Source organism: Cydia fagiglandana, chromosome 9, assembly GCF_963556715.1.
Source record: "Cydia fagiglandana chromosome 9, ilCydFagi1.1, whole genome shotgun sequence".
Lineage (NCBI taxonomy): Eukaryota > Metazoa > Arthropoda > Insecta > Lepidoptera > Tortricidae > Cydia > Cydia fagiglandana.
In genome coordinates this window covers 15,157,819-15,301,997 of record NC_085940.1, presented here as the reverse complement: position 1 = coordinate 15,301,997, position 144,179 = coordinate 15,157,819, and the positions used below count along the sequence as shown (strand labels likewise).

The 144,179-nt window shown below is 37.5% G+C and overlaps 3 protein-coding genes across 3 annotated transcripts in view; 2 read left to right on the top strand and 1 right to left on the bottom strand.

Moving 5' to 3' along the window:
• Positions 1–70,808: 70,808 nt before the first annotated feature.
• On the top strand, positions 70,809–76,244 carry LOC134667784 (uncharacterized). Its single transcript, XM_063525194.1, has 5 exons — positions 70,809–70,906; positions 71,210–72,393; positions 73,613–73,702; positions 74,991–75,975; positions 76,085–76,244. The coding sequence occupies exons 1-5, from the start codon at positions 70,809–70,811 to the stop codon at positions 76,242–76,244; spliced, it is 2,517 nt and encodes an 838-aa protein (XP_063381264.1).
• Positions 76,245–88,387: 12,143 nt separating this feature from the next.
• Positions 88,388–94,913, top strand: LOC134667709 (uncharacterized). The gene is made up of 2 exons (XM_063525132.1): positions 88,388–88,526; positions 94,692–94,913. The coding sequence occupies exons 1-2, from the start codon at positions 88,405–88,407 to the stop codon at positions 94,906–94,908; spliced, it is 339 nt and encodes a 112-aa protein (XP_063381202.1). The 5' UTR covers positions 88,388–88,404; the 3' UTR covers positions 94,909–94,913.
• A 48,990-nt stretch (positions 94,914–143,903) lies between these two features.
• Positions 143,904–144,179, bottom strand: part of LOC134667454 (alpha-(1,3)-fucosyltransferase C-like) — a 1,945-nt gene continuing 1,669 nt past the window's right edge. The window contains exon 2 of the mRNA XM_063524870.1: positions 143,904–144,179. This exon is cut by the window's right edge and continues 76 nt beyond it. Within this exon, the coding sequence (XP_063380940.1) occupies positions 143,988–144,179 (192 nt within the window). The 3' untranslated portion in view covers positions 143,904–143,987.

Genomic DNA, 144,179 nt, shown 5'->3' with positions numbered 1-144,179 from the left:
ATGGTACTTTACCGCCCTAAGGCGGGATTAAGGACATTACGTGCCTATGTCAAAAATTGTAAGGGCCATACGTTCTGTAAAACGTTGTACAATACACGTGCGAAAAGGTATTTCGCAACTCATGTTGATTTAATTTATCGCCACTCGTTGCAAATTTCCTACTTTTCGTACTTTAATCGTAATGTACTATTAAAACATCAAATAAACCAATTTTATGTAAATCCAATACTCCACAACATCCCTGTAACACTTTTCGAAACCGCACGCATTTCAAGAAGGCACAATTGAAAGCGCGCTCTAGAAACAGCAAAACTAGGCCAGCTGTTTCACTTATCTGCACGATATCTCTGGTTCCGTAGCGATTATACTATTAACAATGCACAATGCACTTTTGTTGGCCGCCCGACAGCGCCCGATGGTCAAAGGTTACTATTACCTTATTTATAACGGAGTTTGGCGCTTTAGTGTAAAGTGGGTCGACGTTGTATTATGGAGAGGAGACTACGGGGTAAATTAATTTTAATTAATGGATGACACGGGCTGCTTTTGACTAGGCTCGGGGCTTTGTAAGTGCTAATACTATAATTGGGTTATTTTATATTTTATAATGAGTTTGCCTTACATTTTGGTTGCTTAAACCTTGGTAAAAAAAAAGTTGTTAATACATTTCAGAGGTTGAATATGGTTTGATGGTTCTTACTGCAACCTAAATAGCTGCCTCATTTATGCTTACGCGAATCTAAAATTTACATATTTTGGGCATAAGAACTACTTGCGAATATGAAGTACACTCAGAGTATTTTTTCTAGTTTTTGTTTCCTCGCCTGAACCATCTGAATATATATAAATAATACACTTATAATATTTAAAAGCGGATTTACATATACAAATACTTTTTATACATAAATAATGAAATACTTACCTATTATGTATTATGTCGACGTTGCTATAGTCAGATATTATGCTTTTATTTATGTTTATAGTTGTGCATTGTTTTTAAATGTACTTCAGCTCAGTAATTTAATAATAGACCAGCGGTGGAACAAAAATGGGTTTTGATAACATTAAAGTTTTTTCTTTTTTGATATGTTATTGTAAGCATGTTAAATAACATTCATGTAAAAAGTTAGAAAATTTTAGGTGGAGCGTTCGGCCATATTTAAATTTTTAATTTTTGCTAAATAACTATGTAAATATAAAATTAAAGTTACAAAAAACTTTAACATATTCAATAACACTTTAATTTATTCACACTATTCGGTTTTTAGAAATCTGGAACAGCTGCTTTCTGGTGAACGTAAAAACAGGAATTATTATGAAAATACAGAATTAGAGTAGCTGATATTGCAAAATTCCGATATTATCTATCAACTTAGTATACATGTAAAAAGTTAGAAATGTAGACAATGTGCTTGTCTAGATATTGATTTCTCGTTAAGCAGTATAGCCAATATTGAATTAAAGTTTGTAGAGTTAATATTACACGGTCATAATAAAGATCTTACTTCTCACACAAAAGATTAGAAATATAAAATCACGGCGACACTAAATACTGATACGTAAGTATGCATTCCGAGCTTATATTAAGTTACATTTCAAACGCGCGGCGTTTGCGCGCGCCGCGCTGTGCGCCGTGGCAGGAGGCAGCGATCGACGGTCGCGGGCTAGCGGTTAGCGCGGTGCCCTTAAAAATACGCAAAGCGTTTATAAAATTATTATCAATGGTAAATAGTTAATTTACACAGTACACTAATGGAAACTTACCTTCCCTTATTTATTTCTATATGTACTAGGGATTGCCCGCGGTTTCGTTTACGTAGAATTCGTTATCGTGTTAAGTACAGAAATAATAGATACATTTGAAAATTATTTTAGGTGCATTGTCATACAGATAACTACCCTTGTCAAAGTATTCTTCAAATTCAATACACAGGTGTCATTTCAATATAATTTTGCGTAATTTGGCGCTTTTAGGTTATAAATGACTAGCGACATATATTTTTTAAGAGCGATCATCTCCGATAATATTTACTTTATCATAAAATCAATTTCAAACTGACGTTATTCAATATTTATCATTTTAAAGTCAATATTACCAACCAACTGATCCAATTTACCTACGGTAACAACTCAAAATTTGCATTAAATTAAATGCCACTTTTCTTATCCGTTACGAACAATCAAGAGGGCCTTTACGAGCTGATGTGGTGAAAATTTTATTTAACCTTCGTCCCTTGAAACCTTCACTACGCTCAAGGTTCAACTTTACGAACCACTAACTACGCTCGTGGTTGAATTTTAGAATGTTTGAATTTGTGAATGCCTCGAACAGCCAAACTGTGGAATGAACTGTCCGATACGACCTTCAAACCTTCAAAGACCCCCATCTTAAAGGTCGGCAACGCGCTTGCAACCCTTCTGGTGTTGCGGGTGTCCATGGGCGGCGGTAATCGCTAACCACCAGATGATCCGTCTGCTCGTTTGTAAAAAAAAATGTTTCGCTTGTTTGGGTATCAATATTAGCACGAGCGGTTAATCAACAACTTTTCCCCTTGTAAAACAAATAAATAAGGTAGATGAGGTGCAGGCATATGAGGCCCGGCGGGTAACAAGGCCCAGCATTCAAAAATAGCAGTTGCTCCCTATTATTCCCAATTATTCTGAATTTGTACTTGTTGCTAAGAAGGCCCACTGTCAGTGCAGGTAAAAAGGTCTAGTCCCGGGCCTTATTGAACGTATGAGATGAAATATTAGATTAAAAATATTTTAAGATAATTTTCAATATTTTCAATCTCTTATTAATAAGGTCGATTTGAAGAAACTTCTATGAAATTATGACTTATAAATAACACTTGCACTGCGTGGGCTGTCAAAATTGCTGCAGACTTTTCTTGGTCTAACTCTAATAATTTTTCACTTGCTTTATAGACCTAAAGACGTTTTAAAGAATCAAAAAGTCTAATAACATTGAGGCACTTATACTTTTTAAAGGCAGTAACTAATTACAAGTGACTTTTTTTTGTTAATACATAGGTAGGTATTTACGATCATCATCATATATTTAAGAGTATGACTCTTGTCGGTGGAGCAAATTCCATGTTTGGCGGTCCTCCGCCTTCTCTTTGACAGCCCGATACGACACGACTTTGATCTTTTCCTTTATTTGATCCATGTACGCTCTCCTTGGTCTTCCCCTCTTCCTGTTTGCTTCAACTTTCCCTTCTATGATATTTTTGATAAATTCGTCGTGTCGTATCAGGTGCCCAAGCATCCTTCCTCTTCTATTGTCTATAGTTCTTAACAAACTCCTCCTCTCTCCTACTACATAGGCCACACTGAATGTTTTGCGCTACTGGCCACTGGTAAACATTTAAATTATGAATTGTATATTTAAAAAAAATACAGGCTTTTGATTATGGAATGTGACAAATGTTGGCGACAAATCGATCGTCTTTTGTTTTTAATGGCTTGTCAAAGTAAGTCAGTGCGTTGAACGTGGCTTTAACGCGAAAATATTTTTAGAGCTATGATTTTGTTATGATTTTTTTAAAAGTTCGCTTACTCCGCAAGAGTGTAGTGCTTGCCTTCAAAATGCTTTTGGGATTGAAGCACCACATCTGAGCATCGTGAGGCGTTGGTATGGTGAATTTAGTAGAGACAGTATTATTCTAGATAATGATTTTCGTGAAGGTCGACCGTCCACGGCGATCATTCAAGGAAACGTGGCTACTGTGAGACGACTCATTGAAGAAAACCCACGAATCACCTATGATGAAATTTGAGGACAATTAGGGATAGGTATGAGACAAATACAAAAGATTTTACAAGAATATTTAAAAGTCGGGAAGCCTTGTTGTCTTTGGATTCCTCACGAATTAACTTCAGTCCAAAAACAGGTACTTTTTGACTGGTGCCGAGAAATGCTGCGTAAGTACAAGCAAGAAAGTTCAAATGCTGTATATAACATCGTTAGAGGAGATGACCAGATTTCATCTACTGCTACGATCCGGAAAAAAGGCATTAGTCCAGTCAATGGGTCTTTCGAAGGTGACAGGAGGCCCATAGAAGTTCAACAAGCCAAAAGCGTTGCCAAACATTTTGATCGTCTGTTTTTTTTAAACGCGACTTTTTTGTACCGTACTTTTAAATAATAAAAGAACGTTAAATACTGAGTAGTACACTACCATTTGTGTGCCCGCAGTCATTGAAAAAGACCGCGAGAGACGACCGAGAAGCCGCATCCTCCTGCGTCATAATAATGCGTCCACCGATACCGCAATAAAGGCAAAAACATTTTTTAATTACGAAAACGTGGAAAATGTCTCTTATACGGATTATAATCCAGACATTGCACCCTGTGACTTCTATCTATTTCCCAAAATTAAGGATTTAATTTGGGGTTTGACATTTAAGACCCCGGATAAGGCAGTTACTACGTTTCATCACCACGTCGAAAACATGCAGTCAAGTGATTGGGCCTCATGCTTCCAAAAATGGTCTGAGCGAGTGAATATGTGCATAGAATGTAAAGGGAAACATTTTGAGAAGCAATAAATGTATTATTATGGTTATAAATGATTTTATTCAAAAGTTACGCAAAACTTTCAGTGCGGCCCTCGTATGCGTAAAACCTTTTCGTTAGTTTTCTTTTCTTTTACGATAGAATTGCGAAAAATAGATATTTTGCAACGAGTGACGAATTTTAAAACACGGTCAAAGGGAGTGTTTTAACGTGCTTATTATAGCACCGGTCGTAATGTAGCACCAGATGTACTGTAAAAATTATGTTAAAAGATAATACTTACTGTTACGAATAAATATTTTTACTGTAAAAAAATATCCCACCAAACACATTTTCATGTAAATTTTGTTGCTAAGACGAAACCATAAGACTCGCACTGTCAAAAAGTTGTCAGATCTCTTGTCGAGCCAAGCTTCAAACTCTACAAGCCCTAACTTCACTAACTCTACACCTTAGTCAAAATATGTGGCTTGGCTGTTTCGCTACCGCCACATGGGCATAAGGTGAAAAATTTATTAAATTCATTATTTTTAGGGTTCCGTACCTCAAAAGGAAAAATACTGAACCCTTATAGGATCACTCGTGTGTCTGGCTGTCCGTCTCTCACAGCCTATTTGCTCCGCAACTACTGCACCAATAAGTTGAAATTTGGTATACACATGTAAGTCTCTAGCCCAAGGACATACACGTAAAGTAAATAATAGAAATTCAAATAAAGGGGTCACTTTTGAGATGAATGATAAATAGAAGAAAAAAAAACTATATCTTGTTATAATTAATATAAGAGAATTAGAATATGAATTAATATAAGAGAATTTTGTTAGAATTTTAATTAGTATAAGATAGATATGTATATTGTCATGTTATTTTCTCGAACTCCCCATCGGCATACAAACCTCGTCAAGGTTTTGCCCACGATGGGTCTTGTAATAATAATGTACTTTATTTAGCTTATTGTTCAATAAATTAAAAAAAAAATGTATATATATATATATACATATATATATATATATATATATATATATATATATATATCAAACGAAGGGGCTCATTGTAAGAATCTCAGATATATTTTTTCATAATTTTAAAATAAATAGTTTAGAAGTTATTTAAGAAAATACGCAAAAAATGACCATTCCCCCCTCCCCCCTTATCTCCGAAACTACTGGGTCTAAAATTAAAAAAAAAAATACACATATTAGCTCTCTTCCTATAGATGACAGGAAAACCTATTAGAAATGTGCAGTCAAGCGTGAGTCGGACTTAAGTACCTAGTTTTCCGATACCTACGGGTTTTTTAAAGACTACTCACTTTTCTCTTAAAAAAATATATTGTTAAAAATTGTGTAATGTACAGAACCCTTGGAACGCGAGTGCGACTCGCATTTGGGCGGTTTTTGTATTATACTTACATACAATAGTTCTTGTAGAAACGAAACGGCCAAGCCACACACTTTTGGTGTAGAGCTAGTAAAGTTAGAGGGCTTGTAGAGTTAGAAGCTTGGCAAGAGATCTGATAACTTTTTGACAGTGCGAGCCTTATGGTTTCGTTTGGGCAACATTGTACATCAAAATGTTTTTGATGGGATTCCACTTCTTTTTGTAAGTTGTTTATGACAATCTTCCATCCCCTGATTTAAAGGGTTGGGGGTGATTTACTATTAGAAATCCTGAAATAAGTATCTGGGGGCATCTGTTACACAATGTACTTCTTACTGATTCCCCATATAACCCTTCACCCCGTAAGGGTAAACTTTGGGGTTGAAATCTGCCTTCACCCCGTAAGGGTAAACTTTGAGGTTGAAATCTATTCTATATCCTTCCCCATGACAATACCTATCTACATACCAAATTTCAACTAAATCGGTTCAGCGATTATTGATTTCCCATACAAAATTAAACCCCATCTTCATCCCCATAGGGATAAAAATTTTTTAAATTTATTTGTTGTTTGTGTACTAAAACTATCTTACATACCAAATTTCAGCTTCTTAGAGGACTTCAGGAAGTACCCGGTATTGATGATCATCAAGTGAGTGAGTCAGTGACGAAATCGAAGTTTTTAGATATGAATAAAATCTAAAGTATAAGAGCTATGCAATTGATATGCTTAATAAGTCCGAGAACTTTGTTTATCTGGTATAATCCAACCCCAAGTTATGAGGGTTCCAAAAAACGACGAAGCGCTTCGAGAAAAGGTAGATAGTGCCCTTGCGCTTTTCTCGTCTTGGCGGGGGCACTGCCGTGCCCCCAGATGTTAAAAGATGAGACTACTGTAACTAATAAAGATTTATGTTTAGTTACCTACTATTTTCGCGTAAACTAGACAATTTTTATATCTTTAGTTATTAAGACCCAAAATAATTATTTTCACTTATTATAAATAAATCCTCCTGTTATGAAGTATCAAATATTGTTATTTGTATATGTATAAGTCTTAAGTTAAAAACAATAAAATCTGTTATTACCTACTGTCAAAATGATTATTTTTTGCGGGATTAAGTAATACACTGGTAGTGTTAAATAAGGCCCATAATAGGACTTTTATAAAAGGTATATTTTCCAAGAGTATCGTAATATTTTTATAACTATTTTGGTATAATGAAGAAACTTAAATAAATGAGAAACCTATTTGAGTGAGTTTTTCATACTTCATATCCTGTTTATTAAAAAAAAACCATTTTAATTTAAGGTGGGCTGTATATAGGCATATACGGCCCACACGGAATATACAATAAGGTAAGTGAGGCCACTTACCTTATTGTATATTCAGGATGTATACCGTGTAATATTGATCAGTTGGTTTATAATATACATATTATGATATTGACGTTGAATAGGACAGGACATGACAATAGGAACCAGAAATAGGTATAGTTGGTCAAACCAATTTGTCAGTAAATAAAAACAAAAAACTATATTCATCCTTTTCTTTTGGGTGCTAGTACTAGTGTAAGTCAAAGATAGTATGATGATTTTCCCTGTCTATGTTTGAAATGAGACAGTCCTTTGACAAACTATGTATAGTAAAAAATAGTTGTGAATATCTTGTACATTTTTATTACAATATTAGTCAAGATAATGAAATATAAGCTGGTCAAGCAAATCTTGTCACTAAAAAAAGGCGCGAAATTCAAATTTTCTATGGAACGATATCCCTTCGCACCTACATTTTTCAAATTTGCCGCCTCTTTCTACTGACAAGATCTGATTGACCAGCTGTAGGTATTTTTACTTAATAAGATATTTTAATTTCACGTAATGTCCGCATCTAATTTATATATGTGCACGGTAAACAAACAAATGAATGATAAGAAAAGACAGACAGTGTTACTGAGCGGGAGGTGGGGCGAGGGGCGAGGTATAGGTAGGCTATGATAGGCTCTCGAGCGCCGCGCCGGCGACTGACGGACCAGCGCGGCGTATGTATGAATTTCGCGCCTTTTTAACTAGATTTTACTATTACAATGCAAGCTACACACAGAAATTTCTTACTTTCCATAATATGGCTGCGTATATTGTTTTATAGTAATAGACTTATTTTTACAGACTCTAATTCAATATTAGATCTTATAGGACAAAAAACGTATATTAATTCTAAAGCATATATCTTATTCTTCTAGCTTTTTAGCTTGCCTATTAACTTATAAATTTAGATATGTTGTTGTGGATTTATTAAACTTTAATTCAATATCGACAAAATAATAAGCTAATTGTAGTTTGACAAAGAAGCACGTTAAAAAAAATTCTAATAATTTTACATTATAAAGCGTCATACATATTATAAACAATGGAACTTAAACATTGCACTTTAATTCAATATTAAAAAATCATTACTAAAAATATATAAATACCTAATTTATATCTAACGCTCGTTCTAACTTTTCATCATATATAGCATATATGCTTAAAAATATGTCCTATATCAGATATGTATCACTTTTTCAACTTTAGAATTATCAAAACTTTTAGTGCAAAAATCCGGTCCCACTATTGAGCTATAAACTAACATTAAGTACAATGCGCTGCGAAATTGCATGGAGAAATTATGAATTAATTCATTAATAAATTCGTCATGTACTATTGTGGCTGATGGTACCAATAAAAAAGGTAATACAGGTAAATAAAATAATGCGAAGTATTGCCTACGTAAAATAAACGGTAAGAAAACCTTATAAAAGTACTCACCCTAAATTTGAGGAAGATGGGAGTAAATGCCAGCCAATCAAACTTCTGACAGTTTTAACTGTTCACTAATACTCTTAGGAAATTTCAATTTTCAAAGTTTGCTATCGCAGTTGGAGCAGATATCTGAAACAATAGGAAACGCGTATTATTTTCACAAATTAACTTTTAATTGATGATGCATACTTATAAATACATAAAAATATTATAAAAAGAAGAATATCTTCACAAAAACGAGGGGGTACATAAGTGAAAAAAGATTTCAATAATTATATTCAAGTTAACTTTGCGGAATATGTACTTAATAAACTACATATTTTCTCAGTTTAAAAGCAAGGCTCTGTCAAAACACTGTTCCTTTGTCAAAACATAGCGAAGTTCATTCGAAAGTAATTCTTGTAAAATATACTGAACACTGGGGAAGACGCATTTCATTCACTACCTCATAGTGTCCGACCGAAGGTTCGGTTTCGGTTTCGGTTTCGGCCAGTTTCGGCCAAAAAATCATGTTTCGGCTGTAGTTTCGGTTTCGGCCAAAAAACGGCCGAACCTTTCGGCCGGACCGAAATTTACGAAATGGTACTTCGGAATAAGACCAAAAGTTGGGGAATAAGTAGGACAACAATATTAATACCTATGACATATTATACTGATTCATGTATAGGTACAAAAATTAATTGCTTTATTATAAAACACAATTCCACTAATGAGGGCGCCACTGGACGCTCGACGCAGTCTTAAGAGATTGTCAATACCTATAACACGCACACTGTCTAATTGTTTCGGAGTGAATGAGTGATTTTACCTCAATTTACTATTGGTTTATGTTCCACATGTCCTCTACTTCAGCTTAGCCTTTGGCCTCGCTGCGCCATGCTCGGCCTGCGGTCTCGCTTTTTAATACAATGGACATTGGTTGGAGTCTGTGCTCAACTACTACGAGTAGTCCTGAAGCCTGAAGCACGGCTTTGACTTCGCATGAAAGTTCGCCTCACTGGGGCACTTCAGACTTTTAGGCCCAGGTGAAGATTGGTACCCGGCCTTGCGATATTGTCAACAAAAAATTTCGCGCTTGCGTTTTTGGTTGACCCTGTATCTACTGTATGTTAATAACTTGACTGGTGAATGAATAGAGTTAGACCAAGAAAATTCTGCAATGATTTTGATAGCATACGCAGTGCAACTAGTGCAAATGTTATTTATACGTCATAATTTCATAGAAGTTTTGACGTTTAAAATAACACTTGCACAGCGTGTGTTATCAAAATCGTTGCAGAATTATCTTGGTTTAACTCTAGTAATTTTCTTAAAAAACTGCTTAAGTAACATCAATTTCAAGGATATTGGGTGTTGACAGCCCCATAATATGTGTATAAAAGGGGTTTTATGACATTTCTTCAACGATTTTAACAAGTCTACAAAAGTTTCGGTTTCGGTTTCGGCCGAAACTAGAGCCAAAGCCGAACATTCGGTTTCGGTTTCGGTTTCGGCAAGAAAACATGTTTCGGTCGGACACTACTACCTCACACAATTTGCGACTATTTCGCCATGCAGTATACCTGCTATTCCCATAACAAAATAGAATTAAATACGTTGTTCCCAAGCATCATCTCAGTAAAAATCATCTACTTATTTCAGTCCATTTTTCTCGTGGAACGGTGGCGTTATCTCGGGGCGGTCAAGGCGTGACACCCGACGACATTGATAAGGGACAGACGGTTTTTCCTATCATTTGCTTCTTGCTGTCCGTTCATTCCCATCACTTGCCGAGAGTTGGTCAAATCAAGCACATTGAGGAACCAGTGTAACCTGCGGGTTCGAGATTCGTAATAACTGAGTAAGCAGAAACCGCAATAAGACTGGTTTCCTTGAATGTTATTCTCGTTTCTACTGGGTTAGCGTTTGAAATAACACTTCTACAGATAGGTAATTTACAATATAAGCTACATGTCATCAGAGACTCGATCATGAGTTTGACCCGCAATTACTCATAGTTGGTACGGATCTATAGGTCAAGTTACACTACAGATAAGCTACCTAACGTTCGAAGCAAATGATTTTGTGAATTTGGAAGCTGATATTAGTGTTTTTGTGATCGTGAACACAATAGACGTGTGACATTGCATCTTGATAGGATTCAACGCTAATGTGGATTGTGGAACTTGCAACTTAGAACCGAACCTTTATTGATACAAATGACATACCTATTGACCGTTAGGTTTGTAGTAACAATAAAACACATTTATCAAAGATCGTTCGATGCAAATCGAATCGAAAATACCACATATTTATAGTCTGTATCTTTAGGTATTAAAAAAAGTAATCAAACAATTTGTACATTTTCGGGTAGTTACAACATTTATTGGTTAACCAACCAAATACAAAAGCGCCTGTTCCGTCACTATACAACCTGACTTTAACCTATTTATTATTTGATCGTGTAATGTTTTCATCTACCCTCAACTGGCTTAAAGGGCCATTTGAGGGTAGATTTTGTTTACTTTTATTTAAATACCTAAACATACAGAGTATAATGACAAGCATTTTCCTCAACGCAGGGACGGAAACGGGATCTTTAAAGTCAAGAATTCTAAAATAAGTTTTATACCCCATCATCTCCAAAACAAACACTTAAAACCCAGTACCAAATCATACGGGATTTCGGCGTGAACCCAATTAGTTTTCCTCATTTCCCTCCTCTGCATTAATAAAACGAATCTAGAGCAGAGGAATCTGTTTTTCATTCAACTTGTATGACGGCTTAATTAAAGGAAAACTAGAGTCCAATTAGTCACGGATTATAATACAGATAACTAAAATAAGGACATTGTGTTGAAAAAGACACTTGATTTTAAAACGACGTGCATTCCTATGTCTATTTTGTTACTAGGTACACAGTCAAGGCTTAATAAATAGATCCAGACAAATGGACATAAATATATAAACATTAACTTTAGTATCAAGTGCGTAGGCATCAGGTGGTCCCTTTGGCGATGTATTTATAAAGTTTGTGACCGTAATTGTAAAGTACTTTAGGTATAAGTTTGTATGTTTGGAACTAAGTTACTCAATTAGATAAAATCGGCTTAACAAAGTGTATAAATAATTCTGAATAGGTACAGAGAGCTTAATATCTACCCTAAAATTATATATATTGCTTTTCATCAAATTTCCACAGAAAATACGTCGGTTTTCCTAACATTTTTCACCCATCCACCATTTAACGGCGCAGAAAAATGCTAATTATTTATTGTTAAAATTAATAGTTAAATTACACACAGTACAGTCAACAAAACTTTGTAAGCTTGGCACTGAGGGATACTTACTGCCCGATTCGAACTTTAAAATACGTCAATTAATAGATCTAGAAACGATATGGATGTGACAGTGTCCAATGTGACGTTTCTTCAAACAAAAACGCCACTTTAGACATTGAGATATCTAATCCATATCTTTTCTAGATCTTTTAATTGTCGTATCTTAAAGTTCGAATCAGGCAGTTTGTCTACAGGTTGCACTTCGGGGAGTGTGCCCAAGAGCTACACGAGCTTATTCCACCGTCCCCATTCTACCATCGGACTTTTAGACGCACGGCCGGTTTCCATCCTTACTTGGTAGATATTCCACCAATTCGCACGACGCGCTTTGCTTCCACTTTCCTTATGCGCACTGCCAAGAAATGGAATTCCTTGCCGGCGTCTATATTTCCGTGTTCTTATAACCCGGCAACCTTCAAATCAAGAGTGAACAGGCACCTCTGGGCGAGCTCGCTACATCGTAGGCCACGTCTACGCCTCGGCTAGTTTGTGGCCATGAGTAAGCCCATTCATAATAAAAAAAGATTGTTGTAAATACAGGGGTGCTAAGCTTCTAGTTTTGCCGACTGTACATATGTCGCTAGGGAACTATTATCGTCACACCGACACGGTACGACATAGCACATAAATCAAACTCCTCGACCATACATTGACGTCTATATCTAGCATAGAACATGAATGAATTGTTTCCAGTATTACTTGCCGGTGTATAGATCGTTGAATCTATTTTGGTCACCAATAGACATTCCTACCGATCTCGTGCATACTCGACGTAGTTTCAGGTGTTTCATTTCAGGAGCATACAAGTGTTTAAGCTGATTTCATTTTGAAATAATTACGGTGATAATACATCTCAGTATGATTATTCTTTATATAGGTCTGACAAAAATTCGTGTAGATACTTTGTACAATACATGTGAGTAGGTGGATGTACATGTATAACTGGGTTATATACATATTGTACCTGTCCTACGTTTTTTATGTCTTCTTTTTCTTTATGTACTAGTATGTCGTAGCGTTAAATAAATGTATTTTCCTTCTTTCTTTCTAATGATAGGTCCAGTCCAGTCATATTTACAGAAATCTGGGGGCACGGTAGTGCCTCCGCCAAGTCGAGCAATACTAATTTACATTACATGCATAGGAAACAATGTACTAGCATAGAGAAAAAAATACATAGAGTGCTCACTCCATACATCAGTTTTGGTACCAAAATGACTATTATTTTCGTAGCATCTAGCATCGAGTAGCGGAATTATCACGTACTGCTAGGTACTTGACAAAATATGTTGCGACGGCCAAAAAGTCTAATTCTCAACAATTTTTCAGCTAATATTATAGCCGCATTAACCGGAACTCTATTTTCAACTCCTTCTGCTTTAATATTAGTTGTAAATTGTTGTTCAATACAATTTTCGTGAGCGGCGACACTCGAGACATCTAGTATCAAGTAGTGGTACTGATAATTTCGCTACTTGATATCGACTACGAAAATAATAGTCGTTTTGGTACCAAAATTGATGTATGGAATGAGCTATGCTTACTATTATTCTCTATGGTACTAGTAAACACAGTAATGCGTGTCAATACCGAAGCACCGTCCATAAATTTGTTAGTAAAACAATGAAACAGACACTAACTATTCACAAAGGAGGCACACAATACCTACTCCATTTGTACGCGTATCTGTATTCAATGCTTGATGCTCATGTATACTTTATGGTTCACATGTTTTGAGCCAGATAGTTTAGGTGTTTGGGGTACACGCGTGAGCGTTGATTTGACTAAAGATTATTAATAATAAATATTAAAGTATAACAATAAATGGAATTTGCGTGTATAGTTTATTTAGATAAGTCAAAAGGAAAAGTCTATCAACAACGTTTCATAGCAACATAGAATATATTAAAGACATAACACTTTAGTGTAAAGAGGATGTGCATCCTTAATATTCCCTCTTCTTTTCAAGCCGAAGGCAACCCTAAGGCTTCGCACAGTTTAACCAGTCTTGGTTTGTAAAGAGGTTTCGTAAACATATCGGCAAGTTGATCTGCTGTCGGTACTTGCTCAATTGTTATATCTTTTTCAGATACACACTGTCTCACATAGAAATGTTTCAGTTTTATGTGTTTCGTCTTTCGGTGTTGCTCATATGGAGGATTGTAAGCAAGCTTGATTGCAGACTCATTGTCAATGCGCAAAATTGGCGTATCAAGTTTTATTTTCAGGTCTTGGAACAATCTCCTTAGCCAAACAATCTCACGGCTGGCTTCACTGGCCGCTACTATCTCCGCCTCTGTAGATGATAGTGCAACGACAGTTTGCTTCGAACTGCGCCATGATATTGCTGAACCAGCATATAGGCATACTATTCCACTAGTGGAGCATCCCGTCGCCTCGTCTCCACCGTGATCGGCATCGCTGTAGCACACCAGACGCTTTTCACCTTTCTTATACTCAAGCCCTGTATCAACAGTTCCCTTCAAATATCTAAGTATTCTTTTTACTTGTTGTACATTACTTGAGGTAGGTTTATCTAGGTTTCGTGATACAACTCCAACTGCATATGCAATATCCGGTCTCGTCCCAACCATTAAGTACGATAATGACCCAACGGCTTGCCGGTAAGGGAAGTCTAACTGGTCAGGACTTTTACGATCGTCCATTTCTCTTTCAGGCTTTAGAATGGGTGTTCCAACCTCCTTACAGTTATTCATCCCATACTTTTCAAGCAATTTTCTTGTGTAAGCCGTTTGGTGGACTTTTATAGTACCATCTTTGTGTTGATCTATTTCAAGCCCCAGAAAATAGGACGGTACCTTCGTGGTGATTTTAAAACGTCCTTTCAATTCAATGTTAATGAAGTCATCAGCCTCTTTTGCGTCTGACGCGGCCAATAATCCATCATCTACATATAGTGCGAGCAGTATTTTCTTCTGTCCTCGTTCTCTGACATAGACACAAGGGTCTGCTTCGCTCTGAATGAAACCTGACCCTATAAGAAAGTCATGGATGCACTCGTTCCAACACTTAGGCGCCTGTTTCAACCCGTATAGGCTTCTTTTCAGTTTGCATACTCGATTCGTTCCATCGTCGTATCCCTCTGGCTGTCGCATAAAAATTTCTTCCTTGACAGTTCCGTAAAGGAAAGCAGTAGCGACGTCAAACTGTCTGAGTATTAAACCCTCATTAGCAGCAATACTAAGTAACATCCGGATTGTGCTCATTTTCGCTACAGGGCTTGTCGACTGTACCGTCAGGGTTTCTTTTGATTTTAAAGACCCATTTGCATATTAATAGCATTTCTGGCAGGTTATCTCCCTCAATTTCTTTGTTCAGATCATACCATAGAGTTTTAAGACTTGAAATATGCGTAGCCATGTCGTGCTCTTCACTCTTCTGGTAGCGGAAGAACCGCATGCACAGGTCGTAGCTTCGGTCTTCTTTTGCCCCGTCAAAGAGTCTATGGAGCTCTTTCCACATCTCGCTAGCTGTTTCTCAACGCATCACCTTTTGTAGTGTCTCCTCTGTCATGTTAGTCGTGAGGATTAGCAGCGCCTGACTATCTGATTTTTGAAACGCTTCCATTTCCGTTTTATACTTTGTTTTCTCCTCAGATGTTGCTTTTTCATCTTGGGTTTTAGGTTTCATTAACGTACCTTGTATTGCTTCCAACGTACCTGGGGTACTTTTTAGCAGCAGTTGTATCCATGTTGTATCTTATACCGCCAGGTTTGCCAGTTTGTGGCTCCGTCAAGACGACCAATCTCAATTTTTATACCCGACGAAATAGTCGAATGCATTTTTGGGAATTTCACTTTCTTCACCACAATTGCAAATAACGTAACATTAATTCGAACCACGCTCTGCTACCATATTAAAGTATAACAATAAATGGAATTTGCGTGTATAGTTTATTTAGATAAGTCAAAAGGAAAAGTCTATCAACAACGTTTCATAGCAACATAGAATATATTAAAGACATAACACTTTAGTGTAAAGAGGATGTGCATCCTTAATAATAAATACTGTCAAAAAACCGGGATTATAGGCCCGTGATATCCAAGGAAATACTGTCAAGCGTCCTCAGTGGAGTTGGCAAGGTCGAAGTATTAAGCAGATGGCGTCAGCATATCTTGCCCTGTCAATTCCTAGAATTGTGTCAATTTATTGTTTTTTAATGGAATTTTATGCCCTGGATGCCAGCCCTTTAAGCCAATTTTCATAGAAAACGGGGCAAAGCTATGATGGCGCCATATATGCAAACCTTTGACCAACCCCATTAGGTATACCTCGTTTTTTTTGGGATTTCTAAGGGAAGAAATTTTAAAGGAGGCCGAAGTTCTTTCTGCAACAATCAGAAACTTAAGAATGCTTGCATACAGTTCAACGAGTAATCATGATTTGTCAGCGAAACTGAAAACACGTTGGGAAGCTTTTTTCATCACAGACGAGATTAATTTTGTGTTATTAAATACTATGGCAACGTATTTTTGGGTCAACCTGATAGTCCCCTCATACATAGTAGCCACAATGAATAGTTTCAAGTATGCAATACACTTTAACTCTTAAAATGACGCTGTTAAACATAACCTTGAATACCCCAATAAAGATAATGCCATGACGTGCCAAAGCTTTTAGTATATCAAAGTGCATTAGTACTGATCTAACAATGTTCATGAGATTTACCATTTGCATTTCCGAATATCTCGAACGCTCGGGCTGAAATTAATGTGGAACGTTTATTTATAAGCAATGTGTGTTAAGGATTTCTGATAATTGGGCCTTGATACAAATACAAATACAAACAAATACAAATACTTTATTAATAGTACATATAGATAGTTTAAGGTTTACATTAATAACACCATAATAACAATAAAAGTATAGTAGTAGAAGTAAAGTAAGTAGTAACAATATAAGTAGGTAGTAATAAAAGTATAGTAAGTAGTAAGTAAGTAAAGTAGTCGTTTTCCGGCGAAGCAAATGATTTTATATATGAGCAAGTATTAGTATTTTTCTACTATCACGTGATAAAACCAGTGTCATTTTTAACATCACACGATTGAAAGAGACAGACACTTTCTTTATCAATCTGTCACGTAACTCACGTAGACAACTGCGACCATCATATCTAACTATCCGTTCTGAACACTAGCCTTGTGACATCACATCTTGAAAGGATTTAAGGTCTCTGCCCACTACACCGTATCATACCATGACCGTGCTATGAACGTATCAGGCACGGAATGTAACGCGATACGGCCTACTATGCCCACTACACCGTGTCCACATTGTAGGTACATAACGGGTTTAGTGCCCGTAGTAACCGCGCATCATCCCCATAGCATCCGCCTATAATCCCCGTAGTCCGCGTTTCATCCCCTTAGTACCCGCGTTTTATTCGCGAGAGCAATACTCGTCAGAAAGAGCCAGTGAATAGTTATCAGACTGGTAAGAGCGAGCAAGAAATATAGTAACGCGTTTATAACGGGCTTAGAACGGTCACCATATGCGGTTAAAACCCGTATGCCCACCATTTTGCCGCCTGCACGCACCGTTCTGGCAACGTTGCGTGCCATGCACGGAGCGTTTCGGCACCGGCAAAATATCCTCGCCGACTATTTTTGCCGGTCCGTGCATGGCACGCGACGGGTATGGTCGGTGACGGAACGGGCAAGTGGGCATAGTCTCATACATTTTCATACAAAGAATATTTTTTTGCCTGACACGTTTATAGCACGGTCATGGTATGATACGGTGTAGTGGGCAGAGACCTTTAAGGCTGACGTGGAATTTGCAACTTAAAACCGAAACATTATTGATATGCACGAGCAAAAAAGTCATTGAACAGATAAATACCATCACCCACGCTGTTAACTGTACATCGGTGGACCTCATGCCTTTTGTAATAAGTTCCACCGATGTACAGTTAGGAGTGTTGGTGTTTGTAGTCACATTTGAAAACGATAATCATAATCATTTGTCGATTCCTCACTCTGCGGCCCTGCCCCGCTGCCGGCGGCACCCTAGGTTAGGTTTTTATAATGTGTTTATATGTATTTTTTATTGTTTTTTATGTGCTTTTGTATTTTACTTTTATATTCATGTTATAAACAACCTAATTTAAGATGAAAAATAAATAAAGAGAATCATAATCATTTTATTCGTAAAGCTAATTTACATGTCCGTCTGGATACAAATTTAAAAATATACGGAAAAATAAATAATCCTTACTTATAATAATTTTACGGTTTAGACTCACTTGTTTTTAGTCACTCGCGCGACATGTTTCGGAGAGCCTAGGTCTCGTTTGTCAACATGTCGCGCAAGTGACTAAAAACAAGTGAGTCTAAACCGTAAAATTATTCAATGTTAGTATGTCTCACAACAGCTTAAATTCGAATCCTTACATAGTAAGCATAATCCGATTAAATATCAATTTGTAAATGTAATTTTATAAAGCTAGAACATACAAAATAAAAAAGTCAATTATATAAATCTAATAATAAAAATGTCAACACTTTCAATAGAAAGTAATAAAAGTAATTTTTACAATATTGCTTGGTCATTATGAACTCGTTATAATTGTAGAACGGGCGCTCAATAAGCCAACTTTTTAGGCGATGCTTAAAGGCCGAGCCACACCGGCTTGCGTGTGCGTGACGTGCGCGTGTGCGTGCGCTAAAATGTTGGAGCCGCACACGCACACGTCACGCAAGCGGTGTGCCGTCTCTCATAAGGATCTGTATACTACAACGCCACACGCGCACGTGCACGTCACGCACACGCAGCCAGTGTGCACAGGCCTTAAAGGTGCTTACACTTGGGGCGTCAGTTATATTTTTTGGTAGATGGTTATTAAGATAGATAAAGAATATTATTATCATTAGAATCCAAACAAAGGGACACCTTATTGATTCTTTCACAAAATAAAGGGTGTGAGTTCGCACCAATGACTGCTCACGGCAACAACAGTCACTGTGTGCGCAAGATTTCCGCTCCACCGGGCCCTTTGAGATTCGGATCACTATGATCAGTGACTAATGATGGCTGACCGGGAAAGAAAGGGTAATAGGCTTACTGGGGTGGTGTACCACGTGTTTTGACATTAGTTAATAGTTTGAGTTTAGTTGTTTGCCCACTCAAGTAAAGTCGGGGTGCCCTTAAACATAAGTATTAAGAATCGATCCACTTTTTTGTACAGCTAGTATGACGTCGTATATGCCAGTAAATGGGCACAGAATTTTAAGGGATTAGGGGTCCTATCCTTGTATTAACAAGTAACGGCATTTTTTCAGACGTCAAAAAAATACATTTAGTTAATCGTTAGTTCTACGGTATGTTTTTTTTTTCTTTTTGTTGTCTGTCGTAATTGTTTCATCGGATAGGCAAATCGGAAGATCAGCAGTGGAAGTGGCCAGCATCACATCAGGCTCATGAGACCATTTCGTGGCACTTACTCCTTCCTACGTTTTTCTGGTTTGTATAATTTTCTCTTCGTGTTTGTTAATGCTTAAGAATTAAAGCAAAAGCATTAAAAAATAATCTGATTGATATTTATATACTCGTAAGACCTAACTATAACCAATTAACCAAAGCCGAAGACTTCATTTCAGTAAATTTATTACGAGACATTACACTAACATCTAAAACATCTTTGTACTTAGTTAGGCACGGTCGTGAAACATTCGGCCTGACAGAACGAAGTGGACCGAATTTAGACCAATCGATGCAATCCCGCGACTATACAAAACTACTGTCTGTAAAAGGTGCATTCCACCGGCTGTCCCGTACAAACGCATTTTATTTCCTGTGCTGCGAGTTTTTTTTTTGACATTTAAAGTCGGCAATTATTTTTTGTGCATATTTTTGATCATTCATATCAAAGTCATAGAAAACGAAACCCTTATACCTGCAAATCTTCACAAAATTCGCGTTTGTACGGGACAAACGGTAGACAATTTCATGGAATGCTCCAAAACATTGTCACGTTAAAATAAAGTTTGAACCAAATCTTTAGGATATCAATTTCCAATTATTCACATTTAGATTCACTAGACTGGCCATTTTCAAAGTGTGTTCCGCGGAACCCTAGGGTTCCGCAAAGCCTCTGTTGGGGTTCCGCGAAAATATACTTGTAATAATAAGAAAAAAACCAGCTCTTCTATAGGTATATCTGGTCCACAGTGATGAACGAAAATTTTTAATTTGGGGTTCCGTCAAATATTTCACTTGCCGAAAGGGTTCCGTCACCAAAAAAGTTTGAGAACCGCTGCACTAGACTTATATTGACCGGGATATTGACCGTGATTACCTTTTATATTATTTGCGTAATGAAATTACAATTGTCAATCAATATCCTGGTTGATATATTATAAGTCTAGTCAAATATTTACGATTTTTGTTATCTTAATGCATGCGTTGACGAATAAAAAAGAAGGCTTTTCACTGAAGGAGTCATAAAAACAAGATATCAAAGCCTTTGGCGCCGTTACAGCCATCTTTATATCCATAAAAGCTTTGAATAATAAAAATACAGAATTGGCCATCCATTTCATTACCCATTCCTTCAAAAAAACGCTACTCGTTATCTCATTTACAATGCGACATGGAGTGTGTATTATTTTGCTATGGGACGGTACATTTTTTTTCGCGATTTCGGGGTTGATCTCATAGTAAAAGTTGCTCAGTATAATCCCAAAACGTCCCTGGCAATGGAAATCCAGTTATTTTTAGGGTTCCGTACCCAAAGGGTAAAACGGGACCCTATTACTAAGACTTAGCTGTCCGTCCGTCCGTCCGTCTGTCACCAGGCTGTATCTCACGAACCGTGATAGCTAGACAGTTGAAATTGTCACAGATGATGTATTTCTGTTGCCGCTATAACAACAAATACTAAAAACAGAATAAAATAAAGATTTAAATGGGGCTCCCATACAACAAACATGATTTTTGACCAAAGTTAAGCAACGTCGGGAGTGGTCAGTACTTGGATGGGTGACCGTTTTTTTTTTTTGCTTTTTTTTTGCGTTATGGTACGGAACCCTTGCGCGAGTCCGACTCGCACTTGCCCGGTTTTTTAACCACCGTGTATATTTACTTACTAGTATCGTTTACTAAGGCTCCGAGGTCTGTTTGATGTATAATAGAATTGCTTTTATCAGTGTGATGTGCACGATTTTACATTGAACATACGAGTAGGTAAAGCTTCTTTTTAGGTATTAGTTTTAGTTTTGTAGGTAGTTTAAAATTTTGATTACTTTTTATTATTTACTTAAATATTACATTTTTAAATTAATGACTGTGGTAAAGTGGCTGATTGTTTACACTTAAGATAGGCAACATAAATCCAGAATTAATTTCTTGCCGCTCAAATACCTATTAAAACTCCCTTTCCAAGATACGTATCAAGTCATACTTGTAAAATCTGAATGCGTCTCCCATTCTACAAGCATTTCTCCACGCTTCGTTTGCTTCGAGCTTCATTCTAAAACGACGTAACTCCACACCACCGTCGACTCCACAACCTGACCCTTTTTAAACCTTACTACATAGACACTAAGGCTCAACATTGGTCAGCCAAATTTGTTGCAGTTGAACATGTCCCGATGACATGTAGAATCTTTTTCGTGTTCGAGCAACGACTATCTCTTTACCTTATCGGTGTGTTCTGTCACCGTATAATAACCTTCCGGGAGTACATTTTATGTATATAGCGATAAAGATGACTTAGTCCTACTTAACCCTTTATAAGAGTGTCAGGAATTATGCAAAATTGAACTCTATCACTTTGAAATAAAGTTCAAAATCAGGTGGGAAATATATTCCCTCTGCCTTATAAAGGGTTAAAGGTTTTCTGGTGCTTAGTTTTATCATTAAACTCTGATGGCGGTGTATGGTTAAATTTCATGTGCTATCAAAATTTAACTTTTATGTACCGATATATTAAGACAAATGTCTATACTTAGGGCCCCCCCACATCTGGCGTCTTTCGAGCGTCGGCGTCTACAATTCTATGGCCGACGTCGACGCAACGTCGACGCAGCGTCGTCGCAACTGCGCAGCGACGTCATTTTCCATAGCGCTGGACCGACGCCGACAGACGCCGACGCTCGAAAGACGCCAGATGTGGGGGGGCCCTTACTCATATCATCGACCCATTAACTAAGGCCACTGTTAAAGCAGTGGAGCGGTGGTTTTCTAGCAGAAGTTAAGGGGCCCACTGATTACCAGTCCGCTGGACGATATCGGCCTGTCAGTTAAACGCAAAATTTCACAGCTCCGAACAACTGACAGATCGATATCGTCCGGCGAACTGGTAATCTGTGGGCCCCTTAACCAAGCTTTTAACCAGCTTGTAGTTAACCATAACCGTACCATAACACCTTCTTATCGATTGCATCCGATATGTGGCATGCCTTTTTAATTCTAGCATTTTTAAATTGCCAATTAGGTATTTCGGCAATCTATCTAGTCTGAGTAGCATATGAGTAGGTAGTTCACCTAATATCTGCTAATAATGAAAGTACTTTATAAAGGCGTAACGACAATATATTAGCCATCAAAAAAACTTGTATTGTGGTAAACATCCTTTTGTCAATCTATGTTAAGAAAAAAATAAAAGTACCTATTATAATTATACTCGTAATCATATGAAAAACCTATTTTTATTAGCCCGTTATAGTGTCCCACTATGTCCCATTATGTAATACCTAAGTAATACTAATTTCAGAATAACAATAAGGTTAGCTGGAAGAGATCCCTTAACGGGATAAGTTCGCCTTTGTACACATTTATTGTATTCTCTCTGTGTTATGTACTTGTTTTGTGCAATAAAGTGTTTACTACTACTACGACTACTACAATACACATATAAACCGGTTCACGCTTGACCGCTATATTGTTTGCCGCACGCCACGCCGGTCGGGTACGAAATTGGAAAAAAGCCGGGCAAGTGCGAGTCGGACTCGCGCACGAAGGGTTCCGTACCATAATGCAAAAAAAAAAACAAAAAAAAGCAAAAAGAAAACGGTCACCCATCCAAGTACTGACCCCTCCCGACGTTGCTTAACTTTGGTCAAAAATCACGTTTGTGTATGGGAGCCCCATTTAAATCTTTATTTTATTCTGTTTTTAGTATTTGTTGTTATAGCGGCAACAGAAATACATCATCTGTGAAAATTTCAACTGTCTAGCTATCACGGTTCGTGAGATACAGCCTGGTGACAGACGGACGGACGGACGGACGGACGGACGGACGGACGGACGGACGGACGGACGGACGGACGGACAGCGAAGTCTTAGTAATAGGGTCCCGTTTTACCCTTTGGGTACGGAACCCTAAAAATGTTATATTCACTTGCTAAGGCATTGGTCCCACCGCGAGCTAGTAAGCTATGAGCTATCGGCTATAAACACGAACAAAAGATAAGCACTCCCGTGTAAATAAAAGAGACACGGCGATATTTATAGCTCACCGCTGGGCGAGTAACTATAAATATCGCCGTGTCTCTTTTATTTAGCCAGGCCAGGCATTATGCCAGGCCTGACGAAAATTGCCATTTTTTTCGCCAGAATTTAATGACGTGTAACTTTCTCGAGAGTTATTCAATAAGCCCAACTTTTTTATACGAGAGGGGAATATGTTTCCTACAAAAAAAGGCCGTATTATTATATTTCGGGTATAGCTAAGTTAATTTGGATTATGACTGTGGTTCAATTTACTTCAACTCGATTCTAAATTAAAATACGTACACTTATGCTGTATTCTGGTTATAAGTATCAGTAGAATTCGAACAATGAGATACGTCAAATACTAGATATTGAAACGATATGGAGCGTTTTTGTTTGAAGAAACGTCAATTTTGACACTTGTTTGACACTGACATATCCGATCCAGTTACATGCATCTTGTTCACGGGAAACTGATGGCTCCTCTACACGATGGGCCAATGCCGGCCACTCAAAGGGACGTTAGAGGGAGCAAGTGATATTGCTATCTCATTCTACCGCATGGTTGCGTCCCTTGGAGTGGCCGGCGTTGGCCCATCGTGTAGAAGAGCCATGAGGATGAGGGGTAGACCGAGCGCGGTCTACACAACTTTGACACCCCCCCGCTATCGTCAGTTACCTGTGAACAAGATGCATGTAACTGCGTCGAAATATCGGGAGCTCGAAAACAATACAAAAGGTAATCACGGTTCCCGGTCGATATAAGTGTAGTGGTTCCTTTATTGCCTAGTAAAAAAACCGGGCAAGTGCGAGTCGGACTCGCGCACGAAGGGTTCCGTACCATAAAGCAAAAAAAAACCGGAAAAAATGCAAAAAGAAAACGGTCACCCATCCAAGTACCGACCACGCCCGACGTTGCTTAACTTAGGTCAAAAATCACGTTTGCTGTATGGGAGCCCCACTTAAATCTTTATTTTATTCTGTTTTTAGTATTTGTTGTTATAGCGGCAACAGAAATACATCATCTGTGAAAATTTCAACTGTCTAGCTATCACGGTTCGTGAGATACAGCCTGGTGACAGACAGACAGACGGACGGACGGACGGACGGACAGCGAAGTCTTAGTAATAGGGTCCCGTTTTACCCTTTGGGTACGGAACCCTAAAAATGCAACTGTCATTGGCCGTAAAACTCCATCTTAATACAAAAATATCTCAACAAAGGCACTAAAATATAAATAAAGCATTTATTCATAATCCTGCCATCCCACTCAGTCAATACGTTAATAAAACCTTCTACAAATGAATAAGGGACACCGCCTTCACAGTCACAAAGTCCTAACAATACACCGAATGCATATACACTTAATACCTTTTTTCATTGGCCAGGAGAATAGCCTGACCTATTCCTCCATTCGGGGACTTTTATTGAATTCTGAAGGAATCTTCAAATCGCGTGAAATATGGGATATTGCCGGATTCAAATGTTCTTGTTGACAGTTTTGTGGCTTGGTAGAAAAAGTTTTATATCATTTTCTTTTAAAGTTATATATATGCGATAATATATTATTGTGATAGTTGTATTTATTTTCTTTGCTTTTCATTTGCATGTAAACGCACGTGCGGAACCATTGAAAAAGCAAGTAACGGCTATACGGCCCAATTCGAACTTTAAGATACGTCAGTTAATAGATCTAGAAAAGATATGGATTAGATATGTCAATGTCAAACAAGTGTCAAAAGCGACGTTTCTTCAAACAAAAACGTCACTTTTGACACTTGTTTGACACTGACATATCTAATCTATATCGTTTCCATATCTATTATTTGACGTGTCTTAAAGTTCGAATATGGCTGATAGATAGCTTGCTTGCTACGTCGGCGTCGTAGCAATATCCATGGCGTAGCAAGGTCTACACCATTGGCAGCTCTACGCCGTAGCTGAAGGTAGCAACTCTTACGAGTACTATCATCATAGAGATAACATAGAAATCATCTGGAATTATTAAGCGTTTTCTCAAAAGTGGAACAACGTTCGGTATAATTATTAATAAATAAATACATATTAGCATAGTTAATAACATTAATAAAAATTATATTAACTTTTAAAGTTAAGATGATCATTGACTACCTCAATGCACGTCGTTTGGGCCTAAAATATTCTTATCAACTTATTACCCAGATTAAAATTATAGGGCATGAACCCTAAATAAAAATGGTACATCCGTTACACAAACGTCAAAATTGGAACAAAATAGTATTTTTTAGTCTACCCTTTACACATACAAACACGTTTCGATGACAAATGTAGGTTTTAATCTGTAGACCGATCTCGGCACATTACGAGTATCTACGAGTAATATAACTTTTGTGTTACATATTCTGTGTTTTGTATTATATTTTTGTATATTTTGTATTCTCGTGTTTTTATTTCTATGTACAATAAAGTGAATACATACATACATACATATTTGAAACGGATGGAAAGATACTAATCTTTGATAGGAATATATTTTATTCAAGCCTGACCAGTAATATATAATCATTGTCAAGAGGGCGCTGTTATTCTCATGTATAGGGTGACAGTTCAGTATAGTATGAAAAAAATAGTTCCAGGTAAATTCCGCAACATGTGAATACATAATAATAATCAACTTAAAACTTGAGAAATAATATTCAAAATCTAATAAAACATTTCCTAATTATTGTATAAAGCTAGTGGCACTCATAACGGGTGAGGCTTGTAACACGAGCAAATAATTAAAACATGGATTGTACTCCTCAAACGGTAACACTTTTGTTCAACAACTTTTAAAAATTATGAAGTATTAAGACTTCCTATTTTTTATACAAAATAAATATTATCTTCAATGGACGCCATCGCCATGCCATATCAATTGTGATTGACGTTGCTTGTCACGCCTTGAACATAACAAAATTCGCAATACATTGCGTCTTAGAATAAACTTTAAAGTGTATTATATATCAAACCACAAGTTATTTTTAAAAGTTGCTGAACAAATGTTGGTCAGTATGAGGAGTACAGCCTACAGTAAAATTTTTTGCTCGTATTACAGGCCACACCCGGTATAAAAGAGCCACCACATGGGGAACAGTCATCGTCGCTCATAACCAAAGCAAGCAGATGGGTCAGCTAGTTTTATTATATATTACATAATTAATTAAATTTAAAGTAGCTGCTACCCGAAACTTCACATGTCACATTAAGCTATTATGTCCAAAGCCTCAAGTTTCCAAAGTTGGAGAATACCTCGAAAATTTGATATAGTGTTGAGCACGTATCTAAGTTACGCTTAAACTGAATATTTGTAACATTCAACACGTTCCGTGTCAGAGGGCCTACCGCGAATTACCATCGACATGTTGCCTCCCTGTCACACTTACGTACGAATTTAAAAGTGCGACAGAGAGAACACGTCGAACGTGGCTCGCGGTAGGTACTCGGGAATCTCGGATCCCCGGCCGTTCCCGATCGCTTCCGGGTCAAGTGCGGATACAATTGGAGTGCGGCTCGCCGGATTTGCTCGCTCACTTGACTGCTCGCTCATTTCGCTCGCCGGTTCGCCGTTTCTGTCCACTCCAGCTATCTAATTCACAATTTCGTCTCGACTAGACTTGTGGCTAACGGAGCTTGACCTGAACGCCTATTATTTATCGGGCAGTGATATCTAAATGATGTCACTGCCCGATTCGAACTTTAAGATACGTCAATTAATAGATCTAGAAACGATACCTATGAATTAGATGTGTCAGTGTCAAAAGTGACGTTTTCGTTTGAAGAAGTATAGATTTGTAGGTATGATTTTAAAAGTCAAATAATTTTAGGAGTCAATTCAAATGATATGACTAAAATTTTTTGGGTTGTATTTTAACGGTTTCGTTTATTTTTATGTACCTATTCGGAGATCACACTGCACTGGTTATACAGAGCGAGTTTCTTAGCAAGTGCTTCGAATTATGTTAACTCAGTTCTGATCGCAAGGATGTGACTTACTGCTCAAAATGTATCCAGGAGGCTTATTCTGGTTCTAATAATTTGTTACTGAATTTGTTATGAATATGATCCGTCAGTCATTTCTTCGACCATCAGGATTGTCACTTTTGACGGCTGACAGATTATATAAAAATAAATCCAGATCAAATTCATAACCTGATATTTCAATCAGAATAAGCATCCTGTGTAAGCTGCACTTCACGCCAGTGCCAGGCTATGGTGAAATATGGAGGCGTGCTCTTTATTCTTCCCTAAAGTAAGTTATAAGAATACTTCTTAAGTATCGAGGGCAGTTGTATCGAAATAAATACAGCTTTGTAAAAGAAAAGCTTGCTGAACGTGGTAAATCTGTTATGGTTTAGGCACTGGTCCCACCGCGAGCTAGTAAGCTATGAGCTATCGGCTATAAACATGAACAAAAGATAAGCACTCCCGTGTAAATAAAAGAGACACGGCGATATTTATAGCTCACCGCTGCGCTGGGCGAGTAACTATAAATATCGCCGTGTCTCTTTTATTTACACGGGGTGCTTATCTTTTGTTCGTGTTTATAGCCGATAGCTCATAGCTTACTAGCTCGCGGTGGGACCAGTGCCTTAAGTCTCAACTGTAATCCCTTTTTTTTAAATATGAAACAAACAGTTATCTTAATCTAGACCTATAGTTACCATTTTTGTTAAACTTATATTTATGTAGAAGCACGGAAAAGTACCTATCTTGGCTTAAATTCAGATGATTAGTAAGAAGTTAGTGAACATATACCACAATTAAGTGTGCGATGAAATATGATAATCAATTACCTTGACAATGGAGGCGTCTTCAGATATATGTGAGCGCCTTGGCCACTCCGATATATCTGATGGCACAGAATAAATAATAGTACTAGGTACAGAAGACTCGCTCTCTAACAAAACGCGTTTGTTACGATCAGGACAGGTATGGCCGCTAGGTGGCGACAGCGCCACGTGCGGCTTATGTCTAGCCACCAAAATTGGTGTGGAACGGATGTACTTTTAGCTACCTGTAGCAAAGCGACGAAATCGCGGAGTGAGTCACGCCTGCTGATGGTAACTGTACGCCTGTACGGGCTTCGCACTACTTTAGACGTTTTTCTATGTGACGTAGTCAGAACGTGATGCTATTCGGTATCGTCTTGGGTCGTCCCATTCGGTTTTCGTCAAGTTCTTAAATTAGTCCTATTCTGCTTTTGTCACTCATGCTACATTCGTCACAATCGTCGGTGGCTTTCAATGTAGAATGATTGACAAAAGCAGAATAGGACTAATTTAAGAACTTGACGAAAAACGAATGGGACGACCCAAGACGATACCTGCTATTCACGTACTTAATAAGAAAAACATCCTAAAGATATTTTAAGACTCCCAAGAATCTAATTTATTTAGTCACAAAACAAGTAAAAAGCTTTTAGGCGAAGTTTTAATACGGTTTTAATCTTTTTCATGTCTGGATGATAAAACCCTTAAAATTGTGTATTAAAAGATTGTATCAGATTAAAGCTTTATGAATCTAGAATAAAGTTCGTTTATTCCAGTCTATTATTGGGGTTTTAACAAGGTATTAACATGAAATTGCAATATGTATTTTATAATGTTTACAGGATTTATGCTTGCGTTTCATATTAATGAGGTAATTACTTTATTACCTTGGTAGTTATATTTAACCTACATGACCATAATTTGATACGTTACATCTGCAAAAAAAATAATCAATATTTTTGTATTTTATGGATAATAAATTTAGGGTACAATAGCTACTTGTCTTCTTCATAATACATGTTATATTTCTAAATAAGTCCGTACTTGTAGAAAAGCGGGAGTGCCATACACCGCCATGATGAAAAGAAACAGAGCCATTAGAATTTTACAGCCCACTATTCCAAGCACACCTAGACTGTTTTATTTAACCATAAAGTCAAGGTCGACAGATAGTAGGCCTTAGCCATTAAATCATAAACACCATCCAATAAAATTATATAGTCTGTGCGGAAAGAAAAAAGTCGTAGAATGTATGTGGCCAAATACATTCTAACTGCTGTATTCGAACTTCAAGATATTCACAAGAGACGACACGTACTAGATCCATTCTAGATACGTTATAGTTTAGATATCAACTAGTTCTCTTTTGCAGCGCAATTCGGACAACCAATGTCACTTTTACGTTAGATAGAGTAAGATATCTATTAGATGTGAATTGGATCTCCAAGTCATATCCTGTGGAACTCGTTCAAGAGTATCTCCAGAATCGCGCAAATGTCAAATTTGACAGGTTAGATCTTAAACATATCGTTATCGTATCTTGGTGATGTCTAAGAGATATCTAATAGATATCTATTTCAAAATCCGAATCGGGGCCTAAGACTCTTTTTTCCGAACATAATCTACCTACAATTCCACTTTAATCCATGAAACATCTAAATAAATACGATAAATGATAAAAATCTACTTGTAACGTATTATTGACATACTACCTGACATGGTGACGGCATTCAAACCATTTAAATATACATTTACGATTTTAATAAATAAATACGTACTTACTCAAACGCGATGTTTATGTTGAATGTCAGAATGAAGGGCTGTGCACGCCGGCTGCGTGTGCGTGACGTGCACGTGCGCGTGCGGCGTTGTAGTATACAGATCCTTATGAGAGATGGCACACCGCTTGCGTGACGTGTGCGTGTGCGGCTCCAACATTTTAGCGCATGCACACGCGCACGTCAACCGCAAGCCGCAAGCTGGTGTGGCTCGGCCTTTAATGTCATATTTTGCTCTAAACATATGCTCACGGGAAAAGAAAAAGAAATTCCACGCATTCTCTTTGAATGCCAGACCTCGTTTTGAATTAGGAATTGTAAAAATAAGAGCGAAAATAAGTTGCCAGTATGTACGTAGCTAATGGAACGGTTTACCACGCCTCGATGGAGTAAGGTAAACGCGGGCCAACCTTTTTGAAAACAAGATTTGTTTCCACTGAAGATATTGGCCGTTTCTTGCGGGATTCGATTATCGATGTTTATTTGCCAGATGATTTCGGGGACCGACGTCGCTCCGTTCCGTGTTGTCTTTCCATTTGGAAAATTCGGGTGGGAATTGCGCTTTTGGTTCAATTGGAGTATATTTTACTTGTCTTGACATATTTATTTTGATGTAGCTACAGTTAGACCAAGTAAAGTCTGCAACAATCTTGATAGCACACACGCAGCGCGTTTTTTATACGTCATAATTTCTTAGAAGTTTGACGTTTAAAATAACACATTTCTTGGTCTAACTTCTATACCTACCTACGCATTGTTTATACTTGGTTACTTGTTTGCAAACTTAAAGTTGATTATTTATTAATGTAGGTACCTACTTGTGTAGCACCAATACTTATAAAAAAAATAATTTCAATTTTCTAACTATGATATTGAGCTTCGCTGGATTCAGTTTCATGACTTTTCTCTTCTTAATTAAAAAACATGAAGTATAAAGTAGCTAATTTGCGATCTGCCCCGGCTTCGCACGATTAAACCTTAATAAATAATACACCTAAACCTTCCTCAAGAATTCCTCTATTGATAGATGAAAACCGCATGAAAATCCGTTCAATAGTTTTTGAGTTTATCGCAAACATACAAACACACAAACAAACAGACGCGGCGGGGGACTTTGTTTTATAAGGTGTTAGTGATAAGGCAAAAGTATCATCACAGTCCTGATTATACTATAGCTATGCCTACAAATTGTTAAACCAGATTGCAAGGTCTGCTAGCGCCTTATTTGCGGACCCATATATTGTGGTCTGTGCAAACAGCAGGGGTCCCGCATAACGCGTAATACAAATAATATCCTTTAAATTAAATTTGACCCGGCTGCGTTCTCCCGGGTATCATGACCAAGTTTTCCTTACCTTGTACCGAGATTAAATTAAGACGTCGTAATATTATCTTCGGGGCTAGCAAGTTACCGGTTATCGCCTGTTACCGGTTTTTTTTTCTTGTTTTTTTACATCACGATGGTGCTAAAAGCTGGGATAAATTTATGGTATTTATGATTTGATTTCCTATCAAGCAACCTTTGTAGAATCAATTAATTGCTAAATACAAAAAAATATTTATTACAGTCATTATTTCCACGAACTAGTTTAATTCCCAACGTCAGATTCTCATATTTTAAATCTCTTAACTTTGTTAACTTAAGTATTCTGATGAAAACATCATCTACTCGATCTGTCACCGAAGGCTAGACTAATTTTTCAATTTACTCGACAATAATTTTCGGCAATTTTAATTTTATATTTAAGATTTCTTAAATTTTTTTCATAACTCACAGTTCTTTAAATTTTAATATTAAATTTATGAGTATTTGCATTTTTCATCAAAATGAAAAAGTAGTTTCTTGCTAGTTCAGAAATGTCGAATAATGACTTTCGAACCTCCAAATATTTACATAAAAAATATACCTAGTAACTAATCTCATTTTAAAACTCTCTTAGGTCGAAAAGTTACAAGCCACGGTTAATAAGTAATATGTTGCAAAGATCTCTCGCCGGGAATCCGAACATCCGTATCCGTATATCTACTAACATACATGAAGAGAGAAGATCTTCATATGGGACGACATTGACAAAAATATTATAAGATTAAGAAAATTGAATCATGAATGGGAGAATGTATTTTTACTATTTTAGTAGATTGATTTATGATTTGCGTAACCTAATCTATAGGTCCATACACATATTTATGAATTTATCATATTATGACCTACTTATTTCATGTTTGCATCATTCAATTAGTAAAACAGCTAAGTCAATGATCGTAAAGACTTTTTTTAGTCTCATTATCTTCAAACTCACACTTCGGTCATTGCAGACCTTTTTCTCTTGCTTTAATACGTATTTCTACAAACATTTAGGTAGGTACTTTAGTTTCTCTATAAACTTTATTTGGTTACTCTTCCTATGTACAGTCAATATTTTTCGTGTTTCAGAGGATACCTAAATGTGGAAAAATATAACATTTACAGCAAAACAATATTCTTAGTTTCCCAGAACAGAACAATATCGTGTCGTAGTCGTGCCGTGTAACCGATCTCCGACCCTGGCCGGATCCCAAAAGGTTTTCGAGATCACCCTTGATCTACTGAAACATTGAAACGTCTGCTCTGAATGCCTTTCTTGAAATAGATTATTTACTTTTTGAATCCCTGACTCTTTTCTGATAAGCATGATTGAGTTAAAAGGTTCGAGTTAAATTGAGTTTGTGCCTTGCCAGCATTTCAAAAAAAGTGGTGATTAACGAAGGTACCCAATAACAGTTTTTAACGTAACTCATAATTTACGTACCTACCTCGAATGCTCAGTGGCCTATTTTATAAAGCTACAAGTTACAATTTACAAGCGGAAGTCTCTTTCTAACCCTATGTGTTAGAATGAGACTTCCGCTTGTAAATTGTAACTTGTATCTTTATAAAATAAGCCACAGGTTGTCTTACCCTTACCTTTAAACTCTTTGAAAATGTGGCGGAAAGGTACCTACAGTACCTATGTATCAGAACGAAAGGCAAAGAAAGAGACCCATTAATGTTTAGGTCATACTGAGCAACTTTTACTAGGGGACCAACCCCGAAAACGCGGAAAAATTGGATGTTTCATACATTTTGCTGGCCTGATGTTGAAATTTCCTATGGGAGAGTGAATTTTTTCCGCGTTTTCGGGGTTGGTCCCATTGTAAAAGTTGCTCAGTATGGCCTAAACATTAATGGGTCTCTTTCTTGGCCTTTCTTTCTGATACATACTGTATAATCCCAAGTTATCATTTTGGATCCGGAATTATTACTTGTATTGATAATACATACTTTTTTACAAGATTCTGGTTTCAGAAAAGTAAGGTGTTTGCTTCGTTCCAAAACTTAAATGAGTCTCAAAAATTATACTTAAGTAGGTACATTTCTTCGATACTTACTTATTAAATGTTTAAGTATAGATACAAGTGTCGATGTTGCCCAATGTCAGTAAATATTCCCAGTGTAATTATTCCTTTTAACCCAGTCTCTTAGGAGCCATTTAGTAGTTTAATTTTCGATCCCTCTAATTACCAAAGCGAATAGAAAATGTGAAGCCACATAAAATCTGCTTCGAGCAAGCCATGTCTAATCTGCTCGAGTTTGGAATAAAGCCAAACCGAGATAAGCAGCCTCTGGAGAAATATCCTTTGTAGTCAACCTTAAGTTATAAGCCGGTTTGGCTTTAATAAGTTAATATTGGTTTTGGCCAAACGGCAAATTAATGTCGGGCGCCCTGACAATACTTTGCGGGTAAGATCCGCGATGGAATCTTCTGGTTGATTAAGCGTTCTATTAGCTAAGCGCTGATTTCTATCGCGTTGTTAATTGTCTGGGAATTCAACATCATCTCCTAGCCGTTTTCGCCACAGCGACTGCTTTCTACCGCTGAGAGCGTCGCTGGTGAGCTCTCAGGTGACTGACGTAGCCAATCTTTGAGAGCGCTGAAGGTAAGGCTTCCGAAACAGAGGTAGTGAGTTCGAACCCCAACTCTGAAAGCATTGTGAGAAAACCGGACTGTTCGTAATAAGACATACGAGTAGTTTTAGCTGGTTTTAGTTTCCCCGCAGGGACGTCAGATAGCAGACGTAGACGCCTTTGAATAAACCAGCACCTGCGTCAATTCGTTGAGTTAGGTGGGCCTGGAAGGGGCTCGGCTACTTATAAGTATGTGAAATTAAAATAAACTGTACATACAATATTATTCATCAGCTTACGACTACGGTACAAATCAAATAATTTTACTAAATATTATTTATATGAAAAAAGATAAATATCATCATTACTTAGCGAATATGTAGATCCGTTTTCACTTTTTACTCTTGTTGACATTTTCTATCGTATGTGAAATTTATTTGAATTCATATTTAGAGGCAAATTATAGTAAAACACGTAAAAATTAAATTTGTTTATTTGAAATTTAGTAATCTCAAGTGTACGGCATTGTAAGTCCTAGTTTACGTAAAATTGTAAATGAAATGACATATGAATTACACATTATTATCTTTCTAACTCTAAAGAGCTGCGCTGACAATTAGTACCACAGGATATCATAATTACTGAATGTAATATTTTGAAATTACCATAATTGAATAATAATTCATAAATACTTTTACCGTGTCACACATCTAATAATTAGCCTCGGAGTTATAATTAATGGCGGGCGCTAGCTCCACAATGTCTCACTTGTTGCATCGGGACACCAAATTAACTGATCATTCATTTATAATACCTGCTTGTCGGAATCGAATTTACGATGACGTTGGAATTTTGTAGGTAACATTTAGTTTGCCAATTTCTTGTTTTTTTTTATATAAAATCGGTAACGATGTAAAACAACATCTAAGTTTATTAGCGTATCGAACAACGTTTCACAAGTAATCAAAGCTGGAATATATACAGTACAATATAACTACCTGAAAGAAGACATATTGCAACAATTGTTTATGGACGTATCTTTTCTAAGAGAGAGTTAAATTATTAGGTAATTCTACGAAGGAGTCACAACCTTGAACAATGAGGAAAACTCGGACGGAAAAGAACATCAATATCAAATCATCGAAATTCAAATTGAATACACATTCGATTTCTTATTCAGTACTTACGGGTAACGAGATTGGTGATAGTCACAGACTACGTCTATTTGGTATAAAATACTTCTGTAAAACCATTAGAATTTGTCAATTTTCTATTGTTTTAGTGCATTTTTTCCATACCTACTCATCTCGTTCTCACAAAAAACAGCATTGATTGACAACCTGAAAAAATGGTCAGCAACTTAACCAAGCTAACAGTTCAAAGCATACATTCATGCTATTTGATTAGTCAACGCAAACTATAAAACTAGTCTCAGTGACTAGTTTACGCTACTGAAAGAAATAAAACCTGCTGAAATGTTTTTGTAGCTGTTTTTTCTAGAAATCCACATAACTGTTTTCGAATTAGGTGACTTTTCTCAGAGGTGTATCACTCAATTATCGCCCGAGCTAGGCACGCGATTGCTCCATGAGAACATCTCATACTCCATTAAAACATGATTTATGACCTTCTGCTGTCCAATATCGGTTTTTTAGACAGTAATAATTGTATGTCTACTATTGTTTGTGTTGTGTTTTTCAATAAATTTATAGTTCGGTAATTTAACGACGCTTATGGATAGGTTATTACCTACTAAGATATAGGTTAAATATTACTTAATGTAAATGTAATAAGTATTGTAAATAACCTATGGGTTGCTTCGCTCAAGGCTGGTGTGTGGTGTGGTGTGTAGGAACTTGAGTCTATTGAATCTAAATTTGAAGAACTTGTTTTTACGCGGCGCTTTAAAAAGTTCCGAGTCTTTTAAATCCTGAGTCGAGACATCGAAAAGACTCGAGCCTCCGAATAAGACTCCATCAACAATTTTCTTGGTTTATTAAAATTACAGTAAAGAAAATAGGAGTTATTGTATGATTTGTGTATTTTATTATCCTACGCATCAATTTTACATTAACATAATTGCATTTTGTATTTGTGTATCGTTTACAACACAGGGTTATACATAAAATTTACAGCAAAAGCGAACTTAATTGAATCGAGTTTTCTGAAAAGAACTCAAGTCTCTACAAAAGTAAAAAAAGATTCGAGCTTCGACTTAATTATAAGAGTCTAAAGCATCTTAAAGCCGAGGACTCATAGGACTCGAATCTTAACTAACACTACTCGATGCTACATAAAATTACGTATTTATAGGTATACTCGTAGTCACTGTAATTTATGGTATTTTGTAGGTAAATATGGTACGAAAAAAACAAGAAGATCAGTCAGCCTGAGAAAAATAGCCAAGTAAATGGAGAAAACAACAAAATGCCGGGTTGATTCATATCGCGCCATTAGATACTGTGTGTTGTACATTATTACCGAAGCCAGGGAAATATCAATTGGCTGGCGTTATTTCGAACTGCGGACGTATTCAGAAACTTAAAATATGGTATCAATTTTATTTAAAGATCACATTTACATACATAAAATCGGGTTTTATTTCTGCAGCCAATGATGGATGGCGTTATTCACGTGGAATATCCAATACTTTTTAATACAGCGCGATTGATAGAGACAGAACTGACACGTAGATAAATGTAATACGGCCCCGACACTATCATTAGCAATGACATGAAATTTCATGACGCTCCAGCGTTTGGTCCATTCAGGTCATGACATTCCTAAATCTCCCCACACACTTATCAGTATTTCTATCAGTATTTTCATCATTACCTTTCACGGGGAATTTTAAGTTATTATTTTCCTAACCGTTCTTAGTTATGTTGTAGTGTACGTTTTGAAGAACACAAAACCAAGACATTATTCAATCATCGATTCAAATATTTCTAACCTGTCGTAATTATACTATGTACTGTGGCAACTCTATGCCCGATGAGCCAGAAAAATGCAGAAAAAGTAATAGTTAATTAAAAAGAATATTTATTTGTTTCAACCTTTTCGTGTGTGCGTGCGCCATGACTGTGTGAAAGATAGGTAGTTAAAAAATGTATCCAAATATTTTTTTTTATTCTTACTACGAACCGGGAATCAAACTATTCTTAAAGTACAATCAGCATCATATAGTAGGTAGCATCCAAAGTACCTATTCAAATAGTTCGGTACGCCATACATACCTATTATATGGTGTACCGAACTATTTGAATACTTTGGATGCCACCTACTATACGACGCTGACTGTACCTACTGGATTCTTCTGTTATGTAAGAATGTATACGTATTTGGTTAAGAAAAAAGGTACCTGATATGTAGGGATTGCAATCCGGTCCGGCGGATCCGGTAATCCGGCCGGATCCGGCACATTTTTCTAGATACCGGATCCGGCAAAATTCACCGGATCCGGTCTCGGATCCGGTAAAGTGAATCAAAGCGCTAAAATATAAAATAACAGCTTAAAACACTGCTAAAATTTAAAAGTTCTCGCCAATATTCGAATTTCCTCGCTCGCAAACAGCAACACAACAACTTGTTTGTTAGTTGACGCCAGTCTTCTAGCCGAAGAAATATGTGTAGTCGTAGCGTTGAGATTTCCGTGCACCGTAAGTACTGGATTGGTTTATATTCAATTTATTGTGTTGTTTCATTGTAATTTAATGTACATGTTCTTTCGTTTTATTTTGTACAAACCATTATAGCCCACTTTAAGACACAGGTTTTTGGGGTATCCGAAATACTAATACTTGTACATAATTATATTAATTATTAAAAAAGTGGTTAGGAATTTGCTGATTAAAACTAGTCGGGGTTTCTGCGGTTGACTTGACGTTTAGTAAAAACAATATCTGTGCAGGTTCGAAGTAAGGAGGTATAAAAAAAGAGTCCGTCATAAAGCAAGTTCGAACGGGATAGTCTTATATGGAACATTCAACCATAAACACTAACTATTCATTCTCAATTAGTCATAAAACTTTTTAAGCTTTACATGCCTGTTTTAGTTAATATGTTTTATTCCTTCTTACAAATACATAAGTCAAAATGAGAGATAAAGACCAAAACGAGAAGATCAAAACTATTCATTGCTAATTCAGGCCAGTAACGCGTTTATAAATACATAATGCCATAAACCAGAGAGTTTACTTATAGGATAGATGCATACTTACAACATGTTATTATATAAGGCCATATACAGAATATACAAAATAGGGATGTTGACCATATTTAAAAAAATATATTGAACTCCATGCACGAAATAAAACGCAAAAGGGAATATTACGCAAAAGTCGGCGTAGGGTCCACTAGCAAATTCAGAGGGTCTACTTTTAAATGCAAAAATCGAAATTTCGTTATCAGTCTCTAACGCTCGAATACGCAAGAGTGATAAAGAGGCAGAAAACTAAATTTCGCGGTAAGCCCTCAGTATGTGCTAGAGGCGCCCCCTACGCAGAGTATTGCGTAATATTATTCTATTTCCCTGAATAGGGAATATTACTCGAAACTCTGCGTAGGGGGCGCCGCTACCACAATCCATCACAATCTGGGGGTCTACCGCGAAACACGAAATTTCGTCATCTAACCTCTCTATCACTTTTCATCATCATCATCCTCACTTTTGCATATTCGAACGATAAAGAGGCAGTTAACTAAATTTAGATTTTCGCGTTTCCCGGTAAAAATATAATTAAATTGTTGTAAACAACATATAATAAAAGGTTTTTAATTTTTATTTCATGTATGGAAACTTTTAGAAAGGGACAGAGATTTTCTTTGTGCATCGTATTCTGCATGTTTTCCTTTTTTCTTAAGAGTCAAGTGAAAATAAACTTTAGAGCAATGATAATAGAGTAGGTATACTTCACTTATTGATTTAAATGCCAGTAATGACTCTTGTTAGTATAAAACCTTCTTCTAAAGTACTTTAAATGACGGAATGAGGGATTAGAGTGATGCGCTCCACTCACTATCAGTATAATGTCATTATTTTGACATTTCTTCAAAAATATTAAAAATGTTTAATAACTTCATTATCGTCCATCATTCTTTCTGTCATTTCTGATTCCATCATTCTAACCAATTCACTGTCAGTATAATGTCATTCCTAGTATCATTACTTTGACATAACTCCAATACTGACGGAAATTATTAAAATAAACTTCATTACTTGCCGTCATTCCTTCATGACACTCCCTACACTATCACTAAAAACGTCATTCCGTCAAAGTAATGTCAGTATCCATGATAGTGTCGGGGCCGTATAAATGCCCTAGTTACGAATAGGTACCTAATAAAAACACTCCTGACACCACACTTTACTAATCAAATGGCAGTTTTGATATTGACAGTGTTTACTGTTTAATCAAACAACAGGAAGCATTTTACTGTAGTGGAACTGAGTAGGGGGTTGGGTAATGGCCCCTGCAGCGAAATATTTCTTGCATTTTGGTATTATTTGTAAACTAGTGTTACAAATACAACAGCTAATCATTCAAAGCTCCATACCAAGTGACATTTACAATGACTAAGTGTCAATATCATAATTAATGTCAATATTCTATTGAAATATGACATACCTACATATTGACACTCTCTCACTTTGATCTAAGTAGTAGCAACCGAATCTTAGACCGACTCTAGATTAAATATTTATCTCCGAACTTATTTTAAAATAGATTGTGGGTTGATTTAACTTTTAATAGAAACCTAGCTACTGGCACTATGAAGGATACAATTTCTGATAGAACGGACGTTTGTGAGGATATTTCACCAATTTGTGAATATCCAAACCACCTGGGCAAGCACATCGGTATTTAAATCTATTTCGTCTCGTCCAAAAGCCAATTTATCATTGAAGCTGTACATCAGGCCTTTTAGCAGTAGATACCTACGTGCTGCATTTAGACAGGAATGCCAGCGAACGTTTAGTATGGTAGGTATTCAATTGTAAAGTACAGTCAGAATCAAAATTGGCGGATCAGACTACGCGGCAATATATAGGTATCTGCTTATAGCTTTTTAACGATGTAGGTATGTCTCTTTATATTGAACAATTATTAGGACGAATACTTTTGAACACGAACTGTAGAGAAACATTTCTGTCTGGAAAAAATATTCCAGGATTGTCAGTTTCTTTTGAAACGTTGTTTCATCTGCTACTATTGCTGACTGTACAGCAAGTACGCTTTGAGTTAGGAGTGACCCATATTCGAGTCAAAAACGGTTCGTAAAATTGGCGCCTTCTGGATACCTAGTACTAAATAGTAGATTAGTTAACAATCTCGGAACCGTTCTCAAAAGCTTATAACTTGTAATACAATTGGAAGTCCCTTTCTAACAAAAGCTGTCAAAAAGTGACATCTGCTGTATTACAAGTTTTTTAGAAACGGGCCCCTGGGTACATTTTACTAAAATCGCTATTAAAGTTTTGAAGAAGTAGAAGGTTTGAACATTCTCCGAGTGTAAAGATCAAGCAAGAAAACTAGGCTTTAAAGTTATATGATGCCCACAGGAAAGACGCATTAACCACTATATTTGTACAAAAAGAGTTTTTAAGCCATTTAATGAACCCTACGCTACCGTCACATATTTGAGCATGATAGGTACGAGTATATTTTGATAACAAAAGACTACGTTGGATAAAAAACGCATTTAACTGATTTGCAAGACCGAATTGATCCCAAAGTGTAATTCAGATGTCAGCTTCTGTTAGAATTAGAAGAACAGAGGAAAGGGGAGCGAAAAACAGATTGCACACAAATTTTTGCATTTTGTCAAAATATTTTCTATAATTTTAATTTGCAGAGACGAAAACGAGGAAAACGTTTGTATGAAAAGGCGATTTCGCGCGGGTCCTCCACTTTTGTGTTAACGTCAGTTACATTTTGCTAAATTGAAATAGGAAGTTAGGGAAGTTCCGAAACCGACCTTCTACCACATGTTTCCGTAGTTAATGGTTTTCTAAATATATTTTGACGAACGTTTTGCAATTACTCGGATGATTCAAGCCGATTTTTATTACGAGGGGGAATGAATGATACGTCTTGCTTCGCCATTTACTTAAAATCTGGGGCGGCATTATCATAAACAATGCAAAAATATACTTTATTATCTTCCTGAATATAATATTGGCCTTGGGAGTAGCCTGGAGTTGTGTTTTGGACGGAATGTGTATGCATTGTGTATTTATAGAAGGTAGTTTTATAAATTATCGATTTTTAGTAATTTCGTTTTCGTGGGCGGCAAATTGGACCTACTTAAATTTGAGTGATTGTTACGAGATTGTAAAGTAGGTATTATATTGACTTAAAACGATTTTATTTTTACGGAATAGTGAAGTTTACAAAGTAATATTAACATTTTTTATGTAAAAAAAAATATTATTATTGCTTAGGTATTTAGTTTTTTTAACTGACCAAACTTTAACCCATTACTAATCTCGTCCAGGCACGTATACAAAAACCCCTAATAAAGTATTTTTTATTAAGAAAAAAATCAAAACTCACCTGAACGCACACCGTTAAACCAAATCGAAACAAACCGTTGAAACTTCGATATTAACACTTCCAACGTTCACTCACAGTCCGCGAGGGCAGTCCGCGCGTCCTCCCGTTCCGGCGGCCTCGGGTGCACTGGCTCCAGGCTCCCGCCCCCCCTACCCCCTCTACCTGTTACAGGTACCACACATCCAGAACTAAGTAGCTAATATTGATGGATAACGCGAATTGATTTCCGCGCCGGCTCGTTTGCGTTCCCGATGCTTGTGTGTGGTCAAGGTCCGAAAGCTGCGATTTTCGGGCGACTTCCACAAGTTCCTGGCTGAAGTTTTCTTTGCACGCAAGCTATGTTGCTCAATTGGTTCGGCATTTAAAGCGATTTACATAATTTTGTAACCAAGTAATTGTTTTTGCATTTCGAGTGTATGATTTGGTATACTTTCATATTAGGTTCACAGTGGGCTTGAGAGTCCCTCAATTAGGGTTATCAGATACAAATTTAGAATTTCCTGACAGCCGCATTTTATTAATTTAAGTTTTATTAAATTTATTATTTGTATTAATTTCAGTACATTAAAAGGTACTTTATAAATAAGTCTATCAATTCAAAAAAAGTCTGATATTTTCGTGTTCCGTCCCCATTCCTGACAAAAGGCCAAAATTCCTGACATGTCAGGAAAATTCCTGTCATCTGGTAACCCTACCCTCAATATCCTGGAACCTACATGATGTCACGATACAGTGTGGTTTCAGAGTAGTTTTCTTCTGCAAACCCTCCAGATTTACACACTGCTGAGGTAAAACAAGAGATTACGGGTTTTTCATGTATAGTTTAAAAGTTTTCTTAGGACCAACAATGCGCCTGAGTGACCCGTGGATTTACAAAAGCTCTATATACGCATACTACGATAACTTGCCATCGCACGGACTTTAGGCTTATTTTATTTTATTTGCCTTGTTGCTTGCAAATTACCTCTGTACCAATATTTCTTTTCGTTAAATTTAAATGTCGATGTATACGTAACTGTGAAACTCTTATATCTGAAAACGGTGTGGCATAAATAGTCTTAAACTAAATTTAATGTTACTCTAATAGCACTAAGTCTAGGAATAGTCTGTATTCAAGTATTAGGCTCGGATATTAGTACCTACCTATCTGAGGCTAAAGTTAGGCAAACACCAAAGACTGTTCGAACTTCCGCTCGCAAATAACTCGCTCACCGATGCAATCTATACATACTGGTATGGTGTATTTCATAGACTTTCGTGTATTAGATCGAATTTTAAAACGATAGTCAACGACTGCTTCTGTTTTTCCATACAAGAGTAGTTCCAATTTTCCTCCCTGGGTATTACAGGTACCTACATAATTTAATGCATATTACCATAGCTATGCTATTTTGTTTGATTTTTTCAATTTTTAGTGTTCAAAAATTTGTTCACGGAACGCTTATGGGATCACTTCGGTCTTGTAAATCAGTTAAATACGTTTTTCTCGGAGACTATTCTATTATAAGAGTTTTTAAATGTCTGTATTGAATTAGTTTTTTGCTCTAATTTTAAAACGATAGTCGACGACTGCTTCTGTTTTTCCATACAAGAGTAGTTCCAATTTTCCTCCCTAGGTATTACAGGTACCTACATAATTTAACGCATATTACCATAGCTATGCTATTTTGTTTGATTTTTAAAATTTTTAGTGTTTAAAACTTTACTCACGGAACACTTACGGGATCACTTCGGTCTTGCAAATCAGTTAAACGTTTTTCTCAGAAACCGTTTTTAATTGTTATTAAAAGAGTTTTTAAATGTCCGTATTGAATTAGTTTTTTGCTCTTAACTGTTATAATAAAAACAAAAGAAGCGGATAGCTGGCTAGAACTTCTTACCCACCGTCTCATTTAAACGGTAAACCTATAGATTGGCACGCGTGCACTAAAATAAGCTCGGAAACGGACGCCGGACGGACGGATGTATTGACCGTGTACATGTTTATTTACTTTGCGTTCTCTCCTAATAACGTACCTAGGGTTTGCAATCCGGATCCGAAATGTATGAAATTATCTGGAAATTATCTGGAAAATATCTGGATCCGGATCCGCGGATCTTCCCATACATTTCGGATCCGTCGTGCAAACCCTAAACGTACCGTCGAACACAGAAGCTTCGCGTTTTGGGGTCGACGTTTACATAATAATATTTTATATCGAAACATTTCTTACTTTTTCTGTCTATATTAGTATTATATAGGTAGTAGTTGGTGTTAGTTTTCAGAATCAGAGTCAGTTTATTGGTAAAAGCAACGGTATTTTATATTAGGTTTTATTTCATGTATGTTTGTATTATATTATGAAATAAAACTATGTAAGTAAAGGAAATATTGTGTTACCTAAATGATTTGAACATTTTAGTATAAGTGTTACGTATAACTAGCTTTATGATCCCATATTTCATGCATAACTTAAAAATCTATGATTTTTGTTCATTGTTATTATGTTAAGTGTTGTAAGATTTTTACTGTACAAAATTGATCTCAATTTTAGATCAATCATACCTTGCTCTTTCTAGTTATACATTGATCTAGTGCAAATCAGATGGACTGGCATGATGACACCAAATTTGAAAGTTTTGAGCAAACGTAATTTTCAAAACTTTCAATATTTTAGTAGGTAGCATAGATTGGTGGGTACTTCAGATCCTAACTGTACCTACCTACATAAAGGATGACTCACGTTAGACCGGGCCGTGTCCGACCCGGAGCTTCCGGCGCATCGTTTTCTATGGAAAGCATCACGTGATCGCCTGTCATGTCAGAAAAGTAAGCGCCGGAGGCTCCGGCCCGGACACGGCCCGGTCTAACGTGAGTCATCCTTAAAGCTAGCTCAGTGAAAATTGGCCGCGTTCCTATTGTGCCATAGTGCTTTTACAAACTTCAATCAAATTCCGACAGACATTCATTTAGTAAAATTGGGAACGGTATAGGTTATACCTACATACCACGCGTACAACATTGTTCGACATGTTGCATGCAGTGATTTGTCAAAATCGAAAATTTTAGTCAATCTTTGCAATAAAACCGCCTATTGTTACCTCTGTCTTCATAATATAAATAAATAAATGGTAAATAAATAAATAATTATGTAGATATGTCTCTCTGTAAATGTTTTATTGAAGTTGTGCAATAAAGATGATTTGTATTGTTTATATTGATTTCGGTAAAATTTTGTAAGTATACCTGAATAAAGTAAAAAAAAACATAAACATACAGATTTAGGTTCTTATTTGATTTTCTGATCCTAATAGTTCAGAAAATTTATAAAATAAATACTCACAATTTTGATACAATTGTGTTGGTTGGTAAACATCACGACATAGGCTTAGCACGAGTGCGCCGCGACCGTATCACGCATGCGAGATGGACTTCCCGTATTTTTTAACTGTATTAATTAGAAAGAGAGGCGATACTGTCGCAGAGCACTGATTCTAAGCCTACAGAATAAGGCTCTACTATCGTTAACTTTCTTCTACGCGTTCAAAGCCCAAAATAACTAAGTTTTAAGCTGGTGAAAGTTTTATTTTTCGTGTTATCTCTCAAAAAGGAAGAAAGCTCTATCTAAATATTAGATCAAGCATTAGGAACCTACATATCGGTATCACTGGATAATTCACCAAGCAATTTTAGCATTGCTACCTACATTGCTACCTACACAATCCATTAGATTATTTAGAAATCAGGTAAAATATGAATATATAATTCAGCACGGAAACACTGAATGGGTCATGGCCAAAATACGGAGAGGGACCCAGTTTCATTGATTTAATATTTATGACCTCCTTGAAAATTTGAAACACCCTGACTGGGAACGTCAGTAAATATTGAACTTTACAGAAAAACAGCTAAACGGCAATTTACTTAATATTGTATAAGGATATATATGTATTATACTTATAGAAAAAATCCTAACTCAGGAACAAATAAATATTTGGAAACTTGCGATAACGTTTACTTTGACGAGTTAAATCAAGAAAAGTCTGCAGTAATTTTGCTAGCCCACGCAGTGTAAGCGTTATTTTAAACGTCAAACTTCTATGAAATTATGACGTATACATATATAACACTTGCACTGCGTAGGCTATCAAAATCGCTGCAGACTTTGCACTGCGTAGGCTATCAAAATCGCTGCAGACTTTTCTTGGTCTAACTCTAATAGGCGCAGGCGTAACGTTCATGCACGAGGTTCCAGTATAACAAAAGCGGTATTTAGTTCATCTTTAAATGCATTAGTATATCAATAGTAAATATTTTGTCAAAGACCCCGTACTGGTAACTGATCTGTTTCCACAGCGGGTCTACCTTTCCAATTTTTCCATGATTACCTCAACCGATAAGGGGCTTAAGCTAGCGAGGCCTACTGTAAAGGGAGTGACTCACTACTTTGTATTTTCTACACCGAGTAACAAATGTTTTTTTTATGTTTCTGTTCCTGTATTTTTACGTTGTCACACTACAGTATATATTATAAACCGAAATAGAATGATTTACACTAAATAAAAAGATGATAGTTTGGATCCCATACATTTCACGACTCTTCACTTTCCGCACAGACACTAGTAGTATGATTATAATAGTATTTAGTACCTACAGTTTCTTAAACATTAGTGCAAATATCTGTATGTTTCAACCCTAGCAAGTAGACCCGATTAATGACATGACGCATCATTTTAAAACCTAAATAACTTTGTAAGGTCACTGATATAAAAATATTTATTTTTAATAATTTTGTTTTACTTTTTAATCGAGCTTTACGATTATTATAACTCGATTGTAGATCACTTAGATAACACTATCCTTTCAGCTCAGTCTCTAGAAATGTTCCATGGTGTATAATTATGTATTCTTAACATTCGGAAATAAAAAAGATAAGTTAGTAAGTACCTACCTACACGTTGTAATTATGACTCAACCATGTCACATAGCAAACTAGCATCTGGCCGCGACTTCATCTGCGTACCCTATGTTCTTCCTCGGGCTCGAGCCTCAAACCTTTCATTTGTATCGATTCAGTGGTTTTAGCCACATACAGAGTAGGTAACTTTCGCGTTTATAATATAGTAGGGATAAGTCAAAGTGTATGTCCTGAAACTACGTCCAGGACTCGGGTAAGTCCTTAAACCACGTCCAAGACCACCGGTGGACAGGCAGCAGCGTCCCTCAAATTCGGTGTACTCGACTGCGATCGCCAACCCGCCTGCCAAGCGTGGCGATTATGGCATTCACCCCCCAAAAAAGGGGGAGGTCTATGTTCAGCAGTGGACGTTTTATGGCTGAGATGATGATGATGAAGTCAAAGTGAAAACCTAAAGCAAATTATTTGTCAATATTTCGTTACTGTAATGAATCGCAAGCCTTACTTATAAGGTATGTTTACTGCGGAGCAAGTCATCTGAGCCCGCGCCCACGTCAAAGGCTTACGGGCCCAAATCTTAAAATATCAAATATCAAATATCAACATTTATTCAGCAAATAGGCCACAAGGGCACTTTTACACGTCAACATTGAATTTACATAAAAGCAAAAATAATAACATCAACAATTTTATAAATTAAAACTAACAATTCAATCTAACGTATTACAATTACTAAGAGATGTATATGGTCTCTTAATGTCGAATTACATACAAAATACAGATAAAAAAACACACACAAAAAATCTATAATATTTAGAGGTGTAAATGTCTCTAGGTGTCAGAACTATAAGATTATATAGTTTATCAAGTTATCCTTAGAGATGTATAGGGTCTCCAAGAGTCAATATCCTGTATAATTAATACATTCATTAAAAGAAAAGAAACATACGAGAACAGAATGAGGCGTCTCACTGTAATTAATTAATAAAAGTTACTAAGTATAATAGCTCGTGTTAGCTTAACAGACCAGTCTCCACAAACAGCACCCGTTCACGAGTATGACGCGTATCTCAGCCATCGCCTCCCTCAACCTTCATTCGGGAAAGTGGCGACCCGATCAACAACGCCACCGTAAGCAAAGACTTTTAAGCGAGCATGACATGTTCAAGCTACCGGCCTATATTAATATTAAAATAGTAATAACATGTAGCTGTAAGACACGGCATTTTGTGCTCATATGTTACATAAAAAGACAGTAATATAGCTTCACATAATTACTAGCCTAAGTTGACTTAGAGATGTAAAGGTCTCTAAGTGTCAGAAACATTAAAAATATAGGTAAGTATGTACAATCAAAAATAAAAATCAAATAAATAAATATGTACTTAGAGATGTATAAGGTCTCCAAGTGTCCAAAACTAAAATTAAATTAAACAATATAATCAAGCGAGAACATCATTGTCTCATGTGTCAATTCTACTGGACACTAGCATATTTAATTCAGTGTAAAAAAAAAACAATATTTATTTAATTCTTATTATACTAATGAAACCAATCAAGCTACCGGCTTAAAAGCATCTCTATCGTTTATAAAATCATTTACAGTGTAGTACGCCTTACATAACAAGGAGTGCTTAATGTGCGACTTAAATTTGTGAAGTGGTAAATTCACTACATCAGTGGGGACTTTGTTATAAAAACGTGTACAGTTCCCGACGAAAGACGTACTAACCTTACGGAGGCGGTGGGCGGGCACGGCAAGTTTATGTTTGTTTCTAGTGTTATAGTTATGGATATCACTGTTAACCTTGAATTCGTGGATGTTTTTCCGAACATACATAATATTCTCTAGTATGTATTGAGATGCAACGGTAAGAATGTTAACTTCTTTGAATTTCTCTCTTAGGGATACTCGAGCGCCCAGTCCATAGATGGAACGTACAGCTCGTTTTTGCAGCACAAATATTGTCTGAATATCTGCCGCTTTTCCCCACAACAGAATTCCATAAGACATAACACTATGGAAGTAACTATAGTATACCAGCCTGGCCGTCTCTACGTTTGTCAGCTGTTTGATTCTCCTCACTGCATAGGCTGCTGAACTAAGTTTTCCGGCTAGAGTGCCTATATGTGCATGCCATTGCAGTTTGGAGTCTAAAGTGACTCCCAGGAAAACAGTTCGGTCCTCAAATTCCAGCGTATCACCTTTTATTTTAATCTTGCCGTTATTTACCTGCTTGACGTTAGGTAGCGTAAACTTGATGCATTTGGTTTTCTTGGCGTTCAAAAGCAAATTGTTTGCCGTAAACCAGTTTACAATGGTAGATAGCGCGTCATTAATGCTCTCGAAGCTATTTTCCTTTCTGTCCACTTTAAATATAAGGGAAGTGTCATCTGCAAATAACACTATATCATGTCTATCTTGCACAACTTTTGGTAAGTCATTAATGTATACCAAAAACAGGAAGGGACCAAGAATTGAACCTTGAGGCACTCCGAGGGCTACCGGGGACCCCGCCGATTGAGTTCCATTAATAACTACTCGCTGAGTTCTATCCGAAAGGTACGATGAGACCAGGTCAAGGGCACTAGCTTTTATCCCATAGCGGTTTAATTTTCTCTTTAAATTTTCGTGATCAACGCAATCAAATGCCTTTGACAGATCACAGAAAATTCCAACAGCATCTTGAGCTTTTTCCCAAGCATCAAAGATGTGTTTTAGAAGTACCGCACCGGCGTCAGTAGTTGATCGACCTTTGGTGAAACCAAATTGATTGCTATCAAGCAGTTTGTTTCTGTTGAAATGTGACAATAGTTGATTCAGAATAAGTTTCTCGAACACTTTGCTTAATGCCGGTAGTATTGAAATCGGTCTAAAGTTCGTGGGATCTGTTCTCGTTCCTGATTTAAACAGAGGGATAATTTTGCTATGTTTCATAATATCTGGAAAAATTCCAGCATCAATGCATCTGTTGAAAATCTCAGCTAAGTATGGTGTAATTGACTCAATGATGGAATCTAATACTTTGACAGACAGGCCCCAAAGATCTTCTGTTTTCTTTAAATTTAAAGACCTAAAAGTCTTAAGAACTATATTCGATGAGACATACGAAAATTTGAAGATTTCTGTACATTCTGCCACATTTGTCTTCAAAATTTCTTCAGCGACGTCTGGCGATGAATTAAGGGATCTTGTTGTTTCTACCGGGATATTCGAGAAAAACCGCTCAAAATGATCTGCTACTTAGATCCTATCTTCGTATCTAATATTACGTTTGATACATTTGCGATGTTCTAGAATAATCTTAACATGATAGGTATGTTATTGATAGTTTGTTGTGAATAATTTATTATTTTAGTTACTTAGAAATATTTTGCTTCAAGTATTGTAACATTTGTATCGCTTACAGCATTTAGTAACTGGACACGTCATGGCTGTCATTTTCTGTACACACAGTCTGTAAATTTTTGCGGGGGAGGGGATGTCAAATGTATTGCTATTTCTACATGATTTCTGCGTAACGTACAAATAGCCATGTCAGTCCATACAAAAGTTTGCACAATTGTGCCAGGTTTTCTGCAGCGGGGTAAGCTCTTAAAGGCGACTCCAATTATTAAATGCTCTAATAAGCGCAGTGGGCATAGTTATGTTTAATACGTAATGTTAAGTGGTTATATGACTAACATATATCACGAAGCTACCATTAAAAAAAAAGTGGCTGTGACATACGGACAGACAGACAGACAGACGTGACGAATCTATAAGGGTTCCGTTTTTTGCCATTTGGCTACGGAACCCTAACAAGTAAAAATTGCCACCTACCTATTCTTCCTACCTACAATCAATGTTCATGGGCGGCGTGCAAATACGGACTCGTGCCGAATTTTGAATTCACACATTCGTTGTGGCCAGCGGCCGAGTTATTGCGATAACTTAACGAGAACGAGGGCTCACCCAAACCAGAATTGTCTGTGTTCTTCAGAGTAGCGTCCTCGTCGCGCCTACGGGACACCTAGGTATGTGTACCTAAGTTATTTTGCAGATGTCAAATATTATGAGAATTGGACTTGTCCCAAGAAAATGACATCGGTTTTAAGGCAGTCCTCCCATCACGCACTTAGCTCATGTAGTTAGCACATATCAAATACTTAAGTGCGCTTTCCGATAACGCATAGTTAATATCTTGTCTTAATAGCGTTGTTTCTTTAGACGAATGTTTTCAACAAGTGTAGAACATATATGGGCAAGCGAGCGCGAGGAAAAGCACCCACGAGATGGTCTGATGTTGTGAAGAGGGTGGTTGGCGGCAACATGCAGTGCGTGACCCATATGGCTTATGATCGCACACTGTGGAGACGTAGCATACATGGTCGCGATCCTCAGCAATGAGCGACCGAGGAAGAAGAAGAACATATATATGACGTGGGGGGCGTAAGGCTGAATGTGGAGCGAGTTTTGCTCAGAGTGTCATGGAATTAGAAATGAAGAGGTCCGCAAGAGAACCGAGGCCGTTCATAAAACTTCAGATAATTTCTATTGGTGCCAGAGTGAATTGGCAGTAGAAGGAGATCATTTTTCTTAAAGCGGTTACAGTGAACTGGATAGAAAAGAAGAAAACCTCAATAAGATGCACTGATGAACTGGTCTAAATCGCAGAAAACCGAAAAGAAAGGAGTGTATGATCACTCACTGTAAAGATTTTTAGAGGAGTCCTATGTCCAGCAGTCTTTGGGTCATTTAAAGATGTACACTACACATTTTTTTTGGATTTGGGATTTTATACGTAACTTCTACTCAAAATCACGAGTTATTTCGATCCCAACAAGATAATATTATTATTTCATACCATTTTTCTTAGACTTTGTATGGCGGCAAAGGAATGGAAAGATGGAAATATTGAGATATTATTCTCGAGAAAAAGGTCGTGATTTTGAGTAGAAATAACATTAAACAATCCCAAATTTGAAGAAAAAATGTGTAGTGTAGTACTTTAAATGGCCTCTTTAAGCTGATTGGATAATGAATATAATGATGATACAATCCCAAATTTGAAAAAAAAAATGTGTAGTGTAGTAGTACTTTAAATGGCCCCTTTAAGCTGACTGGATAATGAATATAATGATGATACAATCCCAAATTTGAAAAAAAAAATGTGTAGTGTAGTAGTACTTTAAATGGCCCCTTTAAGCTGACTGGATAACGATGATAAGGCAAAGTTGTTACAGGATTTTGGGTAAAGTTAACTCGTACAAGTAATTATCTCGCGCGCGTCACACAACCTATGAGAATTCAGTCAGAAATGTAACAAATTGCTTTAAAATTCGTTTTCAACGTTTCCGCTGCCTGTTTATTATTGAAACTGTCGGGCCTTTATCCTTTGGCACATGTTTTTGGGGCATTACCTGAACACAGGAAACTGTTAAATTGGAGGATGTGTTTTGTGAATAAATATTTTTTTAAACTTGCGTATTGCAAATTGGAATTATTTAAATTACAAGTACAAAACGTGGATGATTTATATTTGTAATTGCGTTTTCAGAAACTGGTTTTAGTTATTTTTTTTATGAAATTCACAATAATTATTTTAAAATCTTCATCAACAGTTCAGATTTTAAACGAAAAATAAGTACCTAACCTACGTACTCGTACTAAACGTACTTACGTAGGTACTTATTTTTCGTTTTTTTTTTAGCATTAGATAGAACTTGAAAGAAGGTAAGCGATCTTGACATGTCTTTTAATTGAAAAACGCTTTTAAAAAATCAGGAACTATTACATATGAAAGCAGAAAAATATTTATACATGATCGTATTACATTCATAATTGTTACATATTTGCCGTAACTTATTTTTCAAATGTATTTTTCAATTAAAAGACACATCAAGATTGTTTGTTTACCTTATTTCTAATGCTAAACGAACAATAGCACTATATTTTTTACACACATTTCACTTAGGTAATATATTATAGGTCATTTAGGTGGAATTTTTCTGTTATTATACGTCTATCTGTCCAGCACTAACTCATACACATCAGGTTGCATAGATAATATACTCACAAATATACTTAAATGACTAAGCTAGGACTTAAATGGTAACATTCCATTTCTAACCGCAGCTGCACTACCGGTACTGAACGCGTCGCTGTCATTGTCAATTTCCATAATAAAATTGACAGTAAGAGTGACATTCCATTTCCAACTGCAGCTGCAATACTGTTCATTTTACTATGGAAACGCGTCGCTGTCATTGTCAATTGCCATAGAAAATGAACAGTATTGCAGCTGCAGTTGGAAATGGAATGTCACTTTAATGCAGCTGCGGTTAGAAATGGAATGTTACCCAAACTCGCACTGAACCATACCGGGCCTACCATCAGCTGCCATTTATCTGTAAAGACTGTAGGTTGCTCATTACTGGCATACAGCGCGTAGACAACCTTTAAAGAATTCATTCAACAAGTCATTTGAGAGAAAAATTGCGCAGTAAAGTCAGGCACATTAATATCTTGAACAACGCGACGTTCCCGTTTACAATGGCAGAGTTAGTGGTACATTTTAATGGCTTTTTAGGACGATTTTTCTGACATGCAAAAAGCTTGATTCATGCCAGATTACGGTCATAGATTTTTTGAAGTAGATTTTAAAATCCTATATTTTTTTCGTACACGAATTCAGAAATTAGTCACTCATTATTAAAAAAATGCGACTATTAAAATATTTACATACTTAATATCGATTTTAACGCGGCGTAAAACGTCAATGTAAATAAAAAAAATTTTCAAGTGTGTGTTTCCTAGCCATATATGTATTTGTAATTAATATGAATCTAGCCTATTCCTGCGAAAACTGTTTTACAACTTCTTTCACATTATACCATTATAGAATTCCATAACGTGCTCGTCGTTACTATAACACGAGCTCGCGGGCTTTTTAATATCGCCCTGAGACTCTAAATGTGTTTCATTTGGTGTGGCCAGATGCTACGCCAGGTGAAATATCGTCTGCAATTTGGTGTCGAGGCTGCCGAGGATACCGCCGGGTTTTTTTTCACTGGCTGCGGTCCCTTGGTAGGTAATTTGGCTCATCTCAACCTGAAGAAAATTTTTGTCCGTTCAAAATGTGATTGAGTTTTGAACTTAGTTGATGTGATGAGCATTTACTGGAGACGTCATTTTCTGTATCTACGAAACAGTCTGCCGATTAATATAAAACGCGTATTACTTGGTCAGGATAATGATCCGCCTTATAATCCTCCAATGTGCTAAAATATTTACACCAGAAAATGTCCTAAAATTACAAATTTCGCTCTAAAAGCATGCCGATCATGCATGAGCGCCCCAATAACAATTTTGCACCGCAAGTTTGTAACAGGTATTTGAAAATTTCACTAGAGTACACGTATGTATGCCGAAAACCGAGCATTTCGCTTGAATATTCATTGGTAGAGTATTGACGTTAAATTCGTGCTCTTTGCCGTTAGTGGTTAGCTGTCAATATCAGGTGCGCAATGATCGCGGTGATCGGTTCATTCTATCGCCCACACTGTTAACTGTCCATCGGTGGAACTTATGCCTTTTGTAATAAGGTCGACCGACGATGTGCAGTTAAAAGTGATGCTGTTTGTACCTAGTTACCTACGTATCAGATAATCCGAGCTGAAAGTGCATCTAGTTGATATCAGTGTTTTTTAAAGTTAAATTAGTCCGTGGAATGTATTGTTTATATTCATATAGAGTCTTGTTTACAAACTCATTTACTTTAAAGACACTGCACCTACTTACTCTTTCTGGTTTGACCCATTGGTTGACTGGTAGAGAATGCCTTAAGGCATTAAGTCCGCCATTTGTACCTTCATGTATTGTGCAATAAAGATTAAAATAAATAAATAAATTGTAGGGACCTACTTTTTAAATAATCTTTCTGAGAGCACTGGAGTATCGATCCAGGGGTCGTGAGTTCAAGTCTCACCCAAGACAGTGATTTTTCCACTTTTAAATTTATTCTAAGCTTTCTGAGGAGCATGAGCATTTACAAGACTAGGTATGTTTCGAGCTAAGTAATTTCTAAATTAGCTAAAGTTATTTAGTTTACTTTTATATGTTTTTTGTAATTTTTTTTATATCGCTCGCAGACGTATCTGCTTATACAAAAATTAGTTTACTATCTTGTATTGGAACTTTATTAGGAGACAGCATTAGAGTCCGTCGAAGCGAATTCTGCACTTTGTCAATTATAAACTTCGTCATCGATTTGACGTTTATGATGCTACTTACACACTCTCACATGTGTATGTGGTGTGTGTGCGTGTTTTTAACCTTCATATATTATTTACAAAGAAAGTCTATCTACTTCAGCATGCCGATACCGTTCGCTCTGCATTCATTTTTATTGCGCGCGTGAGAATATCTATCAATGTTACTCTTACTGAAAATCATTCAAGTCGTCCCACCATAAACTTTTGGGTCTGCGTGAAGTCCGCTATCCGTTTTGCGATAAGAATAAATGTTAAATATAGGTCAAACACTTAAAACGCCCTTGCGTTTGTTTACTTGTGTTGAAAATCCTTTAGAACTCGTATAAAAAATGTGGACTGCGCGCAGATATAAACAAAGCAAAGATTTTTCTAAATGCGAGATTTTTTTGATATATTTAAACGATACTAAAATCAAACATTGTCATTATGACGCTCAACTGTTATAGACGCTTCGCTGAAAGCATTAACGGAAATGGTACTCGAAAGCAGATTATTTGCACGTTTCGCTTCCGTATTTAGCCGCGGCTAGTGGTGTCTAGTACAACATATACACCGTGTTTTTTTTATTTCCGTTAATTTCAAGGGTGCCTTCCTGAGCTTAAATCAAGTAACTTTCTCAAAGACACCGATATTCTAATTAACTCCATCGGAGATAATCAATAATTTATTTTTTCCTATAAGGCCTCTACAAGCGTGTACACTTGCCTTAGGGCCGGTTTACATATTGATTAGTGATTAGAATGAGTTCATACATTTGCTAGTAATCAATCTCGGTCGATCGATGTTCGAAATCACATTGATGTCACAAATTTCAATTGTTTGGTTGAGTTAAATGTAATGCCCGTGTTACAACAACGCTATATGCTACATTTAAGTAATTACTTTTTAAACTTTTTTTTTAATAAAACGAAAATGAAAATTAACTATGCCATTTAGTTCTCTTAAACGTTCTTAACCGTACCCCGAAGTTAACGGAATTCAATAAAAACACGGTGTATTGTGAGCAAAGTATTTATGAGATTTATTATTAGATTTAGTAAAAGATCAACAAAATGAAAAATTGCCAAATTTGCCACACACACAGCGTTGAACAGCAACACAGCGACACACAGCATTGGAATTCGCCTCGTTTGCAAATTGCAACAATATGCTGATACAGGGCCTCTTCCCTACGGCACACATTGCTGGACACAAGTGTGTAATTTTTCTGTTTTTTTTAGTAGGTACATAATTTTATTCTGTTTTGCTGTTTTAATTATTTATTTTTATCTTATTTGCGCGGTAATGCGGCAAGCGTTTTGGGTACCTTTGCGCCAGGTATGACGCGGGGTGGGATTTTTGTCTGACTGTTGACTGCTTTGTTTTTGACTTGCGTTTTTTTTGTGTTATGTAATTTGTAGAACTGTAGTTTGTAATTATGTGATATTATTCATAGTTTCTACATTTATTCATAAACATTATTGGTAGGTACATTCAATGTCAATCTTAAAATCTATAAAAAAAATGTCAAAGATTACAATACAATACAATTCAACACAAATCCAAAAATCACTAATTTCTCAACCTAAACTAATAACTAAACTTATATTTAAATAACAACACTTAATTACAAACTACAAATTACATAACATAAAAAAAAAAAAACAAAACAGTCACCCGTCAGTCAAATATCCCACCCCGCGTCATCCCTGGCGCAAAGGTGCCCAAAACGCTTGCCGCATTACCGCGCTGAATCGCGATGGACAACCTCTGCACCAGGAATGACCCAGAGCGGGGATCCAGGCCTCTATCTCGCAACCGGTTCCCAACCTCCTTAAAAAAATCCAAATTAAAAAAAGTCCTTCATAGTTTTAGTAATTTGGGTGTAGTGTTTTAAATTGTAATACTTAAGATGAATTGTACTTTATTTGTAATTGATGTTTATATGTATATGTTATATAGCAATAAATATTACGAGTGTACTTTATGTTATTTCATTAATCTTATTGTCCTGTGTAGGCATGTGTGCTTTATGGCATAATTTTTTCTTAAAACATATCACAGACTGTCATTAAAACTATTAGATAGAATTCAAGCTGTACCACGAAAGCCTTTGGAAGTAACAGGTTAGGTTGAGCGAAGAGCGGACGTGTAACTCCGGCAAAGATACTCGTAATTCCAGTATCGCCTCCGGGGATTCAGCTGAGACGATTTTCCACTTATGGTACTAACTGATATTTCCCGATATATTTTTACTGTTAGTAGATACTGTTTGAACATGCAACTAGTGAACGATAAATAAAATAAAGATAAAACAACTTTTCTTTAGCACTGGCACATCTAATCCATATCGTTTCTAGATCTATTAATTGACGTATTTTAAAGTTCGAATCGAACAGTCAGTCAAAATAGGTACAGCCTTAACCGACAAGGCACCTAGTCAAGTTGAAGAAGTCATAAATGTTACCTACTAAATAAGTACTTTACTTATTTATTACTTTGCTCCGTTAAAACTGTTGGAGCGGAAAAGCTATCGTTACGGTTTTGCGTCATTATCTCCATTTCTATATTTAGCTAAAATATACCCCATGGCGCTTAAGTAACTGTAAAGTTATCCGAACGCGTTCATCATGTCTTGTCACTGCGGTGTGTTACAAAACCACTTATGAATATTATATTAATGCTGTGACAATCACTATGCTTACGTACTTTACCGCTTATCCGATGGCGTGAATACATTTACATGGTATAGATAGGACTAGAATAAGCACGGATGTAAATTATGCCAACTAGAATGGGTCCTATTTACCCAATAACGTCAAAAAAAAATCGGGCAATTGTGAGTTGGACTCGCGCACGAAGGGTTCCGTACCATAAAGCAAAAAAAAAAACGGAAAAAAAATGCAAAAAGAAAACGGTCACCCATCCAAGTATTAACCACGCCCGACGTTGCTTAACTTTAGTCAAAAATCAAGTTTGCTGTATGGGAGCCCCACTTAAATCTTTATTTTATTCTGTTTTTAGTATTTGTTGTTACTGCGGCAACAGAAATACATCATCTGTGAAAATTTCAACTGTCTAGCTATCACGGTTCGTAAGATACAGCCTGGTGACAGACGGACGGACGGACGGACGGACGGACGGACAGCGAAGTCTTAGTAATAGGGTCCCGTTTTACCCTTTGGGTACGGAACCCTAAAAAGAGAACATCACATTCAGCCAGTAAGTAGGAGAAAGATTCTGATTAACCAATTTCTTAGGGCCAGTTGCACCAAACCACTAACCCGGTGTTAACCGCTTAAACCTGGTGTTACCATGGCTTCCTGTACAATTTGACACTAGATTAACAGCTTAACCGGTTAACCCCGGGTTAGTGGTTTGGTGCAAGTGGCGCTGATTGATGTTATTTAGGCATTTCACGGTAATCAATTAGTGGGAGCAAGATGACCGACCGCGATTGCATTTCGCATCGTCATCAGTTAGCATCGTCTAGGTCGTATCAAATCAAGCTCAAAAGCTTAACAAATTGTTAGAGTAACACGAAGAAAAGTCTGCAGTTTTTTTTTTTTATTATGAATGGGCTTACTCATGGCCACAGACTAGCCGAGGCGTAGACGTGGCCTACGATGGAGCGAGCTCGCCCAGAAGGTGCCTGTTCACTCTTGATTTGAAGGTTGCCGGGTTATAAGAACACGGAAATATAGACTAGGTTATTTTGATAGGCAGTGATTTTGATAGCCCACGCAGGGCAAGTGTTATTTATATGACATAATTTCATAAGTTTGACGTTTAGACTAACACTAGCACTGCGTAAGTAGGCTATCAAAATCGCTGTAGACTTTTCTTGGTCTAACTTTATACCTTCTTCTTTCGTGGTATTTATCCTGTATAGTGGAAAGTTACCTTAATTACATTATAATTAGAATAGAATATAATGGTTTTTATTCGTAAACACACAGACAATAGACATACATAATAAAAACAGTGAGAATAAAGTGAGAATTACTTTTTCAGCAAAGAAATAATAGATCTAATCATACTGTGGTATGAAGTTCAAGTTAAAAACCAACAGAACAGCTAAAATACAGTTTCGTGTTGACCACAACAAATAAATATACGAACAAAAAACGTTGAAAAAACATGCTCCTGTTGCACTTCCAGTAATTCTTTTGTATTGTGAAAATACGCCTATACAGGTAAAAAGGTACACAGTGTAGCACCTAAAAACAGTAGGTTCTTGATAAATAATCTACCGGCCTAGCCACGGTGGTGACAATCGCTATCGCTACGACAGCGAAACGCTTTGTGTCTCTCTATTCAATATTAGTACGACAGTGACAATTGCGTTTCGATACTTTCGATCGCTACGGAGCGTAAGCGATTGGCATGTTCGCTACGCGTCCTGATTGGACACAATTTTTATTTTAAAATTTTTGGCTTAAGTTGGTAGATTTTAACGACTTTTCACAAGGATTGGAAACACACGCTCACTGTGAGTTAGCTGTGAATTTAGAAAAAAATTAAAAACTAATTTAAAATCATGCACACATAGATTAAATATTGGCAGGATAAAAAATATTCTGACTCGTATCTCAGTCCCAGAAGCCCCAAAAAATCTACACACCTTTTTTGTCTTGTTTACCGTGCTTCAAAGGTGCCTCCACCACTGTATAAAAAGCTTTTAGAGTCAGACCAAGAAAAGTCTGCAGCGGATTTGATAGCCCACGCAGTGCACGTGTTATTTTAAACGTCAAACTTTTATGAAATTATGACATATAAATAACATTTACACTGCGTGGGCTATCAAATCCGCTGCAGACTTTTCTTGGTCCGACTCTATCCTTGGCATCAAACTAATTCCTAGGTGAAATAACCCAATTAATGATAAAGTACTTATTGCAATGGACTAAGGTGAAGAAATAATAATTCTACATATTTATGAACTCGACTGTATCTTATCATATCCAGAATTTTTAAGCTCGACTGTATAGTAGGGTGATACATAAGTACTTGAGAGCAAGTACGGCAGGTGCATATTAGGGTCTATTTTATACTGTTTTAAATCTGTATGCCAAAGTGGGGGTACTGGGGGAGACGACTAGCCTGAGGGCGTTTCAGCTGTTGCATGCAGCCCGCTCTCGTGGAAATATCAAGTGATTTTAAATAAAGATAATTGAATGTCGTCACTACTTTGAAAAAATCTCGTATCTCGCACTGCTACTCAGGGTTAAAACGCAGTAACTATGTATGCATCCCATACATTAGTTACCACATTTTTCTTTTGATTGACAGAACTAGATACGAGTTTTTTTCAAAGTAGTGACGATGTGTATAATATTGTTCATTCATTTTACATAGATACATTAACTCACGCATGCTCTAAGTAAGGGCCGATACAGATGGACTTGGGAACTGCACGCCGACGTTGCAGTTGGCGTGCAGTCGGCGTACAGTTCCCATACAAATTGCAGTCGGGTTGCAGTCCGTCTGTACCGGCTCTTATGGGGAAGGAAGGAAGAGTGCAAGCGATGGAATTGAACTTAAGTATTTTCATTAACAAATTGTTGTCAGAATCGGCCTCCATATCCATGTATTTAAGAGCCCATAAACGTGCACACTAGCGCTGTTGAATGCAGTAATGTTTAGTTTTTATAGTTGCCCAATTTTACACTAGATGTCACTGTTCTGTCGGCTCCTTCGCGCTGTTAAAATTTTTCTACAGCCCCGTATATAGTCGATTTGGTTTCGGAATAAATGAGTATTAAGTTGTCAAGTGAAGTATTTCATTACAAAAGGTAGGAAGTGCAGTGCAGCGTAGTCAGTAAACAAGCTCCACGGCCGTTTTTGTTTTGAGTTCATAGATCGACGAATCCAGCAACATAAAAACTAGTTTGATGTAATCAAAAGGTACTTAAATAACCAATACAGTACGTAGCGGATTTCTTTTATTAAATATCTTTCGTTAAATTTAAATAATCACGATTATTTAGCAGTGGTGCTAGTGTGCACGTTGATGGACTCTTAATTGAAAGTCTTCGTCTACAGTTGCCTCCAGAAACTCGCGAACTAAATTGACATGAGTTTGACAAATAAAATGACACCAGGAATAGCAAAGAAAAAATAGTCATGGGTAGATGTCGATAAAATGATATCGATAAGTAAGATGTATGTACTTACTACCCATGTGATAATTATAAAGGGGTCACAAACAATTTCGATTTGTATGAATGTGACGAGAAAAGTGGTTGATTCGATTGTAAGATTGTGACGTTACCAATCAAATCAGGAGGTGCGGATGTGAAACTCACAAATTTCAATGTTAAGACGAAACAGGAGCTGAGTTTTAAATATTTTAGGTAAATATATGGGTATATATCTCGCTAACGGAAGCGGCTCTTAAAACTAGTGCGATAAGGACAAGGCGAAAAATCATGCGTAAAAATCTCAAAAATTGAGGTTTCGTACTCGACTGTTTCCTCCTCCAAAACTTAACCAATCGTAACCAAATTTGGAAATGATTATGAAATTATCTGTGCCGGACCGTTTTGATTTTTTAGCTAATGGATATCAGTTTTGAATACAACCACCTCTCATTGTGGCATACCTAGACAATGAGGCCATTTAGGCCATTTTTGAAAGGCTCTAGCGCCTTAAAAAACAAAAATATCAAAAAAAGCAAAAGGTCCAACACAAATATTAATTTGTGTTGAAAAAATCATTCCTCTAGAATCAAAACCCACGGAGGAAACAGTCGAGTACGTTTAGATATGACCACTCCTGTTGGCTCTTAATATTATGCAGGTTTGGGGGCCAGTTGTTTATATCAAGAGCTCGCGGTTGTCGCCATAAATCTAAAATTGGTGATTTAATTTTATACAATGCGACCGGTAGATGAGATTGATCGATAATTAAAGTTAGACCAAGAAAAGTCTGCAGCGATTTTGATAGCCCAAGCAGTGCAACTGTTATTTAATAAGTCATAATTTCATATAATTTTGACGTTTAAAATAATACTTGCACTGCGTGGGCTATTAAAATTGCTGCAGACTTTTTTTGGTCTAACTGTATATAAATTCTAACCTAATTTCAACTTGAATGTCCACTTGTCCAGTTAAGGGACGGTCTTCTTTACAATCGAAGTAATAGGGATCACCGAGACGGTTTCTTTTTTACGTCCACACCACACAAAATGAATGAGAAATCTTATCTTATTTCCCCGTCTGGGTCAGCCTTATTTGTATTTTGTGCCAAAATCAGTTTCTATGTTATCACCTACAACTTGCTACTCTATCTGTAAGTTTTCCTGACAAATAAAATAAAATAAATACAATAAATTATGTATTTAATTACCTACAATATGTTTATCCAAAATCCTTGTATCTATTACTATAAAATACCAAGTAACATTTTGTAAAATAATTTAAATTACTTAAAGATACATTTTAACTGACCGCGCAACAGTAGCGCCGCTAGCGGTGAATACTCGCGATATTCTCTAATTCAAACTTTTTTGAAAATATCGATATGAACAGCACTGGCCAAACTGTGGTATCATTTGTGCACATTGACCTGTCAATTTAGTTCGCGAGAATCTGGAGGCAACCTTAAAAGCGCCGTGATATTCATATTATTCATTTATCTACTCCACGTATGACAAGCTTTCCTTGTTTCAAAAATCCATTAAAAGGCTTTTAAAATATTTCCACGAAAATAAATGTATTCAGCTTTCAGTCAAACTAAGCCTGAAATCACTCAAGCGCTTGAAACTTCTTCGTATAAATTATTGGTTATTATATTTGACTTATAGGAGAACACACATGTATTTGTCTAGACCTAGAATTACAGGCCAATTCGAACGTCAACGAATATCAAAATGACATCTAACTGATGTCATTCAGTTATCGTATATTTCGCTCACACTTGTCCGCACATGTATTGGCGCGGGCGAGAGGCACTATAACTAAATAACATGATTCAAATATCATCAGTGTAGGTACGTTCGAATCAGCCTCTAAGTATCTTTTTATTGAGACAAAGTGTTATTTGAATATAATTCTAGTAGAGTATTTATGAATTAATTGAATTAATTGGTGGTCGCGTACAAAACCTATTCAATCATATTAAAATACGATTTTCAATCTTATTTTGATTCGATATTGATGAAAGGTAGGTGCTTGAAAGGCTCGAAAAATTATATTAGTCTACGGCTTCATTCTTTTGAACTCGTTCAAAAACTCTCAACTCCTTAGGTGTCCTTTAAATCCTCTTATAAGAGCTCTGTAATTAAACTTAGAACTTTTCTTGGAAAAAAATGAGTGTTTGCGAAAATGAAACATCGATAAATCAGTTAGCGATAAGTCAATATGTTCGGTACTTTTGTATATGTACGCACAAATACTACGTATTTACTTTTTATTATTTTTCAATCGGTTAATACTTAATCGTCTAGCATATTCCAAAACGGGATAAGCCTGCAACGGAACGCTTTTTGAAAGCGCGCAACACTGGAAGCTCGAGTGTTGCCATTATTTACTTCCCTAACGATCTAAAAAAATCGAATCGCCGCCGCTAACTGCTCGCTCCGTAAGCTTGAGCTACATAAAACCAAAATCAAAGATTAAAGTGTTCAGCACAAATTGAAGAAGTCTCTCGACGCCAGCCTATGAGGTTGCTACATTCATCATCGAAGGAACAGGGGCCCCTGAAGACAACTCCACGTCATACACCAGGTTAGTCCCAAATATTGGTCTATGCTAGACAAATTTACAACTTTCCACAACATAATTGGGTTTCGAGCCGGATATAACTATCTGGTATCGTTTTATACTTAATATTTGTGCTGTACAATAGTAATTTCAAGTAAATTCCTTTGTCTTTGTTCGTAAGCTTGCGAGAACCTACCTCCGCTTACAATTGTAAATATCGAGTTTCCGACAACGTCGTGCGATATTTCTCAAAAATACTGATACGTACAGTTAGATCTCAACGAGATCATTCTAATTATATATAGTTTTCTATGGTTTTGAGCACTTTTTGCGAAATTACATTCGTCTTTATTTCCGAGAACCGGGCGGTAGTTACATACAGCGGCGCGCTAGGAATCATTTGCCTAGTACTAATAGGTCTAAATATAATTTGTCGCAACTCATTTCGTTATTTTGTACAACGTACATTACATTACATTTAGTATTTACGTACTTAAGTGTAATTTTAAGGTTCAGGTATAACGTACCGGAAAACCAAGTTATCGTTTGCTGTCATAATTACAGTATCGAATAAACTGTCGCTCGTATTGCGTACGGCACAGAGTTCAGATTTCTTTAGCTCGGGTTCTACCGACGGGAAATACTATCTTTGTATTTAACATTGCATGTTAAATTACAACTTACTTTTAATTGGCGACAAATTGTATAACTATTTTATTTAACTAACTAACACTTTGCTAGTACCTAGCCATTTTAGAGATCTAAAAACTTAACGTATATACTATACATAGTTTAATCATCTCTTATCTCGTGATAACATTATTATTTTACACAGTACAATCACTCAATTTCTTATAAAATGACCGCTATGGAGATTGAACAATTGACATTCGAACGTGATTTAGCGATTAACAATATTCAAAAAATTGTAGACTGTTCGAATAATGCAGCCGAATTTCGAGTTCGAGTTAAAGAGTTTTTTTTTTTTTTTTTTCCTAGCCTATTTCAGTGTCCCACTGCTGGGCAAAGGCCTCTCCCCTTAATTTCCACGACTCCCGATTTGGTGCTTCCTCCGGCCAGTTGTTCAGGAAGCTGTCCAGGTCATCTCGCCATCTCCGTTTGGGCCTGCCGCGGCCACGTCCCTCTACCGGCATCCACTTGGTGGCTAAGCTAGCCCACCTCTCCGGATGCATGCGGTAGACGTGACCGGCCCAGTCCCATTTGAGCCTAGCGGTTTTCTCGCCTACGTCAGCAATGCGGGTTTTGAAGCGCAGCGTGGTGTTTCTTATGTGATCAGTTAGTTTAACACCTAGAATACTGCGCTCCATGGCGCGTTGGCAAACCTTCAGTTTGGACTTCTGAATCTCTGTGAGTGACCAAGTTTGAGCGCCGTAGGTTAGAACAGGCAGAATACATATGTCAACGAGTTTGCGCTTCAGTGACATAGGAAGGTCGCCCTTCATCAGCTCCTTCATGGACCAGTAGCTCTTCCAGGCATTTTGAACACGGCGCTCAACTTCCTTGTCTTGCCTGTTACTGAAAGAGACTAGCTGGCCCAAGTAGATGTACTCGTCAACATAGTGTATGATCTGCCCGTCCACCTCGACACTACTACGTTCCTTGCTATTGGTCATCACTTGAGTCTTTGCGCGATTCATTTGAAGTCCAACCTGAAGGCTTGCGTTGCTCAGATCTTGGAGCATTTGCTGTAGTTCTGCTGCAGAAGGGGCAAAGAGAATGTCGTCGGCGAAACGAAGATTTGATAGCCTTCTGTCACCGACGACTATTCCCTTAGCCTCCCAGGAAACCGCCAGGCTCTTGAAAACTTCTTCGAGGGTGCTTGTGAATAGTTTAGGAGACAGCGGATCACCCTGTTTAACACCTCGTTGTATAGGGAACGACGGACCGGAGTACTGAAGTTTTATATCGGCGGTGCTATTGCTGTATATATTTTTGATTAAGTTTATATAGGTGGGATGAATATTTTGATTTATTAGTGCGGTTACTATGGCAGAATGGGTTATGCTATCAAATGCTTTTCTGTAATCAACAAATGCTAAATACAGGGGGATCTTAAATTCATTATGCTTTTCAATGATTTGGTTGAGTGTGTGGAGGTGGTCGGTGGTGGAAAATCCGGGACGAAAGCCAGCCTGTTCGGGGGGTTGATGTCGATCGAGTTGCCCAGCAATGCGACACTCGATGACTTTAATAAATATTTTATAAATATGAGACACCAGACTGATAGGTCGATAGTTGCCTATGTCGAACTTATCGCCTTTCTTGTACAAGAGTATCATATTAGAATGAAGCAGTTTTTGGGGGAATTTTCCTGTTTTTAAGATGTTGTTGAATAATTTGGTGAGGGGAAGTGAAAGGTTGGTCTTTCCGAAAACTAGTTCTTCCGTGCTAATCCCGTCCACTCCAGGGCTTTTGTCGAACTTCATCGTGGACATGGCTTTACCCACTTCCTCGCTTGTGATGGGAGAGATAGTTTCAGCGCAGTAATACTCTGGTGTGCTATTTGCGTTGGATGGATCCGAATATAGGGATGAATAGAATTGTGTGCAGATGTCCATAATTTTGCTCCTGTCACTATGCTTTTGACCGTTTTCATCCTTTAAGCTGGTGATCCATGATTTGCCTTTCGTTATTCCATTTTTTGCGGTTCTAAGTGATCTGTTATTGATAAGTGCTGTTGCGACTAGATTAGTGTTGTGGTTGCGAAGGTCGGTCCGGATGCTTCGTTTAGTCTTCCTGTCTATTGCACGGTACTCAGCAGAGCCTATTTCGAAACTAGTCCGCTCTTTTATTAAATTCTTTGTGGCAGTCGACAATACAGTGCGTTTCTTTTGGATGGTCTTGATTTTACTATTCGCGGATTGAACTGCTTTCAAAATGTTGTCATATTGAGTTTCTGTATCGTCGACGTCTAAGTTCAATGTGCTAAATTTGTTTTGCAGTTCCAAATTATACTGATCATAGTTGGCTGTTAGTGTGGCTCTGTCTAGTTTTTTGTGTCGTCTTGAGAATATGCTTTTGCGGTTTATTTTGAAATTAAATTTTAAGGTGGTTCGAATAGGTCTGTGGTCTGAGTTAAATTGAATTTTATTTAAAATTCCTGTATTACTTATTATGTCATTGTTTGTAGTAAGTACGAAATCGATCTCGTTATAAAGAGTTAGCCTCAATCAAAAAATCATTTTTCCAAGTTCAAGCGAAAATTGAAAAGTTATCGGCAAAGAATGAGTCATTCAACCGCGATGATAATTTAGCTGTGAGAAATCAATTCGATTCGTTGTACTTTAAGGTGCAAGTTGCCTTAGATACGCTTAAAGAGGAGCGTAAACAAAGCATTGCGTCATTTACGTCTGCTTGCGGCGGACTTAATGGGGTGTCACATGCGAGTTGCTGCGCTCAGCAATCAAATCAATCGCATATTCGTTTACCGCGTTTATCGCTTCAAACATTCACAGGTGTTCTAACTGAATGGAATGCTTTCTATGATTTATTTAAATCACTTGTACATGACAATATCACTTTAACAAATGTCGAACGCTTCCGGTCGTTTCTCAAAAAGTTGGCACCGCCAGGTTAACGTTAACGTTTTTCAAAAATTTTGCATTTTCGCATTTTTTTTTATTGGGATCGTTAAAAGGCAACTTTAACTATTAGAAAATGTGGAAGGGAAGCAATTCCTTCAATTAGTTTAGGAGATATAGGCGTTTGAAATTCAGGTTAATGATATCAAGGACAGGTGAAAGATATTTTGTCTCCAGGTTATCGATAGTAGAAGCAGGTTATCGAGAAATAAGTACAAATTCCAATGAAAATACTGACAGGTTATCGAGAGGCGTCATTAACCTGTGTCCGTTGCCGTTAACCTGGTTTCTTGTCATCGTTCACCTGTAATGAGTGTCATCCACCTGTCCACCACATCATTTTCAATGCCTTCTAAAAATAATCGAAAAATGTGTCATCTTCTGTAAAAAGGGACCTTATTGTCCACCACGATGATTAAAATTTTGGATTCTGACCCACCTCACCTTCGATTCGATTCCCAATTTAACAACAAGTTTCTGTGAATAAGTAAATATTCAATCTTACTGTCTATTCACCCTGGCAGTACCTAGTGGAACTCAGGTTTGGTGCAACATAGGCACATGCAGTTTTGGTCATCCAACTCGTCTTGGTGAGCACTTGGGAGAGCAGAACTCAAGATAGAGCTGATGCTGGACCATCGCAGTACCTAGTGGAACTCAGGTTTGATGCAACATAGACACACGCTGTTTTGGTCATTCGACACGTCTTGATGAGGACTTGGGAGGGCAGTACCCAAGATACAGCTGATGCTGAACCCTCGCAGCACCTAGTGGAACTCAGGTTTGGTGCAACATAGACACACGCTGTTTTGGTCATTCGACACGTTTTGATGAGGACTTGGGAGGGCAGTACCCAAGATCGAGCTGATGCTGAACCCTCGCAGCACCTAGTGGAACTCAGGTTTGGTGCAACATAGACACACGCTGTTTTGGTCATCCAACACGTCTTGATGAGCACTTGAGAGAGCAGTACCCCAGATAGAGCTGATGCTGAACCCTCGCAGCACCTAGTGGAACTCAGGTTTGGTGCAACATAGACACACGCTGTTTTGGTCATCCAACACGTCTTGATGAACACTTGGAAAAGTGGTTACTAAGATAGAGCTGATGCTGAACCCTCGCAGTACCTAGTGGAACTCAGGTTTGGTGCAACATAGACACACGCTGTTTTGGTCATTCGACACGTCTTGATGAGCACTTGGGAAAGCAGTACCCAAGATAGAGCTGATGCTGAACCCTCGCAGTACCTACTGGAACTCAGGTTTGATGCAACATAGACACATGCTGTTTTGGTCATTCGACACGTCTTGATGAGCACTTGGGAGCGCAGTACCCAAGATAGAGCTGATGTTGAACCCTCGCAGTACCTAGTGGAACTCAGGTTTGGTGCAAGGTCAGGTCAGGTTAGGTCCGGGTTCAGGTTCAGATAAGAGCCGGGATCCAGGTCCAGGTCCGACTCCGGGTTTGAGTCTAGGTCCGGGTCCGAGTCACAGTCCGGGTCCGAGTCCGGGCCCAGCCCCAGTCCCAATCCAAGTCAAAATCTAAATCGCCAAACGTGTACTATGCATCGTTGAAGAGTTCTGTTCTAATCATCATCAGCAGTTCCACTTCATCAAATGCGACAGTTTTTAATGAAAATGCTTGATTTTCTGATGTAAATCCAAAAGTCACTATACGCATGCCTTTAAGGTTTGAGGAGTTCCCTCGATTTCTCATGGATCCCATCATTAGAACTCGAGATTGACAAAAATGCAGCTTATAAACTTATCTTGCTTAACAAACATAACGAAGAGGACAAATCGCCAAACGTGAACTATGCATCGTTGAAGAGTTCCGTTCTGATCTTCATCAGCAGTTCCACTTCATCCAATGTCACTTTTGTGAATGTATATGCTTGATTTGTAAATAAAAACACAAAAATCACTATATGTATGCCTTTAAGATTTGAGGAGTTCCCTCGATTCCTCATGGATCCCATCATCAGAACTCGAGATTGACAAAAATGCAGCTTATAAACTTATCTTGCTTAACAAACATAACGAAGAGGACAAATCGCCAAACGTGAACTATGCGTCGTTGAAGAGTTTCGTTCTGATCTTCATCAGCAGTTCCACTTCATCCAATGTCACTTTTGTGAATGTATATGCTTGATTTGTAAATAAAAACACAAAAATCACTATATGTATGCCTTTAAGATTTGAGGAGTTCCCTCGATTCTTCATAGATCCCATCATCAGAACTGGGTTTTGACAAGAACGGGACTAATCTGCATATACTTATACTTTTTACAAAACATTTTAATATATGTCTAAAACTAAAAACCCTCATAAGGTACCTTTTCCCGTGGGACGTCACAAATCTAGTTTGAGTATATGTAACGTGGATTTTAAATAATTATCGATCACCTGTCATATGGCAGGTGAAGGACGCTTCGTTCACCTGCCATTGCATCATTCACCTGACTTTTTTGGACAGGTTAACGAGACTTAAGACAAAAGTACAAAAATTTCAATAATATGCAGTTTTAACAGACAGGATAGTTTTTATTCCTAAATTAACACACAAAAGCGATATAACCGCTATATAATTATATAGTTACGAGTATTAGTTGTGGTATCAGTGACATTAACCTGCCGCAAAATCTCATACACCTGGCAGTTTTAGCCAGGTGGACGATATGCAGGTGATGGGGAAAATGGCAGTTATATCGCGAATACACAAAATGTATTAGCTTGATGAACTCCATACTTAGGCATATAAAACTAAACTATTGTTTACGTTACATATCTTGATAGTAATGCGATAGGTTACATAATTAGCAAGATATCGACTCCAGGATAAAGAGTACTTACCCATTACAAACTCCAATTTCCGATACTTTGTCGTTTGTGTTTTATTTGCGAAGCACAATAACCACGTCTTCGTCCTACCAGGTGATAGCTGATGAGTGACGGCTTCAGCTCGTGCGGAGTGAGACGGGAAAGGTGCGGTGGGGGTTATACAATCGTCGTGAATGTGACGCGCCAGGTGACTGTTAAGAATTGCCTTGGACAAACTTTGAAGCCGAATAACTTAAAATATAAGTATAATATTGTTATGCGATAGTAATACTTTAAAACTTAAGGATATATGTTAATAAAATACGGTAATGCCGTTAAATTAAGTTAATATTTTGTGTGGTTTTCATAGCTCGGAACATCAGTACCTCGCGTTGGGACACGGCAGGTTAACGGATAAACGTAGTTACAATATTTTTTTTTGTAATCAATATTTATTAAATTTTTTTCAAAGTATTAGGCCTCTGTGTAAAAAGTCTCTCTAAATATGTATTAATTTTTTATATATAAAAATAGTACATAACGAAAAAAAAGTTCTAACATAAACCTATTTACAGGTGGCGGTGCCAACTTTTTGAGAAACGACCTTCCGGTATTTGTTATTGTTTTTAAAAGATGAACCGTATAATCTTATCAAGTCTATTCCTGTTACGGATTCTAATTACGAAAATGCCTTACAGGTATTAATTTCGCGTTATGAAAATAAAAGAATTATTTCAACAAAACATTTTGACAACATTTTTGACTGTGAGTCAGTTAACGAGAAAAATGTTGAATCAAGTTTACGTAACTTGATGAATAGTTATCACGAGAATATTACTGCTTTAAAATCATTAGGTTTACCAGTTGACGACTGGAGTTTCGTACTTTTAAATATTTTGCTACGCAAAATTACACCTAATATTCGTAGGCGTTTTGAATTATCATTGAAAACTTCATGTGAAATTCCGGACGTGACCGAATTACTCGATTTCCTCGATAAGGAATTAGCGGCATCTGAAGTGATGACCGCGTCAGCGCGTACTGCAAGTACATCCGCGGGGCCTGCGCAGCGCGCGGCGCCCGCGCTCGCTGCTGCTGGCGGAGCGGCCGGCTCGGCCCGGTCAGCTGCGGTGACGTCATCGCGCCATGCTATGGCGGGAAAACGTGCAATGTCGCTTACTCGCGCGCACTCCGACGTGCAATATAATGCACCGCGCAATAATAACGCTTCGCTTGCGCGTAATTCGCGTGCTATGAGCATACATGCTACAACGGCGGTGGATTATTTAAATAAAATTAAATGCGCGTATTGTAAGGAGAATTCACATCCCTTATATAAATGTGAGAAGTTTAATACGCTCACTTTAAAAGAACGAAAACATTTCGTGGAACAAAATAAACTTTGTACCAATTGTTTATTTAGTGGTCACGAGTCTAAAGACTGCAAGTCGCGCCATGCTTGCCGCGTCTGCACTCAAAGGCACCACTCTTCATTGCATGAAGATGCGCCTCATCCAAACGTCTTACTGACTACGGAGTCCTCTTCTTCCCCTGAGTTGCGCTCAGTAGCGGAAACCTCCACGCCCACTCCATTACATGGAGCTACGGGGCAACCTTCTAGTAAGAACTGTACGGTCTTACTCACGACTGCGCTTGTAAATTTACGACCCTTGAACCAGGGGCCTTACACGCCGCGGTCCGTGCGAACCCTTGTGGATCAAGGTTCGCAGACCACACTCATTTCTGAGTCGTGCGTCCAACGTCTCGGCCTGCCGCGGTACGCCGCGCAACCGGGTACCACTCTCACCGGTATTGGTGGCGAAGTCCAACCACGTGGTTACGTGTTGTGCGAGGTCACACCTCACAACAAACCCGAACCGAAGCTTCACATCGAAGCTTATATCATACCGGACTTGACAAGCTACATAGCTTATATTCCTAAATCAATTGGGAATATTCAGAAGTTTCAACACCTTCAAAAACTTGATCTAGCTGATCCAGAACTGCGTTCAACCCGGCCTGTTGAACTGCTACTGGGATCTGACTATCTGGATAGCATACTGCTACTGAATAATATCAAGGGTCCACCGGGCACACCCGTGGCCATCAATAGCATTTTTGGTTATTTGATAGGTGGTAGAATTTCATATGAAAGTATGAAACGACTAAGTGTCAACTTGAGTACTTGCCAACTTGACATGAAACTTCAAAAGTTCTGGGAATTGGAATCCATACCAGAACATCCACATCTTACAAAAGATGAATTACGCTGTGAGTCGATCTTCGTCGATACTCACACACGAGATGCAAATGGGAAATATACAGTTTCTCTACCCTTCAAAGAGAATGCTCCGCCCTTGGGCGATTCTCGTACTATAGCTCTCTCACGTTTAACTAAACTAGAGGCACGCCTGTCTCGCGACCCTGCCTTACGTGAGAACTATAACAAATGTATCCAAGAATATTTAGACTTGGGACATATGGAGCCAGTCACTGACTCAGCGAGTCCTGGCACTCCCCCCTACTACCTACCCCACCACGTTGTGGTGAAGAGTTCCACATCCACTACGGTTACTACGAAGTATCATATCGTGTACGACGCTTCATGTAAGACTACATCAGGTCGTTCTCTTAACGATAATCTTCTTACTGGTCAGAAATTGCATCAAGACATTTCTGAAATTTTACTGAAGTACCGACTTCATAAAATAGTCTTTACGGCTGATCTCAAAATGATGTATCGCTACATCGGTCTTTGTAAAGAACACCGTGACTTCCATCGGATTCTTTGGAGATTCTCTCCCCACGATCCCGTAAAGGAATATCGTATGTGCTCTGTCACATTCGGCGTCGCTTCCGCGCCTTTTCTCACTTTGCGAACACTTCGTCAATTAGCAATTGATGAAGCGGCTAACTTCCCACTTGCCTCGCAAGTACTTCTCAACGAAGTATTCGTTGATGATGTCGTTACTGGAGTTGATACAGTTGAAGATGCTATCACTCTTCAGCATCAACTAACTTCCATTTGCAAAGCAGGAACCTTCGAACTCCGCAAATGGACCAGTAATAGTTCTGAGTTCTTATCGCATTTAAACGATGATGCGTCCAATCATGATGACGCACTCATTCTGTCAGCACTTGACACTGACACTTCCGTCAAGGTCTTAGGGCTCAAGTGGAACCCTAAATCGGACGTTTTTTCCTATCAAACGGATGGAGTAGCTAACTCACGCAAATGTACAAAGCGTATAATGTTGTCAGAAATCGCCAAGATTTACGATCCCCTCGGATTTCTAAGTCCAGTGACTGTATTCGTGAAGCATTCAACCCTAAACTTGGCAGAATTTTTTTTGCTAGAATTTTGTGTTTTTTTCTTGAAAAAAGGGATACTAAGGGTTGACTTAAGGGTACAAAAATAATAAAAAAAATCTATGTATTTTAGTTTTTTATTTATACAACGTATCTTTAAATGCACACTGCCAAGGATTCACAAATTAACATTAAATTAGGTATGTATCCTAGGAGAGACACTGCCAGGTTCACTGTGAGGTGAGTTATGTATCTTTAAAGATTCATTGCCAGGTTGAGGTTGCAGAATATTTACTGTCTTACTAAGAAATTATTAGGATTTTAGGACAAATTACGATACTCTATTTATTAAAAGTATTTAACTATATCATTCAAGTGCCACAGGTATTACAGATAAGGCTACAACAACAAAAAAGAGCTCGCAATCTGATTGCTCTTGTTCCTCAACCCGGGGTCAGGTCAGAAATAGATTAGTAGTTGCCTCCATCTTCTCTAGAGCACCTATATCTGTTATCAGACAGCGATCATGGTACAACAGATAGCGATCCCAGCCCAGCGACCACTGCTATCCATGTCCAGCATGCCATTATCACCATCGCCAAATCAGGTAACATTGCTAGTACATCTTCAGAGTGAGTCTCCAACTACGAGACGATCAGTAAGCCTGTCTGAACTCTAAACCTGCCACAACACCATCCCATACTCTGCAGCTTCAGTGCTCCTTCCCCTGCAACAGCTACCTACATTTTATTTGGCTTATTTTTTTACACATTATCTGTGACTACTGGCCTTTAGAAAACTTCTACTTAATTTTGACTAGCCCAACTCCCGTAAATCGCTACATTTCCAATATAGTGTGAGAGGTTTTGATCGGACTGGCTTCTTTTTAGTCACAATTATAGTTTTTTTTATCGAGTAGCTACTGCAAGCATTGAAGCTAAAGAGTAGGATGTAAGATTGATAAACCTGAAAATAGCGATGGTATAGGATTATGGGATGATGTCGGAGCATTCGAATTTGCTTGTTCAGAGAGACTTGCTGTTTGTCTTGTAGTTGGAGACTCATTCTGAATGTACTAGCAATGTTACCTAATTTGGCGATGGTGGTGGTGACATGCTGGTCATGGCTAGCAGTGGTCACTGGGATGAGGTCGCTATCTGTTGTTTCCTGATCGCTGTCTGATGACAAGTCTAGGTTCTCTAGATAAGATGGTAAAAATGGAGGCAACTGCTGCTGTCTATTTCTGATCTGACTCCGAGTTGAGGAATAAGAGGAACCCGATAGCGAGCTCTATTTCGTTCCTGTAGCCTTATCTGTAATATTTATGACACTTGAAGGATATAATTAAATACTTTTAATAATAGAATGTCGTAATTTGTCCTAAAATCTCAATAATTTCTTAGAATGACAATGAACATTCTGGAACCTTAACCTGGCAATGTATCTTTAAAGATACATTTAAAAAAGCATATTGTTAGTAGAGAAGCTGGCGGTGTGCATTTGTAGATACATAAGATAAAACGAGTTCATGCTATCTATAACAACAATGCAATGACTAATAAAAATACGTTATTGTATAGAATATATATTCACTTTTTATGTAACAATCATAAATAGACCCAAATCTAAAAGGAAATCACTAAAAAGTACCACTTTTCCCATACGATGCGTAGACGCAGCTTCGCGGCCTGACATTTTGCGTGCTACACTCAAAATTAGATATGCCAGCGACATAAAACATTTTTTTACCAATTAAGTATAGTATCAGGTGGAAAAATATGCGTCAAAAAATAATATGAAGCTGTTTACTTTTTGCGTAGATTTTTAAAAGGTGTAACGTGCATAAGAATGCACACTGCCAAGTTTAGGGTTAATCCAACTTTTATGGGTATCAGGCTCAGGTTGGGATGCTGCGCCTCCACAGGGTATCTGCGACTTGTGGTTTCGGTTCATCGACGAACTGCCGTTGCTACAAGACATCGTATTACTTCGTCATGTGCTTCCTAGCACACATCAAGTGTCACTTCATGGCTTTTCAGACGCATCTGAAAAGGCGTACGCCGCCTGCGTCTACATTCGTGTTGTTGACTCGAACGGTGCCATCATCACCCACCTTCTCATAGGTAAAACAAAAGTTGCGCTGCTGAAACGGCTCACTATTCCGAGATTGGAGCTATGTGGTGCTCATCTTTTATCAAAATTGATAAAAAAGGTCCTCACTGCTTACAGCAGTAGATTATCTTTCGACCAAGTCTACGCTTGGTCCGATTCCACTATAACTCTTGCCTGGTTACGTTCGTCTCCAGACAACTGGCGGACATACGTGTCTAACCGCATAGCGGAGACAACAAGCAACGTGCCTGCCTCGCAGTGGCACCACGTTCAATCCGCAGACAACCCCGCAGACCCAGCGTCGCGTGGTGTTCTCCCATCTCAGTTGAACCATCAACTATGGTTCACGGGACCTTCATGGCTCAGTCAAAATGAGTCTGAGTGGCCTAAGACTAACGTCGTATGCCACACCGACGAAGAACGTCGCAAGCATGTTCTTCTCACACAAACCAATGAACCTAAATGCTTAGAGTTCATTGAGCGATTCTCATCGCTTCCAAGGATGCTACGCGTCATTTCGTATATGTTAAGATTCATAAACAAATGTCGTAAAACTAATAGTCCTACGACTAAACATGTCACAGTTCCTGAGACCAAACAAGCTCTCAGTCGAATTATATCACTTGTCCAAAGTGAATGCTTTTCTGAAGACATCTCGCGTCTCAAGGACGACGACAGATGTACTAAACGTCTTCAGAAACTGAAACCTTTCTTGGACGATGCCGGACTCCTCAGGGTCGGCGGCAGAATTAATCGGGCCAACGTACCGTATGATGCCAAGCATCAAATTCTGTTACCCAAGAAACATCATTTCACGAATCTTCTGATAGATTCCTATCATAAAACACATTTACATGTGGGACCTCAAACTTTACAGTTTGCCCTCGCACAGACCTACTGGATCCTGTGTGCTCGCGATGCTGTGCGTATGCGTACACGACGCTGCGTATCGTGTGTTCGTGCACGACCTGTCGCACCACAGCCATCAATGGCTCAGTTACCTACTACTAGGGTTCGATCACTTCGTCCCTTCTTAAATACTTCCGTTGATTTTGCGGGACATTTCTTTCTTAAATCAAGTAAACTTCGTAACGCGAAAGTTTATAAATCATATGTATGCGTGTTCGTTTGCCAATCAACGAAAGCAATCCATTTGGAATTAGTTCCTGATCTTTCAACCGAATCATTTCTGAACGCATTGCGTAGGTTCATATCCCGACGCGGGTATTGCAAAACAATCCGTTCCGACTGCGGACGGAATTTTGTAGGTTGCGACAGATATCTTTCCGAACTTTTCACGTTTCTGCGAAACGAGTCAAATCAGACTGCTATAAACAGCCAGTTGACAAACATGCACATCACCTGGCAGTTTAATCCTCCATATGCTTCGCATTTTGCCGGTCTCGTCGAACGAGCCGTAGGTAGTCTGAAACGACACTTACATCGTGTCATAGGTACACTAAAACTAACTCAGGACGAATTTAATACTCTGCTCTGTCAAATTGAAGCGGTCTGTAATTCAAGACCTCTCTGTCAACTCAGTAATGATCCTACTGATCCATTACCCCTTACTCCGGGACATTTCCTCATCGGGGAACCATTAACGTCTTTACCTGAATTTGACTTGTCTAACGACAATCCAAACCGCCTCGCTAGATGGCAGGTTATTCAACAAGCTGTTCAACATTTTTGGAAACGCTGGAGCGTAGAATATTTACACCAGCTTCAACCAAGAGGTAAATGGTTCCACGACAATACTAACACACCCCTTCGGGAGGGTTCTGTAGTAGTGTTGATAGACAACACACTGCCACCACTGCAATGGCGTCTCGCGCGCGTGCATCAACTGCATCCCGGCGCCGACGGTATTACTAGAGTCGTAACTGTACGCATCGGTAATACTCTTACTAAGCGACCTGTAGTTAAGGTCTGCCCACTGCCTGTTGAATAGGCATCTCTTAGGTATAGCATTACATGTTTTTAGTCCTAAGTTAGTATAGCATTCTGTATGATAGTTCTTAGATAAAATAAGCATTATTTTATGGCCGGCGGCATGTTCGGTACTTTTGTATATGTACGCACAAATACTACGTATTTACTTTTTATTATTTTTCAATCGGTTAATACTTAATCGTCTAGCATATTCCAAAACGGAATAAGCCTGCAACGGAACGCTTTTTGAAAGCGCGCAACACTGGAAGCTCGAGTGTTGCCATTATTTACTTCCCTAACGATCTAAAAAAATCGAATCGCCGCCGCTAACTGCTCGCTCCGTAAGCTTGAGCTACATAAAACCAAAATCAAAGATTAAAGTGTTCAGCACAAATTGAAGAAGTCTCTCGACGCCAGCCTATGAGGTTGCTACATTCATCATCGAAGGAACAGGGGCCCCTGAAGACAACTCCACGTCATACACCAGGTTAGTCCCAAATATTGGTCTATGCTAGACAAATTTACAACTTTCCACAACACAATATGTGTTTCAAAACTGTGAACTTACTGTGCATGTCGGTATCTTAAAACGCCGCTGTTATATAATTAGAAACATACCTAAAAATCGCAGTGATTTGTTAAATTTAACAAAACAATTTTGAAAGTTCTTTTTCGAGACCGTGATTTCACAAAATTTGAAACAGCACTTACACTAACCAGCTTCAACATGACATAATGACATTCCTCAGCGTCTCGACATAAATCTAACCGCACAATATCCTGCCGCGGCGGATGAGATGGTTGCCAACAAACATTTGTTTACCAACGCGACTAATGGGTGCTGCGGCGGTGAGATATTTCGCGGGAATTTTGTGGTAACTTGGTATTATTATAACCCTATACAACTTGCTTTTAACAAAAATTAATCTGACTTCATAGAATTTAATAAATATAAGTTTTTGCGACAAGTGTAGGTATGTACCGTCGCCACCAGATATATCAGAGCAAACATGTTGCTCAAAAATATCTGAACGTGCGCTTTAACGTCTTGATAATAGAAGCTTTGTTCAGATATTTGTGAATACTTTGACCGCTACGATATATCTGGTGGCGACTGTATCTACCTATTTGACGAGTTTTCTCGATTTCTTCTGGATCTTATCCTCAGATTCTAACCTAATGTCAGTGTTGACAATTCCCTCGAATCTAACATAAAAAAATTCAGAGATTGACCTAGCCATCTTTGAAAAATTGGAGAGCTTACAACAAAATAAGTTTTTGGCAAAAATTTCATTTTTGACTGTACTTTTCTTTCCACAGGCAACTAATGCTCATCGAGCCAATTCTAAAAACCCCAAACACAATTAGGTTTCGTTGTTTTATCACACAGTTCCTATGGCCACCTCCGGTCTTCATCATCAGATCAGCTCGATGACACCATAATATTGCATTGTCACCCGACTTACGTATGTAGGTATGCAAAATTTTAGCTCAATTAAAAACCGGGAAGTGGATCAAATTTAACTTGCAAGATTTGATTACAGACAACGGTCAGGTGAAAGTAAATAAAAGCTTGTAAAATACGAGCAAATTGGGAACATCCCTTTTGGTTGGTATCCATGGGCGATATTCGACTACTCGTTAGCCTCCAATTAAAATTTAAATATACATACAACGGACTATCCCTTTTTCGTGTTGTAATCACACATTAAGGAAAACATACACAAACCTACATCCGACCGACCTTAATGCTACGTAATTATTAAGTTAATCTAAGGGGATGTTTCTTCTCATTCCGTCTTTAGTAGGTTTAAGTGCCAGAAAGGGATAGGAAAGGTGAATTAAATATTAAATTGAATAGCAGTCGATGGCACATTAACAGGGATCACTAAAAGGGTCCATTGATGAATGGTTCGGCAACTAGCACGTAAGGTACAGTCTATTTTACTTAAAGTGACATTCCATTTCCAACTGCAGCTGCAATACTGTTCATTTTACTATGGAAACGCGTCGCTGTCATTGTCAATTTCCATAGTAAAATGAACAGTATTGCAGCTGCAGTTGGCAATGGAATGTCACTATTAGGCATATCTTGTTACCTAAGCACCCTTTTAGTCCTAAACTAATAATTTTAGACTAAATTGCCCTAAATTGATAGCCTAAATGGAAAATTAATTGCTATTTCGTAACCGTAATCATTCGAGGTTTTAATTAAATAAATACAAGTTTTAAGTGTTTTAGGTACTCATAGATTCGGTTCGGAGCTGTCATGGTGTTCACAAATATCGTAAATCGCATTCTCTATTATCAAAGCGTTATCCTGCTATCCTATAGAAAATTTCAACATCTGATACGCCGAAATTTATGAAATCGCCATTTTCGCGATTTTGGAGTCAATATATAGGTATCCCTGGTACTACGTTTCCTCTATTTCGGGCCCTCAAAGTGTCCAAGATTGTTTTCGCTATCTCGTGGATAGCTCCGTCGGGATTTTTGAAGTGAAAACATTTTTAGCGGCGCTGTGCACTTTTTCTGATGGGGGACAAATGTCAAACTCGCGACAGGTCACGTGACCGTAAGATTCGTAAGACGTAAGCCGGACACGTGACCTGATCGAAAAGCTGTTAGAATGTCATTGAGTTTTCACTTCTGCCGGCACTCCCGGAGTGCAACCCGTTTTTTTTTTAATGACCAGCTTGACACATTCCTGACATTCAGGATCAGGATCCCAAAATCACCAATTCTAACTGTCTTATAACATTTATAACTCTAGCGGGCTTCATATTGAACGCCGAACGTCATAAGTGACAGATTACCGGAATTTGCATGCTGTATTGCGGCTCTATGGACAGATGCATATTCATTAAACGTTTGTGTTGCAGACTGTTTTGATGCTATTTCGTACGTATAGTCAGTATCAATAGTAACGTATGAAACAACGCGACAAAAGTAGGTACAGTCAAAGAATTTAATTTACTACCCATTTTGTACTTTGTCACAGTGACAACCGTATGAGATCTCTAGCGGCTTTCATATTGATTGTCACTGTGACAAAGTACGAAATGGGTCGGAAATTAAATTCTTTGACTGTACCTACTTATCTACTATATATAATTATTGTTAAAGTTTTGAGCGTTTGGAAAGACACCTAAATTGTGTGGAATAATTGATTAAACAAATTGGACGTGTGCAGAATAGTTTATAAGACAGCCTTAGTTTCCAAACCAATGACCATGTCAACTGACGTCGCCCTAATTTATGTATTCACATGTTTGACACCTGAATTACTAAACTGGCTTCTATTCGATATGCATCCAAATCATAGGCACTTTTCATCTACCTAATGACTGTTTATAGTCACCTCTTTGCTAATTTACTCAACTTGACCAATTTTCTTACGTTTTGCACACTTTGCTTCCTAATACAATTAACACCTGACGTAATCTCGTGGCTCGGGACCCTGAATGTGGATTTATAATTATTTTATTTAGCTACTTACATATTGTTTGAGAATGTTTATGTATACTACGCCATACGATTAAAATAAATACAATTCTAATATTTTTTGTCTTCTATCAGTAACTAACAGGTGGGGTAAAGGAACATTCCATATTGTCTACCGTTGTTCCGTACAAACGCAGAGTTTCTGAAAATTTAAAGGTAGAAGAGTTTCCTTTTCTATGACAAATGGTCAAAAATATGCACAGAAAAATAATCGCCTGCTTTAAATACCGAGAAAAAAGTCGCATCACAGGAAATAAAATGCGTTTGTACGGGACAGTCCGTGGAATGCCCCTAAAAAAGATTAAGCATAGCAAATAAAAGTAGAAAAAAAATGGTCAAGTGCGAGTTCGGACTCGCGTTTCAAGGGTTCCGTACATCACACAATTTTCAACATTTTTTTTGTACATGAAATGTGACGTGAGTGAAACGTCTTGAAAAACCCGAATGGGTCAATCAAAGAAGTTTTCTGGTGTGGTGGCTTATATCTCTGCAACTATGCAAAGTAGCTTAGATAGGAAGATTAAATGCCGAACAGTAGTACAAGTGTCCAAATGCGAAGACTGAAGACCGAGCTCCGCCTAGGGCTGATAGCTCGGAGCGTCCGACGACGGGTCGCGCTTCCTAATACAACTTCCGCAAGTGTTTTAAAAGCGAAGGCCGAAGAGAGATAATACCTACAGGGTGGCCAAAAAATAAGTGCATTCCCGTAGCCGGGGAGGTTTTCGGATTGTAATGAGCTCTACAATTTTTACTATGGGACCAACCCCGAAATCGCGAAAAAAATGTATCCTCCCATAGAAAACGGACCAGTCAAAATGTATGAAACAGGCAAATTTTTCCTTGCAATTTCGGGGTTGCACGTTGGCAACGGGAATACACTTAGTTAATTTTTTGGCCACCCTGTATAGTGCTTTTTAAAATACGTAACAATAGTAACCTAATCAATCAGTACTACACTTGTACCAATGCGGCTGCGTGCCAGATACAGCCTATAGTCACACCAATAAAAGTCTGCAGCGGATTTGATAACCCACGCAGTGTAAGTGTTATTAATACGTCATAATTTCATAGAAGTTTGACGTTTAATATGACACTTGCACTGCGTGGGCTATCAAAATCGCTGCAGACTTTTTACGGTCTAACTATAGTCGCATTTTTTGTCGTCATTCAGATTTACGCTTGAAGTTAGCTTCAAGCGTGAGTTGGAATGGCACGCCTCTTCGGGACGCTTCGGGCCTTCGGCCTTATGCGGATATCAGCCTAGGGCCTTCGCGATAGCTGTCTACATCACGTTTCACTTAAACCATTGCGGCTGTGTCCCTATACTTCGTTTTTTTTAGCATTAGAAATAAGGTAAACAATCTTGATGTGTCTTTTTATTGAAAAACACGTTTAAAAAATAAGTCACGGCAAATATGTAAAAATTATGAATCTAATACTATCATTTATATTCTTCTGCTTTCATAAGTAATAGTTACTGATTTTTAAAAAGCGTATTTCAATTAAAAGACATGTCAAGATCGCTTACCTTCTTGCAAGTTCTTTCTAATGCTAAAAAAAACGAACTATAAAAAACCTAAACCGCATTTTTGTTCTTAAATCCGACTCACGCTTGACTGTAGATTTCTAATAGGTTTTCCTGTCATTTTTAGGTAAAGGACTATTTTGTGTATTTTTTTCAGAATTTTAGACCCTGTAGTTTCGGAGATAGAGGGGGGGGGGAATGGTAATTTTTTGTCTAATTTCTTGAATAACTTCTAAACTTTTTATCATAAATTTATAAAAAATATATATTTGCGATTCTTACAATGAGCTCTTTCGTTTGATATATAACACGATATAGTTTGCAGAACTTTGTTTTTAAATTTTATCATTTTCACGTTACATATTCGTCTTTGGGTCAGAGACTTACATATGTGTGCCAAATTTCAACTTAATTGGTCCAGTAGTTTCGGAGCAAATTGGCTGTGACAGACGGACGGACAGACAGACGCACGAGTGATCCTATAAGGGTTCCGTTTTTTCCTTTTGAGGTACGGAACCCTAAAAATATAAGTTTGGAATCTATTTTATACTTTTCACTTATCTTTTAAATTATTGCCAAAATTTTCCACATTTTGCAAATATTCGTTTTAAATATTTGTCCATCATTGTTGCAAAACTTTCCGATCGCTGGTTACATCTTTTTTTAAAAGATAAGGGATTTATTGTTCATATTTGTCATAATCAAATTAAGCAAAAAGATAACAAAGCTCTCATATTATTAACTGTGGGTATACTTTACTGCATAAATTGTCTTTCCCTTATTGATGAAGCCCTGAAATCCCTGAATTATTGAAGTCGCATGCACATATTAGTTTTCCAAACATTGGAATAATTAATGAATGGTGCTAAAATTAGTGCTGCTTGCATGCCGCTAGTTTTAATTAGGAAAGTTTCTTGAAGCGCCATGTCAAACTTGCAGAGCTGCAAGTTTATCCCTTTATTCTACTTTAATGGTGTTTTTTCGTATAATTACTGCGTTATGTTATATGACATTATTTTAGACTAGTAATATATCTGATGTACAGTAAGTTGCAGAGATAATTGGCACCCCTCTGTAACCCAAAACGTGTGGCGATAAATTAAAAAACGACCGAAGGGAGTGTTTTAAATCGACACGACTTGCGAATTACCTATTTGCACATGTATTGTATAATGTTTTACATATGGCCTTTTAAATTTTCGACAGAGGTAGGTACTTATGTAGCACTAACTATAAATAATTAGCACATTTTATTGAGAAACTTACTTAGGCGATTATAATTAGCACATAAGTATAGTTACGTAATATGCTAATTAGCGCACTAGTGCGGTAATGTAGCACCATAAGTACCTACTGTAAATAAGTTTATATGCAGAGGAGTCAGGCCGCGTAGCCAAGATGCCAATCGCTTACGCTTCGTAGCGATCGAAACGCAACTGTCACTGTCGCGCTAATACGGAAGAGTGATAGAGAGACATAATACTTTTCGTTGTCGAAGCGATAGCGATTGTACCCTTGGCTAGGCCGGCTGTTGTCTCTGCATTTTACCTACTGTACGTTTAGTTGCCTTAAAAGGTAACTACATAAAGATACTGTTTACTTCCATCTACACCTACTTTGTACTTTTTGTAAATTACTGAAAAATTATATTTGTAAAAGCCATGGAAAAAATAACTTAGTTCGGAAAATTAATTCCTGAAACCTTACCAATCTGCTTTTAATATTGTAATTAAACGAAAATACCTCGTTAATAACCTCTTAAATTTCTTTCTCGAACCTTTTTAGCTTTTCATTCGGTTTTTTGTAAAGGGTAAAATTTTTAGAGATTTTATGCTATTGAACGATTGTATATACATAGTACAATATGAACATCTAATTTTTAAAAGCATTGACTTACCTATACTTCATTTTTTTTAGCATTAGAAATTAGGTAAACAATTTAGATGTGTCTTTTAATTGAAAAACACATTTTAAAAATAAGTTACGGCAAATATGTAACAATTATGAATATAATACGATCATTTATAATCTTCTGCTTTCATAAGTAATAGTTTTTGATTTTTAAAAAGCGTTTTTCAATTAAAAGACATGTCAAGATCGCTTACCTTCTTGCAAGTTCTTTCTAATGCTAAAAAAACGAACTATAATAGATAAGGTTTAATAATTGAAAACTCAACAAATAGCCAAAAACGGTAACTAAACGGTATAAAAAGTCTTCACAATATCGATTTTGATGTTAAATATTAACGCAATAATAACACTATGACAGATAAGAAATTAATTAGTTCTAGCAAAACAGGTAATCTTTACGTTGGCCGTAATATACGGTTTTTGTACACATAAAGGCCTGTGCACACTGGCTGCGTGTGCGTGACGTGCACGTGCGCGTGCGGCGTTGTAGTATACAGATCCTTATGAGAGATGGCACACAGCTTGCGTGACGTGTGCGTGTGCGGCTTTAACATTTTAGCGCACGCACACGCGCACGTCACGCACACGCAAGCCGGTGTGGCTCGGTCTTAATAGATGTGCTTGCGTGTGCGTGGCGTGCGCGTGCGTTAAAATGTTGGAGCCGCACACGCACAGTCGCACACGTCACGCAAGCGATGTGCCGTCTCTCAAAAGGATCTGGCCGCGTAGCCAAGATGCCAATCGCTTACGCTCCGTAGCGATCGAAACGCAACTGTCACTTTCGCGCTAATATGGAAGAGTGATAGAGAGACATAATGCTTTTCGTTGTCGAAGCGTTAGCGATTGTAACCTTGGCTAGGCCGGCTGTATAGGTACTACAACGCCGCACGTGTACTACACGGCGTGTGCGTGTAGTACACGTGCGGTGTGCACAGGCCTTTATGATATATTATGTGTGTTGTAGTATGCTGCACCTGTAGGTAGAGTTGCACATTGTTACAAAGCATGCACAATGTTACAAAGGTACTAGTTCGGTATTTTAGTACATTTAGTACTTACACCGAGAGAAACTGACCATAATAACAGAATGGTTTGTGCGGACGTTTTGTAAAGTAGTACAATTCAAAATTTGTTATCTCTCGCTTACTCCCGTGCAGTTGCAACGGAGTGATGGCTATGTGCTGTCTCGCTCATAATAGCCAAAAGCCGTTCGGTCGTCTTCGCAGGCGCTCGGCGTCAGTTCGTTCGGATCACTCGGATCGCTTTGCTCTCAGTGTCACTTCTCGCTCCCGTTCCGTTTCGCATGTAGTGTACTAAAATGTATTAAAATGTACTAATTGTAAGAGCAGAATCATTAGGGAATAGTTCGGTCTAGTACAGTGGAAGGAATTGCGTCTTGTTTATTTTAGTACATGTACAGTCGCCATCAGATATATCGGAGCGGCCGAGGTGTTCAAAAATATCTGAACACGCACTCTAACGCCTTGACAATAGAGGCGTGTTCAGATATTTGTGAGCACCTTGGCTGCTGGGATATATCTGATGGCGACTATACTACACAAGCCTACCTGCAAGAGTGGGGGTAGTTAGCTGTTAAACGTGGCGCCAAGCAGTCGTGTCGATAGTGGCTCTGTGGTGTTATTGTGTATTTTACATGTGTAGGTAGATAAAATGTATGTGTTCAGCGGTTACTTTACATTGCCACACAAGATGAGATAATTATTGAAGGTTGCATATGTGAATGCTCGCACTTTAATCCAATTACGACACATACGTATGTGTATGACACCTATTTAAATTTGTACAGCTTGCATTAATTTATCATGTACCTAAAGTAGAGTTTTAACTATCAGACTCCAATAACTCTGCTAAATATCCAAGTTCTTATAATAGGTAATCATTTTGTGTTAAAATATGACAAGTAAACTGTAGGTAGGTACGCAATTACTATAATTTGTTGTCTTATTTGCAAGAATATCTTTGCCTTTTTTAGAGGACCGATTTTATTCAGAGAAGTCAGATTTGGACATTATGTTACCCCATAATTTCAAGATTTGAACAGCGCTTCCTTCTTACGCTACTTTATACAACCAAATTGCGAAAATAGCATTTTCTGTGACTGTCGTCTGTGTGTCCTGTCGTCCCATTCTGGCTCCAAATGTGTACAAACTATACAATGTGTATGTCGGCGGCCGATCGTAAGATCAGACAGGCAGATCGTAATGTTCCTGTGTATTGTTTTGAGGATAGTCACATTAAACCAATATATAGGTAAGATAGGTTCGTTAGGTTGCTTCAGATGCCCGAAGGGCAAACTGCCCAGAAGTAGGAGCCCCGCGTAGCGGGGCTCCGTCGGCTCAGGGAACGAGTCAAGGATTTTCACGTTTCGATATGCCTAGGAATTTCACGACATGTACATGCTCACATGGCACGCGTAGTTTCTCCCGATGTTCAGCCTGCACCACTAATTTTCTATTTCCATTTTGAAAGCAACCTGTAGTTTGTTTACTTTATACGCCTGTTATCTGTGTAATCTGATCAAAAAACCGGACAAGTGCGAGTCGGACTCGCCCACCGAGGGTTCCGTACTTTTTAGTATTTGTTGTTTTAGCGGCAACATAAATACATCATCTGTGAAAATTTCTACTGTCTAGCTAACACGGTTCATGAGATACAGCCTGGTGACAGACAGACGGATAGACGAACAGACGGACAGTGGAGTCTTAGTAATAGGATCCCGCTTTTACCCTACGGTACGGAACCCTAAAAATGATAGTCAAATAAGACAGATAAGAGTGTAAAAATACTATCCACATAGCAATATTGCATCTGTACGGGTTTAAAAGGTTGTCCTATATAATCTACTGATTACCAAATTCTTCAAGTTAACCTAAATCAAAAATGTCGTGTCGAGTGTGGTCTAGATTCCAAGCAACAAGAAGTGACGGTACATCAGTGAAGTTGCGTATTCAAGATTTACCCGAAGCCCGGTTCGAGGATGCTGTAGAGTTGTTTATACAATACTTTATCTTGGAAGAAACGTTTCATAAGGCTGTAGGTAGGTAGCTCATGATTATTTCTGTCCAGGGTGCTTTGACAAGATGCCAATCGTTCGCTTTCTCTAAAACTCTTCCATATTAGTGCGACAGACAGTTGCGTTTCGTTCGCTACGGAGCGTAAACGATTGGCTGTTGGCTACGCACCCTGTTCATCTTACCGCTTCTCGATTAGATCCTAGAAGAGTCGGAGATCTGTGAAAGATCTGTGATCCCAAAAGGGGAAACTAGGCCTTAATTAATACATTTAAATTATTAAATCTTATTAATTTGGCTTTTATTAAGAGTGACATTTCATTTCCAACTGCAGCTGCAATACTGTTCATGTTACTATGGAAACGCGTCGCTGTCATTGTCAATTGCCATAGAAAATGAACAGTATTGCAGCTGCAGTTGGAAATGGAATGTCACTTTAATTGTAATCTATACATCATTTTAGTAAACCGATTGTTTAAAGTACTTAATTTCTTTTTTAGGTGTCGCTGGAAATCCGCAAGCGGTAGCAGAATCTCGAGTGATAGTGACTAAATCGATGCAGGATCCTGCTTTCCATCATGTAATATGTTGTGAAGATAGAGATGACGATGAAGTTGGCCAAATAGTCGGTGCCTCCTCAATAGAGTTGTCTACAATAGGTCCAGAACCATTTGAAGGGATAGAGGTAATCTATGCATTTCTCAACAATCACCAGCACGTTAATATCCATCTGCTCGATCGATACAGAAGTTCAGAACTACCTATGTATATTTATCCCCGCCCTAACACATTTTCTAATAGTCGGTAGCTGGGAACTTCACAGACACCTTTGAATTTCTCGCATATTCAGGTTCTCTTGCGATGTTTTCCTTCACAAAAATTCATTTTATTGGGTAGGGCTGGGATTCGAACTCACAACCTCCAGTTTGGTAGGCGCATGTTTTACCGGTATAGTCTGTATCTTTAGGTATTTAAATAAAAGTAAACAAAATCTACCTTCAAATAGCTCATTATCCCAGTTGAGGGTAGATGAAAATATTGCAAGATCAAATAATGTAGGTCAAAGTCAGGTCGTTCGGTGACAGATCCAGGTGGTTTTGTATTCGGTTGCTTAACCAATAAATGTTATAACAACCTGAAAATGTACAAATCATTTGTTTACTTTTATTTAAATACCTAAAGATACAGAGTATAGGTTACCAGCTAAGTATATTATAAATTATAATATTATACTTTTTATTTCAGTTGGAATCAAATGAGATGCAGAACATTTTTATGTTGCTGGGGGCGGTAATGTCAGATACGCATAATATAATGGGGGAGCTACAAATCTCCAATTTTTATGATGACAGGGGCATAGTTGTCCACCCCAAATTCAGACAGTTAGGAATCGCGAGAGAATTTCTAAAGACTAGGTAAGTTTCAAAACCCATTCCACTTTTTTGTGGTTTGTAATACTTACTTAAGGTACTGCCAAGTGCCATCTAACTTTCCAACCTAGACATTCATGGAATGGAAAGAATCCGGAACCAGATTCTTCACGATGTTTACCTGTGCCCTGTACCTAGCAATGTACAAATTGCAGAACATTCCCAAAAAGCGGAAATGTTCTCGAGAATGTTCTCAGAACATTCCTGCAACATGGAAATTATTGTTTAAACAAGAGAATATACATGAAATAAAGTTTAAATAGGCATAACTTAAAACTAAATGTTATTATGCATATATTATTGTCTAATAGAGTTAGCTATTTTGTTGATGTGATAAGTTCACCAATAAATTGCTTAAATTCTCACTGTATTTCAGAGAACATTTCGACTTTCGACAATTATTTCCAAAAAAATATTTTTATATCATTAGAATCTAGAGGCCTCTATCTCCCGCCATGCCAAATCTCAGCGCGCTCGGACCAACTTGAAAAAATAAAATAAAAAAGTCGGCCATTTTGATTTTTTTTAATGCAGTTTGTTTTGTCTCGGGGCCCTGTATGACATTTGGTCGAGCACCCCCCACCTATCACGCACCGTTTAAAAGTTGCCATACAAAGTAATAGTGGCCAGTTTTCCCGCAATTGTAGCATTTTTCCAAAAAAAAATGTTTCATAGGTATCTAGGGGACCCCGAGATTCCGTGACCAAAATTTCAGCGCGCTAGGACAAAATTAAAAAAGTTAAAAAAAAAGTCGGCCATATTGAAAAAAAATGGCGGCGTCAAAAACTGCCAGGGTCCCTCTATGACATTTGGTCGAGCACCCCCCACCTAAGTCTGACCGTTTGGCCGGGCCGTCATACATTTTTCTGACCGGAAGCGGACGACCAAAAGTCGAAATTTTCTGGGGGAAAAGGACTACACCTAAACTATCGTGAATATTCATGGTATAAACTGCGATAAATAAATAAATTCTCGTTCTCGAGAACATTCTCAGAAGTTACCGAGAAATTCTCATGTGGAAAGTTTCGCAACTTTGGAAAGTTCTCGTGCGTGCATTGCTACCTGTACCTGTATGCTGTGACCTGTGTTAATAATATCAAATAATGTTTAATAAAGAAACTTATTATTCGTATGCACAAGCCTAGTTTGGAACCCTACCGCAGGAAATATTTTACTATGATTGTATTCCGTGTCCACGACATACTATGTATTTGAAAGACGCACTTCTTACAGCTAGACTACCAGCGGTATAACCTATGCTGATATTAAGATATTGTTAACCAGTGTTTGACAATTTAATGAGTTAATGACAGTGACAGTTACATTTATGTAGTACATCATCACACCAAACGTTCGTTTTCTAGTTTAAATTAATTTTCCCTTCACTATTGATCATCACCATCATCATCTCAGCCATACGTCCACTGCTGAACATAGTCCTCCCCCTTGCTATTGATCAGGTTTTAGAAAATATATAGTTATTTTTATTGATAAACAGACCTCGAAGTCGCCGTGGCACGAATACAATTTTGCTAGGGAGAGACACACGATATTATTTTATCGATAAGTTGTACTTTCTTATGACAGTACTTATGTTATGATTATGAGATACTTAATGATAACTTGCAATATCTATTAAACTGTATTATTTATACAGTATGAAGATTGAAGTCCGTAAAGGTCGATTAACGAAGATAACGGTTTTCATACTTTATGGATGTAGGTATAAAACATGACGTTGACATAATATGACAATCTTGTCCGCTCAGAGAATCGATGGAATTAATATTACGCGTAAAATGCCACCTAGAAAACAGTGTCGTGAAAATTTATTACGTTCTTGGCTAAAAAGCTCTTCGGATTTATGCATACGTGGATCTAAGATATTTTGTACTAAATGTGAGATAAGCCTCGTAGCTAAGAAATATAATGTCAAGAACCACTTGAATAGTGAAACACACATTAAAGGCACCCGCGTGAAAAATCGTTCGTTTTATATGGACTTAACAAAATTCTTGGTAACATGTAACATTGCCTGGCATCAATTAGATAATCCAAATTTTTGTTTATTTATACAGAGCTGTATCAACGGAAAATACAAGAATTCGTCCATACCTTCGGAATCATATATAAGACAGCATTATCTTCCGAAAGTGTATAACGAATCCATGCAAAATATACGCTCTGAAATTAAAAACAAATATATATATGTGACCGTTGACGAAACGACTAATGCGAAAGGAGAACAAATTGCAAATGTTTTAGTTGGTAAACTTGAAGGCGAACCGAGCAAGCCACATTTAATTGCAAGTAAGGCGTTGCATTGGACAAACAGTGATACAATAACGCAATTAGTTACAGAGTCTCTCCAAAATGTATTGGGTGCAAACCATTCTCAAAAAGTTTTACTGTTGTTAACTGATGGCGTGCCTTATATGGTTAAAGCTGGGAAAAATTTAAGCCGTGTTTTCTGTAACATGACCCACGTGACATGTCTAGCACACGGTATTAACAGGGTTGCAGAACAAGTGCGACATTTATTTCCTCGCGTCAATGATTTGATATCTAGTGTGAAAAAGGTGTTCCTCAAGTCACCAAAAAGGATTAACACGTTTAAAAGGTTGTTACCTAATATCCCACTACCACCAAAACCAACAATCATCAGATGGGGCACATGGTTGGAAGCTGCACATTATTATTTTAAACACCATAATGAAATTAAAGAAGTAATTGATACATTCAATGAACCTGGTTGTTCATCAATTCGTAAAGCCAAAATTTCGTTAAATGCACCTGATATACACGAGGATCTAAAATTCATTGCTGAACGTTTATGTATGCTTCAAACATCTATTACAGCACTGCAATCCCCAATTTTGACACTAGATACAAGTATTAACATAGTGAATAATTTAAAAAGGAAGCTGTCGACAGTATTTTTACATAATAAAGGTAGAATCGTTTATAATAAATTTAATCAAATTATTAAGAAGAACATTGGATTTAACACTATAGTTAAAATAAATAATCTAAATAAAGGCGAAAGTGTTGAAATATCCCCCGGAAACAGATTAGCAACAATGAAGCATTTTAAAAAATTTAATTTTGCACCCATTACATCGGTCGAGGTTGAAAAATCATTCAGCTATTTAAAATGGATATTTTCTCCAAGACGTAGATGTCTTACACCAAAAAATGCTGAACAGATATTAATTTGTTATTATGAAAATAGAATGAAATGAAATAATTCAACCTTTTTATACAAGACCAAATCATATAAAAAAAAATGTCGAGTGTAAGATTTTGGTTAAACATTATGGTGCATGTCAATTTATTGTTTAAAAATATTCATGTGTCCTCTAAATTTTAAAAATGTTTAATATTACGTTATATGAATTGTCTCAAAAAGTGATTGTCTCTACATTAATCAAGAAGTTCATTGATTACGTGAATGACAACCATATTCACGAAGACGATGACATTCAAGAAACATTAGAACCATTAAGATTATTAGGCCTAGTAAGTATCCTGCCATTAAAATTACGTAAAGTTTATTGTTTCAATGTTTTAGTTATTTAATAAGGAGATTTAAAAGTATTTTAAATTGATTTCCTATTTTTAGATGGTCGTTTTGAAGGAAAATATATCCGGTTTGAACCTGCCACTTCAACTAAAAAGAAATATCTTTTATAATGCGATTGATATTATGGAAGAACATTTGATCAACAATTACGTCCGTGTACGAGACCGGTGCCACGGTTGTGACGCTACGCACTATTATTTTTTTGGTTTGCAAACATATAAAAACGAACTAAAGTGCTCTGTTTGCGAGGTAGTGTTGTTTAAATCCCTATAAAAAGGGTTTCTTATTATATGTAAACTGTGGTCTCTAACAGTTTCTTTTGACACAAGTCATTTGGCTTTAAAGGGACTATGGTATTACAGCCACTGATTACTGATACGACATCGGCTGAAAGTTACTCACGATTTCAAGGTACAAGGTAATCAGCTTGTGTATTCATTTGTCGTATATCATGTCATGTGTCCAAAGGAAACTCACTGACTATAAATATACTTATGTTTAAAATATGACGGAGAAAGCCAATTTTTCGTTTCCAATTTTGACTTTATTGTAGTCTTATAAAATGTTGATACGGTCATAATATGTTATGTGATAAGGCCGAATTTCCATACACCGTTAGACCGTAACTTATAAACAAGGATCGGAAAAACGCACGTCATTTTAGATTACACTTATATTTTTTTTATTAACATAATGAAGTCTCTGCTGTACGGGACAGGGTTACATTTTCGAAATGACGGCCGTTTTTCCGATCCTTGCTTATAAATTATAAATAATAGATCTCGTTCTCCCATCTATTTGGAAACAATGCGTAACAATTTGTATGCTATTTGAAGTACTAAACACAAGATTAAAATACTTTGTTACTTGTTACTAATATAAAGTTCATCATTGATTAAATGAAAATAATGAAATGCATTTCTAGGTTTCAGTTTACTTTGCATTAAAATTGATGAAAAAAATATTTAGTAGTAAAGGTTGATTTTTATTTGAATTTTAAAATTCCTAAGAAGTATCCTAAAAACTCCTATATAGGTAACATTGACGGGAAGTAATCATCACAGTTTAGTTAATTTTCAATTATTCTGTAAATTTTACAGCTAATAATTAGGGATGTACCGACTAGTCGCCGACTAGTCGGGAAAGCCGACTATCCGGCCACATTTGTAGTCGGCGATTAGTCGGCGACTAGTCGGCAAAAATGGCCGATTAGTCGGCACTTAATTAGTGAAAGAATAACAGAAGACAAATAAATCAACAGTCAATATTTACCATATGTTTTATGTCTATTTTACTAAAATACGTATTTAGGGTGCATACGAAAACTTTTTTTCATATAATTGACCGTTTGATCGTTATCGTATGTTGGTGGGCTGGTGTTTTCCTCTACAGGTCGATCTCAACTGATTCTCGTGTCATTTCATGGGCAAGTTTGATAGTTAAATAGTTTTTTCTACTCCCGTACTTTTATTTGTCATTTAAAGGGTTGTGCACATACCTTTAAACCCCTATCATATAGTTGTCAAGACAAGTCTTTAGTCTATTCCCAAAAAAAGTATTTGTGCATAATACACGCAGTATCTTTTTGGCACTTTTACAATACTTCGTGTAATCACCACTTAAAAAATATTGTATGAAATACATTGTTGCCAACCTAATTTTAATTGTCATCTTTGCTTTGACAGATGAGTGAACCATAGACATGTTTTTTTTTATTTCATTCATTCTTTTCCCGCCCGTGCCCTTCATTCTTTGCTATTTCTTGAATGAAAAATATTCGTTAAATTTATAATTTTATTTCAAAGTAAGTGATTTGTCGTAGAAAAAGTACCTATTGTATGCAACGTTGTTTAACTGAGTCAAAAAGTACTTGTGGCGTCTTCATTAACAATTTTCGGCTTCGCCTCAAATTGTTACTCACGCCACTCGCCTTTTTTGACCTCTCTTAAACAACGGTTGCATAAAATACTATTATTACTATTCAGTTTTTTATGGGGAACTATTTATATTATTGCAAAATTTAGAGACAGACAGGGCACGTTGCTCGTAAAGACGCTGACCACAGGGGATAGGTTCTTAACTGGCGACTACGTACGGGAAATAGAGCCTTAGAAATACCTCCTACAAACTGTACCTACTGACGGTCTGCTCAGTATCGCAAAATAAAAGACAGAAATTGAACGAGGATTCTTGTGATAAGTCTTTGAACCTGTAAAGAACACCTTTTAGCTAAGCGACGAGTAACATGATGAATACCGTAACCAAAGGAGCAAAACTATTGTTTTTCACCTGAACTTATACGAAACTAATGATCTGGCCGACTAGCCGACTAGTCGGCCGACTAATCGGCCATTCGAGCGCCGATTAGTCGGCTAGTCGGCTAGTCGGCCAAATCAATAGTCGGTACATCACTACTAATAATATATGAAATGTCAATTCCGAATAAGCATTCAGTTATCGATAAATTTTATATCGGAAGGAAATCCCTAGTTAATTGATGTTATTGCCACCGCGACTTCGAGGTCTGTTGATAAATGATTGTAAGATCATATATTTATCCCTCATAGATGTCTGGCTTGCGTGATAAACAATGTTCCGGCCACCGGTGCTCTCATGACCTGCATCGCTACTCAGAAGGCTGCTGAGAAAGACAAATGGGAGACAGTCCTGAAGGTGGACCTACAGGAACTTGGCCGTAACCACGGCGTGACCTTCGAAGATGGCGGCGTCAGCAAACTTATGATCTGGAAAAACCCGCAATATAAACCCCTACAAACTTTGTAATCTTAGTCAGTACTCAATGTCAGGTAAAATTTTAAGATTTTCATTCATTTTTTTTCATTCATTCTTTGCTGCCTACTAAAAAACAAGAAGTGCAATTTAGACTAACTAAAATTTCTATTCAGCGAAATGGAAGGTATCTTAATAGACCTCTATGTATACATATATGTAATATATCACTTTTCCCTAAAAATTTTCACCTTTAATCAGACACAGTTAGTATTAGCCATTTTGGTAGATTAAGTATATCTTTTTTTCTGCAATTCTGTATCTTGTAACATATAAACATGAGTTATCTAATTGCTTAACAAACTGTTGTTTCCAAATTTAGCTTTAATTAATCTTACTTATTAACGGACTTAAGGAGGAGGTACTTAATTTGTCGGTACTCCGATAACTCGAAGACGTGTGAACCGAGACCGGACGTGTGAACTTTCCAGAAGGAAAGTTCTTTTTCAATTGAAATGGTAGGTACCATTTTCTGATGATACCTTCTGACAACAACTGACGATGGGATCTCGGAGACATCGAAGGAGCCAAATAGGCATTTGGGTTTATTAAGTGACCTTCTGCAATTTCTCTTCAAAAGCACCGTATCGTGAATTGAAACAGATAATAAACAATAAAATTTGAACTGAATTCATAAAATCGTTTAACTTGGTCAAAATTAAATATTTCATAAATTTAGATACAAATAAATTCTAACTTCTTTCAACGTTGCGGACAAAAATCAACCAGTACGTTAGCCGTAAATATTTTTTTTTTCTCAAAAAATCTACATTAAATAAACTCAACTCACGAATCCAATCACAAAAGGCACTACACCAGTCAAATTTGTGAGAAATGGTGCCAATACCTTTCCGAATCAATCAGTAGGAACAATTTACAGTATTTCCCTTGAGTGTGGACTGTGATTTACACACTTAACTTGCATCCTTTACAGTCCGTTCACGTAGTGGAAGGTATGGGAACTGGGCAGAATAAAGTGATTTATGTACCCGTCACAGGCGGGTCGAGGGCATTATTTTTTTGCATTACCCGGGCAACCTTTGGTCCGGGGCGGTTTGTCTTGCCATGACAGAATTGACGTCAATTTGCAGTAATACGTTTGCAGGGCCGGGAAAATCTTTCAGCAAACAATAGCGTTGAGCTGAATTTAACCTTGAGCGCTTTCGAAGCGTTATTAGAGCGTGGCATTTGTTTTATGTTGAGTTGAGGTTTCAACCAACATGATTTTTTCAGATGTTATGTATGTATCTAAGTACGTTTATTGTCTAGTACTAATAATACAAGCTTTACTTCGTTTGGAACTAGAACGAACTGTGTAAGAATGTCCCCAAATGGAGCATTCCACGGGCTGTCCCGTACAAACGCATTTTATTTCCTGTGTTACGACTTTTTTTTGGGCATTTTTCTGTGCATATTTTTGACCATATGTAATAGAAAAGGAAACTCTTATACCTGCAAATCATCAGAAAATTCGCGTTTGTACGGGACAAACGGTAGACAATTTCAAGGAATGTCCCCAAATATGTATGTAGGTCATTAACTGGCAACTTAGAAGAAATACTATAAATAATGGTAAAAACAAACAGTCTTATCGGTAACGAACGAGGTCTTAAATTGTACTTTTAGGGCTATCTTGAAATCTTTATTTACGCCGACATCTCAGCAATTAACTCGGCTATCTTAATGATAGCGCCATTGGCGATTATAATGTCTTGACATATTTAAGGTTGCCAGGTCTGTAGGTAAATATAATTCAGGATGAGATACCTAGGCTAGGCATCTAAAATCAATCAAGGTACTAGCCAAACAAGGTAGGTATAGCCAAATTTAATTTTTATTGTTAGGTTTGAGCTGTACTTATAGGGTATTTGAGTCACGCGTTCATTTAGCACATTTGTATATTCTGCACCCAAAAGTTGAAAATATTGGCGATGAAAATACCCACAAATTAGGGACCGGCGGGCGTGTTTTGGGTATCGTAAATCACTATGCAGAGTCCAGAAATTGGGCTTTGGTATCCTTAGCTTACCTATGAGGAAAATCGTCTTTGTCGAAAATCTTAGTAATGAAAATCATATATTCATGATTATACCTGTAGGAAAAACCAGAACAAATATTATTCGTGCATTTTAATAAGATATTATATCATATTTTATCTCAATTGCGAATTGATCATTAGTATAATTTGTAGAGACACGAAACCTTTAACAATAACACGCAATAATTTTAGAAACAAGCCCAAACGGTAATTTCGTAGTGCTTAGTGATCCACTCATTAGAAAGTTTTTGGTCACAATACTTTTTTTTTCCTTTTAATGTTTGTTGTGAAACAGAGACGCAATTACCGACTGAAACTGAAATAACATTAATGAGTTAATGACATCAACAAAATCAAGTGAAAAGATACTTAATTTAAGTAAAATAAAAATATTATTTATGTATATGGCACTAACCTATCTACCGATTATTTATTTCAAAATGTTCGAGTTCAGACGTGTGAAAAGATAACTGCTTTCCCGCAGTATTTCTGTACATAAATAGACCGAGCACTTCTGAAATATGATGAGTACCTAGTTCATTTGTTTAATCTCTAGGTACTACCTATATAAATTTTAAAGAAACTGCCTTTTCTCATTTTCATTTTATTCGAGACATAAAAGGCGTCTATTTTTATCCAAATTGCAGGTTTAATCTATGTAAATGGTAATTCAAGAGCAAAAATGCAAAGCTCCTTCAGCAGTGACGCGAGCAAAGTGTCGCGACTCACTTTGATGAGGCATAATCCAGGCGTCACAACGCCGTGCTTGGAAACTTACCGACCTATTCTAATTTCTAGATAGTATTCCCCATGAATATCATGAATACTAAAACTATTTAAATGAATTACAGTTTAATACTAACCTAGAGATTTTAGAATTTACTATTTTTGTTTTATTTCAGCCTATTGCAAGATTTGCGAGGACACGTTTTAGGTAAAGTGTCATTCTACGGAACTTGCTAACTATGTAAACAAAAGTTCCTAGTTATATTTTTGAAATATCAGAAATGCATATCAGAAATGAATTCGGCACCCCCGATTTATACGGAAACGATACCAAACTTGACCTAGTAGCTTAAATGATACAGATATCAAGATCAAGTTGAGAGGCCCCCCCCCCCCTAAAAATTTACATCAAAAATCTCGGTGGCTCCACTTCTTGAATCCATCCCTGGGTCCTAAGGACCAATTCTGCCAAAGGAAATCTCTTGTTCATGCAACGCCGTATATTAGCTCCAGCGCCATCCGCTATAGTAGTAGGTAGTAATCTTTGTGCGAGCGATGAGGTACCGAAATATTAGGAACTCATAAAAACAACGTGGTTAAAAGATAGGTACCACGATTTTAATACTAGTAGTTACAACACATATATTGGACCGAAAACCCCGCTATAGATTATTTTAATCAAAGTTGGGCAATATCGTTCAAGTTTTATCGCCGCATAGCAACCCTCAGCGACATATCCATACAAATTGCTGGCCGCGCGCCAACTGGTGGCCAACAATTGCCTTCAGGAATGCTGGCTGGAGGGGATTACATTTCCAGTCCCGGTGGCTAAGTAATCGGTTTCCATATCCAGTATATTGGTGAGTAAACCATTGAAATTAAATTACTTAAAAGTGATTTACAATCCCGATTTTTAATAGGCACAATATTTATATTATATATACCATAGTCGACATAGTTACGAGACCATTCGTATATGTAAACAAGATAAGTATACCAGTGATCGGTTAAGCGCCACTTGCGAGTTCCAGTTAAACTGTCGTGATTGAAAAAGGAAACCTAATGCGGAGAGCATGTCGCGCGAGTGACTAAATAAAAATACGTGAGTGAAATCGTAAAATTAACTTACAACCATTTATTTACATACAAAATATATACAGTGGCACTAAACGAAATTATTAACTAGCTTAAATTTAAAATAGGCCCTTAATATTAGGATTTCACTGTACTCTATAAACGGTAAACTCATGTCTGTGAAGTTGGCATATCAAAGTCTAGCAGATCACGTTTTTATTGGAGTTCTATTAGCATGCACCATAGTTGGACGTAGTTACGCGAAAACGTTCCAACCCACAGCGACCCCATTTTGAGATAAACGCAATTTTGTGTTTTAGCGGTACACTTTTTCCCTGTAATTATTTCAGGCAAATACTATTGGTTTTACTGTGGAATGCCAAACTGGTTATTGAATGATATGCATATTTTTTGAAAATACATAATACAAGGGGCATATAAATAGGTAAAACGAGTTTGAAACGTTTTCGCTAAATTTAATTTTGTATGAAACTTGTTAAATAGCAATTATGCATAAACGTTCCAAAACGAATTTAAGTGTATGTAATGAATTTAAATTGACCTAAAGCATATAACATTGTTTTCTTCTTTTTGGTTATTTAAGTTTGATTGGTTAAGTTTTGGAGGAGGAAACAATCGAGTAAGAAACCTCGATTTTAGAGATTTTTACGCAGGATGTTTCGCCTGTCCTCTAGGCTCTGAGCAGCCCTACGGACATCCGCCTCGTTTTCCCCCAGGAGGGCTAGGTCGTCTGCATACCCAATAATTCGGTGGCTACCGTTCAACTCTACTCCGCCACCAGAGGCTATAACTTTCTTGGTGACATATTCGAGCACCAAGTTGAAAAGTATGGGAGAGAGAGCATCCCCTTGCTTGAGACCCGTACCGACATCAAACTGGTCTGTTAGGCCGACTCCCGTTTTCACCGTCATTTTGCTCGTTGAGGAAGAGGCAGTGAAGGTTGACCTACGAATTAGTCGGGAGAAAACTGAGTACCTTCATATGAAGCGATACAGAAATAACTATTCGTAGGAAAGATCTCACTATAGGATAAACCTCTTACAAAGGTGTAGAGAAATTTAAATATCTTGGGTGTATCGTCACAGACAGCAATCGGAGGGAAGAGGAGATCCAAACCCGAATTCAGAACGCGCTCCGGTGCACAGCTGCTCTTCTTAAAGTGTTGGTGTCCAGGCTAATGACCAGAAAGACGAAACTCCGTATATACAAGACTATAATCAGACCGATCTTGATGTACGGATGCGAAGCCTGGACCCTAACACAAAGAGAGGAATACGCACTGCTGGTGGCTGAACGGAGGATCTAGCAGAAGATACTTGGACCCACTCGCGGAGAAGATGGCTCATGGAGGATACCTACGCAGGAACCAGGAAATCGAAGATCTAGTGGCCGAGCCCAATATAGTCGGAGAAACGAAAGCCTCAAGACTCCGATGGCTCGGGCACGTGGTCCGTATGGGTGAAGATCGAGCGGTTTGGAGAGCGTACTCGGGCCGTCCGGAGGGTCGACGACCGGTTGGGCGTCCTAGGTATCGCTGGAGCGATGAGGTCGTGAAAGATCTGAACGAGCTCGGTGCCGTCGATTGGACAGAAACGGCGCATGACAGAGAAGCATGGCGTTCCTTAGTGTCAGAGGCCAAGATCCACTTCGGGTCACTGCGCCACGGCAGTAAGTAAGTAAGTAAGTATGTTTCGCCTGTGCTGCAGTTGTACTTATCGCACTAATTTTAAGGGCGGAGTCAAGTTTCTAAATAAGTACACAGACAGAAAAGTGATGGGCAATCGTCGACATTTAATGTCGATAATCTAGTGATGTAAGAAGCGCTGGTGGCCTAGCGGTGAGAGCGTGCGACTTGCAATCTGGAGGTCGCGGGTTCAAACCCCGGCTCGTACCAATGAGTTTATCGGAACTTATGTACGAAATATAATTTGATATTTACCAGTCTCTTTTCGGTGAAGGAAAACATCGTGAGGAAACCGGACTAATCCCAATAAAGCCTAGTTTATCCTCTGGGTTAGAAGGTCAGATGGCAGTCGCTTACTTAAAAACTAGTTCCTACGTCAAATCATGGGATTAATTGTCAAGTGGACCCCAGGTTCTCATGAGCCGTGGCGAAATGCCGGGATAACGCGAGGAAGAAGAATCTAGTGATGTAAGAAGTTATCGATAAACCGTCTTGTGTGAAAATATCTAGATCATCCTGAGAGACAAGGGGTTTCGGGTTGAGAGGGAACACATTTTTGAAGTTATGTACCTATAAAATCTATTTTGAACTTTTTGATTCTAATATTTCAAAATTGAAATTGATATGAAATTTATTTTATTGCATGGTCATGGGTTTACAAAATTCTTTAGGTACAAGATTGGCGATTCGAAATCTCGCACGAAATATCCGAATAGAGATTGGGTATAATATTTTAATTTTTTGTTTTTTTTTGAGGTTGGGTGTTTCGAGATCTCGAGAGTCACACTTTCGAGATCGAGATTAATATCTCGACGAGATCGAATTTGACAAAGTAACTAAAAATGAGTTATTTTAATCAAAAATCTCTAAGAATTCCATATTCATAAATATGTCGGCGGCACATCGGCATATTTTTTTTTCAGATTCCTTCTACTCTTTTAAAAAAAAAAATTTAATTATAAAAAAATGTAAAATACGTTATTTAGTCTTTTCTACTTTACTAACTTTTTTGTTCGAAAGGGCATTTTTTGTTCTAAAAATAGATTCCTTGTCCTTAATTTATCCGAAAATAATATATTACATGCCCTAATAGGTATAGTTTTAGAGAAATGCAGCTCCAAGTGAAGCGCGGCAGTGTTGAACTTCCCCCCCCCACTAATTGAGAGGTGGCTCTCGATGTCTCCCCGGTCTGTATCTGCTCAAGACCAGCTAAGAATCAACTGTGCCAAGTTTCAGCGCATAGTCACAAAGTGCAAGGTCCCCATACAACGGTGTGCGCTAACAAACCAGCTACATGACATTTAATGACAGGTAGGTCCGCGGCGGCGTTTCGTTTCACATGTGCGTTTCGTTGGTGCTGTCATTTTACGGGAGCAAAGGGTAATGTTGCCACCTTTATTGTAAATAGTCCATTGATTGTTTTGACTAAATACATAAACTTAAATATACCATAGTTATTTATTTTGGTAAAAAAAATTTTTTTCTCTCGAACATATTTAATAGCAAAAATGGATCAAGTATATGTGGATCGTTTATAGCAAAAAATTAGAAAATAATATATTATAATAAAATGTTCCAATTTATTTAGAACACTCTTCGCAGCTTAAAAAAACAGTATGGATTAATCTAAAAGGTTTCAAATTACATGGAACATTTTTGCAGAAATAAAAAATGTATAAAGATTTTGCAAAAACGTTCCAACATACATGGATCATTTAAGAAAAAATTAAATGTGCGTTTTATGAATTTAGTATAATGTTTCAAGACAAGTGGAACATTATAACGATATGTTATTCTATAAGGAGTTTTTAACAATATGTTTCAGTATGCATGTAATGTTTTTACTTTATTTTGAGTACACGTCCTTGGTATAATGGTGGGTTGGAACATTTGGGTCAAACTTTATTGATGAAACTAACCTAAAAATACTAGCATCTTTGTGTGCACATGATGTAATATGTCAAAAATAGTACCCTGGTTATGGTAACTCATTTTCGAGTGACTTGTGGGTTGGAACGTTTTCGCGTAACTACGTCCAGTTCTAGAGTTCACTGATACTTTTTAGCAATAGTTCTGGCGTTTTTACGTGAAAACCAATACTATGGAATTTCACAAAATGATATGCTAAGTTCACACACTACTCGAAGCATATAATTTTGTTACAAATGGGATCAAAAAATCTCCTAGTTAGATTTTGTGCACCAAGGCTCTCCATTCTGCACGATTTTTTGCCTTCCTGATAATAGGCGCCTGTGTAGAACCCTGGCAGGCCTTCTTTACAGAGTCCACCCAGCGGGTTGGTGGAGGTCCACTACCCCGTCCTCGTAGCCCTAAGTGTGTAAGGCCCACTTGCACCATTCCACTAACCCGAGGTAAACCTGGAGTTACCATGGTTACCAGTACAATTTGAAACTTAGTTAATGGCTTAACCGCTTAACCCCGGGTTAGTAGAGTGGTGCAAGTGGGCCTTAGTGTGTAAATATCATGCTTTGGTAGTTTTCTTCAGAAAACTGCGACAAATCGGCCGACAACTCGACAGCATGGCGGGGTTGAAAGTTAAAACCTTTATAATTGAAGTTACCACATGAAACGTGTCACGTGCCTTTATTTAATTACCTTTGAACATACGTGCTACAGGCCTTTGTGAATTGTCAACGATCCTTGTGCTCTATTAAGGTTATTTAATTAAAGGATTAACAGGTGGGTAAGCAACAACAGAATGCGGAGTTTTGTTAATGTAAATACGTCGTCAACAGTGTTATGTTGACTAGTTTTGCTAATCATTGACATTGCCATTATGACAGTAAAATAAAGGTGTAGGTAAACTATTCCAATATTCAAACCATTTTTTTTGTATGTACATATGCACATTCTATTTAAGTTTCGTGGTATCATCTAAATATTTGACCCGTTAAAAAATTTTGTTTCGTTACTTTTAATTTTATTCGGTAGGTACCTACGCGGGTCTACCTCACAATCCCTACTCAATACTCGTATGTTCGCATTTAATTAAAATGTTTTTCATAAATGAATCAAACCGTTAAAAAACCAACGCGGAAAATTTCAATCGCACAACCAATATATCGACATTATCGTATTACACGGCGTCCTAGAATGCTAAAAATATCGCTCATTTTTATACCCATTTACATTTGAAACCCGTACACGTACATAATATGTCCCAGAGGGCATAAACAAATTCTTTCTGCCGATATATGACTATTGTCGCGCGAATTCGACCTTTTGCCATCGATTTCATGGACATTTATCTTTTGTCTGCTATTTATTCTTTGATCACGCTATTGTGAGAATTTATAGGGATAGTCAACTGGAGTTTTAGGAAAAGAAGAGACTGACAGAGGCCCCTAATCATTTTTTTTGTTTTCTGCCACTATTGAATACTTTTTTTACGTTCCGGGAAATGAGGCATAATGTGTAGGTATCTGCCCATTCGTTTTTGGATCTACTTAAAATCTACTTAAAGTTCGAATCGGGCCAAATACCTACGTTAACGTTTCGGGTATCACGTTTTATCTTATTTGAATATCATGTACTGCAAAAGAGTATTCCGCGGCTGTAAAAAAATATTTTGATTCTGTTTAACTTTGCGATGTGTGCAGAAAAGACGCAAAAGAGTCAAGCACTCAATAAAATGTGTAGGTACAGTCAAGGAATTTAAATTCCGACCCATTTCGTACTTTGTCACAGTGACAATCAATATGAAAGCCGCTAGAGACCTCATACGGTTGTCACTGTGACAAAGTACGAAATGGGTCGGAATTTAAATTCCTTGACTGTACAATACAACCCATGAATAACAAGCTCACCTGTACGGTTACCATCAGTTTGTCACTGACATAAACGCCGTCGAGAACGTAATTTACTTTCTATACATCTCGCTCGCACTCGCATATTAGTGCAAACGGGATGTATAGAAAGTAAATTACGTTCTCGACGGCGTTTATGTCAGTGACAAACTGATGGTAACCATACAGCACCCCAAAAGCAATCACGAGAACCCGCGACACCAGAAAACTGATAGCTAATAACATTTTTTCGTCCAAACTGAATCCGGACAATAACTCACGGCAGATTCAATTAGCGGCAGACATGAGCAGGTGCGATTTAATCCGGCGCTTCTAATCCAGATCCAATTAACGTTTTTAATAATTATTTACGGGGACCTAGGGCAAAAACTGTATGGACACGCAATTACGGCGTTATATTTCCCTTACCGTCCTTATAAATCCCTACTAAATGTTATAAATGCGAAAGTAACTCTGTATGTATGTCTGTCTGTTACCTCTTCACGGTTAACCGCTATGTATGATTAATGGTCATGACCGAATTATTAGCCATCTTTCTGTATTTTATACGAGAAAAATTTTGTTTGCTCTATACAAGTATACAGCACAATCGAGGCATGAACCAACGATTTTTGATTAATACACACGTAATGAAACGTTGAACTGCTGGTCCTATTTAGTTAGACTAAATTTTGTATGGAGATTAGTACCTAGCAATTTTTGAACAAACAAAAAGTAGAAGTGTTTTGCGATGGCATGCAGATTCTACGAAAAGTCATGTTGTGACTATTTCTATACAATGTATATTCTATATAATGTATAGTATTTATTTAAGTTTTGATTGGTGTATATTCACGACTGTCAAATGGAATTGGGCTTCGTAGCAAAGAATTTATTGCTTATCTAAAAGATGATTTACCTATTTATGTAAAGTCAGACCGTAAAAAGTCTGCAGCGATTTTGATAGCCCACGCAGTGCAAGTGTAATTTTAAACGTCAAACTTCTATGAAATTATGACGTATACATAACACTTACACTGCGTGGGCTGTCAAATCCGTTGCAGACTTTTATTGGTGCGACTATATACAGTTTACCTATCTCCCCAGTTGCAAGCAACAGCAAGGCAATGCAAGTGAGACCAGTCTCATCTGCATAAAGGAATTACGAGCCATGGAGCCAACCCCGTTTAGAAATACGCAATCCTCGTCGTGACAGAGGATTATGATAATAATCCGCAAATCCTTGTCTTCTTGAATAACGCAAATTGTGGAGAATTTTATGAGGCGAATATAGAGGTACCCTAAGATTTTCAGTGTTTTTTATTAAACAAGTCTAGACTAGTGTAAGAATGTAGAGTATTTTGCTGGAAGATGAGTAAATTATGTGGCAGCATTGTTATAAAATACACAATGTTCAGTGTACAGTCAGCATCAATAAAAGTGAGCAGCGCTAAAGAAAACAACGCTCTGATAGTTAAATTTTTTTTAATAATTATATATATTTTTAATTATACCTTGACACGTTTTGTAAAGAGTGGCGGGAGTATGCATCGGATAGGACCAAATGGCGGGAAAGAGGGGAGGCCTTTGCCCAGCAGTGGGACACTCCTACAGGCTAATAAAAAAAATATATATATATGTAACTAATGGGTCGCTGGTAGTGAATGTGTTAAGGTAGTGTCGTTATCTTAGATTTTGACAATACGTATAGTTTCGAAGAAATAAAATGACCTCGTCCTAATTTCACACGCAAAAATATGAAAACCTGCCATAATTTTCGATCCGAGGGCTCGACAAACAGCGGCGCACTTTTCTTTGAAGTTGCCATTCAGTGGAAATTCTTTCATCGAGTTTGAGCGGGAATTTCATCACTCGATGGGGGAAAAAGCCGCGAGCGGTTTTCCGAGTATTTTGAGTGGCGGTGATGATGTCTTCACTAAAAAAATTCGGAAAGAACTCACAACGCTCAAGAAGAGCTCACCACTAAACCATGAACTGGCTGGACCCTTCAGCATAGACGAAACCATCAATGCCATCAAGCAACTCAAGAACAATAAAGCTGCTGGCCCTGACAAGATGTTCAATGAGTTTTTAAAGCATATGGGACCTGTCGCAGTTAGCTGGCTTGCAGCTATGTTCTCAAACGTCCTGGAAAATAATATCCTGCCAAAGGAGTTTAAACTAGCAAAAGTGGTCGCGATGCTCAAACCAGGTAAACCTGATCACCTTACCGAAAGCTACCGACCTATTGCTCTTCTTAGCTGTACGTTCAAGCTGCTGGAACGCCTTATATTAACACGGATAGAACCTTTCGTGGAGCCTGTAATTCCACCTGACCAAGCTGGTTTTCGAAAAGGCAGAAGCTGCGTCGACCAGGTCTTGTCACTCACTAACCACATAGAAGCCGGTTTCCAAAAACGCCTAAAGTGTAGTGCAGTCTTTATCGACCTCACAGCTGCCTACGACACCGTGTGGAGGCAGGGTCTAATCTACAAGATGCTAACAGTAATTCCTAGCAGACAAGTGGTCAACCTAATTTCCAATATGCTGTCTGAAAGAGTTTTCGAGGTTTTCCTGGGTAGCAAAAAGAGCCGAAAACGCAAGCTTAACAACGGCCTCCCACAAGGCTCAGTCTTGGCACCAATACTCTTCAATCTGTATATCTCTGACCTTCCACGTACAGACTCTGCCAGGTTTATATATGCCGACGACATCGCACTCGTTACCCAGAGCAAAGACTTCGAGTCGGGAGCCCAAACATTGACATCGGACTTAAGAGCCCTGGCCGCATATTTTAGCGCATGGAGACTCATGCCAAGCACGTCTAAGACCGAGGTGTCCTGTTTCCATCTCAGTAACCAGCTGGCCGGCTATCAGCCAACAGTTTATATGAATGGCAAAGCTCTTAAATACAACCCCTGCCCCAAGTACTTAGGCGTCACCTTGGATAGGTCATTGACATTTAAACACCACCTATCAAAAATCTCTCAGAAGGTCGCCACGAGGAACAATCTTCTCCACAAACTATGCGGCACGAGCTGGGGAGCTTCAGCTGATTGTCTACGCACCTCCGCAATCGCGCTTGTGTACTCGGCAGCAGAATACTGCGCACCAGTGTGGCTTGAAAGTGCACATACCCATACAGTGGATGTTAAGCTCAACGAGACCATGCGTTGCATCTCTGGCACTATCCGACCCACACCCGTCCACTGGCTGCCGACATTGAGTCACATTGCCCCTCCTCACTTACGGCGACTCCAGGCGCTGAAGAGGGAGGCGGAGAAGATCACTAATAATCCCGCAATGCCTGTCCACGAGGAATTCTGCCGCCCACCCCCTAGGCGACTGAAGTCCCGGAACCCACCCTGTGCCGCAGCTGAGAGCCTAAGCAGCTTTAACGTTTCGGATAGGTGGAAAGCGGAATGGTCTGCTTCGGCAACCCTGAATAGCCTTATATCTGATCCGACTAAAAAACCTAAAGGATTTGACCTTCCTCGAAAAATCTGGTGTCGCCTGAACAGGCTGAGAACTGGACATGGCCGCTGCAATTCAGCCACACACAAATGGGGATGGACGGCATCCCCACTTTGCGAATGCGGAGAGGAAGAGCAGACCACCGAACATATCTTTCAACGCTGCCCACTCCACTCATACCCTGGGCCTGCTGAGGATCTGAACACCGTAACGCCTGACTTGGTTGCTTGGCTTGGTAACCTCAAGGCTACACTTTGATTGCCCTTAATGCACAAAATTGCCATACGATTAAATAAATAAGTGGCGGATAGATATTCAGAAAGTTGAGTGAAGCAACAGGCAAGATTCAACTTGCTGTATTATCGTTAACTAAGCTTCCCTCGCGGCTTTTCTTTAGCGTTAAATTTAGGTAAAAAGACTTTGGAAATAGTGAATGTTATACAAGACATCTCTGGTACTAAGTCAACAACTTTTGTTGTATGTCTTTCCCATCACGGAACAATGGTGTTCCGGACCTTTGAGAGGCGTGCGCGGAGCCGAAGCCAACACGTAGAGGCGCTTTTGGCACTTTAATGAAATGTAAGGGGTACATCGAGCGGATGCTGCCCTTGCCCGTGTCATGGGAGACCCGCCAAGGTGTAAGGACTATTGAGAGTTGATGAAATCTAAAATGAACTAGGTTATTGGGTGAAAGCGATGGACTACAACTTTTGTTGTTATAATTAGGTATTGCAAAGTTGCGGGAATGGACAAGGAAAGACGAGTCCTTCAATGGAAGCCCAGAGCGGACACCCGAGGGAGCGGTAGACCATCGCAACGCTGGGTGAACGACATCCGACGATACAGAGCGGCTACCGCGAAAACCGAAATTCGCAAATTGCGGGGATCTTTCTCTTTTACTCCAATAAAGGCGTAATTAGAGTGACAGAGAAAAATCCCCGCAATTTGCGAACTTCGATTTTCGCAGTTATAGCCCAGGGGACGGGACTGAGGGCCTACCGCGAACCACGTTCAATTTGTTGCCTCCCTGTCACACATACGTACGAATTTACAAGTGCGACAGAGAGACAACACGTTGAACGTGGTTCGCGGTAGGCCCTCTGGATGAATCGGGCACACGATCGACAGGAGTGGAAGAAGAGGGAAGAGGCCTACATCCAAGATTGAATCACCAAAAGTCCACCATGATGATGATGATGATGATGATGATGATGATGATGATGATGATGATGATTGCAAAGTTGACAAATCTGTTTAAATAGTCATAATATATCATATCATATTTAATTATATGGTTATCATTACTATTAGGTTTACTTAAGTAGTAATTTCAAGAATTGAAATAATCACTTAAAGAGAGAAGTTAAATTTGATTGTTCAAATCTTAAGGAATGATTAATTTATTGTTATTAATGAATCTAGCTTGAAGCAGAACTGCCTTCATTTAATGAAATTGCAGTAGAACGTTGGGAATAAGTAGAAGTTTCAGCGATAGCAGATAAATTGAACGAATTAATTAATCTTAATTGACTGCAGTATTCCATCTATCTTTGCTTATAAATATAATTTATTCATTGCACTGGAGTTTGGGTTTCTATGTTAAAGTATACTAAAACGCAGCCAATTTCATGCCAAATCACGCACAATGGGGTAGTTTCCGTGTGTACTGTTAAGCAATAGTATGTCAGTATATTATACGGATGGACATAAAGGCAAATACAAAAAGAGCACCAACCATATACCGTTTTTGTACTCGTCATACCGAGCTTTTAGTTTTTATGACTGTTACGCTGTAGGTACATACCTATATACATACTGTAATTATTTTAATGTCAAAAAATATCTACATCTGAGCAACAACGCTACGAGTTACAGTCGCAAATTTATGATCTTGTCACAATGACAATATTTATCTACTGACTTTCATGTTAATTGTCACTGTGACAAGGTACGAAATGGGTCATAAATTAATACTTTCGACGGTACATACCTATATTACCTACATTTGACCGTGAATCCCAAATCGAGTCGCATAGGAAACAAAAGCGATTCAGCCAGAATCTAGTTAAGTCAGCACTCGTGTCGATTAGTGGAAATCCGTGCACGGATGACGGTCAGATTGACAATCATAGATTCATTTCCGCACGCCGAGGGAAATGTGCCTTGAGACTGGACGGCAAAAGGAAACCTTTATTAGGGAGGTTCACGTTTGTATGGGAAAAATTCCAACTGTAGCTAGAAGATGCGGCACCCCCTCATTTTGTTACACTTATTATATTGACAAAATACCTACGCCAAGTTTTGAAATCTTATCTCAACTACAAGGGGTTGCTAAAACACTTTGAAAATTTTCAAAGTTGAATGAAATCCAAAAAAAAAATTTTTCACATTTTGTAAGTGTGTAGGGGGAAGCGGGGCACCTTGGTACACCTTTTTTTGAAATCGATTTTAGGCCCCAAAATTAACTAAAAATGCATTTTTTTTTGTACTTAGTAGATGACAAATTTACTAAGGTATACAAAGTGTATCATTTTTTTGTTAAATTTATGGCCAGTAAAAGAGATATATGGATTTTAACAAAAAATGGGATTTGTTCAATTGTGCCCCACCTGCAGGGCACTTTGATACATTACATGGGACACTTTGATACATCATTTTGGGGTACTTTGGCACGTGAATCAAAGTGCCCCGTAAGTGTTTCAAACTGCCCCCCAGAGCACACTTTACAGATCAACTCAGTTAGCTGACCAGTAGTAAACTTTTTAAACATTATAAAACGTCTAATAAGTGCGGTGCTATTAGAACATACTACAGTTATTAAGCAGCAGGTGCACTAACACTACAAAAAACAACTTTTAATGAAATCAGTGTCAGGTTTTGACAAAAGCTACTTTGGTTGTTTTAACTTTTCTTTGTTAATTTTCTTTCTCTTTGTACGTTCGCACTATACAGTAAAAAAATCAATAAAAAAATTTCACAGCAAAAAAACTGGCAGGGGCACTTAGATACACTAGAGGGGCACTTTGATATGTTCAAAACTGCCCCAATCTTTATTGTACCAAAGTACCCCAATGGTCAAATAAATTAAAAATAATTTATTAAAAATATACTATTAAGTATTACTTTAAAGTAATTAGCTAACCCTATTACTGAATAAAAGTACTAAGTGCTCATTATGATGTTCATCCGGTAAAGTCTTAAATTTCGCACCACAACTCGATAAAAAAATCATAATTTATTTACTATGCAACCGCGGAAACACGTTTTCACGCACCAAGCAGCAACAGCTGTCAGGAGAGATGTGCCGAAGCTCGTACCTCACTCACACATATAAAGCCACGTTTTAGTGTTGCAGAAGGTGAACATAAGTTTTTTGTTAAGGAATTAGTGTGGGTGTTCAAAACTGCCCCTTGTGCCTATCTACCCCGCTTCCCCCTAGTAGTTTTCACATTATTTGAAAGTGTGATTTAAAAGTAATTAAGTAAAAAAACATTTTTATTTCTCTTTTTCAAGTTTTGTTTAGGTGAAATTCAAATAATCTTACTTTCCTTATCAGTCATGTTAGTTCGAATGTCATTCCGTATTTTCCATAATCAAACCTTTCAAATTTACACATCATTATTTTAAAGCAATTCACAGCCACAGCTCACACAGTCCATAAGACTCAAGACGTTCAACATTACGGTAATAAAGTATGCACCGGGTGGTCTGTATTACAGCCATGTCAATAAAAAACCGCCAACGCCTCGGAGGATTCCGATTCTATTTTAACAATTTGATATAGTGTTAATACTGTTAATCTTGCTAAAGTCGCACCAATAAAAGTCTGCAGCGGACTTGATAGCCCACGCAGTGTAAGTGTTATTTATACTACATAATTTCATAGAAGTTTGACGTTTAAAATGACACTTGCACTGCGTGGGCTATCAAAATCGCTGCAGACTGTTCACGGTCTGACCTAGGTGTAATGCAGAGAGAATGCTACAAATGTAGTGCATAATTATTTTCCATCGTTTTTTCACGGACCAACGTACCAACGTATCTTGCTATTCCACTCAGTCTCGGTACAAAACGTATTGAGATCGAGTGAAGTAGCATGACAAATACGAACGTTTCCGAGAAATTACGATGGAAAACAATTATGCACGTAGGCCAAGGTCCGCTTGACCTGATACAGTTTCGTAGTCGGATCATTTGCGTAGATTTTAATTTATTTTAATGTTATGTAGGTATATCTTTATATCGCATCTTTTGTCTGTATAAATATTCTTAAACACTTAATCATTTGTCCACACAATGTTATTAAATTTTGCTTATGTCATGTTCCTTTTCTTTTGGTTTGTTGCTTGTTATCTGCCGTGATTTTTCTCACTTGATAGTCACATCGAAAGATCGCCAGCAACATGCTGAGATGAGTCCATTTCAAAGCAAATTTTCTTTGTACGTTTTCCTTTTATTTAATTTAAGTTCGTTCGTGTTTACGAATAAAAATATTTATATTCTATCTTATTTTGATACGACCTGGATCAGCATGCGCTACTGCACCAATCAGTGTAAGCCGCTAACGCTCTTCCTCACGAAATGCAATCAGGAGTCCGTCTCATTAAGGAATCTCCTTCGCACTTAGTTATTGGTGCACGTGAGATGCTATGCTATGTATCAACATACCATCAAAACCTTATCAAATTCTAAAAGCCGTGTCGGCCTCTAGGCGTTGTAGCGCTAGGCACGTACGGCCTCAGTGTGCCACGTCGCGTAGGACATCATGTAACCATAAATTCTTGAACCTACAGTTATGCCTTGAAGTAGAAGGCAGGCAAAATACTAGGCCGTATGTGTCTAAATTTAAAGAGTAAATTGTTGGAGTAAGAGTAAAAGAGTAAACTGTAAAGAGTAAGTTTTTGGTTGGGTTGTGGGCGAGTTCCTTAATAGATAACTTAATAATTACCTATATTATATTAAAATCAGAAATGTTATAAAAAAGTTAAAATCCCGAACAGACTATTAAAGTCTCATACTTTAAGCCAAATAATTATAACATAATTATCCTATAAAAATACATTCCACCAATACAATTGAATATAATAACTATACACTTTCCCTATTATAATACAAAAAAATATTGCTACCTAATTTTTTTCCTTTTATAATGTCCAATACTTAGCCCTTTTTAATTCCTGATGCCCTTTTGGACAAAAGTAAAAGCCGTGAATATAATATTCGGGGATTCGAGAGGTGAGGCCTTGACCCAGCTGAAGCAACAGGTCAGGGTAGCTGTGGGTATCTCTGTTTACTTACACTACCTCTTATCTGGCCAATATTCAACAATGGAATTGGAATTTTATATTAAAAACAATAGAGTTGTTTATACAATGACACTGCTACAATGAGATCCGATGCTGGTGAAGGAAGGAGTCGCATTATAATAAATCTATTACAGCATATTTGGTCACTTACGCACCGTCGCATCAAACCAGTTTGTTTCTACCGAATATGAACCCTATTACGATTATGATATGATTATTTTTTCATTGGTCGTATGCATTAGATATCATTTTGGCAAAGGGAGAAGTTACTAGCTAGGGTACCTACCTAAAAACCTATAGGAGTGTGTTTGGGTTTGGTGTACTTACCTAATTAGATGAATTAAAGAGCTGCGGTACGAGGATTAGTCAACAAGGATTGCCGTTGATGTGGGTTCACTAAATGACAAAATATACAAATACATTTTCAACAATAAAACATAAAATATAGGTATTTGTTGTTATATGTAATAATGCAAGGGCTTAAATTTTGTTTTTCTTAATCTAATGTGCATTTAATTTCAAACCAAGCGACAATAATAAATATAATTATGATATGATTTAAACCAATAGCAGGTATTTATATCAGAATATTAGGTCCACTTCAAAAAAAATTTACACCGTGGTTATCAGGATTTAATTATTGCAAAACTAGTTATCTTACACAAATCAAACAATTAATTATTGTTATTCATATAGATAGGACAATATCGGAAATACTAGTTTTTAATCCGAAAAAAACCTTTTTGTGGCTTTTCATGCGGCTCAGTATTCAACACTAAGATCTTCATTTTTATGCAACTTGGACCATTGTTGCAAAACTCATTTCCGAAGCGCTACATTTAATATCTCTAAAGTAGCGCCCGTTCAAGCGAGCGGCGACAATCTTAGCCGTTCCGTGTTGAAACAACGTAAGAGCTCTTTCATATTTTTCAAAACGATGTTTGACGACGGTTTATGTGTTACCTAATAGGGGGCGTGGATGAACTATAGGGGGCAGCATAGGACCCCGTCAGATTTTTGGCGCGAGGCGTAAATGTGACGTTTATGCTCCCGATGTAGCCCACAAGATGACAGATCCTACTATGCACAAGGAAACGTACCTACGAGAACGGTAGATGGGAGCACTTGCTTTGGCAATGTACATGTGCACATAATTATATTACCACTATCTGGTAGACCCTTCAACGCGCACGATCTTTATACTATACTATGAAAAACTCGTTAAAAGCGATTTCCCTTATTAAAACTTATTTCACGAAATGCCTTGGTTTTAAGTTAAACTTTTAACTTCTTCTTCTTCGTTCTCCCGGCATTTTATCACAACTCATGGGAGCCTGGGGTCCGCTTGACAAGTAATCACAAGAATTGGCATAGGCACTAGTTTTTACGAAAGCGACTGTCATCTGACTTTCCAACCCAGAGGGTAAACTAGGCCTTATTGGGATTAATCCGGTTTCCTCTCGATGTTTTCCTTCACCGAAAAGCGACTGGTAAATATCAAATGATATTTTGTACATATATGTCCTTAAAAACTCATTGGTACAAGCCGGGGTTTGAACCAGCGACCTCCAGATTGCAAGGCGCACGCTCTTACCGCTAGGCCACCAGCGCTTCTTAAGTTAATCTTTTAACTAAGTAAGAATATTTGTTCTGACTAGGAAAATACGTTATAATAATTGCGGGTTTTAGAATAAATAACACACTTGTAGCCCTCAGACCAATAAACGACGAGGGCTATGATGGATCGGACAGCTCGTAAAAGCCACTAAATACATTACCTTTGGCCTTAGTAAACCTCACTAAGTACCTAGAGGGTTCACATTACAATATAATATAATATTATATTATAATCGCGACACGATTCAGCGTATCTTTGATTAAAATAGTGACTATGGAAGTTAAACTCTTGCAGATATAGGAAACAAATACTTATCTTATCTTATTGTTTTCGGGATTGCGGATACACTTCGACCCACAGGGATCTTTTGTGCAGTTACCCCCTAGAGAAGATCCGTCAGCTACTCAAGAGCTTTTCCCACCATATCCATGTGTCGGATGATGGAGCTCATGGGTAGCGAATACTTAATGTGATTTGTTTAGTATGAGACGAGTTACACTTTGTAGCCATTGGACGAAACAAATACCTAATGTCCGATATTATACCGAAACATTGCAAGTTTCCACTTTTCAGTTTTTAATAATAAATAAAAACAATACTTACATCGTTACTTTTTTTCAAATACTATACCTTACGCTCACTGAATACACCGCATCGATTTTTGCCGCAAAAGCCGGCTTTCAAATCAGTTCGCATCAACAGGTGAGTAGAGATCACAGGCGTAGCGACGTGACTGCAAGGACAGTATTCGACTAACGGCGCGATTCGGAAAGTGAATTAGAGATTAACTAGATACGATATAGTAAAGATATGTGACGTTCCACGGATAAAGGTACCTTATGGCGGTTGGCGCTTACGATTATTAACGTCGCTCCAATATTATTGCGGCGCTATGCGAAGTAAGCGCCAGCCACCATTAGGTACCTTTTGCCCTGGAACGTCACATATATTTACTATTTTATATCTAGTGAATCTCTAGTTAATTTCCCGAATCGCAGCGCCAGCCGCCAGAAGGTACCTTTTGCCGTGGAACGTCACATATCTTTACTATTTCATATCTAGTGATTCTCTGATTCATTTCCCGAATCGAGCCGCTTATCTGCATCTTTATCACTTCAACGAGGGAGCGATAAAGACATACCTTCTTCGTAATTTATGTGTCGATGTTCGCGATGGATTAACAGATGTACTTATAGCAAAGATTTTTTCTCAAAAATGGACGGCAAAGTCGACTTTGCCGTCTAAAAAATAGGTCGCGTAGTTTATGGTCAGTCAAAAATTAAAAAGTTAAAAACATTGCAGTCTCGATTTTGGTACCTACTGCAATGTTGCATACATTATTTGTCGAGTTCCATAAACTTTTTAAAAGTTGAAATGGCCATATCAAATGAAGGCACAGGCCCATTAAACAGCAACACAGATGATTAGTACCGCGACTATTTAGCTGTCTCAAATAGGTTGGCGTTATTTCGGCAGAAAAATACACTTCTATTTATTTATTAAAAAAATAAAAAGGCGGCAAGGGCTTTTTTCTGTGATAATATATACGTAAGAACGTTGCTTTTGTAAAATATTTCTATGATATTTATTTTTAATGCACCATTTTTGAGAAAAGCATTATATATGACTCGGCAGGAAGGCTACTTGCTCGCTTCGGATTCAATTAAACGGACTCCCAAGGTCGTCCGTTTAAAACGAATCCTCAGCCTGCAAGTAGCTACTTCCGAGCCTCGACAATAATGTACTATTATTAGTTTACTCGTGACTATACTTCGTTTTTTTTAGCATTAGAAATAAGGTAAACAATCTTGATGTGTCTTTTAATTAAAAAACACATTTTAAAAATAAGTTATGGCAAATATGTAACAAAAATTATGAATGTAATACGATCATTTATATTCTTCTGCTTTCATAAGTAATGGTTATTGATTTTGAAAATTTTCTTTCAAGTTCTTTCTAATGCTAAAAAAAACGAACTATAGCAATGCACCAAGGAGAAGTTTCCAAAGTTGCGAAATTTTCCAAACGGAATGTTCTCAGAACTTAAATTTTACGAACCATAAAAATTATTCAGGAAGTCGCTGGACACCGCCGTTATCAATTATTTTAACTGACTGACTTTTTTGATAATTCTCCTAGGGAATGTTCTCATTGGAAATTTAATTTAAATTCTCGTGTAAGTTTCCGGAAGTTCCCGAGAATGTTACTGAATTTTTGAGAATGTTCTGCAACTTGTACATTGCTACTCGTGACCACAATTTATTGGATGGGACATCTTAAGAGAAATCAAAAGGTGATCCCTGTAAGGAAATTTTCTTATATCATATCTTCTTTACACCTTTCTTATTCTATACAATGTATCGAAATAAATTTTCAATTTAATTCGATACTTAGTCGTTAGTCTGAAAAAAAAAAACAATTTACCTAGAGGCCGCAGGCTGATTTTAATTAATAACGTATAGAATAGAATAGAATAGAATAGATTTATTCGTAAGCACAAACAATCGGAACAGTACATAGTATAAAAGAAAACACAAAATAAGATTAAAGTGCCACGAAATGGCCCCATCTCAGCATGTTGCTGGTGGCTTCCAGCGCTGATCTTCCGTATAAATATTATAAATAACAAACCGAAACTTAAAGGTCGTAAACCATTCCTACAGTCGTCCGTTTTAAAATTAGTTCATGTTTCTATTCATTGAATGTAAAAGTAAGTGTAATTTAAATTTAATTTTTAACAAGCAGAAACGCCTGCGAACGATGCTATTAAGCTTAGAATAAATTATAATATATGGTGGAAAGATTATAATTATATTATATGGTGGAAAGATTTGCTGGCTATGGATGAGGTCTTGGTGGCTCAGATGGCAGAGCGCTGGAGTATCGATCCAGAGGCCGTGAGTTCAAGTCTCACCCAAGACAGTAATTTTTCCACTTTTAAATTTATTCTAAGTGTAATTTAAGTACGGTAAACTGGAAGTTCAAATTTTCTCCAGAAGTACGGTCTAATATCACGGCTCATTTCACAGCCAAATTTACACCACTTAGTTTGCGAGGGGTTAAAAAGTAACACGAGAGACAGTTTTCATAATGTACAAAGTTAAATTAACCTCTATGATGTTCAATCAGAGTGAGCGCTTCAACATTGCCAATCTTGTAAATTGGCAATCTCACTCAAAAGCTCGGATTTTAGTTCTATAGTTTGTCAAAGGACTGTCTCATTTCAATCATAGTCAGAGAGAATCATACTATCTTTGTCTTACACTAGTACTAGCACCCAAAAGAAAAGGATGAATATAGTTCTTACTGACAAATTGGTTTGATCAACTATATTAACTGGACTGAGACTTAAATCCTTTTTCAAAAGATCTTGAGCAAAATTATGCCCAGCGTTGGGTCGCTGCGGCTCGAATTAATGGCGGCCGGCCCTTAGGTCCATTAAGAGCGGTTTATACTTGGATTACTCACTATTCAGTGAATAATTATAGGCTAGATAACTTGGTATTGGTAAATGTATTTAGGGATTCATGACTGAATTATGTTATTAACATTAATAACCGTCTTAGTTTGTTTGTTTTGATGTAAATAACTAAACATACATCGATATTATTATTGCTGCTGCTGCCTATAAGTACTTACTTGCAATAGATATATTATTTGTGCAACAAGAGAGCAAAGTAATTTGATGTAAGCTTTGAGTTGCTTATAGTGCTTATAAATCCTGAACAAAGGAAGGATTCAAATTCAGAAGCTTACCCATAATGAGAGGCAAAAAGCTCGAGGTGATGCAAACTTTACGTAGGTATACGTATAATATATAAATATTATGGCTCTCTTCATAATATGAATAGTTTCACTAATTTAAATCCAACTGTAATCATTCCTTAGCACAAGTCACGTATGTCGACGTCTATTAACCTGACGAGGGAGCGACACATGTAACCTTTCCATTTGCAAAGCGACGTAACCGCCGTGATATCGACCGTGACTTACGCCCTTTTGTTTACTTAAGAACTTGTGACATCCTCTGAGAATGATAAGTTTCCAGAAAAACTTATCCTATTTGCCTCGGGACCAAAATTATTTGCCTAAAGGTCAGAGTAATTCTGCAAATTGGTAGGACTTTGATTATGTCTCATGGATATTGGTAATTGCAGAAAGAAGAATTTCCACACGATCTATTCGAAGTGAGCTGTTCCATAGGAAACTAATCAGCTACAATCCGTGTACGAATTACGAGAAAGCAAAATGAGCCCCCGTTTGCCTCTACACCAGTTACCTGAGGGCCTGGGCCTACCCTAAAAACCCGCAAAAAACGAAAATCGAAATTTGCGAACTAAGTAGGCGAACAGCACGTGAACGCGAAGCGAAGCGATGCGGTGCGGGGTGAATCCTTTTATACCTATAGAAGTGTCCTACGTGGGCGATCTCGTTGCGAACGCGAACGCCTTGGGCCCGCCGCGCCGCGCCACGCCGCGCGTCGCTTTCGCGAGTTGTTCGCATACGTAAGACGCAGCGTTACCTGTTTCTCTTTCGCTGTCGTCTATTCGAGCGAACCCAAGATTTTCATACGCGAAAAGTAAATGTCCAAAATAAAAGGAACCGATTTTTTTACATAGGTATCTTAAAATAAGATGCCATGGAGCAATTGGGAGTCAAAAGCTAGATAGTAGGAAAGAAAAACTAAACAACATGCCAAAGCCAAGCCACACAAGATAGCACACATTACAACAACCTTTAAAACATTCATCGCCAAAGCTACTTTATTCTGTTGTACATTCGGCTTACTTTTCAGATTTTTTTCACATCAATTGAATTTTATATCCATATCTTAGACATTCTACTTTAGACTAAAAATGTTAAATTTAGTGCTCGATAAATCGACGAATCAAATCTCAGTTTGAAAACTTAAAACTATTTCAAGAACTTGAAGTGCAAGTTTGGTTTAATATTCCGTAGGTTTTTCCTCCAAGAACCTGCAAGCTTACCTATTTTCCGATAAATTCTTCTTCGTGACGTAATTTAAGCTTCTTTTGTAGAAACTTTTGTCGCTTGATAGCCTATTGTTTGGCCACTTTCAGTCCATTTTTTCTTCAGAAATTGGATGCTTTTGAAAGAAAGGTAAACGAAAATCTACTTGCCTATTTAGGTATATTTATAAAGGTGTACCTACTTACATAAACAGAGCTGCCTGTTAATCATCGTTTTCCCAAAAGACAAAGAAAAGCTGTTTGCTTTCTCCCAAAACTACCTCCTCAGAGCCTTAATTCGGCACTGCAAAATATAATACCAATCTCTGTAAGGAATATCTTCTCCCGCAATCTCATCCATAGGCTTCAGCGTCGTGTAAGTGACAACAAGACCAACAAAATACCAATAAAATTCTTCATCGGTTGCTGAAAGTCGTGATCTAGATATGTGAATCCTTCTCTAGAAATTTATTATCTCTGAAAAAATTCACCACTTTCATTGAAGTATTTTTTATATGAGTAAATTTACTGTTTACTGTTTACTGGTATTTTTCAGGCTAAGCTATGGAACATCATCAGACCAAAACCTGGCTATAGTATTGTCAGATTTTGTTAAAATTAATGGAGGTTCTCTCTCTGTACGGATATGATATGATGGTCGTATTTGTCTACGTGACAGCGTGATAAAACGGTGTCCGTCTCTTTCTATCCCGCAGAGTTAAAAAGTAACAGTTGTTTTATCACGTGGATAAATGTGGATAAAGCGATCCATAATAGGCTTGCTGATCATGTTTTCGTCAATACATTCAACCATAATTGTTACTTTTAAGGATGACTCACGTTAGGCCGAGCCGAGTCCGGGCCGGAGCTTCCGGCGCATCGGTTTCTATGGAAAGCATCACGTAATCGCCTATCATGTCATAGAAAAGTAAGCGCCGGACGGTCCGGCCCGGACACGGCCCGGTCTATCGTGAGTCATCCTTTACATGCTATGGTAGTTACTAACCATAGTTTGATAAGTCTTGTAAATATGTAATTACTAACAATTTTATCAAATAAATTAAATAAATGGAATTGAATAATAACCTGACGAGCTTCTGAAATTACATGGAACCATGGCCGAAGTGCCCAAAAAATTTAAAATGACTAGCAAAATATGTTAGAGAGTTTATTTAAGCTACTAGCATGTGCCAACTAATACCAATTCCTATCTAATCTAAATACATCAGTTCACGTTCACGTTTTCCTGAACGGAGTCCCAGATCAAAAACCGGGTAAGTGCGAGTCGGACTCGCGCACGAAGGGTTCCGTACCATAATGCAAAAAAACAAAAAGCAAAATAAAAAACGGTCACCCATCCAAGTACTGACCCCTCCCGACGTTGCTTAACTTTGGTCAAAAATCACGTTAGTTGTATGGGAGCCCCATTTAAATCTTTATTTTATTCTGTTTTTAGTATTGTTATAGCGGCAACAGAAATACATCATCTGTGAAAATTTCAACTGTCTAGCTATCACGGTTCGTGAGATACAGCCTGGTGACAGACGGACGGACGGACGGACGGACGGACGGACGGACGGACGGACGGACGGACGGACGGACGGACAGCGAAGTCTTAGTAATAGGGTCCCGTTTTACCCTTTGGGTACGGAACCCTAAAAAGCAAACCCGATCAAATGAAACCTGACAACGCCTTTGTTCCGTGTTCTATAGAAAACGGGGCTAGTATTCTAACTACTTACGGAACACTTGCTGATTATCAACCAGTATAAGTGTGAGCTTTTATGACGTACGGTCTCCTGCGTCGTTTTTGGACGCAACTCCAAGGGCTAGCCAAGATGACCATCGTACATGGACAAACGACAATACAATTATTTAAGTTTCGATTGGTGTTTTCTATTAACTATTGACATATTGGCTAGACCCCTTGAGCTGTCACGTTCGTTAACCTCCTTTAATTAACCTCTAGCCGCCCATACGTCAAACCTTGCCAAGCAAAATTAAATTTTATTTTGTCAACATAAAGTTCAAATTAGAATGGAACAGGAGACCTTTTTATAGGTCTCTGGGCGGCTAGAGGTTAAAGTTGTAAGTACGATTGAGTACTCTCCGTGTTTACAGCTTAAGGAACAATGTATTTTACTCGCTGCGAACATGTACAACTTTGGAGATTTTGACAACTTTAAGGATGTCTCACGCTGGGAAGGTCCGGGTCCGATCCGTGGCGTCCGACTTCAGATTTCTATAGAAAGCATTACCTACGTGATCACCGGTCACCCGTCATAAAAAACGAAGCCTCGGAAGCCTCGGCCCGGGACCAGTCTAACGTGAGTCATCCTTTTCTCACCATCAATACGGATATTACGGATACGATGGTCGTTCTTTGTCTACGTGACAGCGTGATAAAACGGCATCCGTCACTAATTTCTGTCCCACGGTGTTAAAAAGTGACAGTTATTTTATCACGTGGTTAAACATGGATAAATCCATCCATAATACGCTGGCAGGAACTTATACATGCCTAATTGCCCGCGTTGCGACACCGACCTGATAGTGATATAGGTAAAGTTGGGTTTTTTCAAACTCGAGTGATATGACCTATTGTGCTAAATGAACACTTCTTCTTCCCGGCCGTTATTATTCCCATTCCCATCTCTGGTTGGGGTCGGCCCTCCTTATACCATTCCGCCACTTTAAATATGCGGTCTGTTCTTATACATTTATCTATGCCTGCTGCTTCCATGCCTCTTTTAACGGTGCTGCTCCAAATTGTGAGGGTTCGTCCTCGGCCTCGGCTACCCTCCCTTATGTTCAGTACAGCTCTTGTCATGTGGCTAAATAAAAACTAACTGCTATAAATACCTAGGTACCTACTTTAGGGTTCATAAAAAAATGCGTAAAAGAAGATATTACTGAGGAACATACATATAATACATTGGTATTTGGAATAACAAACAAGGACCCGCCTTATTAGGATTCCCTTTTATAATTCAATGCCGTTAAGAGTTCCCTTATTCAAAACAAAAGGGCTTGTATGGCGTTCGAAATGTAAAATAGTTACGACTTTTTGAAATTAACAAGCGACGACAGAACTTTTTAGGTAACGGAAATTAATCGTCCGGGAAATTTACGGACTGTCATTATTAATTAGATTATATTAATTAGGTTAAGCTTATCTTCGGGATAAATCAGAGCGTTTTAATTTGTGAGTTGAGATAATTAGTTTTTAAGACTAAGAATTGTGACTGAACTAAATAAATAAAATAAATACATGTAAGGGGACATCTTACACGGATCAACTTAGCCCCAAAACTAAGCAAAGCTTGATACTATGGGTGCTAGACGACGATATACATACTTATACCGGGTGTGGCCTGTAATATGAGCAAAAAATTAAACAGTAGGCTGTACTCCTCATACTGACCAACATTTATTCAGCGACTTTTAAAAATAACTTGTAGTTTGATGATTAATACACTTTAAAGTTTATTCTAAAACGCAATTTATTGCGAATTTTGTTATGTTTAAGGCGTGACAAGCAACGTCAATCACAATGACATGGCGTGGCAATGGCGTCCATTGAACATAATATTTATTTTGTATGAAAAATAGGGAGTCTAAATACTTCATAATTTTTAAAAGTTGTTGAACCAAAATGTCACCGTTTGAGGAGTGCAATCTATGTTTTAATTATTTGCTCGTGTTACAGACCACACCCGGTATAGATAAGTACATCATAGAAAACACCCAACTCAGGAACAAATATTTGTCCTGAGTGGGTGTTTGGTGGCTGTACACAACACAGGTTACAGGTTAGGTTAGGTATATTTAGTACGGTGTGACGAACTATTTGGCAACTTTGGCTGTTGCAATCTATTCGACGCTGACTGAACAGTGAACACCTAGAGTAATTATTAGGAACGTATCTTTGAATAAAAATTAACAGTCTTTATGATTACTCGTCTCTGATTAGGAGCTAGAAAAACAACATTTCTTCTTTATCGAATTCTTGTTTACTTCAAAGAGACTGAAAGCGTCCTTTTACTAACGTCTATTTTGTGGTAACATGTAATTAAGTGTGTTTGTGCGAGTAGGTATTGTGGAGTAAGAATAGAATGGAGTGTGGAGACTTTCCTATCTTGTTTACTTCGTCCATTAGTTAGGACATACCTGCAAATAAAAAAAATACGATTGTGTTTTTATTAGCAATATTATTATGTAGCTTTGAACAGTTTATGTTGTAAAAATTACCTATTACTGTGTAGATTTATGTATAGAGCCCGATGGCTATTCCTATTATCTATTGTTAAGTAAAACCGCACGTGCTACTTACCTGCAAAAAAGGGTCTTCGTTATTCAATTTGGCACCTGAGCGCGGGCTAGTCCAACGCTCAAAAAACCAGTGTAGGTGCGCTCTCCGATAACGCGCCTTTGTTACGCATCTTGACACATTTTAGACTGGTTCTGTAGCGTTCGACTCGCCGGCACTCAGTAACCCAAGTACTGGGTGCCGGCGAGTTGAACGGACCACACACAACGTAAGAAAATTAGTTCATTTTGAATTTTATTGCAATTTCCATAGGAGTTGTAATTCAATTACCTGGGTAAAGTGAACGAACGATTTTTTATGCAGGTGGTTATGGCACGTGGCACGAGCGGTTTTACTTAACAATAGACAATAGGATTAGGCGTCGGGCTCTATTAGGAAGCTACGAACTATACATAGGTACTCGTAATATAATCCCCAATCCGGCTGGTCCCCCCTAGAAAAAGTAAACCGAAATGTAAAAACCGAAATATAAAAACGGAATTTAAAAACATAACTACTTAATAAAAACCAGATAAAACAATAAATATTTAAATAAAGCAATTCTAGAACGCAGAACAAGAATCTAACCTGAATCAAGCCAGGGATAGAATACTGCCAAATTCTAGGGAAGGCCTTTGCCAGAAGGCAAACTGACACGGAAACATCCAGTTAGAAACACAATTTAAAATATGTATATAGGTTAAGTTTAAATGTCAGAAATAAAGGCTGTAATAATAATAAATAGTATAAACCCCGGGAAAAGAGAAATAAAAGATTTTTACGATTTCTTCACTAATGATAAAGCGGGCAGTAGGTACCTACAAAAGCTATACCTATATTGTGTCGATATCAACTAAGACACATAAATAAAGAGATCATTCACCTTTGATTTAAAAACAATTGACTCAATTTGGCGAACGGATCGCGTTGAATTAAATAGGAGTTCTAGAAATTTCAAAACAGTTATAGGTATCAAACACACGCGAATATGTAGTGTTCTCTTTGTCACACTTACCTACGGCGGATAGGTGCGACAGAGAGCATACTACGGCGCGTGCAGCGAGTGTTTGCTATAGTAACAGAAGTCCCGTTTATTTAAATAAACTAGCGACCCGCTCCGGCTTCGCACGGGTTAGAAAATTATACACCTAAACCTTTCTCAAGAATCACTCTATTGATAGGTGAAAATCGCATGAAAATCCGTTCAGTAGTTTTCGAGTTAACCGCGACCAAACACACAAACAGACAGACGCGGCCGGGGACTTTGTTTTATAAGGTGTAGTGATAATGTGAGAATTGTTAAAGTTTAAACAAATAAATTGTTGTACGTGTTTCTGCTCATATTTATTCACAAACAAGGCATAGTTCATTGTACATGTAAATTGTGAACTCAGATAACATTAAACCAATGAAAAAAGTCCACGCGTTTTGATTTGCCTGTAAGTTATCGTATAAATATGAGTTTCCAAGTATTATCATTCACTGCATTGATCACATGATGTCATTCTGATCTTTTTAACCTTTCCTGTTTGATGTCCTGCTTTGGCAAGTTTGTAGAGTCTACATATTTCCACTAGTCTACAATGTAGACTAATCTGAGTTTTAGCATTTTTAGTGTTCCGTACAAAACTTTGTTTACGGAACACTTATGGGATCACTTCGGTCTTGCAAATCAGTTAAATACGTTTTTCTCAGAGACCGTTTGACATAGATACCTAAAATTTGGAACAGTTATAGCAATTACCACCACTCATATTGTAAATAAGTCAAAACTGCTTATTTCTTATTAAAGGGGGAAATTTAGGGGGTTGAGAGGGGTAGGCTGAAACTTTTTTCATTTGTAAGAATCGTGTGGGGTACCATTAGAAAGCTTGCAAAAAATTGAGCCGATGGACTGATTTTGACTTCATTTTAGACTGCAATAGTTTCGTCAAAAAATGCATTTCAAGTTGCAAGTTTTCATACAAAAATTTTCACCTCTGTCCTGGCGATTTTCGCGAAAACTATAGCTAACAGGCAGCTGACCAGTCAATACCCAACTTAAAGAAGCATGGAGACGGCGGGAAAATTATCAGCTTAACTTTATCTTTATTAGTTTTTCAACTGCAGCTTGACCTTTGGTTGCTTAGGGCTAGCTAACTGATGCTTACACTGGTCAATTCATATTAGGCGAGAAACATCCTTAGTTAAAACTTTGGCATTGAAATTTATGACTTATGGCTTTGACACAAAGTTTAATTCTGCTTGCTTATTTTTGTGGGATATTTAATTTTATCTCAATAGCCTACTATAAGTATGAGAGAGATCTACAAAATACGACCTTATTATATTGCAAATAAGTTTCAATTTCGAACGGGCTTTCCATGGACAACCAATGGACTAGGCATCTCAAAAATCTGAAAAATTCAAATTAAGAATTCCGTTCTTGACTGTCGTTGTGTTTTTTTTTCCACAATAGGACACGATAGAGTTAGTAAGGCGTATAGAGATAATAAAGTCATTTAATATTTATGAACAGCTTTGGATTAAGTACCATTACATTTCTGTATTAATTGTATAATTATAATATCTATTAATTATATTCAGTACTTATGTATATTTTTGAACGGATCGGTGAGCAACAAGATTCAGGGCTATAACCGCGAAAATAGAAGTTCGCAAATTGCGAGCATTTTTCTCTGTCACTCTAATTACGCCTTCATTGGAGTAAAAGAGAAAGATCCCCGCAAATTGCGAATTTCGGTTTTCGCGGTAGCCCCTCAGTCCTGTTACGAGAAAATAATTTTGGAAGACATTAATAGTATATTATGACAGTTAAATATCACAGTTTTTAGAAACAAAGGTAAAATTGACGAAATATTTAAAGTAAGCCGATCTTGTTTTTTAGCAGTTCTAAATAATATTAAAGTCTATATATATGGCATAGAACTAGAAACAAAATCAAATAAAAAATAATAATGAGTTCTAAATTCAAATTGAAGGAGTATACATTTAAGGTATTATAGGCCAAGCGCGCACCACGATATTAATTTTTGCGACACGATTTTAGAATCGCGCTGTAATATATCGCAGAAAATTCACTGCGCGCACTGCGATGAAAAAGTCGACGATTTGTTCATTCTCAACATGGATTTCGTACCAGTCGCTTGTCATGAAACGTGTCTTTAATATGCGATTGCTGTATGAATTTGAGCATTTATAACACAAAGGTGATCCCCGTCTATTTCCATAATTAAATGGTCAACATCTAGCGTCTCATTTTGAGACTCCATTGGAGATGCAGGTGCCGAGATGTTGGGGTTTGGAGAGCGAAATGCCGACTGAGGTCCGGCCGGTTTGCGATTTTATTATCATAGTGCGCGCGGGGCCATACAACTCCGCATGCTGCAATTCACTTTGCGACAATCGCGTCGCGAACAATCGCGGAAAAATGTGACAAATCACAATTTTAAAATCGCAGCGATTTTTTGTCGCATATGCGCGCACTAACATATAAACACATACGTTGCATTTCTGCGACAAAATTATCGCAGGACAAAAAATCGTGGTGCGCGCTTGGCCTTACTCTAAATTATTATAATACATCAAGCATTCGCGAGATGCTCGACTTCGGTATTCAAACACAAAGCAATAGTACAAGCATCTAACTAAATGCAAAGGCCAAAGGAGCGATTCGAATATCCGAAGCGTCCGACAGACGCGCGCCTCCCGTAACTTTTCCAAGTATTTTTAAGTACAAGTGTCTAAGTCGCAAGATCCAAACGCTGAAGTCGCATTGGGCCGAAAGCCCGAAGCATCCAGGAGGTCAGTTCTAAACACAGGTAATTAATACAAGTGTCTAAATGCGAAGGCCGGAGGCCGAGCTCCGCGTAGGGCCGAAGGCCCGAAGCCTGCAAGATGTCAGTGGTTAAACACAGAACTGACAGCCTGGACGCTTCGGGCCTTCGGCCCTACGCGGAGCTCGGCCTTCGGCCTTCGCATTTAGATACTTATACTATTGTTCTGTGTTTAAGTACTAACATCCTGGACGCTTCGGGCCTTCGGCCCTACGCGGAGCTCGGCCTTCGGCTTTCGCATTTAGACACTTGTACTATTGTTCTGTGTTAAAGCACTGACATCCTGGACGCTTCGGGCCTTCGGGCTACGCGGAGGTCGGCCTTTGGCCTTTACATTTAGACACTGTACTATTGCTCTGTGCTAAAGCGATGACATTTTGCTAAAGCTCGGCCTTCGGCCTTCGCACTTAGACACTTTGTACTATAGTTCTGTGTGTGTAGTTGAATACGGTATCCTAAAAACAGGCACAACCTCTGTAAAATGTAACGATGCGAGCGGTACGGCTACCATCAGTTTGGCATTGACATAAACGCTACCGTGGGCGTGAACGTAATTTACTTTCTATGCATCTCGCTCGTACTGACATATTAGTGCGAAAGAGATATACCTATAGGAAGTAAATTACGTTCACGATATCGTTTATGTCAATGCCAAACTGATGGTAGCCGTACGGAACACTAAATGCCTCGAGCTATCTCGGACTTGGCCAAATTATTTTTAACTCAAACACTTCTTCATTTTCTCCTCAAAGCTTCAAATACTTACCTAATAAATTGTTTGAAAGGCATATTGAGTTTCTCGCAAAATCGAGCCTTTGCTTTGCATCCAATGCTGAAAAGCCGTCAACAGGGCATGTTTTTGCAGCCCAAAAAGTCCGTGAATTCCGCCCCATGGATTATAGGAATTTGCATACATACCTACATGTAGTCGAACAGGTAAAGTTGAAAGAAATGTTTGCAAACTCAAAATATGTGGGTTATGATTATGACACTAACAAAATTGTAAACTAAGTAACTATGGCGGTCAGCATAATATAATCAGCGCGTGTCGATAGCTTAGTATAGATTAGAGCACGCGCTGATTCAGTTGAGATGTTGTATGTGTCGTAAAGATAACAGGATGTATAAAACGCCTGGGTATGATTGAATAAATCAATCTAAGATCCAGTCAACGGAGTCTTTTACTCACTCTACTCAGTCCCGCTAAAGTATCAAAAGATATCTTTCGCTTACCTACATCTAGGTAAGCGAAAGATAACGTTAGAAGATAGAATATTTTACAGAGCTTGACAGAAGCATACGAAAACATATATCTAGGTATTCTTGTCTTCGTCAGTTCGATATTCAAACGCCAACATATCTAGACTAACAATGAAGCTTATTCTGATTGTGATAACATATTATTATGAATATGATCTGGATTGATTCTGAATATAGTCTGTCATAGTCAAAAGTGCCGCTTCTGTCGTCACTTTGACAGCTCATGTCCATATCAAATCCAGATCAAATTCATAGCCAGAATACCTAAGCCTCAAACTTTCTAACTAATTGCAAATCTTATCTTGCATCGCGGGCAGCGTGTTGAGAACCCACAGGGTAAGAAAGAGATCGCCAGAGCTGAGATAAGCACGAACTCTTGTGATCGGTTTCTAAGGGAAATCACTTAGCATATGCTAGTACAGTATAGCGATCAGATATATCAAAGCGGCCAGGGTACTCACAAATATCTGAACACGCCTCTATTGTCAAGGCGCTAGAGTTTGTGTTCAGATATTTTTGAGCACCTTGGCCGCTCCGATATATCTCATGGCGACTGTACAACACACATGAAAGCACAGAGAGCTATTATTGCGTTTATCATATCGACCTTTTTTCAAGTCACTTTCGAAAGGGGGGCGGTGTACCATGGATTTCCGATGGTTGAGCTGAGTACTCCGTTTCACAAAATATCGTGAACAATACACTGCCGTCCTCGAAACGTCGGAGGTAAATTTAAATTTACGCGATTTAATCCCGTTGTTGTTGTGAGTAATAATCGTTAACAATATTTGAAATGTAATAATATACCTACTTTGTGTCGGATTTCAAAATAAATTAATGTTCGATATTTATTTATTTAATTTATGTATGTAATACGCGCTTATGTATGCATGAATTGCAGGACACATACCTATAAATATTTGATAACGGCTATTGAAATAACAGGGTAAATAAAACTTGTTTACCTGACATTGTGACATTATAATCGTAATTACTACATACTTGGAAACCTCGCTCAAGCTCATGATCATAAATAGCTAATTGTGACGTCCCACGGGTAAAGGTACCTTATGGGGGTTGGCGCTTACGCTATTATTAACGCCGCTCCAATATTATTGCGGCGCCATGCGACGTAAGCGCCGGCCGCCATAAGGTACCTTTTTCCATGGAACGTCACAATTATTAGGCTTACTATAAATTACTTATACACTCGTAGTTAATTTCTATCTCCATAGGAAAAGAATCACGATCGTAGGTCTAAAACGCACCGTTATTTTTTGAACTAATGTTTGCACAAAAGCTATTAACATGCAAATTGACAATACGCCAACAGTCAGGCACAAAGCGAATGAGTAGGTACTCTCAAGAAATCCCGCGATTCTGTCAAACTTGGTCAAAGACAATATCATATTAGCACAGAATAAATAATAGTACTAAGTACAACAGAAAGACTCTCTAGCAAAACGCGTCTGTTACGATCAGCACAGATATGGCCGCTAGGTGGCGACAGCGCCACGCGCGGCTTATGGCAAACCCCAAAATTGAGGCCGAACGGATGTACTTTTAGCTACCTGTAGCAAAGCGACGAAATCGCGGAGTGAGACACGCCTGGTATTAGCCAAAATGTTCGTGTTCCACCTCATTCTATATTATCACAAATGAAAGTGACGACACCATATTTGCTCAAAAAGCCAAGTGTGTCGGCCATAAGATTTGCGTGTGCAAATATCTTATAACTGCTTCCCGGCGCGTCGGTGTAAACGTGTTATATGCTGTTAGTTTTAATTAAAGGCTTCTGGGGGAGGCGATAACGCCTCGCGCGACTGCAATTTGCATCACAAGCCTCAACATGCCTCGCCACAGAGCAGCTGCAGGCAGTTAGTTGAGTCGCATTTACATATGCGATTAGTCGCGAGACGAATACTTACTTACTTAAATACTTGACTGGTGCGACCCAAAATGAGTCTTGGCCTCCAACACAAGAGCACGCCACATTGCTCGGTCCAGAGGGCTTACCGCGAACCACGTTAGACGTGTTGCCTCTCTATTGCACTTGTAAATTTGTCCGTAAGGTTGATAGGGAGACAACACTTCGAACGTGGTTCGCGGTAAGCCCTCAGAGCGGCATAACGCAGCTTTCGCCGACGCCAGAGCTCACGAAGATCTGCCTCCACTCTGCCCAACTATAATTAGGAACAGGACGGCATCCAGACGGTCGACCCGTATAGGCCCTTTTGGCTGCCCGATCTTCACCCATCCTTTCGTGGTGGCCAACCCAGCGGAGAGGCGCTTTGGTCTCATCTATTATATTCGGCTCGGCTATTAGTTGTTCTACTTCGGTATTCTTTAGCAAATGTGAGCCAGGCAAATTAACAATCTCCTACTAACCTCTCGCACACATATGTAACGAGATATTGTCGCGCCCTTGCTGTCTAGCACAGCAAGGGCGCGCTTATACCTAGGCAGCTTATACCTAGTTCTACGCAGCATTTTCGCGACATAGCGGGAAAATAATAATATCGGCTACGACGTAGCGCTACGAACATTAGCGCAGATAAGTTCAAGTGTCAAGTAAAACAGGCAGATAAACGTTCCTTACAGGCACCCTTGAAGACAACATATGAAAGCATCATATACTTTACAAAGAAGAATTGACAGATTGCGAGGCATCTGCTATTTAAGTTTGTATTCTGTATTAATCTTGTGGCCCCTCGCTAATGGAAATATTGACTTGCGATCGATTAACTTGTGAAGGCCGCGTATTAGAGATAATATTTTGATGAAATCTTGGATCAATTGTCGGGGTTCCAAAATCCACGGGCTCGATTTGACCAATATTAGCACTTATAGCACTTAAAGCATTGGGTCAAAATTATGTTCTTGTTTTAAACCTACGAATTATTAAACTTTTAAAACATTTTGTTTTTAGTCCAACTAAGTAGATGCCTACTTAAGTTGAGCTCAGAGATAAAATTGTTTTTTATCCTTATTATAAACATAGTTATTTTTGCAACGAGAGTGCAAAGTTCGATATTAAGCACGTGTAAGCGAAAAGTTCTATAATAATAACACCACATTGTATTATTTATGTTTAATTATACTTTAACCTGTCTTATGTACTTACAGTAAGGTGTTTACATATACCGGGTGTGGCCTGTGACACGAGTAAATACTTAAATATAATAAACATAGATATAAAAACTTAAAACATAGATCGTACTCCTCAAACGGTGACACTTTTGTTCAACAACTTTTAAAAATTATGAAGTATGTAGTCCCTATTTTTTATACAAAATAAATATTACCGTCAATGGACGCCATCGCCACGCCATATCATGGTGATTGACGTTGCTTGTCACGCCTTAAGCATAACAAAATTCGCAATACATTGCGTCTTAGAATAAACTTTAAAGTGTGTTAAAAATTAAACCACAAGTTATTTTTAAAAGTTGCTGAACAAATGTTGGCCAGTATGAGGAGTACAGCCTACAGTTTAATTTTTTGCTCGTATTACAGGCCACACCCGGTATATACATACATACAACACTTGTAGTTATTTGCTGTGGTAATTTTACATTCCCCGGCTTAGCTATTGCAGCTGATGAAGATAGGTCAATTAGTTATAAATTTGATCTTCTTTATTAATAACTAGCTGTTGCCCGCGACTTCGTCCGCGTGGAATCTTATCTTCAACATTTTACATATCTTTAGTACCTATAATTTTCATATCCAAGCAATGTTGAAATTAAGTACTTTTCTTTTTTAGCACGTTGTATGAAGTTTTAAGTCAAGTGGATTTTGATTTTGGTTGCTGAAATTACTTTTTTGTATTCTCATAATAGGTACCTATGCCCTTATACAAAGATTCAAGTTCGGCACTCACAAAATATCTGATCTCCATACAAACTTTCAACCCCTTTCTCACCACCTTGGGGGATGATTTTCAAAATGCTTGAATTAGTTTTCATGTTTTTTAATTTAATACCTTTTTTTTTGCAAAAAGTTCAAGCTCCTAGCTTAAAATTAAATTGACACCCCAAGACGAACTTTCATCCCCTTTTTAACCCCCTTAGGGCTTGAATTTTCAAAAACGTTGCAATTACTTTTTTTGTAATCGGCTAATATGTCTTTCTAAGAAGTTTCAAAGCATTTGTAATGGATTCTAACTTTGAACCCCATTTTAACCCTGCTAGGGGATGAATTTTACAAATCGCTGAAATCACTTTTATGGTCATCTAATAATATCCCCAAATACAAAGATTCAAATCCCGCGCTCGAAAAAATGTATGATATCCATACAAACTTTCAACCCCGTTTTCACCACCATAGGGGATGAATTTTCAAAAACGCTGATATTAGTTTTCTTGCATTTTAGTTTAAAACGTTTTTACAAAGTTTCAAGTTCCATGCTTAAAATAAAATTTGCACCCGCAGACGAACTTTCATCCCCTTTTTAGTCCCCTTAGGGGTTGAAATTCCAAAAACGTTGCAATTACTTTTTTTTGTAATCGGCTATTATGCCTTTCTAAGGAGTTTCAAAACCATTTGTAATGGATTCAAACTTTCAACCCCTTTTTTAACCATGTTAGGGGATGAAATTTACAAAACGCTGAAATTACTTTTCCTGTCTTCTAGTAATATTCCTAAATACAAAGATTCAAGTCCAACACTCGAAAAAATGTTTGATATCCATACAAACTTTCAACCCCTTTTTCACCACCTTAAGGGATGAATTTTCAAAAACGCTGAAATTAGTTTTCTTGTATTTTAATAATATATCTTTTAACGAAGTTTCAAATTCCTAGCTCAAAAGAAAACTTTAACCCCATACAAACTTTCATCCCCTTTTTAACCCTGTTAGGGGATGAATTTTACAAAACGCTGAAATGACTTTTATTGTCTTCTAATAATATCCCCAAATACAAAGATTCAAGTCCCGCGCTCGAAAAAATTTTTGATATCCATACAAACTTTCAACCCCTTTTTCACCACCTTGGGGGATGAATTTTTTAAAACGCTGAAATTAGTTTTCTTGTTTTTGAATTTGATACGTTTTTACAAAGTTTCAAGTTCCTAGCTTAAAATAAAATTTGCACCCGAAGACGAACTTTCATCCCCTTTTTAACCCCCTTAGGGGTTGAATTTCCAAAACATTGCAATCACTTTTTTTTTTATCGGTTATTATGCCTTTCTAAGAAGTTTCAAAGCATTTGTAATGGATTAAAATTTTCAACCCCTTTTTAACCCTGTTAGGGGATGAATTTTACAAAACGCTGAAATTACTTTTCCTGTTTTCTAATAATATCCCTAAATACAAAGATTCAAGTCCACCACTCGGAATTTTTTTTGATATCCATACAAACTTTCAACCCCTTTTTCACCACCTCAGGGGATAAATTTTCAAAAACGCTGAAATTAGTTTTCTTGTAGTTTAATAATATATCTTTTTACGAAGTTTCAAATTCCTAGCTTAAAAGAAAACTTTAACCCCATACTAACTTTCATCCCCTTTTTAACCCCCTTAGGGGTTGAATTTCTCAAAATCGCTTCTTATCTCTTGTACACTTTATAAATACAATCTGGTGTGCAAATTTCAACGTTCTGGCTTTTGTAGTTTCGGCTCTGCGTTGATGAATCAGTCAGTCAGTCAGTCAGTCAGTCAGTCAGGACACTTGCATTTATATATATAGAAGATAGATAAATGGCCCTTTATTGCACTTGAAATCTTATTTATTTGAAGAATCTTCGCATAACGAAAGACGGATTATTTTCTAGGAAAGGAAACTTCGGTGGATATTAATGTTGATAAATGAGCCAAACTTCGTATTATCAATTAATTTAATACAGTCGTTTTGTTTATTGATTAAATTATTTGAAGGTACCTAATATTTAAGTTAAGACGATATGATTTGTCATTTTCTCGCTGTTATTTCTTTTGCCTGTGTTACAAAACCATTTTCTAATATATTAAAAAACCCTTCTGTTCGAAATATGGTTGGTTCACGGTAAAATAATGGCGCGAATACCCCATTAGGAAAAAGTCTCGTTTGATCTTAATCTTAGGGTGGATTCTCATGGGCCTTCCTTATCCCTTATCCGAACCCTATTGTCCGGAGTCAGGGTTGTGCGAAAGGGTGGAATTGAAAAACGTTTTTTATTGATTATTATGACTGTGATATTTTCCCCATATGTTTTTAGACAAAAATAGGCAGTTTTGGCTACAAAATATAAGACTTGGTACCATTAGATAAATGGGGCCCTAGCCTAGGGTTTTCTATCCTTTCATTTTGGCTATGCCTCCAGAAGCATTTAGGTGAACAAATTGACTCTAAGTATATCTTTGAAAGGTCAAACGTCGCTTATACGCACTAAGCTTAAGGCCACAAAATGGTTATCTGGATGCCAATCGCGCCTGCATTAGAAGACGGGACAAAAGTGATACAGCTAACTTTTTGGACGCCAATGACCGATATATCCGCACCGCAGGTTCAACGCCAAAGACGGATTAATCGGTCACAGACCACAGAGCAACATTGACCTACGTGCATATGCATAAAGTTCAATTTCAGTTTTGACACTTCGGTGACTTAGAAGCTTGCTATCAGAAAGTTTCGTGTTCGTAAAGTACAGAAGTCATTCGTTGGGCAATGCATTCATTTTTATAACAAGTTACCTGAGGATGCTTTAAGATTACCCTTTCCAGCTCTTAAGAATTACTTAAAAAAGTCATTGATGTTGAAGGCTTATTACAGAGTCGAGGACTACTTGACAGACAAACATGCATGGTCCAAACCAGAAACTGTAATAACGACAAGTAGCAATTAAAAACATTGTATTATGTGTAGAGTTAAAGGTGACTCAGCTCAGGTAAGAAAGCACATCAAATTGTATGAAAGCATCTCATAACAATCAGTTAGATTCATATAATATGTATTCTCATTTCTTTTATTGATTTTATTTTCTTTTCCTTTTGTAAGATTTGATTTGTTTTCTGAAAGAGCTACGTATTTGTGATTTCATGTGCATATATGTTTATTTTTTATATCAAATTCTATAAAGTTATGTACTCACTGAGTATAATTGCATGAATTCTATAGTAATTTAAATTGTATTAATTACTCGTAATGCATGTTAATTATAAGATGTAATAATGTTTTGAAAAGATGTGTCCCGCCGAGTTTGTTGCCGGTCCCATATTGGGATACCCTCCTCCAATTGAGGGGGGATTTAAATCTTCTCGGGGCAGAGGTGTACGGTTGGAGCCGGTAAAGGTTTATTTGACGTTCATAAGCGCATTGTAATATGCCTACTTGAATAAACTATTTTTTATCTTTTATCTTATCTTATCTGACTTGTCGTCCGAGTGACACCTTTTGTATTTGACATGGCGTCGAAAAGGTTAATACAGTTGTAACTGGTATACACTATGCCAGAGATCTACGAAGAACTACTTAATTTTAACTGCTTTAAGTCCACGAAAAATAAATATGAGCAAAAAATTAAACTGTAGGCTGTACCTACTCCTCATACTGACCAACATTTGTTCGGCGACTTTTAAAAATAACTTGTGGTTTGATTTTTAATACACATTATATCCTACGTGAAAACGTCGTTGATAATATTAAGCCAAATTACGACCGTTATTGGCCCTACAATTTGGCCCATCCTGTATAAGGTTCTTCAATCACAGAGTGACAATAGGTATAAAAAGTAAAACGCTTATCGTCTCTAACACTTAAATCTTTATCGTTACGATGTCTCACGTTACTTCTTACTGTGGAATTAACCAGTCTCCTCGTGAGAGTCGTGAGCCATTAAATTTAATACACACTATTAAATATTCTGCGATCTAGTTGATTTTGCTAAAATATGTATGTAAGAAAAACCACATCAGAGTTTGTTCTTAATTATTAGTAAATGAATCCACCAAATGTTATAAATACCTGAAGTGATACAAGCACAATACTTTGCAACCAAAAATCACGGATGTTTAAGTTTTTATTAGAGCGTATTGTATTTATGTAAAAATAAGTAGAAAAAATTACTTTTTTAAATCGCAGGAGTAAAATTATCAATAAATAATTTATTTTAGCGTGTTTATTTATAAAAAAGGATTTTACTATTTTTGGCATCATCCGATTGCATGAAATAATTGCTCTAAGCTCTAAGGATTCCTAGTCTATGCTTGTACCACATGGGGTGCGGAATACCTACTTACAATTACATATAACACTCATTTTGACATGGTGACCTTAAACAAGGATACGTTCAGAAAAACTGAAGGGAAGTCAGAAATGATTACGTAGGTAGTTATGTAAAGTTGGATAGAGTGGGTGCATTTATCTTGTATTTTATTATTTTTATAGAGCTTCTATCATTTCAATGTGAAATCAATACTTAACAGAATCCAGATCATAAGTACGTCATATTCATGCAAACAATTAAATAGTTGGCTCGATAGTGAAAGTTATAAAATACCTATATTTGAAAAATCGAATCAAATCCACGTCCAATAGAATGTGAACGGCGTAGTATCAACGAAGATAATTGAGCGCATATAAAAAGTAATAATTGTATTATTATTTTATTGATCAAATAAGTAACACAGCATTACAGTATAAAACCAAGGCACTGTGAAACTACATAGTAAAAGAAAAGACAAAGAAAAAATATAGTTACACGTAAAAATGAAATTAACTAGACATTAGATTTAATAATGTCATAATGTCAATGTTTCTGGGCATTTCCATTTAAAGTTGTACCCTCGAGTTTTTCGCATGTCCCCTTACATTTTTTGCGTTTTACTCTTAAGACGAATTTTTTAACTGGGCAAATGATGTTTTTTATTGAAATATATTATATAGACACATCATTTATTAAGTTTAATGCACAATAAATCACTTTTTTCTTACTTAAAATCAGGTTTTTAAATATGATTAAATCACTCTGTAGTACTGTCCCCTTCACGGACTTCAATTTTTGATGGACTTTTACACATATTTTTTCTATGAAGGCAACACCAAGTAATCCATTCCGGGCATAGTTTAAATGTTGGAAAATGTGTTATTGATGAAAAAGAGCTTTAAAAACATCCATAATAGGGTTTAATTTCGATAAAAACGTTGTCCCCGCAAAATCGTGAAACGGACATTAGGTCAGGAAATGAATGCTCAAAAAATGTTGTAGAGGGAAATGCTAGGAACACAATTTTTGACTCCGTAACTTTGTTTGGACTAGTTAGGAGGTGAACATATCAAAAGTCCCCGGCTGTAGCCCCGCTGCTGGGGGGTAGAGGGGGGGAAGAAGATAGAAGTTTTCGGTTTTTCATTGATATCTTGGAAACTTTGCGTCTTAGCGACATGACTACTAAGACAAACCGAAAGCTGATAAAATTAGTTACAAGTTTTATCCTGTCAAGTTTTTCGATATCATGAATAGTTTTTGAGATACCCGCTCTTGAAAGTTTATTTAGGGATTTTAATTTTATCTTGATATCTACGTCAGTGAAGCTGTTAGGCCATGTTTGGTATCATTTTCGTATAAATCGGGGGTGCTGAATTCATTTATGTTATCACATTGACACCATTCCGAAGTAAACCCAAAATTTAAAAATAAATATTTTTTTAAATCCCTCTTCACGCTTAAACCGCTGAACCAATTTCGTTGAAATTTGGTATAGAAATAGTTTAAATCTCGACACACGACATAGGATAGTTTTTATAACCAAAAGCATCTTTTGAGGGTGTGAAAAGTGGGGTGGAAGTTTGTATGGGGAGTCAATAACCGCTGAACCGGTTTAGATGAAATTTAGGACGGAATACATCTGTGATTTAGATGAAAGTGATACCAAACATGACTTCAAACCTTACCTTGAGCAGTATTAACCTCAGGAATTCAGTTTCGTCGACGAAGTTGAATTCCCCCCATACTCCATTTCACAACTTTAAAGGATGATTATTGAGATAAAAAGTATCTTATGTCCTGTCTTGGGACTCGAAATATCTGTATACCAAATTTCAATTAAATCGGTTGAGCGGTTTAAGCGTGAAGAGGAATTTAAAAAAAAAGGTATTTGTTTAAAGTTTATATGTTTTTTCTTAGGAATGGTGTCAATGTGATACCAAAACTGAATTCAGCACCCCCGATTTATACAAAATGATACCAAACACGGTCTAGCAGCGTCACTAATGTAGATATCAAGATAAAATTGAAAGCCCTAAATAAACTTTCAAGAGCGGATATCTCAAAAACTATTCAAGATATCGAAAAACTTGACTGAATAAAACTTGTAACAAATTTTATCAGCTTTTGGTTTGTCTTAGTAGTCATGTCGCTAAGACGCAAAATTTCCAAGATATAAGTGAAAAACCGAAAAATGAGACCTTCTTTCCCCCCTCTACCCCCCAGCACCGGGGCTACGGCCGGGGACTTTTGATATGTTCACCTCCTAACTAGTCCAAACAAAGTTACGTAGTCAAAAATTGTGTTCCTAGCATTTCCCTCTATAACTTCTTATTGCTTGGCCTACATAGTCCAGGTTGGTTACGCAGTTTTCGCTACTTAGCGAAATACTTTTTACCAATATTTTAGGTTTTTTTTTCATCCTGGAAACCCTGTGACCCTGGATAAAGCTTGTTTAAACGTCAAATTTGATTTATAACAGTCAAAACGCAACCTCCAAGGCGTGCTGGTGTGTGACCGGTAATTTTACTCAATGTTTTGTCCGTTTTGTTCACCTATTTATGCAGCTTGAACCTTAAGTAACTAAAACACTGTTAATATTAAATAAAACCATGTTTCATATAGTTATTTATCAAGCACATAAGTTGATCATTGCGGTTAGTTTTGTATTATTTTGAATAGATTTAATTCTGGATCAGATAAATCGTTACGTCCTTTTGGTTACAATTTGAAGCGTAACATATAGCCGGACTAGAAAAATGTAACCAAAAGGACACGGTAAAGTCGCACGCACATTGATTATGTATAGTTTTTACCGTGACTTTGTCTATACTTATTTCATTCATGTGCAATCAATAAGTCATATTTTATTAAGTAATATTGAGTTTCTTATGTTTAAAACTCTATGTACTGATTTTCGTACATATTTTGTAGTCCTTTTTTTATTCACTGAGTATTTGTGTAAATTTTTGATTATTGTGATCTCGTCTTTACTTTGTCCATTAAGTTACATGGGTGTCCATTTGGAAATGTCCCCTTGATTTCAAAAGTATTTATTATTGTTTATTCAACGTTTATAAACTAAAATATTTAATTTTTTTGACAATAATAACTAGTTTTGGTAATTCTAACTATTGTTATTCGTCACATGGCAGTAATGCCAATAACTATTTAATAAACCTAAAAATATCGTACGATTTGGGGCCACCTCGTAACCAAACCACCTAAAATTCCCTTTTTTGAAAAATGTTTGTTCTAAATTGGACAATGATGATTGTTTTTAGGTTGTTTATTAACATTATTATGCTTTAAACATAAAAACATTTGCTTCAAGTATGTCTTTTATTGACTAATTTCAAAAACCATTTGTAACCAAACGGACCGCAAAAAACCTCCCTCATCCTATTAAATATTAATTTTAACTGGTTTATGCTAAAAATATGACGATTCTCTTTTGTGTTTCGTAAACTAGAATATATTTACTCATATAATCACATAAAAAAGTACCAAATAATCCAAATTTTATTTTCAACTCGTCAAGTGAGTCATGGTACAACTTTAAATGGAAATGCCCTTCTTCACTTCAATTATAGGTAGGTACCTACATGTACCTACTATTGAAGTTACTTGCGGCTCGATTCGGAAAATGAATTAGATTTCTACTAGACTTCAACAAGTTACGATATGGATAATTTAAAGATATTTGTAAGATAGATATGTCAAATTTGACGTTTCCGCGATTCTGGAGGTCCTCTTGAACGATTTCGACAAGTTATAGTAGTAGTAGTAGTAGTAGTAGTAATCACTTTATTGTACACAACACAGGTCATGACCAGGTTATGACTTAGATATCCAAGTCACATCTAGTCGATATCTAATGTAGATCTAGTTGATCTCTAAATCGTCCCTAGATCTTGTGATTATCTCGAAATCCGTATAGGCCTGCTATAGTATGTATTGTATACTATTAGTAAGTGTATCACTCACAGGTCATATCTGTAAGAATAATAAAATGACTATGCGTATTTACTCTGTCTGGCGACTAGAATGGCGTCATTTGCAGCTGGGTTAACCCACAGACCCAATCAATGTTAGTGCCATATTTTATTACTTGTATAATTTTATATGTTATCTTTATACTTAAAGTAGGGGATAAATAATTTACTTTTCCTTGTACTTATGTTTGTCAAAGTCAAATATACTTTATTCATGTAGACCTAGTAACCAGCGCTTATGAACGTTTGACACCTTTATAATTATTATCTTAAATATTAAGCTAATTATTTGTATTATGGAACTAAATTGTGCAAATGCCGACCAAACTTTAATAAAAATTGGCAAGCTGCATGTTTCATCATCATCATCATCATCATCTCAGCCATAAGACGTCCACTGCTGAACATAGAGGCCTCCCCCTTGGACCTCCATACGTGCCGGTTTGAAGCGACCCGCATACAGCGTCTTCCGGCGACCTTAACAAGGTCGTCTGTCCATCTTGGGGGTGGACGTCCTACGCTGCGCTTGCCAGTCCGTGGTCTCCACTCGAGCACTTTTCGACCCCATCGGCCATCTTCTCTGCGTGCAATGTGGCCTGCCCATTGCCACTTCAGCTTTGATTTGTGTTTATTTATTTGTGCTGCATGATTACTTGATTACAATATCCATTAATACTAAACCTTATCTTAAAGCCAATAAAATAATAATCACGAGGTATAGTCACGGGTGGTCAAAAATATATTAATGCAAATTCCCGAGGGTCATATAAAATGAAAAAAAAAACTGTTAAGTTTCTTGCTTTATATTTATGTACTTCATTGCCTAAATGCTAAATTAATCACAGCCGTTTCAGTCTAAATCACATTGGTAGGTAAGCTGACAACATTTCATGTTGATAAGTATATTATAATATAACATTCAGTATGAAGTAATTTTAAAATTAATATTTGGTCTCAGTAAAAATGTATTAGGGTCATTCTACAAAAATCTCATTCCCCTGGCATTACTTAATCGCAAATTCCCAGAAAATTCCGCTTTATTGGCATCTTATTTTTGGTGACTGTGTAACTCGTGCCAAGCCAAATCTACAACCAAAACAGCTAAGCGAAATGTCCTGGGAATCTGCGAATAATTATAGCTAGGGGAATGAAAGTAGAATTGACCCATTAAACAATATCAAAAACCTATAGAATAGAAAACTAGATTCAACTTTTAGGTGGATCAATTTTCTCTTTCCACTCGTTACCATGCTTACATTATATATGTATATGTATATTAGTCAGTTTATTTACGTATATAAGATATTAATTACATCTGTGTATGTGTTATAATTTTTTTTAATTGTGTTTATTATTTTACTGATAAATTTTTCGAACGATGTTTTTGTTATTTCTTTTCCTATTATTTTAGATATATCATACGGGTCTATTTGTCGTATATACTACGTCTAGATAATATTAGTACATTTCACAGCTTTGTAATTGTTCATAGATATCACGTTTTTCACGTATTTGTCACTATTTTCCAATAAAATTATTTATTTTCCGCGATAACAACAAACATACGTGACATTGACATGACGTGACTTATAATTTATTGCATTGATGAGATAAATAGGTACGTAAATACAATGTAAAGTCATGACATTCTGACATTCTCAGCGCTATTTTCATTAAGAGGGTAGGTAGTAGGAACCGTTTTCTCCCGAAATGGAATGGAAATTGTATGAAAAAGTACCTTTTGTCAGTAGATTATAAACGGTAGTTTTCTAAACGGTTTAACTCGTGTGTTTTAGTCACTTGTTTCAGAGAGCCTAGGTCTCCATTTTCGAGCATTCACAGATAATTATTAATCACGACGGGCTTACTTTTTTCATTTTTATTAAAGATAAGTTAAGTAATTACTCACACATATATCTATATATATATAAATATAGTGAGGCAACAGGCCAAACGGGCGACCCCCGCGCGGGCAGCTTTCTCGCGCGGACAATTTCAATCGAAATCCAGCGCGGGAACGCTGCCTGAGTGTTGGGCACCGTCCCGAGGACACCAAATTTTGATAGGTATTTTTAATTTTTAGTTTTAGTAATTTTAATTGTAAATAGTTTTATATTCCAGTGCATGTACCTTAATAATTTATTTTATATTAATAAATATTAGTGTACTCAATTACGTGCTAGAGGGGCTTTACTCAAGATAAACCTATAGATAATTATTAATTACTATTATCTCCTTGTTGAAGGGCAAAATAACAAGAAATAGTTGATCCACCTATTTACACTTACCAGATAAAAATATCATTAAGAGGATAATGGACGACCACATTACTCCCTGGATATTAACACTATGAAATATTTTTACAGTATATCTGGTGCTACATTACGACACCAGGTACTATAATAAGTACATTTTGTAATTACGTTGAAAATTTAAAGCGCCATAGTATAAAACGTTGTACGATATACGTGCGACTTTCCTATTTTTGGCACTAGTATCGTAAATAACTAATACACAATTTAATGTATGTTAACAATAGAAGAACCATAGCTATCGTTTTACTTTTATAATTTTTTGATTTTTTCTAAGACTTAGGAGCGTAAATTTTCACATACTTTTTTTATTAATATGCAATTAAAATATAAACAAAGGGGCATAACTATAATTAATATACATACCTACATCAAATGTAATAAAAGATTTCTTGTAATGTTAATATCCAGAGAGGAAAATGAGGGCTACGTTTGTATGGAGAACTGGCCGGCCCCTTTCCTCTTAACAACGGTGAGGGTCATTCCACCACTCTTTAAAGTTCTTGTATACAGACTTCTTTTTCACCATCTCTTCATTATTAAGAAGTGTACAGAAACCACAATAGTCGTCAGTTTCTGCGTAGTCGTTTCTTCTGCTATAAGAATAATGGTTTTTCCATCGGAAATACTCTTTGTACTCATCGGGATGGTCTAT

Coding starts and splice junctions, on each gene's coding strand:
- LOC134667784 (XM_063525194.1), top strand. CDS start 70,809: ATGACCGCGTCAGCGCGTACTGCAAGTACATCCGCGGGGCCTGCGCAG. Junction 72,394..73,612: donor TATCGTGTACGACGCTTCAT/GTAAGACTACAT, acceptor ATCTGTTATCAG/ACAGCGATCATGGTACAACA. Junction 75,976..76,084: donor ATTAATCGGGCCAACGTACC/GTATGATGCCAA, acceptor CAAACTTTACAG/TTTGCCCTCGCACAGACCTA.
- LOC134667709 (XM_063525132.1), top strand. CDS start 88,405: ATGTCAGATACGCATAATATAATGGGGGAGCTACAAATCTCCAATTTT. Junction 88,527..94,691: donor AGAGAATTTCTAAAGACTAG/GTAAGTTTCAAA, acceptor TATCCCTCATAG/ATGTCTGGCTTGCGTGATAA.